General features: G+C 35.3%; 9 protein-coding genes across 12 annotated transcripts in view; 3 read left to right on the plus strand and 6 right to left on the minus strand.

Moving 5' to 3' along the window:
• Window positions 1–2,518: 2,518 nt before the first annotated feature.
• On the minus strand, window positions 2,519–3,742 carry LOC124454166 (melatonin receptor type 1C-like). Its single transcript, XM_047004974.1, has one exon. The coding sequence runs from the start codon at window positions 3,452–3,454 to the stop codon at window positions 2,519–2,521; it is 936 nt and encodes a 311-aa protein (XP_046860930.1). The 5' UTR covers window positions 3,455–3,742.
• A 9,993-nt stretch (window positions 3,743–13,735) lies between these two features.
• LOC124454168 (melatonin receptor type 1C-like) lies at window positions 13,736–15,038 on the minus strand. Its single transcript, XM_047004975.1, has one exon. The coding sequence runs from the start codon at window positions 15,036–15,038 to the stop codon at window positions 13,830–13,832; it is 1,209 nt and encodes a 402-aa protein (XP_046860931.1). The 3' UTR covers window positions 13,736–13,829.
• A 4,560-nt stretch (window positions 15,039–19,598) lies between these two features.
• LOC124454113 (probable inactive 1-aminocyclopropane-1-carboxylate synthase-like protein 2) lies at window positions 19,599–36,362 on the minus strand. 3 transcript variants are annotated; one of them, XM_047004918.1, is made up of 14 exons: window positions 36,153–36,362; window positions 34,451–34,510; window positions 33,311–33,375; window positions 31,533–31,602; window positions 29,037–29,103; window positions 28,805–28,902; window positions 28,115–28,192; window positions 27,114–27,214; window positions 24,897–24,986; window positions 23,897–23,942; window positions 23,068–23,178; window positions 22,755–22,785; window positions 21,616–21,912; window positions 19,599–19,868 (listed from the first exon to the last, which is right to left on the minus strand). In XM_047004918.1, exons 1-14 carry the CDS (start codon window positions 36,288–36,290, stop codon window positions 19,804–19,806), a joined length of 1,317 nt encoding a protein of 438 aa, XP_046860874.1. In that variant the 5' UTR covers window positions 36,291–36,362; the 3' UTR covers window positions 19,599–19,803. The 3 variants fall into 3 exon arrangements, with proteins under 3 accessions (XP_046860874.1, XP_046860875.1, XP_046860877.1); XM_047004919.1 differs by lacking the exon at window positions 36,153–36,362 and adding an exon at window positions 35,129–35,266; XM_047004921.1 differs by lacking the exon at window positions 36,153–36,362 and adding an exon at window positions 34,664–34,682.
• Window positions 36,363–38,733: 2,371 nt separating this feature from the next.
• On the plus strand, window positions 38,734–42,997 carry LOC124454114. Its single transcript, XM_047004922.1, has 4 exons — window positions 38,734–38,880; window positions 40,019–40,251; window positions 40,801–41,053; window positions 42,328–42,997. The coding sequence occupies exons 1-4, from the start codon at window positions 38,775–38,777 to the stop codon at window positions 42,705–42,707; spliced, it is 972 nt and encodes a 323-aa protein (XP_046860878.1). The 5' UTR covers window positions 38,734–38,774; the 3' UTR covers window positions 42,708–42,997.
• A 3,119-nt stretch (window positions 42,998–46,116) lies between these two features.
• Window positions 46,117–52,209, minus strand: LOC124454115 (P2X purinoceptor 7-like). Of its 2 annotated transcripts, XR_006951348.1 has the most exons (6): window positions 52,001–52,209; window positions 51,719–51,934; window positions 51,460–51,625; window positions 51,151–51,366; window positions 50,679–50,841; window positions 49,487–50,597 (listed from the first exon to the last, which is right to left on the minus strand). XR_006951348.1 is itself a non-coding variant. In XM_047004923.1 (5 exons), exons 1-3 carry the CDS (start codon window positions 52,102–52,104, stop codon window positions 51,463–51,465), a joined length of 483 nt encoding a protein of 160 aa, XP_046860879.1. In that variant the 5' UTR covers window positions 52,105–52,209; the 3' UTR covers window positions 46,117–46,230; window positions 51,151–51,369; window positions 51,460–51,462. The 2 variants fall into 2 exon arrangements, 1 of the variants encoding a protein (XP_046860879.1); XM_047004923.1 differs by lacking the exons at window positions 49,487–50,597; window positions 50,679–50,841 and adding an exon at window positions 46,117–46,230 and having other exon boundaries at window positions 51,151–51,369.
• Window positions 52,210–52,644: 435 nt separating this feature from the next.
• LOC124454617 (cytosolic carboxypeptidase 1-like) lies at window positions 52,645–89,067 on the minus strand. Its single transcript, XM_047005397.1, has 28 exons — window positions 88,931–89,067; window positions 88,781–88,855; window positions 88,571–88,698; window positions 87,342–87,409; window positions 84,671–84,734; window positions 84,227–84,370; window positions 83,104–83,235; window positions 82,722–82,815; window positions 81,560–81,597; window positions 81,037–81,183; window positions 79,320–79,394; window positions 77,890–78,075; window positions 77,412–77,593; window positions 74,651–74,802; window positions 73,959–74,162; window positions 72,179–72,325; window positions 71,255–71,342; window positions 70,125–70,202; window positions 67,599–67,677; window positions 67,276–67,508; window positions 66,486–66,615; window positions 64,626–64,697; window positions 62,735–62,843; window positions 61,262–61,391; window positions 58,437–58,595; window positions 55,813–55,989; window positions 54,767–54,921; window positions 52,645–52,799 (listed from the first exon to the last, which is right to left on the minus strand). Exons 1-28 carry the CDS (start codon window positions 88,969–88,971, stop codon window positions 52,718–52,720), a joined length of 3,369 nt encoding a protein of 1,122 aa, XP_046861353.1. The 5' UTR covers window positions 88,972–89,067; the 3' UTR covers window positions 52,645–52,717.
• Window positions 89,068–97,053: 7,986 nt separating this feature from the next.
• LOC124454169 (GON-4-like protein) lies at window positions 97,054–134,552 on the plus strand. The gene is made up of 21 exons (XM_047004976.1): window positions 97,054–97,617; window positions 99,543–99,650; window positions 101,457–101,534; window positions 102,675–102,803; window positions 104,007–104,090; window positions 105,260–105,303; window positions 106,763–106,896; window positions 107,999–108,054; window positions 108,251–108,326; window positions 108,918–109,034; window positions 109,639–109,749; window positions 113,337–113,377; window positions 119,401–119,441; window positions 120,402–120,471; window positions 121,847–122,049; window positions 128,181–128,587; window positions 130,782–131,109; window positions 131,176–131,251; window positions 132,213–132,385; window positions 133,159–133,489; window positions 134,445–134,552. The coding sequence occupies exons 1-21, from the start codon at window positions 97,360–97,362 to the stop codon at window positions 134,550–134,552; spliced, it is 2,973 nt and encodes a 990-aa protein (XP_046860932.1). The 5' UTR covers window positions 97,054–97,359.
• Window positions 134,553–135,313: 761 nt separating this feature from the next.
• LOC124454302 (GATA zinc finger domain-containing protein 14-like) lies at window positions 135,314–142,641 on the plus strand. The gene is made up of 9 exons (XM_047005126.1): window positions 135,314–135,637; window positions 136,035–136,088; window positions 136,237–136,323; window positions 137,658–137,749; window positions 138,355–138,406; window positions 139,245–140,356; window positions 140,463–140,565; window positions 141,384–141,516; window positions 141,596–142,641. The coding sequence occupies exons 2-8, from the start codon at window positions 136,038–136,040 to the stop codon at window positions 141,486–141,488; spliced, it is 1,602 nt and encodes a 533-aa protein (XP_046861082.1). The 5' UTR covers window positions 135,314–135,637; window positions 136,035–136,037; the 3' UTR covers window positions 141,489–141,516; window positions 141,596–142,641.
• A 785-nt stretch (window positions 142,642–143,426) lies between these two features.
• LOC124454352 overlaps window positions 143,427–144,179 on the minus strand; it is a 2,730-nt gene continuing 1,977 nt past the window's right edge. Inside the window, exon 2 of the mRNA XM_047005162.1 lies at window positions 143,427–144,179. This exon is cut by the window's right edge and continues 142 nt beyond it. Coding sequence (XP_046861118.1) covers window positions 143,773–144,179 — 407 coding nt within the window. The 3' untranslated portion in view covers window positions 143,427–143,772.

Genomic DNA, 144,179 nt, shown 5'->3' on the forward strand with positions numbered 1-144,179 from the left:
ACAGGAAAACATAAAAGAAAACAGCACTGTTGCGAAAATAGTATAAGACAGCGCGAACAGGGAAAACATAAAAGAAAACAGCACTGTTACGAAATAGTATAAGACAGCGCGAACAGGGAAACATAAAGAAAACAGCACTGTTACGAAATAGTATAAGATAGCGAACAGGGAAAACATAAAGAAAACAGCACTGTGTATGAAATAGTATAAGATAGCGCAACAGGAAAAAACATAAAAGAAAACAGCACTGTTAAGGAATAGTATAAGACAGGAAACAGGAAAACATGAAAGAAAACAGCACAGCAGGAAATAGTATAAGACAAGCGAATAGGGAAAACATAAAGAAAACAGCACTTAAAGCATGAAATAGTGTAAGACAGCTGAACAGGAAAACATAAAGAAAACAAGACCACATGAAATAGTATAAGATTAGAAGGGAACAGGGAAAACAAAAGAAAACAGTGACCGAAATGAAATATATAAGACAAGCAACAGGGATAAAAAGAAAAACAGCACCAAGAAATAGTATAAGATAGCGCAACAGGAAAAACATAAAGAAAACAGCACCTGTTAGAAATAGTATAAGACAAAGCAATAGGAAAACATAAAGAAAAACAGCACCGAATGGAAATAGTATAAGATAAAGAATGGAAAACATAAAGAAAAATGAACAGCAGGAATAAGACATGAAGGAATAGGAAAACATAAGAAATGACAGAAGGAAATAACATGGAAAATAGTGGAAGAATGAAGAAAGGATAGTGAATGGAAATAGTATAAGATAAAAGGAAAAACATAAAGAAAAACAGCACTGTTAATGAAATAGTATAAGACAGAACAGGGAACATAAAGAAAAACAGCACTGTTACGAAATAGTATAAGACAAAGGAACAGGAAAACATAAATGAAAACAGCACTGTTAATGAAATAGTATAAGATGAAAGGAATAGGAAAACATAAAGAAAAACAGCACTGTTACGAAATAGTATAAGATAGCGAACAGGAAAACATAAAGAAACAGCACTTACAAATAGTATAAGGAATAGGGGAAACATAAAAGAAAAATGCACTGAAAGATGGAATAGAGAAGATAAAGGAATAGGGAAAATAAAAAAAAGAATGAAAGAAGAATAGTAGGAAATATATAAGAAAGAAGGAACAGGGAAAACATGAAAGAAAACAGCATGAAATAGTATAAGACAGCGGAACAGGGAAAACATAAAGAAAACAGCACCGTTACGAAATAGTATAAGATAAAGCATGAACAGGGAAAACATAAAGAAAACAGCACTGTTATGAAATAGTATAAGACAAAGAACAGGGAAAACATAAAGAAAAACAGCACTGTTAATGAAAAGTAAGATAAAGGAATAGGGAAAACATTAAAAGAAAACAGAACTGTTGTGAAATAGTATAAGACAAAGTAAAATGGAAAACATAAAGAAAACAGCACTAAGGAAATAGTATAAGATGAAAGGAACAGGAAAACATAAAAGAAAACAGCACTGTTACGAAATAGTATAAGATAGCGGAATAGGGAAAATATAAAAGAAAAACAGCACAGACATGAAATAGTATAAGACAGCGAACAGGAAACATAAATGAAAACAGACCAGCAGGAAATAGTATAAGACAGGAACAGGGAAAAATAAAGAAAACAGCACTGTTGCGAAATAGATAAGACAGCAATAGGGGAAAACATAAAGAAAACAGCACTGTTACGAAATAGTATAAGATAGCAACAGGGAAAAACATAAAAGAAAACAGCACTGTTACGAAATAGTATAAGATAGCGCAACAGGGAAAACATAAATGAAAACAGCACTGTTGCGAAATAGTATAAGACAGCGCGAACAGGGAAAAACATAAAGAAAACAGCACTGTTACGAAATAGTATAAGACAGCGCGAACAGGGAAAACATAAAAGAAAACAGCACTGTTGCGAAATAGTATAAGACAGCGCAACAGGGAAAACATAAAAGAAAACAGCACTGTTGCGAAATAGTATAAGACAGCGCGAACAGGGAAAACATAAAAGAAAACAGCACTGTTACGAAATAGTATAAGACAGCGCGAACAGGGAAAACATAAAAGAAAACAGCACTGTTGCGAAACAGATAAATTTAAAACAAACTTTAGCTACGTATAGCTACGTTTCCTATATTCCTTCCGTATATTTATTGCTAAACTATCAAATAGCAATACACACAGCATTTTTACTACACACATTATTGTATGGATTGCAGTTGCCTTCCTAATAGCTATTCTCTAGATATAAGGCTGCAAAAGGGAAAATCTTTAACTGTGCAATACTAAATCTGAAATTTTCTGTATTACATGTCTTTCAGCAAAGCGTCTTGTTTGTCGAAATTTCCTGAAACTCCAGTGGGTGTCCTTCGCTAAAACGTCGCTATAGTTAACCACAATTTTTCTCTATGTTTCTTTCTAATCATTTAAAGTATTGACTGAATTTAGGCACAGTTTTACGTCAATATATGCCCTGTGGAAATGCGACCAATTAGTCGAATGTCTTTTCTAAGTTAACTGCTGTAAAAAATTTCAAAAATTGCCTTCGAAGTTTTCTATTTGTTGCGTTATACACAACCACGTTGAAAAAACTGTTTAAGTATCCCAAAACCAGGGATCCAAAATCCACAGCGCGTGGAACATGCGCATTGGAGAATACTTGGATCAACATTATGATCGCAAAAGGGGACCAGCAAATGCCAAAGACGACAATTAACACTATTACTGTTCTTGTCAAACGATTTTTTCTTGATCCCTGTGTTTGGTTAACCATAGCAAAAGATTGTACCGAAAGGCTGTTAGAACGTAGCGAGATTTGGCGGACATCTCTGCCACTATCTTCGTGATAACGAAGTATTCTCACATAACAGTAAGTCATTATAGACAACGGACCACATAGACAAGCTGCAATCATAAAGATCGTGTACGATTTACTTGCTGTCCATTCAGCAAAACAATAACTCTGTCCTGGATCATAGTCGAATTTCGCCCAACCAAAAAACGGAGGTATAGATAATACGATTGTTATAAACCAGGTAATACAAACATAAAAAGCACATTTACGGCGAGTGTACTTGCTCTCATAAGATGTCCAATTAACTATAGCATGGTAGCGATTTATGCTGATCATGGACAAAGCCATACACGATGCTACGAACGTGAGCAATGTTAAAAATCCAGATATTTGACAAAGCGTCTTACCAAGCACCCAATCTTGGGCAATAACAGTGATTATAGTCACAGGGAGATTAATGACGGCGACAAGTAGATCTGCGAGAGCCAGGTTTAAGATAAATACATTTGCTTTTGTTTGAAGGTTTCTAGTCGTACCAACGATGTAGAACAGGCTAAGATTGGCACAAAGTGCTGCTATGAATACAATGACCAAAACAATTGTTTCAAGAATTGTCCCCGTTGTCGCCGCCATTAAAACTTGCGTAGATAATCGGTTGTAGCTGCTTTTGGCCACTTTTAAAATCGACACTGTTCTAGCAATATGAACACGAGAGATATCAAGAACTGTACATTAAATGAAAATTTCAAATTTGTATAATCTCATAACGTTAATCCTCTTTTAATTTGCAGCTTTTTGTCCATCACAACACACGGTGATATTATTAAAGTTACCATGGAATGCTTACACGCACTTGTCAACTATTAATAAATAATAACGAAATTTCAATATAGTACGAGCTTGCTGATTCGTGCAGGATAATTTCAGCAAATACAACTCATCAAATTTAGCAAATACAACTGGTATATTTAAACGGCATTTGTCTTAGGTTGGCATTTTAATAATTCTATATTAGTATTACTCGACTAGAACTGCAATAACCTTTTCCCCTTTTTTCACATAGGTGGTAAATGAGCAGCAGAACGGCTGGGACTTGTATATAGAGCAGGCCTGCTGGGGTATTCAATCCTCTTATGAGATAATGCATATTAGGAAGCCAAGATTTCCTTTTGAGGTAGCTGATCACAACAATGATTCAGATGAAATTGAGGTGCAAGAAACTGAACCAAATGTAGTGGCAGAATATGTTTCCAATAAAATTTGTTTTCAATGAAATTTTTCAAATTGATGTTAATAATTAGATGAATGGTTCTACCTTGTTAATAGATTGTATTGTTGATTTGTAGAGTGTAAATCTACTGGAAGTTTTGATTTTTTCCACCTTTCGCCATTTTCGCATCACATAGCGATTAATCACATATACAGTTTGAGAGCTCTTTGGCTCATGTGGTATACGGTAGCTTCTGAAGATATGTAAAAATAACTACCAGCGTCTTTCTTTTAGGACGAGGAATCTGATTGCGAAAGGTTTGCAAGAAGATTGAAATTGCACTTTGCAAACTTTGTATATACAGATGGAGCATGTTGCGAAGAGTACTCTAAGGAACGTTTTTGAAGCGAGGGATATTACAACGACTAACAGAGGATGTGGCCGCTTCTCGGTGAGATTGTAGAAGGATTAATTCACGTTCATTCACAGGTAGAAACTTTCAATTATTGTATGTGCTAACTGTGTGTTGGTGTTACTAAAGATGAAAAAAATGTGAACAATATTTGTTTAGCTCAATAAATATATATAAAGACTTGTTATTTGCCATTTTTGGATGAATTGAAAAGCTCGTTTTGGACTTCCAAGTTCCTTTTCATTGAATCACATTGTCATAAAGAAATTTATCCTTGTTGGAATATGTATTTGTCAATATAATTATAGCCATGCATGAAAATTTCACTCTAGGCTTCCACTTGAAAAAATGAAGATCATGAAGAAAAACAAGCATTAAATTAAGGAAGAATTTAACGCTACTGTCTTTTAATGTCATATACTTTGTATTGGACATTCTTTTATCTCTCCAAATCGCATGTCACACGTTTTAAGCAAATAACATCACTTCAGATAAGCTTGACGCTGAAAAATATCAAGGGATAAATCAAAATGGCTGTGATGATGGACATGAGTATCCTGATTTGATGCCTCTTCTTTTGGCTACGCTACGAGAAAATGAAGAGTTCGAAATGAAATTGAGGTTTTGCAAATGCTTGAAAGGAGGGCTTTCTTGAGTTGTCAAGGTAACCTTTTATTACATACATCGTTTAAATAGGCGTTAATTTAGTCATGTGAAGGAAATTTTGTACGTGAGTTGGAAATGCTTTATATACGCTTAGGTACGTAATAAATTAGATGGCGGTCTCCATGCGATCAAAAGAATTAATTTGATTGCGAAAGGGTGCTGTTTAATCGCTAAATTACTCGAGAAGAGAAGTTGCTTTTTAGACTGAATCGTGAAAATATTGTAAGGTAAAAAGAAATTTACTATCCAAAATTAATCAAAGTTTTATAACGTAGGAATTAAAAGCGAGGTTTAATTTAGACGATGCAAATTGCTTGGCTTACTAAATAATATCTTTTTAGAAACTATTATGAAAAAGTAAATAATCCCTATTTCCAATGAAGCCCATGGATGCCTTCGCTCATGATGAGAGAGCAGTACTGCTCGGAAGTAACTTTACCGAAAACACGTCCGGAACGCGTTCCGAACTCGTTCCAAAAATGCGTTCCAGTTGCGTTCTAATTGCGTTCGGCTTAAGTGGAACGCGTATCAAAACGCGTTGTCAGCCGCATCCGATCATTTATCGGTAATCATCATTTATACTCGTTATACAAGTGTTCAATTTCGGAAATTTCCATGTTACACCGAGTTTTTTTGAATAATCAAGAGCGCGTTCAAAAATTTTCTTCGAACGCGTTCAGGACGCGTTCCCGCCATAAGGAGGCTCTCGTTCATCGCAAAAGAGTTATGAGAAAGTTACATTTTAAAAGGTAACAAGTAAGAAACGTAGAAACATGCTTAGATTTGGTTTAAGTTATAAGTCAAAAAGGCAGAAATTGTTTGAACATGCAGTATTCTTGGATGTTCTATTTGCTTTTCTGAGAACATCAAAATGTCATTTTTGGTCCATGCCACCCGATACCGCAAGATAGTTGAGCACCAGAGCATCTCATATTAATTAAGGGAACAAGATAATCCTGTCTGTCATGTCGCCTATGGATAAGTTGCTCGTGATACACGAGAAAACTGCAAATGAGAGAGTTATATCAGAAAAAATATAAACCAATAAAAATTGTGTAAAGCAATTAAAGGTCACAGTGTCAGAAGAAGTTAATTAAAACATTGCTTGGTTTATTTTATGAGAAAATATAAACAAAAAGATAAAATTCGAAAGCAAAAAACCCCGTTTTCGGTCCATGCTTTCCGATACCTTCTTAAGCGCAAGGCACTAGAATGCCGCATGTTAACGTTTCGGTAGGAGATTTCGGCCCCTCCACGCTATCCTACTTGGGAGATGCAATAGCAAGCTTCCGCCCATCAGACCCCGAGATCACCTGCGATAGGCCTTGCTCGGGGTACGCCCCTAAGCCACTGCATACTAAATCGCACCCAGCTTTCACTACTAGTTGACATCTACAATACCTAGTATTGGCTTTATATTTATATACCAAAATTCAAAGGCTTACGAAAATTGTGGTATAATCAATGTCACTACTGCGCATGCCCAGTTTATTTCTTTGATAATTTGCAAATAAGTGAGCTAATTGGCACAAATGTAGTGCAAGTACATATAGTTAGTCGTTGCCATGATTATGAACTATTGGTCGAGTAGACTGTGCATGCTCGAGCGCATGCGTAGATGATTTCTCTTTTAAATTGTTACTAAGCATGCTATTTACTTCAAAATCGGTGCTAATTAATTTAGTTGGTCGTTGCCATGATCATGAAACTAAAGCAGCTGGTCAAGTCGACTGCGTATGTTGAAACAGACTGCGCATGCGCAGATGATTTATCTGAAAATTTGTGACTGAGCGAGCAAAGTACTCTATATAATCGGTATATGTTTTTAGCATGCTGCTTGTCTTTTTAGGCTTGACGAATGTATATCAAACTCACCAACACTTTGTTACCCCACTCGTCGTATCCGTGACAAAGTTAGAGATGTTTTCTTTTTCTCCATATCTTTGTATGTGAATATTTTTTGCGTAAACAATGCTCTAATCTTGATGACACATATTATAAAAAAAATCATATGGCATATGACACATGTAGAAAAACACTTGAAAATGAAACTTCCACGAATGTAACGAAATCAAGAGTGACAGAAAAGAAACGACGACGCCAGCTTGAAGATAGCTAGATGAAATGGAACACAGTTCAAGCACCTAACGTGTGATCGAGAGTTTTGGTTGAGGACATATAATAGATACAATTGTATTCTTCGCTCTATGGGAATTGCTCTCTTGGATAGACACCTAGCACAATTGTATCTATATATACCATGTATTTATCAAACACTATTTACTTTTTCTATTACTTTTCAAGATAGTAGGCAAGATTTTCCTCATGCAAGATCATGCAAAATATAAGGCAAAATTTTACTCCAGCAAGATCTTGAAAGATGTAAGGCAAGTTTTTACTCATGCAAGATCTTGCAAAATATTAGGCAAGATTTTACTTATGTTAGATCTTGCAAGATGTTAGGCAAAATTTTACTTATTCAAGATCTTGCAATGTGTTCGGCAAGACTTTACTCATGCAAGATCTTGACGAGATCTAGCGTAATTTTTTTAAATATCTTGCATGAGTACAATCTAGCAAGATCTTGGCATGATCTTCCATACATACGTGGAAGTCACGTGAGATCGTGCAAGTGACAAACATTGCACATGAATCAAGGAATGTATTTAGTATATACATATGTCAAATGGGTTCATAAAAAAACCTAAACAGGTTTTTGAGCTGCTTATAGTTTAAGTTTGTTTTCGAAGGAATGATCAACGAAGGTTAAGGTACAGAAATTTGAGGATTAAACAGGAGGTAGGAAAATTGGTTCATGATTGATGCATAATTGTGTGAAATTATGTGAAATTGCGTGAAAAATAGTCTTTGCCGTAAAAATGCGTATCCTATAGCTACTCTTTTGCGTAAAAATGTGTGGACATACACTTTTGCATGAAATTGCATGAAATTGCATCAATAATTGTCTTGCCCATAAAAATGTTAGCAATATGAAGTATTATTGATGATGTAATGTACACTATAATATTATTGCATGAAGTATATATGTTATCTTAGCACATGTTATGTTATACGGGAAGCCATGACTATTTTTCTTTCTATCAATTATATTTCTATTCTATGTATTCCTGATTTCTGATTGTAATGAATCACTCAAATATCAACAGGTTATGGGCCCAGGACGTAGAAGGTCATTATTTGAGTGAAAAGTCATTGCAATAAAATATATAGTCGAAATTTAAGCATGGCTACGTCGGATATGTCGAATGCGTTAAGGTTCGCGAAACTGAACGGCAGTAATTACCGCTCATGGGTTTTCAACATGAAGCTGTATTTGGAAAGTCTGGATCTTTTCGAGCATGCGGAGGGAACAGCTGAATTTCCAAATGAGGATGCTAGTGCTGAAACGCGAAGAAAGTTTAACTCGGCTGCGAAGAAAGCGTGGACATACATCTGTTTGGCCATCGAGCCCGAGCAACAGATCCACGTGCGAGATACGAAAACTGCCAAGGAGGCATGGGATGCAATTAGAAATCAATTCGCACGAGAATCACTTCTTCAGAAGGTGAGACTACGCCAACAGTATTATTCCTGTAAATACCATATTGGAGATAGTGTGCTTGAACACATCAGCCATCTCAAATCGCTGCATGAGCAACTCAAGGAAATGGGAGTCAGCGTGGATGACAAAGAATTGGCTATGACTCTGTTAGCTAGCTTACCTGAGCAATACAAACCATTAATAACAGCCTTAGATGCCATGGGAGAAACAGAGATCTCTTTGAAAAGTAAAGAACTTAATTCTGAATGATGTGGACCGTACTAATGATTTGAAGAATACTAAGGAAGATGCATATTCTGCTCATAGAGGAAATTTTATTCGTGGTAGGAATCGTGGTGATAAAAATAATAAACAAGGGAAGAACGATGGAAGCAACAGAAAAACTTTTCAAGGAAAATGTCACAATTGTCAAGAAAAAGGACACTATGCTCGAGACTGTCCAAACAAGAAAACTAAGAATGGTGCAAACAGAAACACTCAAGCGCATTGTGCCGAAGGACAAGATGACAAAGTGCATGAGGATGAAGCCTTGATAAGCAATGGATCTGAACTTATTGGAAGATCAGATTGGATCATAGATTCTGGTGCTACCCAGCATATGTCATATGAAAGAGAAGCACTGACGGATTATGTGACATTCAAGCAACCCTCGGTGGTGAATCTAGGTGATAATAGATCAATCTTGGCATATGGAAAAGGTACCTATCATTTGAAAGCAATACTTGATGATCACGTTCAGAACATATCATTACGCAACGTATTGTACTTACCAGAATTGGACAAGAATCTACTATCAGTCTATGCCATGATAAAACTTGGAGCTACTGTTATGTTTGAAGGTAACAAGTGTAAGATATCTCGTAATTCCAAACTTCTAGCTGTTGGGGACATACATGGAAAATTGTACAAATTAAGGATTGGACATGAACATGTGAACATTGCAAAGGACGCATCAAATTCAAGCTTGCATTTATGGCACTGCAGATTTGGGCACTTGGGAATGAACAATGTTCGTAAATTGTTAAATGGAGATTTGGTTAAAGGAATGAGTGATGTAAATGAAAATATCTCATTCTGCGAGGGATGTATGATGGGGAAACAACATCGGTGTTCTTATCCGAAAGATGACCATTACCGTGCCAACCAACCGTTTGAGCTTGTACACAGTGATGTGTGTGGTCCCATGTCTGTAAACTCTTTTGGTGGATCGCGCTACTACATCACATTCATCGACGACTATTCAAGGTATACGTACATCTACTTCATAAAGAAGAAAAGCGAAGTTTTAGAGAAATTCAAGGAATTTCATAGTCATGTTCGCAACATTACTGGCAAACCTATCAAGACCCTACGATCTGATAACGGTGGGGAATATTGCTCACAGCAATTTAAAGATTTCCTGAAGAAAAATGGTATCATCCATCAGTTAAGTGTACCTCATAATCCGGCGCAAAACGGCATTGCAGAAAGAATGAACCGTACCATTGTTGAATCTGCTCGTTCTATGCTGTCTCATTCACATTTGCCAAATGAATTTTGGGCTGAGGCTGTAAATACGTCCGTCTATTTACGTAATCGAAGTCCTACAACATCAGTAAAGGATATGACTCCATACGAATGTCTATATGGAAGAAAACCGGATGTAGCTAATCTACGAGTATTTGGTTGTGTGAGCTATGTACATATTCCAGAGAACCAGCGTAAGAAGTTAGACCCAAAATCCCGGAAATTACTTTTGTGGGATACCCTGACGGAACAAAGGGTACAAGTTTTATGACCCTATTGGATTGAAATTCATCCGTAGCCGTGATGCAATGTTTGTGGAAACACAATTCCATGACTTTGGTGAAGACAAAAGACCATTGACTGCATTTGATCAAAAGAAAGAGCAAAATGTTCCGGTGATTATCGAAGAAACCCCAACGCAAGCAGGTAAAGATTTTGATTTGAATCCAATTATCGAAAACGTCAACATGGATGCAGAAATCAACGATAACGAGCCAGTGGGAGTAACGTACGAGGAGAGATTTATGAATGAAGTACAAAACATTGGTGAAAGGAGACAAAGAAGACTCCCCAAAGGTTTGATGAAGAATGCTACATCGCCAATGATTTAACTGCGGAAATCAACGAACCAGCAAACATCAACGAAGCCTATTCTGGAGAACATGCACATGACTGGAGAAAAGCAACCGACTCCGAATTTCATTCACTTATCGAGAACGATACTTGGGAACTTGTCCCATTACCAGATAATAGGAATATTGTTGGAAGTCGATGGGTTTTCAAGGTGAAGAGAGACGAAAATGGAGAAATACAGAGATATAAAGCTCGCGTAGTTGCACAAGGCTATTCACAAGCTGAAGGTGTCGACTATCATGAAGTATTTTCACCCGTCATACGAAATACAACTGTTCGATCGTTGTTAGCTTTAGCGAATGCAAAAGACTGGGAAGTTCACCAAATGGACGTCAAAACAGCGTTTTTACAAGGAAATTTGGATGAAGAAATTTATATGCAACAACCTGAAGGTTATATTAGTAAGAAGCATCCTGACTATGTCTGCAAATTTAAAAAAGCATCTATGGTTTAAAACAGTCAGCCAGATGTTGGAACAACGCCATCGACTCATACCTGAAATCAAAAGGATACAATCAAATGAGCTGTGATCCATGTCTGTACGTGAAATCTATTAAACAGCAAGATGGAAATGTGAATTTCGTGATACTATCTATTCATGTTGATGATATTCTCCTATTTTCCAATTCTACGAAAATGCTGAAGGTGGAGAAGAAAGCCATTGCATCAAAGTTCAAAGTTGAAGATTTAAATGAAGTCAAACATGTCCTTGGTATGCTGATCAAACGAGACAGAAAAAGGGGAAAATTGACAATTAGTCAATCAAAATATTTGGAAGGAATCTTGAAACGATTCAACATGGAACATTGCAAACCTGTTTCAACACCGTTAGAACCTGGAAAACATTTTCAGAATCTGCCCGAAGAAGAGACCGCAACAAATATTCATGAATATCAAAAACTTATCGGATGTTTGACATACGTGACAACGGCAACTCGACCTGACTTGGCATCTGCTGTAGGTATTCTTTCAAAATTTATGTCAAAGCCAGGAAAGGAGCATTGGCAGGAGCAAAAGAGTGTTGAGATACCTAAAAGGCACAATCAATTATGGTCTTGTTTTTCAAAGCAAAGATTCAACATGCGAAGTGGTTGGATATTCAGATGCTGATTGGGCAAGTGATGTAAATACAAGAAGATCTACATCAGGATACGTGTTCCAGATAAACAAATCAACCGTCAGCTGGAGCAGCAAGCGACAATCTTGTGTTGCAAGATCTTCGACTGAAGCTGAGTATGTTGCATTAAGTTATGCAACACAAGAAATCATATGGTTACGACGTTTACTAGCGGATATTGGAATAAATCAAGATCAACCATCTATACTGAACGAAGATAACCAAGGGGCAATTGAACTTTCGAGGAATCCACGATTTCACAACCGCACTAAACACATTGACGTTGCGTATCATTTTGTTAGAGAAAAGGTCAACGATAATTCCATTATTGTTCAATACTGTAGTACAGATCAGATGTTAGCGGATGTTATGACGAAAAGTTTACCAAAGCAAACATTCCAAAACTTTCGAGACATGTTAGGTGTCAAAGAAATTTTAGTTTAAGAATTCGTAATTCTTAAAGAACATTTATAGTGCACATTAAGTGGGAGTGTTAGCAATATGAAGTATTATTGATGATGTAATGTACACTATAATATTATTGCATGAAGTATATATGTTATCTTAGCACATGTTATGTTATACGGGAAGCCATGACTATTTTTCTTTCTATCAATTATATTTCTATTCTATGTATTCCTGATTTCTGATTGTAATGAATCACTCAAATATCAACAAAAAATGCGTGAACCTTTGCATGAAAGCTTGTGAAGTATAGTCTACCACAAAAAGGCATAAAATATAAACTATAACATATATTTTCACATAAAGTCTATAATTCATGCATTTTCACACTTTTCACATAAAGACTATAACTCATATTTTTTCATTTTTTCATTTTTTTTGTCATAGAGTTTGTTTATATTTAGGTACTGTTACGCATGTGTGCAAGTTTTTGAGCTTGTCAAGTCTGAGTGTAAAGTAGTTTAGAGCATATTGAAGCTAAGGAGTTAAAATAATCCATTGCGCAATGAAAAGGAACCTATTGGGAAGGAAGCTTTAGTATGCGTCAAACTTCGAGTTTTTTATCACTCGCGACGTTCGGCAAATATTGAACATGTTAAATATTTTGAATGAAAATAATAGAGCATGGCTGAAAACAATAGAGCATGTTTGGATAACTAAGTAAAGTGCATGCACGTAAGCAATGAAGAGCAAAAACAAAAGTTTAATGGCAAGTCAAAGTGACTTACGAAGCGATGTAATTATGAAGGACAAGATTCCCGACTTATGGCGGGAATACTCCAGCTAGATTACTGTACCTGCTTGAAGGTTCTTACAAAATTCTTCTCTATTAGTATAAGACAGCGCAAACAGGGAAAACATAAAAGAAAACGGCACTGTTGCGAAACAGATTAATTTAAAACAAACTTTAGCTACGTATAGCTACGTTTCCTATATTCCTTCCGTATATTTATTACTAAACTATGAAATAACAATACACACAATATTTTTACTACACTCATTATTATATGGATTTAAGTTGCCTTCCTAATAGCTATTCTCTAGATTTAAGGCTGCAAATAGGCAAATCTTTAACTGTGCAATACTAAATCTGAAACTTTCTGTATTACATGTCTTTCAGCAAAGCGTCTTGTTTGTCGAATTTCCTGAAACTCCGGTGGGTTTCCTTCGTTAAAGCGTCGCTATAGTTAACCACAATTTTTCTCTATGTTTCTTTCGCTTTCTGATCATTTAAAGCATTGATTTCATTTTGGGCACAGTTTTCCGTCAATATATGCACTGTGAAAATGCGACCAATTAGTCGACTGTCTTTTCTTACTTAACTGCTGAAAAAAATTCAAAAATTCCCGTCGAAGTTTTTTATTTGGTTTACCACAATTTCATTAAAGGTTTCTCTCGTACCTGATGATTTGGCATCAATAAAATATTGACTAAAATTTAAATATAATTCCCCGTCGATGCACTGACACTGTGACAATGCGCGCCTTCAGTGTATTGCGAACGTTTGTCCTTTTTTCGAAAGATAATCACTGAAAAAAAATTCAAAAATTGCCGTCGAAGTTTTTTATTCGTTGCGTTATACACAACCACGTTGAAAAAACTGTTTAAGTATCCCAAAACCAGGGTTCCAAAATCCACAGCGCGTGGAACATGCGCATTGGAGAATACTTGGATCAACATTATGATCGCAAAGGGGGACCAGCAAATGCCAAAGACGACAATTAACACTATTACTGTTCTTGTCAAACGATTTTTTCTTGATCCCTGTGTTTGGTTCACCATAGCAAAAGTTTGTACCGAAAGGCTGTTAGAACGTAGCACCATTTGGCGAACATCTCTGCCAATATCTTCGTGATAACGAAGTATTCTAACATAGCAGTAAGTCATTATAGATAACGGACCACATAAACAAGTTGCAATCATAAAGATCGTGTACGATTTACTTGCTGTCCATTCAGCAAAACAATAACTCTGTCTTGGATCGAAGTCAAATCTCGCCCAACCAAAAAACGGAGGTATAGATAACACGATTGTTATAAGCCATGTTATGCAAACATAAAGAGCACATTTACGATTAGTGTACTTGCTCTTGTAAGATGTCCAATAAACTATAGCATGGTATCGATTTATGCTGATCATGGATAAAGCCATACACGATGCTACGAATGTGAACAATGTTAAAAATCCAGATATTTGACAAAGCGTCTTACCAAGCACCCAATCTTGGGAAATAACAGTGATTATAGTTACAGGGAGATTAATAACCGCGACAAGCGAATCTGCAACAGCCAGGTTTAAGATAAATACATTTGCTTTTGTTTGAAGCGTTCTTGTCGTACCAACGATATAAAACAAGCCAACATTTGCACAAAGTGCTGCTATGAATACAATAACCAAAACTACCGTTTCAAGAATCGTCCACGCTGTCGCCGCCATATAGTTGTTTAGAGCAACTGTAGGAAGGAAACTGTAGGTTTTGTCCACTTTAAGACACAACACTGTTAAAACAATGAAGAAACATTTAATATTGGGAGCTGTATACATAATGAGATATTGGATTGGTATGATTTCCAAACAAATTTTATCCTCCTTTGACTGCATGTCGATCCCAACGAAACGTTCACCATGAAGTGCCTCTATATACATTACACTGGTGAACTGTATTAAAAAAGTTCACCATGAAGTACATATATATACACTATACTGGTGAGCCATATTAAAAAAGTGCACCATGAAGTACCTATATATACACTACACTGGTGAACTGTATTAAAAAAGGTCACCATGAAGTACATATATATACACTATACTGGTGAACTGTATTAAAAAAGTTCACCATGAAGTACATATATATACACTATACTGGTGAACTGTATTAAAAAAGTTCACCATGAAGTACATATATATACACTATACTGGTGAGCCATATTAAAAAAGTGCACCATGAAGTACCTATATATACACTACACTGGTGAACTATATTGAAAAAGTTCACCATGAAGTACCTATATATACATTACACTTGTGAACTATATTAAAAAAGTTCACCATGAAGTACATATATATACACTACACTGGTGAACTATATTAAAAAAGAGCACCATGAAGTACCTATATATACACTGCACTGGGGAACTACGTTAAAAAAGTGCACCACGAAGTACCCATATATACACTACACTGGGGAACTACATTAAAAAAGTACACCATGAAGTACTTATACATACACTATACTGGTGAACTATATTAGTCAACCATATAGCAAAATTTTAATATATCACGATCTTGATAGTCGCGTGTCATTTATACAAGAAAATTTGGCATGATAAATTATGAAATAGACCTTACGTATTTTCATTATTAACGCGGTGCATGTGCAGTAGATTGTGATCTGAGTAATCATGCCACTGTAAACATTAAAACCTCGTCATTTTTTAGATGCAGTAAATAAAATTCCGTAAATTCAAAAACCCAAATTCTTTGCCAAAGTTTTCTTATATACAACTCCTAATGTCACTTATGTCTTAACAGTGTGGTGTCTAAAAGTGGGCAAAAGCAATTACAACCAATTATAAACGCTGGTTTTCATTCCTTAGAGTTGTTCAATGCAACTATGGCGACAGCAGCGTGGACGATTTTTGAAACAATTGTTTTGGTCATTGTATTCAAGGCAGCACTTTGTGCCAATGTAATAGCTTGTTCTATATGGTTGGTAGCTACGATTGGGAACCATGTTCATCTTAAACCCGACTGTTGCAGATTTACTTGTCGTCACGCCACCGTTAATCTCCCTGTGACTATATAGTCACTGTTTTTGCCCAAGATTGCGTGCTTGGTAAGTCAAAAGAGGTAAAATTTGTTTTTAAATTATACGAATGCAATATTCGAAAGGACTTAGTCGAACTTATTATAGCAATGAAATTATCATTAGCCATGAAATAAGCACAAACTCAAAGTAATACAACAATAGAAGCGACATACAAAAACTGGCACCTGCTTAATGACAGAAAAGTCTAAACTCTACTGACCTGTTAACTCGTTTCTTCACTTTGAAAAATCCGTCTGACACAAACAACGTTATCGTTTGACGCAAAAAACTTTAAAATGTTTTATGGAAAAAGTCAAAAGTATTCCCAAGATAGTTAAAGTTGTTAATGTCACAACGCATATTGGCCGGCAATTATAATCGACTAACGCCTCATTCGTGCAGCTGCCGAGCATTTCTTTGACAACACGTGACACAAAAAACTGATTGGTTTCTTGGCATGCATCGCGTGGACTTTTTCTGAAAAGTCCTATATTGCACTCGGCATGAACATAAAACAGTTTTTTTATAATAACTATGCAAAAAGGACATCAAAGTGTAATCATATTCTCTGACAAAATTTATCAGTTCGGACTTTATCATCGCAGCAATCGTTTGTCTGTCAATCAAAATCATATAATCACACTATTATTATCAGGTGTGCGAAAAGTAGACGATAAGGTTATCCCTGTATAAATTATCTCCCAAAAATAAAGTTGATAAAGTTTTCTACCTAAGTTCGTACTTTTCAGTTTATAAAGAGAAATATACAATATTATTTACATGAACAACATTTAAAAGTTTAAAATGAAAAAAAAATTGAGTTTTTCTGTGAATGAAGATGGTTAGGCTTTTAGTTCAGCACAATGTCTAGGAGATCATACCAAAGTTCAAAGGAATCAACATTTTAAATTATATAGCAGCGATTTGCTCTTAGCCTACGTTCACACAATACCGATACTAAACTCTACCGGTAGATTTTCATAATGTTTTGGACTGTTCACACAATGCCGTTAGAGTGTTGCTCCGTTTTGATGTTGTGTTCACACTGCACCGGATCGACGCCGGCTTTCAATTTATTTGAGTTGTATTTATTTGAAGTCTACCTATAATTGCTTACCATATCAACACGTCATTTTTACCAGAGAAAAAACGTTTCGCTGAACTGTAATGAAACTCTTACGGTTAGGTGTTCACACGTAACGGAAACGGCATAGTTTTATATCGTTTTCAACATTCTACGGATAGCCATACCGTTTTCAAACTATTACGGTTAGTTTTAGGGTTTCATACTTTTTCATACTGACGTCGGGTGAACATTACCCCAAACCGTAAGTGTTTTCCATCGTTTTCAAACTATTACGGTTAGTTTTAGGGTTTCATACTTTCTCATACCGACGTCGGGTGAACATTACCCCAAACCGTAAGTGTTTTCCATCGTTTTCTAACTATTACGGTTAGTTTTAAGGTTTCATACTTTTTCATACCGACGTCGGGTGAACATTACCCCAAACCGTAAGTGTTTTCCATCGTTTTCAAACTATTACGGTTAGTTTTAGGGTTTCTTACTTTTTCTTACCGACGTCGGGTGAACATTACCCCAAACCGTAAGTGTTTTCCGTCGTTTTCAAAGTCTACCGGTATCGTCTAAACGGGGTCTTAAAAGCCTAAAATGAGTTGCAAATTTGAAAATGTTGATAGTAATGACTCTAAGCCAATTCTTAAATTGTGCATTGTTTAGTAGCACTCTATTAAAGATAGCACACGTGATAAGTCGTTTTTTCTCCATGCAGTGAGGGCCATTACAGCAAACTTAAACGCCCGTATTTTGTTTAAAGCTCTCACTCGTTCACGCTCATTGAGTACGACAGGTACGATTATTCGAAAACGGTATTCTCACACAACTGTAATAGCTTGATTTGAAGTAGTTCAGTGAAAATTTTGCCATTGATGGTGAAATGACTTTGCCATTGACTAGAGAGGAGCTTTTAGGTCATTTTTAGAATACGTGCGTTAATTTTTCGGCATGTGTAATTCATTGCGTTTTCTTAGGGAATATTTAGAAGCCGTTCTTTGTAGTTTTTCTAATGCAAGAGTACCTTTCTTTAGGCGGGGAGACTAAACTGGAGCAAAATATTCAAAAAGAAAACGACAAAACAGCACCTTCCGGCCATCCTGACACTCGCCCATTTCCAAATGGTTCCCTGGTAACCACAAGCTGTAATCTCTTCGTCAGAAAATGTTTCAGCCAATTGTCATAAGCAAATTGCGTTCAACATTGCAAAAGCTTTAGACGGGTCCATAAATAAAACATCCAACCTTTTCTATTCCAATTCTCTTTTGCCCAACCGTGAAATGCATTGCAATTGAAAAAGGCAAGACCTTTCTTTCATAAATGAAAGTAGAAAAAATAAAGCCTTCATCTAAGCCTTTGTCAAACGCTGTCTCTTGATCTCTTCAGCGAAGAAATAGCACTCGGACCATTCTTCAAAATAATATTATACAGTTATTTCTTTTCGAGTTTGCTTCTTCCGTTGACTATAGAATGACTTCATTTTCCCTACTTTATTCTCAAAACTGAAATGTTTGCTTCTTCCATTGACTATAGAATGACTTCATTTTCCCTACTTTATTCTCAAAATTGAAACGTTTGCTTCTTCCATTGACTATAGATTGACTTAATTCTCCCTACTTTATTCTCAAAACTGAAATGTTTGCTTCTTCCATTGACTATAGATTGACTTAATTTTCCCTACTTTATTCTCAAAACTGAAACGTTTGCTTCTTCCATTGACTATAGAATGACTTCATTTTCCCTACTTTATTCTCAAAACTGAAACGTTTGCTTCATCCATTGACTATAGATTGACTTCATTTTCCCTACTTTATTCTCAAAACTGAAACGTTTGCTTCATCCATTGACTATAGATTGACTTCATTTTCCCTACTTTATTCTCAAAACTGAAACGTTTGCTTCTTCCATTGACTATAGAATGACTTAATTTTCCCTACTTTATTCTCAAAACTGAAATTTTTGCTTCTTCCATTGACTATAGGATGACTTCATTTTCCATACTTTAGTCTCAAAACTGAAATTCAACGTTTATGAGGATATGAATACAATACAATGCAAAACGTATCGTTTGTTCTTCTCAGGGAAGACAAAACAATAAAATGAAGATTTTGAAGTCGTGATGCGAAAGTCACGAACTTTTTAATGTTTGTATCAATTCAATAACACAACATCATTTGTTCTAGAAACTTTGTAGTAAATCATTTGTTCTAGAAACTTTGTAGTAAATCATTTGTTCTATAAACTTTGTAGTAAAAGTTTTTTTTTACCTTTTACAGTATTTATAACCGAGCACGAACTAAACAAAGCTTTTTCGTGTTCTTCCAAATTTTTCTCACAAAAAAGTTTTATTAAAATTCATCTTATGCGACCATCTACAATGTAATATTTCTCATACATTATTATGACAACCACGACATATTTCAGTATTAATGTTAGTGTCGTAATTTTTTATAACATAAAACTGAAACTAAAGCACTAAAACCTCAGGTTCTAGCTACTTTGTTTTGAAACAAATTGAATTATATATCTCCTCACAATTTACAGTTCACATTATCGTTTTGTATTTTCTTTAAAGTTTCCAGAACTCTCCCAATTCCTGTAACAGATTAAACAAAGCTCGTTTTAACGAACGGTCTACATTTAACATTACTTTGACCAAGCAATAAACACACATTTAAATCGTGCATAGGATAAAAACCTCCAAAGCGTTATGCTCTGCGTTTGATATGCACTAGTGCAGTCATCCAGCAGGAAAGTTTTGTTGGGTTTTTGTAAATTTCACATTAGCATGATTTGTATTTCTTTAAAAATCTACTGTTTCTACATTGAGTGTTGAGTAACAACGAAAAATTTTTATAAAATAAAATAAGCAAAACGCGAGCCCTAATTGGTCGGTGAAAATCCAACTAATAGCTATACTGACCGAAAATTTTCACATCTTATATGAAATTCAAAAGAAAATACTTAATGAAGCTGCAGGAAATTTTAACATCTTGAATCAAAAAATATAAAAATTCATTTAAAATCCTATCAAGAATAGCTATCTTAAAATAATAATAATCCCACAATAACGCAAAAGAAAATTCAAGATTTGTAAAAATAAGGCCTTATTGAAAGTGCTCTACATACATACGTATGGTCAGTGTCGTCGCCAGCTCGATAAGCGAAGGCGATTTTATTCATATTTGCATAATTTTCTGCACTACGTAATTTTTATGTCACTTGTTTTTAGAGACTTAAACATGCATATATGAATATTGTCCACCTACATATCAAGCCGGCGACGCCACTGAGTATAGTATCCACTGAGTATAGTATTTTCATGTCACTTGTTTTTTTAGAGACTTAAACATGCATATATGAATATTGTCCACCTACATATCAAGTAGGCGACGCCACTGAGTATAGTATCCTACATGCGAACAACGTATTTCTAATTTAAGATCTTTGCACGCCAAACATAGAAACACTTTTTCATTTCCTTTCTCGAGGTAAATCATGGATACTTAAGTTCAACGTGCGAGTCAAAGTGTTAAACATGTTGCCAGATTGCCACGAGTAAATCATGGATACTTAAGTTCAACGTGCGAGTCAAAGTGTTAAACATGTTGCCAGATTGACACGAGTAAATCATGGATACTTAAGTTCAACGTGCGAGTCAAAGTGTTAAACATGTTGCTAGATTGACACACGTATAATTAAACGTGTGTATTTGAGAGTGAAACATTATGTATGATTTAAAAAAAAACATTTAAATATACTCCACCACTGAAATGAATCGCAAGAGAAGAGATGCATTTAATCTGACCGAGAATGAGTAAAGTGGCGTGTAAGTCTTATTTGCGTTGCTCTTTTGATTATACGCATTATAACACGTACCTTTCCTGATCACGCATTATAACACGTACCCTTCCTGATCACGCATTATAACACGTACCCTTCCTGATCACGCATTATAACACGTACCCTTCCTGATCACGCATTATAACACGGACCTTTCCTGATCACGCATTATAACACGTACCCTTCCTGATCACGCATTATAACACGTACCCTTCCTGATCACGCATTATAACACGCACCTTTCCTGATCACGCATTATAACACGCACCTTTCCTGATCACGCATTATAACACGTACCTTTCCTGATCACGCATTATAACACGTACCCTTCCTGATCACGCATTATAACACGTACCTTTCCTGATCACGCATTATAACACGTACCTTTCCTGATCACGCATTATAACACGTACCTTTCCTGATCACGCATTATAACACGTACCCTTCCTGATCACGCATTATAACACGTACCTTTCCTGATCACGCATTATAACACGTACCTTTCCTGATCATGCCAAGATCACTAGCAAAAACTACCCGAAACCAACCAGGTTCCACACATTTGAACAAACTGCCCGCATTTATGTAAACACCATTCTCCATCATCAATTCGGCAACGTATTTCTCCCTTTCGAAAGTCAATGGTTTTAGATATTCACGTAGATCAATCCATATATAGAGACCAGAGCAGCTAGGCAACATAGGTATATTTAGCGTTTTCAACGCCGTTGTGACGACAGCGTGGCATTGTCGAAGTCGCTTTATATTTGTTGGAATTAAGACATTATCCAGCCAATCTAGTTTACGGTAACAAAAACACATGATAGTGAATTACAGAGTCAATTGAACTTAAGTGAGAATAGGATAGCACGAGCATAGAATTACGTTATTTTAAGTTGTTTGGGGGAACATGAGACAACACAACTTAGAAACGAATTACATGAAATTATGATGACAGGAGCTCAGAATAAGGTGAACTTAGGATTATAGCCGAGCTTAGATGAAATTAGGACAATACATGCTAAGAATAAGGTGAACTTAGGATTATAGAGAGTTAGATGGAATTAGGATAATACATGCTAAGAATAAGGTGAACTTAGGATTATAGAGAGTTAGATGGAATTAGGATAATACATGCTAAGAATAAGGTGAACTTAGGATTATAGAGAGTTAGATGGAATTAGGATAATACATGCTAAGAAAAAGGTGAACTTAGGATTATAGAGAGTTAGGTGGAATTAGGATAATACATGCTAAGAATAAGGTGAACTTAGAATTATAGCCGAGCTTAGATGAAATTAGGATAATACATGCTAAGAATAAGGTGAACTTTGGATTACAAGAGCTTAGAATTTCATAAACTTAGGACAACACGAGCTTAAAATTATGCGAACTTAGAATTGCACGAGCTCAGAATTAGGTGCACTTAGGATTACACCAGCTTAACATTATGTGAATCTAAGTATACGATTTCACGAGCTTAGAATCGAGCTCAAGATTTAAAGCAGCTTAGGATTAAAGAAGCTTAGAGTTAGGTGAACTTAGAGACTGCAAAACCGTCAAGGACAGTTATTTTGAAGAAAGTACGTAGCTACGTATGTGCAAATGAAGGTGCAAGAAGAACTAAACAGTTACTCACCATAATCTGATATCATATGATTGAGCATTTCCTATCGGAAAAGAATGGGAATAACACGTGAGATCCTTATTAAAATGAAGGATCGTTATTACTACATGGTATCCTAACCTAACACCGATTACCACGTAAAAAACCTGTTCTCAATCATTTTGTATTGGACAATGTGGGTGATTTGTTGACTAATTTTCAAAGTGACAAATATTTTTTTAGTTTGTTGTCAAGAGTACCACGTTAAGAAGAGGTACGCAATGCGTACGTGTGGGTGTACATTTTCAAAAAGTGCAACGGTACAAAACATAAGTACTGTACGTACCTGAATGTAAAGGGGAGTAGAATAAAATATTGCGATATTTGTTAATGATGCCAAAATGTCTTTATTCCGAGAATACATGACAGCAACTCGGATTCCCGAGAGACCAAAGTCCTGAAAACAGAAATACACTCAACATGTTCATATTCAAAAAGTTCATTTGCCTTTCCAGGCTGCATAGCGGACGTACAAAAAAAACTTAACAGTTAGGAAAACGTTGCTAAATTCATCAGCGCGCAAGAATTGAAAAATGTTTCGTGGGAAAAGGTAAAACGACTTCTAGCGGTCCAGTTTGAGCTTAAATTTATAGCTTAAATTAATGCAAAAATGATTGATTTACGTATAAAAGTTTTAAAGAGTGACATTTAAAAGAAAAAGAAAAAATAATCTGAAATTTGGATGCCAAGCATTCTGCCTTTTCGACTTACGCAATATTCGAGTTAAGCTAACACATGTTTACAGGGGGGACAGAAGGAGCATAAAAGTGGGGAGGGAGCATATTTTAAAAATTATGAGTACCAATCCACAACATGTTCCTAAGTAAACGCCATTTTGAATTTAGCAACGCCCGTCGCCCAATCGTAAATGTAATCAACTAATGAAATGGAAGAATTACAAAAGGTTCCTGCGTGATTCCGTAGAAGTCCGCTCTGCTACATTGTAGAGACATACGTTTTATAGTCAAAACAGAATATCAGCAAACATTCTCTTTCTTTAACATTCTCATTCCCTTTAAAATATTTCTATTTTAGTGCAAAGTGGGTGCACCACCCCCTTCTAAGAAATGTGTGGGCTTAGCCCATTCCCCCGCTTCCAATACAAAACGTTGTACCTTACTAAATCCCCAAATGATATGCAAACGATGAGGATCAAGAGATCTATAACAAAAATAGCAATAGCAGTTTTATATCAAATAGCACAGTTTTAGAAAAAAATTGAAACTTGTTTTACCGCATAGACGAAATGCAAGTCGAATCGCACCTTAAATACGAGAGAATTTAAGAAAAAAAGGCAATTCGTACTTCGCCGAATACCATAAAAAAGTCTTCCCTCACAAATGCAAAAAATATCGGTCACGTACGTATGAATATTACATAAAAGCCCGTGATAGCGTTTACAGTAGTTGCTTGTAGTATGATGAACAATGAAAAGACGGTCACGTACGTATGAATATTACATAAAAGCCCGTGATAGCGTTTACAGTAGTTGCTTGTAGTATGATGAACAATGAAAAGACGGTCACGTACGTATGAATATTATATAAAAGCCCGTGATAGCGTTTACAGTAGTTGCTTGTAGTATGATGAACAATGAAAAGACGGTCACGTACGTATGAATATTACATAAAAGCCGGGATAGCGTTTACAGTAGTTGCTTGTAGTATGATGAACAATGAAAAGACGGTCACGTACGTATGAATATTACATAAAAGCCCGGGATAGCGTTTACAGTAGTTGCTTGTAGTATGATGAACAATGAAAAGACGGTCACGTACGTATGAATATTATATAAAAGCCCGTGATAGCGTTTACAGTAGTTGCTTGTAGTATGATGAACAATGAAAAGACGGTCACGTACGTATGAATATTACATAAAAGCCCGGGATAGCGTTTACAGTAGTTGCTTGTAGTATGATGAACAATGAAAAAATATTTTAATTGTGAGTTATTTAGCTCTTCAAGTATTTAGACAGCATGAGTGTTGGTAACCAATATTTTCAGTGTGAGGCATAACATAATACCGAGGTTGTAAATCGTAACTCAATAAATCTTGATAAAAATCAGCTCAAGCATCGAAAAAGTTGATAATTCACAAGGCAATGAATGGCCTACCCTTTTACAGAAACTGCAGACGTCATATTAACACCTTCTTCGAAAATCGACAAACAGTAAAGTTCATCCGAAATAAGATGCAAGGAGTGACTACATAACAAATACAAAATGGTGTTAACATACGTACAGTAAACGAATCACGAAATGGATTGATTCTAAGTTACACAAGACCAAGTACGTACCACATACATTACATTAGGGAGTTTTAGCAGAGCCTACGAGTACGACTACGAGTACGATTTACGTCATTTTGGCGCGAAAACATTGTTGCGACAACAAAGACACGTAGCCGTCATCAATCTGAGTACGATGTTTTGTAAAAAATTCGTAGTCGCGACTACGATGTCTTTTTAAGCAAAGAAAGTAGGTATATTTCTTCATTCTGTAAGAAATTATTTTACAGTACTATTTTCGAGCATCCAGGCTTTAATTTAGAACCCTTTTTGAGCGCAGATGTACATTAAAAAGGAAAATATGACCTGCAAAACTTTCATGTATTTCGTACGCAAAGTGAAAGGTAAACAAACAATAAAATAGTACAAATATATCGTACATAAAACTTAAAATAGTGAAGATTTTTCAGTCTAAAGAGTCCTATATTCTTGCAACACCAGTATTATCGATTCTTTGATATCATTGGTGACAAATAGAGCCGTAGCTGCTTCGCAAACGTCGGTGTTTTACACAATAAAAAGGCTCGTTCTGTTTTTTACAACTAAAGCAAAATTTTGACGAAGCGACAACGACAACAAACTTGCTCGTGCCATTCCCTTACACGGTCAAATTTCGTACTCGTTCTCGTAGTCGTACTCTTGCTAAAACTCCCTAGTATCACATCGCAGAAACTAAATGCAAGTTACTTAAAAGAACATAGCACTGGGACCGAGTCCATTTAAAACAAGACCACATACATTACAATATCACATCGCAGAAACTAAATGCAAGTTACTTAAAAGAACATAGCACTGGGACCGAGTCCATTTAAAACAAGACCACATACATTACATAATCACATCGCAGAAACTAAATGTAAATTACTTAAAAGAACATAGCACTGGGACCGAGTCCATTTAAAACAAGACCACATACATTACATAATCACATCGCAGAAACTAAATGTAAATTACTTAAAAGAACATAGCACTGGGACTGAGTCCATTTAAAACAAGACCACATACATTACATTATCACATCGCAGAAACTAAATGCAAATTACTTAAAAGAACATAGCACTGGGACCGAGTCCATTTAAAACAGACCATATACATTACAATATCACATCGCAGAAACTAAATGCAAATTACTTAAAAGAACATAGCACTGGGACCGAGTCCATTTAAAACAAGACCACATACATTACATTATCACATCGCAGAAACTAAATGTAAATTACTTAAAAGAACATAGCACTGGGACAGAGTCCATTTAAAATACGACGACATAAGTATCACAGACAATAAGACCACAGAATAATGATTATACAGAAGGGTCACTCAGGTGTACAACGTGTCCTCATATCGGCCATTATTCCAGCCGGATGATTAGGATTTCTCACTTGTTTCCAACCATTAAAATTACATGACGTCAATATTTAATAATGAATTCTAGTATTTTTTGACTTAAGAAATGACTTCGGATCATTTTAAAGGTTTGGAAAAAGTCAAAAACCCTAGTCATCTGGCTGGAATAATGGTGGCCACCGTGCGCGGGCACGACATACGCGAGGATAAAAACATCAAAGGTTCCGACACGAGTGACCCTTCTGTATGTTCTTATTCTGTGCTAAGACATGCAAAACTAGAAAATACATCATAAGGACTTAGTCCACGCAAAACAAGAAAAAAATCAATACAAAAGGAGAAAACAATACAACGTATAAAATAACGATACAATACAACTACAGAACAATACAAAAAACAATACATGAATAACAATACAACAATAATACAAGAAAAACAATAACAATACGACAATAAAACAATAACAATACAACAATACACAACAACAATACAAATAACAATTCAAAAACACGAAATGAGAAAACATATTACAGTGACTGGGTCCATACAAAACAAGAAAACATATCTTAAAGCTAAGGGAGACGAATGTTTTCGTAGAGTGCCGTTTGTTTTACATTGGGTTGCACGATAGGCTTGAGTTACTCAATACACTACTAATTTCTGTGCACCATTGAAAATCAATAAGAATTTTCTTTACCGCTGTGTAAATTCGAGACAAGCTAGAACTTGTTTTTCTGTGTACACAGTACCCAAAGGATTGTTGGGATTGCAAATGAGAAGTCCACGAACGGTGAGACCCTAAAATCAAAGCAAACGTTTGGTGATCGGTGAAATAATTGTCCCCAAACAATATCTTTGTCATGATAAATTGACAATAGCATTAACTTTTCAAAAGTAATATGTAGTTTTTAAGTTACTCGTAGTATAAGACTAACTTTTAAAAAGTAATATGTAGTTTTTAAGTTACTCGTAGTATAAGACTAACTTTTCAAAAGTAAAATTTAGTTTTTAAGTTACTCGTAGTATAAGACTAACTTTTCAAAAGCAATATGTAGTTTTTAAGTTACTCGTAGTATAAGACTAACTTTTCAAAAGTAATATGTAGTTTTTAAGTTACTCGTCGTATAAGACTAACTTTTCAAAAGTAATATGTAGTTTTTAAGTTACTCGTAGTATAAGACTAACTTTTCAAAAGTAAAATTTAGTTTTTAAGTTACTCGTAGTATAAGACTAACTTTTCAAAAGTAATATGTAGTTTTTAAGTTACTCGTCGTATAAGACTAACTTTTCAAAAGTAATATGTAGTTTTTAAGTTACTCGTAGTATAAGACTAACTTTTCAAAAGTAAAATTTAGTTTTTAAGTTACTCGTAGTATAAGACTAACTTTTCAAAAGTAATATGTAGTTTTTAAGTTACTCGTCGTATAAGACTAACTTTTCAAAAGTAATATGTAGTTTTTAAGTTACTCGTAGTATAAGACTAACTTTTCAAAAGTAAAATTTAGTTTTTAAGTTACTCGTAGTATAAGACTAACTTTTCAAAAGTAAAATTTAGTTTTTAAGTTACTCGTAGTATAAGACTAATTTTTCAAAAGTAATATGTAGTTTTTAAGTTACTCGTAGTATAAGACCAGACCTCTTTACCATATGCACGGCATAGGATGGCAAATCCTTTTATTACGTAAGTTGAACAATTACCTGCTTCTTTGCCTTAGCAAGAGCATTTTCCAAGTCATCCATTGTAAGTTCAAATGGCATTTTAGTCTCGGGATCAGGCTACAGAAGATAATTGCAAAGATGATTCAAAAAATTTACGTCATAATCATTTCCCCAATATTTGAAGGGCCATGTACATACGAAGTACATTTCTAAAAGATCTTTGGGGCACATTGATTACTTTCAAATTCTACAAACTTGAACTGCTACCTTCAATATACGTAGATGTTCTTACCAAGAATCTTCATGAAAATTTAATGGAGTGCAATAACATGGGATTAAGGGCCAACATTTTTTTAAGGAGGCGGTTCATACATTTTGAATCTTAAACGACCTAATTTACACAACTTTTCTGCAAATAATGCCTGACTGCCTTTGTCTGCGTAAGATTTTGAGGGTGCTGTGACCACCCGCCCCACTCCGCCTCCCCCCTAATACGCCTATGTCCAATAAGTAGGAAGGTTATGGGGTGTTTAGTGACATTTTCAACAAAAAGAGATGAAATAAAATTGAAACAGAAATTGAAATGCAGAAAAACGAATATGTATTTGACTTAAATATGTGAGTGAACAAGAAATTCCTGTATTTGACCTCAGTTTTGTCGTTAGGAAACAATAGGCAGTTACATAAGAAGACTTAACAAGGGGTTTATTATACGTATAAATTTGTTACCTCACTTGACAAATAAACAGGAAATAGTACAATTTCATTTTCAAGGCAAACATCTTCATCAAATCCTCCATAGTAAGGCGTAGGAATAAGAATCGCCTCTAAAATGAACAATTATAATACTTTACGTCTAACACTGTAATAACTGAAATTCTGTTAGTCACAAACAATACACACTGACAGACTTTATATGACAAATATAAGCAAACTAAAGTATTTGCTACGTAATGCCAACCTTTTCGATCGCAAATGGAAGCACAAACAGTTTTAACCAAAGAAGCAGCACCGTTAAAAACAGTTATCTACATAAAGAATACGAAAAATGAATTTCCACAACTCTGTACTTTGCACAGTATGTTAAATGACTGTTTCTTAAAATGGAAGCACAAACAGTTTTAACCAAAGAAGCAGCACCGTTAAAAACTGTTATCTACATAAAGAATACGAAAAATGAATTTCCACAACTCTGTCCTTTGCACAATATGTTAAATGACTGTTTTTTAAAATGGAAGCACAAACAGTTTTAACCAAAGAAGCAGCACCGTTAAAAACAGTTATCTACATAAAGAATACGAAAAATGAATTTCCACAACTCTGTACTTTGCACAGTATGTTAAATGACTGTTTCTTAAAATGGAAGCACAAACAGTTTTAACCAAAGAAGCAGCACCGTTAAAACTGTTATCTACATAAAGAATACGAAAATGAATTTCCACAACTCTGTACTTTGCACAGTATGTTAAATGACTATTTCTTAAAATGGAAGCACAAACAGTTTTAACCAAAGAAGCAGCACCGTTAAAAACTGTTATCTACATAAAGAATACGAAAAATGAATTTCCACAACTCTGTCCTTTGCACAATATGTTAAATGACTGTTTTTAAAATGGAAGCACAGACAGTTTTAACCAAAGAAGCACTAGAAGCACAAGAAGCACTTGCTTTTAAAGGACTAGAATCAGTCCAAGACATGAAAAATCAAAGATATTCATCAACAAAACAATAACAGTTATTAGTAATATGCCTACAGGAATTACAGTATAAATTAGCGGGGATACTTTATTAAATGCTAGTTGCAAACCCATAAAACAAATAGCTCAAATTCATAAATTACATGTTTCCCTATGCTTGTATAGACGTCAGAAAGCTTGAGGTAACTTTTTAAACATTAAACATTACTGCATATATATAAGCATGACTGCATAAGTGTATGTCCAAACAGAGGAGACAAGCCTCGAAAAAACTGAACAGCTCTACATTAAGAGACCGACTTTCGTCGTGTCTCTATTTCACAAAGAAGCCTAAAATTTTAACACGACAGACTTTCTTCGTGCCCCATCAATTCATTTATGGATCATATTTTGTACATGATTCACAAAAGCTGAGGGTGTCAATAACTCCCATCATGTGCTCCTTGTGCAACCGACCTAAATAGCTATACAGTCATAGCTACAGACATAAGTTTTATTGAACAAAAGTATGGAAAGAGTAGGAACACTTTGCAAAAATGCATGTGCATGAAGTCATTCCTGCACGAAAACGGTCATGCAAGCTTTGAGTTAAAATAGAAAATAACCCAAGTTTACGCATCCAAGAGGCGGACTTACTCTAAAATCAAATTTTATAAAATTTTTATATTTTGTAAACCAAGACCCAAAAGTTCATCCCATCAAAACAAACATGGAAAGTTTGGTAGCTTCAATTTCTCAACTGTGGCAACTTTAAAAAGTCTGCATGCATTCGCTATACATACATGATTAGGATCAATTTCTCAACTGTGGCAATTTTAAAAATTCTGCATGCATTCGCTATACATACATAATTAGGATCAATTTCTCAACTGTGGCAATTTTAAAAATTCTGCATGCATTCGCTATACATACATAATTAGGATCAATTTCTCAACTGTGGCAACTTTAAAAAGTCTGCATGCACTCGCTATACATACATGATTAGGATCAATTTCTCAACTGTGGCAACTTTAAAAAGTCTGCATGCACTCGCTATACATACATGATTAGGATCAATTTCTCAACTGTGGCAACTTTAAAAAGTCTGCAGGTACTCGCTATACATACATTGATTAGGATCAATTTCTCAACTGTGGCAACTTTAAAAAGTCTGTATGCACTCGCTATACATACATGATTAGGATCAATTTCTCAACTGTGGCAACTTTAAAAAGTCTGCATGCACTCGCTATACATACATGATTAGGATCAATTTCTCAACTGTGGCAACTTTAAAAAGTCTGCAGGTACTCGCTATACATACATTGATTAGGATCAATTTCTCAACTGTGGCAACTTTAAAAAGTCTGCATGCACTCGCTATACATACATGATTAGGATCAATTTCTCAACTGTGGCAACTTTAAAAAGTCTGCATGCATTCGCTATACATACATGATTAGGATCAATTTCTCAACTGTGGCAATTTTAAAAAGTCTGCATGCATTCGCTATACATCCATGATTAGGATCAATTTCTCAACTGTGGCAAAATTTTAAAAGTCTGCATGCATTCGCTATACATACATGATTAGGATCAATTTCTCAACTGTGGCAACTTTATAAGGTCTGCATGCATTCGCTATACATACATGATTAGGATCAATTTCTCAACTGTGGCAACTTTAAAAGGTCTGCATGCACTCGCTATACATACATGATTAGGATCAATTTCTCAACTGTGGCAACTTTAAAAAGTCTGCATGCACTCGCTATACATACATGATTAGGATCAATTCGTTCCAATGGTTTCATGTAGCGCTCGAAAAATGCCGCCAAACTTGTGCGAAATCTAAAAAAAACATAATTATAATTCTCATAAATTCAAAATTACTTTTACAACAGCATGTCATTGTTATTGCGGCAAATGTTCATGCTTTTGGGTCAACAGGTTTATCTCATTAAATTTAATTTTACTATAATTATGAGCGTGCTGACTAACATTTTTAGGGAGGCAATCTGTGAATTTCCAATCTTAAGTGTGATCTAGCAATAAGTTATTGTACTCAGCAAATAATGCCTGATTAACCTTAGCTGCCGAGCAGTATGGGTGGGGTGTTGGCTGTCACACCCCTTGCATACTATGGCGATGATTATAATCAAACATGTACGTATGCCAATGAACATATTTTCAATCAAAAGGCCATTAAACAAAGACATTAAGTTCTTAAGGAGTTCATCAAAAGGAGTTACAACACTTTGCCACACTTTTATATTAACATGAAAGCAAGCCAAACTTGATGGTAGAAAAAGTTTTATGCTTACTGCAGGTTATAAAACAAAGATTAAAATATCTATAGAATAAGTACATCCTGATGTATTAGGAATCACATTGTCTGACAACTTCCAACCAAATATTAAATAAAGGCAAATACGCGAAGCTCTGCTGAAATCTTCATCATCATTTTAAATGTTTATTCAAGTGCAAACCTTGTGGTGAGAATTTAAATGTACATTCAAGTGCAAACTTTATGTGAGAATTTCAATGTTTATTAAAGTGCAAACCTTGTGGTGAGAATTTAAATGTTTATTCAAATGCAAAACTTGTGGTGAGAATTTAAATGTTTATTCAAGTGCAAAACTTGTGGTGAGAATTTAAATGTACATTCAAGTGCAAACCTTGTGGTGAGAATTTCAATGTTTATTCAAGTGCAAACCTTGTGGTGAGAATTTAAATGTTTATTCAAGTGCAAAACTTGTGGTGAGAATTTAAATGTTTATTCAAGTGCAAACCTTGTGGTGAGAATTTAAATGTTTATTCAAGTGCAAACCTTGTGGTGAGAATTTAAATGTTGATTCAAGTGCAAAACTTGTGGTGAGAATTTAAATGTTGATTCAAGTGCAAAACTTGTGGTGAGAATTTAAATGTTTATTCAAGTGCAAACCTTGTGGTGAGAATTTAAATGTTGATTCAAGTGCAAAACTTGTGGTGAGAATTTAAATGTTTATTCAAGTGCAAACCTTGTGGTGAGAATTTAAATGTTGATTCAAGTGCAAAACTTGTGGTGAGAATTTAAATGTTGATTCAAGTGCAAAACTTGTGGTGAGAATTTAAATGTTTATTCAAGTGCAAACCTTGTGGTGAGAATTTAAATGTTGATTCAAGTGCAAAACTTGTGGTGAGAATTTAAATGTTTATTCAAGTGCAAACCTTGTGGTGAGAATTTAAATGTTGATTCAAGTGCAAAACTTGTGGTGAGAATTTAAATGTTGATTCAAGTGCAAAACTTGTGGTGAGAATTTAAATGTTTATTCAAGTGCAAACCTTGTGGTGAGAATTTAAATGTTGATTCAAGTGCAAAACTTGTGGTGAGAATTTAAATGTTTATTCAAGTGCAAAACTTGTGGTGAGTATTTAAATGTTGATTCAAGTGCAAAACTTGTGGTGAGAAAAGCAATTCAATTTTCTATATAATATGTGAAATTTGATTTAGGATAGAATAGGCCATAAATATACATTCTCTCACTAACTACGCATAAAATTTCCTATCCAAAGTCACCTTTTCATCCCCTTAAAATCACCATAATGTGAATGTTCTTCTTTAAATGTGTTACATTCATTAAGCTAAATTATAAAATAAACACAATTAAATGCATGCACTGATTGGTCAAGAGCTGTGTTTGCAATAGCCTGTGCAAAAGGATCTGAGCTCAACCAATCAAATCAATCAATCAAAGAGAATTTGCATATTAATCATGAATACATTTTAGAAGAATATTAAAACATTTTGTTTGTTTTGCATTATTGATATTTTATAAAAGAAATAAAAGATGTTTTTTGTGTTTGCACTGGCTCATGCAAACCTTGGAGACGTTTGTGAGAACTCTCAAGCTGGTGTAACCCTCAACCTTCGGTCTCGGGCTTGCACTGATCTGCTCTCGAGTTCTTCCAAAGGTCTCCTCGGTTTGCATAAGCCTGTGCAAACACAGTGAACATCTTTTATTTCTAAATAAAGAGAGATATAATTTTATAATTGCATTCAAACAAAAAGAAAAATTAAGATGACATTTTGCTAATTGGCTGTTAGTGCAATGTTTTATTGTAAACAATTTTTAAAGAATTTTATCAAGCAATTCCAAAGCCATCAGCAAACAATCGGAATTCATATTCATGAAGCAATCGCTTTAACTTTCTGAAACATCTTCCTTTCTCATTAAAACATCCCATTAAAACTAATACATTTTATGTAAGGAATTTGAAATCCAAAATCAAATATAAAAGAACATAATCTAAATTTCACTCTCTATTAGGGCAATGTATGACATGGCTTATACACTTCTGTCAAGGGAAGCCAAACCTGTAGCTCTTAGAACTGCATATAGTGTCTCGTGGAAATCAAAATGATTTAAGAATATGGTTGCTTTTGTGCATATAGATGTAAAACAACCATTATTGTAGAAATGTGGCACACAAGCTTACTATGTACATATGAGATAGCAAGATATAAAATTAAATGAAGATATGATTAATGGACAATTTAAGCAATTGTCTCATGAATTGACTCAACAGGAAGTCACCTGAATTTTTCAGGTTCATGAGACAATTGCTTCAATTGTCCATTAAAGTGTAAGATCACCACTGCATATAACAATCTTTCATAAGATATAAAAATGTTGATAAATGATCCGATCATGAATACCTTTGCAGATACCAAGTCAGCTATTATCTTGTTTTCACTTGTACCCATGTTGATAATGCCCTGAAATAAATATCATACTTTATTAAAACAAGCACTAGGGAACTTGAACACTTTGAGCAATCTTAAAATAAAAACCATTTTACTAATCTAAGTTTTGTGATTTCCACCTTCTATAGTCTGAAAAATTCATATCATACGTACTTCATAACGTACATTGTTCAAATTTGTTCACATACACAGCGTTCAAGCATGGGTTTCATGGAAATCAGCTTTGATTGATAAGGTGTGTACATTTCAAAATAAAAGTAACTTATGTATTCAAAATACACCTCTTGAGAGATGGGTTTTTTCATGTTCTACAACTATAGCAACATAGCATTGTCTTGACCAATGACTGTGCTATGCGGTTATAGGTTTGCAAGCCACGTGCAGTTAAGACCAACTTATACAGCTGGCTTTTTCTTGAAAATGCACTTTTAACTGAGTCAAGCATTTACATTTAGCCATTTCATTTGATTGAAATACCACGAATTGCATTGGTTTCAATCAGACAGAACCATTTTACGTAGATGCAAAATTTGTGTCAAATCACCAACAGAGTACAATGTCGATCAATTAAAATAGTAATTGGTCAATTGAATACAACTGCATTTTATCTAACAATAACAATAACTTTACTTGAGGATTGTCTTTTTCATCATATTTGTTTCTTATATATCGAATCATGTAATGGAGCAGAAGAAAGTCAACATTTTTGTACGTTAAACATCTTTCAGAGACGTCACATGAAGTGCTCTTACCATCCGCCATTTTGTGAAAGAGCGTTTGCTTGTGGCCTTGGTTTGGCACGTGGCCTTGACGGTTTGGCACGTGCCTTAATTTTCTCTCCCTCCCCCGTGGAGACTGCAGGCAGGCAGCCGTGGTACCGTGGTACTGGCTTGCACTTGTTGGTAAAATAAAATAGTGACAAATAGATCAAATATAAGAGTGCTTTTATGCCCTGGTTTTATTGAGTAACGACACAAATTTTTTTACGAGGTAAAACGATAAAGGCCGAAAAAATCGACCAAATCAGCCTTGAAAAAGCCAACCTAAAAACAGCAACCTTGGTACTGCGGCCAATATATTACATATGACTCCGCCCGGCGTGCATCTTTTTAAAGCATTAAAAGTAGTTAATTAACCCCCCTATAACAATTTGTATAATTATATTTCGTGGACCGTTCAATGATTATGTCTTGGGAAGCGCCAAAAAGAAAATGGGTAATTGGGGCTTTTCACCCGCTTCAAAAGATAGGTAAAGGAAGAATTGGAGTTGCTCTGAAAGGGAGGTAAAAATATAGTAAAGCGTCTTTTACGTTGCTACTAGCTGTTGCATCAAATAAATACGGTTGTCTGAAGCTATATCAAATATATATAGGGCATAGCTAGTCGGCAAGTTTGTTCATGCTATACAACTATTTTGGTATGTAAAAACTGACTGAAAAAAAAACAATAAATAGTACTAATGTTAAAAATTTTACTTAGCCTCGCCGAACTTGCCTGCAGGCTCCGCCAAAATACGAGTATCCAAAAACAAAAAAGGTAGCCACAAAATTTCTGTATGATTTCACAGAAAACTTTAAAAATGTATCATCTGTTTTTATGTGATCGTGAATCAACTCAGTTAATGTTTATGATTAAGTCTCTTAAAATATCCTACCTTCTCGTTGTTATTTCGAGAATACGAATTACTGGAGTATTTCATAAAGAGTTCAACCAAAGCTGAGCCATGATATTTAAATCGCCAACCTCTTTCTGAAAGTGCAGCCAATTTTATTTTTTTGCTTTTAGAGGTCATCGTGAGATAGTTTATGAAAGGTAACTATAGCACTACTTATGGCAAACGATATATGTAAAAGAAGGCTATCTACGTTTATTCATTGTGATATAAAAACGTGTGTGTATAGGAACACAAAGAAGGATTAAAATGCAATTTAAACAGCTGTATCTAATCATGTGGAGACATCGCCAAAAATATGTATTTTTTCTAATTTTTGTTTAATTATACGAGAAGCCTGACTTCATTTCTAAGCTCAAATAGAAAGTAAGAGCTTCTTTACAAAAAGCAAAGATAATGGAAGCGTTATGAAAAGTGTTAAAACCAGCTGCTTGGCCTGTACGGTTTTCTGTACAATCTTATCAAAGATTCGATCAAATCTTGTGGAAATCTATGTAATAAAACAGCATTGAACAGCTATAATAAATGGAAGCCTACCTGTAATAGAAAAGCCTGAAAATTTTTTAAAGCCAAATTTGACGGAAATGAAAATTTAAGATACGCTGATATTTATAATGACAAGAAAGATGACGCTCAAAACAGGAATGATAATCATTTAACAGACGTTTACACCTGAGGAGTAGTTTGCCGAAATGCGTCGTTTCTTCTAGCAGTAAAACAGTTCTTTTAGCATTGTTGCATTAATGTTCTTGTTATAAACAGTTCTTTTAAGAACTATTAAGAGATTATTTTTGTCCTTCATTTGCGATTTTCAAAACAGTTTTTGGAAACATGTGGCTCAATCAAATTTTTGTTTTGTGATTTAATTATCCATCTAGCTCCATAAAGTAATATTTCTGTCGACTAGATGAGTTTCAATTCGTCAATAACACAAAAGCAAGTATTATAATCTGCACGAGGTTTGTAGCTAATATCCTCAATGATATGTTCATCCACGTGTGTACTAAGCCCTTATTAATCGAGCGCGAGGTCTTTACGGAGAAATATCGGACCGAGGTCTTTTTGCACAGACCGAGCCCGTAGGGCGAGATTACACAAAAAAACTTCGGTCCGATATTTCTCCGTAAATGCCGAGAAAGCGAAGTTCTTAAAAGGTTTATTATATGGCATTATTAGACCTGAAACGAAGCTTGATTACTTTCTCGTCTTTGCTGTTTTGCTGTTTTTTACCGGTTGACTTTCACTTTACTAATTTTCGTCCATAAAAAATAAATCGTTTCAAATTGTATCGTCTGGATAGTTAAACTGTTTTCCAAGAGTTTTTCCTTCGAATCACCTTCGTTTCGTAAATGGTTTTTTGTTACGTTTATTTTGCGTTTTGCTGTTTTGCATTACGAAGTTTGTTTACATTTGATCACAGTATAGTGAATATACAGTAGGGCCACTCCATTGAATTTTTTTGTGCCACGCATATCTTATTACCCATGTGATTACCATAGTGGCAGCCAGTCAATTACTTTTTTTGACGAATAGGAATGATGAAATGGCTAACGGCAGCCAGTAATCTAATTAAATATACAGCAGCAAATTGCACACGAAGTGGACCTACTGTATATTCCCTATACAGTGATTTGACTGTGAAATTACGCATTTTGGACCGTGGTCGATTACTGGAAATAATGGAAAAAATGTTTCTAAGCCAATAAAAGCGCGTCATTTACCCGGAAGTGACGCTTGCCTTATAATAAAACATCATATTATTAAAGCTTGCTCCATAAAGGAAGGGTGCTCACGAAAGGGTGCTTTTTGTAAAATACACAAATTTTCATTTTTGAAAGAATACATACAAACAATCCCCCTGCTGTAAAACATGAATTTGTCGAACTTTGCCGCCTGCCTGAAAAATTTTCATTACAATATAGCAAGTTGATCGAAAACCAAACAAGTAGATTTTTGCTTGGCAACGGAAATGTCGTCTGTCAACACGGAAAAAGAAAGTGTCGATGAAAGTGTTGTTGTTTTTATTGAAAAATCAAAAGCTGCAGAGATTCAGAAAAAGAAAAAAGTCAAGAGTATTTTCTGAAAAAGAAATAGGGCAAATTTACCTCGATTTTCACTCAACCCACACCGATCTTTATTTTATTTTCTTCTTTATTTTTTGAGGCAATAATGCATTATTTACACACAGCAATTTGTCTTACACGACAAATTTTCCAATTATAGTAAGAATCACGTAGCTAGCTACGTAGCGTAGCAACGACAACGTTCCTCACGTGTCTTATAATTTCAAGGATAGTAACTAACGAGAAAGTTTCAAGTTCAAAGAAACCTCTAGTTTTAAACAGATATGAAAAAATTTTCAAGCATTGTTTTAACAAGCAACATTTGCTAAGAGTTTACATAGGTTAAAAATTGAACCAAATCAACTTTATTAAATCGCCATGAGTAATGTATATTCAAACGTGCGTTGTTCATTTTATATTGAATACATTTATATCAAAATAAACACAGCTGTAGCTACAAGTATAATATATTCTAAGATGCAGTAGCTATATTACTGTAGTATTGCAGAATTTCCCAAAGTGCTGTTGTTCTTCATGAAAGATGGTCGTGCACCTTTTTGCTTTTTTTCTTACAATTGCTGCTTCCAATGCAACGTATGAGGAGAGCAAACGTTCTCAACGTGTTTTCAGGAAAATAAGAGATAACGGTATGAACGCTGTTCAAAAAGAAAAATGATCTTCACGTTCAATGTTGCTACTAAAACCATTTGTGCTTAAATTAGTGTCTACAAATATTATACTATACATTTGAATGTTTACACGAAAAATGCTTTTCCAAATTGTTTCAAAGCTAGGCTTTAGAGTATCAATTTTTTGTTTTCATACTTGAGAATGTTTATTGTTATTCTGTAATTATACTTTCAAGGTTGTTTTTGATAGGTTACATTTAATTGTCTTTCCTACTGTTAATAATGCCAGTACTTGGTATTTTTACTGGTTATTTAAATTTCAAAATACCTCTCTACTGACAAAAAAGTTTCCAGCCCATTTAACCGAAGTGGTCAGAGTCTGAGCTTACGTTTATTATTCATTAGCGAGAGCAAATTAAAATTACAAGAAGATGAAAGAGATGTTGTCGAGAAACTAATTGCAATTTATCTGAGTTGAATCACTTATACTGATGATATTTGCGCAGTTGTTTTCTTAACAGTTTGCTTGGAATTTCAATTTAAGTATAGTGTGATCAAAGCAATCAAACTAGACAAGTTTACAAATCCAAGATCATATATATGAAAAGGCTAGTCTCTCTCCAGTCTCCATATGTTTTTGTTGAAGCCGGTAAAGGCTGCAGTGTACTCATGCCTGAATAATAATATTTGATGGGTTTCGATCGTTTCGATGGGTTTTATTACTTTTAAAATCAAAGTGTACTTGCTTGCAAATGCAGTTACAAAATAGACTTATTTTCAATCCTTGTGCATCGCATTTTGTCTTAAACACCATGATTTCAATGGCTCATTGAGATGTGTTTTTCAGTGATGTATTTCTCTATGTAGCTATATGTACTAGCAAAAGGAGCAAACTCGCAGTAAACTGTTAGCTATTATGCAAAGAATTAATCATGTAACAAGGGCTATTGGAAAAGGAAGTTTTATTATGGTTACATCCCCAAAATACCGTGGTCGACAAATGGAAACTGACAATCAAAAGCACGACGACATCAACAAAGGCATTAAAGCTGCATTATTTACATATAGATCAATTTAAAAATGAAATAAATTGTAAACCACAGTTATAAAGCCAATTATATTAAAGATACATACATCTCTATTATTTATTGTAAAGGGGATGTTCTAACACCAAAAGATATGCTTTCAAGTCATGTCGTTCACAGTCGCATCGAGTGCTCATTAAAATGTGTTCAACAAAAGCCATGTGTTGGGTTTAACTATCTTGATGTTGCCAATGAAAATGAGATAAATTGCCAAACTAGTAACACCACATACACCAAAAAAAGTAACACAATGAACACCAAAGGAAAATGGGCATTGTATCACGGTCTTCATCCTCCTAAGACGGTAAGAACTTAGCAATTTTGACAATGTTTTTTGATTGCATGCAACTTTCAAAATGCATTTCCACGCTTACTTGCTCGAGACAAGAGTTAAAGAAGAATGAAATCAGCAAAGAAGATGATTGGAAATTTGATATTTTTCCAAGAACTGCAAAATCTTTACAGTCAAATCTTTATTCTATGCAATTCATTCAACTGAGAGGTACCTTTAATAACTGATGAGGTTTTTCTGCTGTTTCTGCCCAATAGATTAAGGAAATCTTGTCTTTAAGGTAGTTTTGTTGTAAACAGATACTTTAATAGTTTAAGTTATAGTTATGATTAATAAGAATTGGACAGGTGACAGGAACTATATTTACGGATGAGAACAAGTGAGATATACGTAAAAAAACGATAGCATGTAAGGAGGTTACTATTGATATTTAGGAGCGAAATTAAAAAGATATGACAGTTTTGCGTGCATTTTTGTTCTGGAACTAAAATTTTCTCTCAAATTTAAAATGAACATTTCAAAAGTTTCTTTGTTTAAAGAGCATAAAACAATGTTCTTTAGGTAGAAAAATTATCGAAAAGTTGGACTCTCGTCGCCCGTTTTTCAAACAACGATTCCAAAAACTGGATGATGAGCAACGGATGGTTTTGGTATGATAAAATGACACCTCAGGGGAAAGTGAACGATCCATCTGACAATTACGATATGATATCTGAAGCATTTTGGAATTTGAAAGGAAACGAATTTAAGATAACAAGAAGCGATGATATTAACAACGTTGCATTACTGCAGACAACATCAAACTGCCTTCAAGGTATCTCAATGTCCATTTACAATATACCACTTTTGTTTCTGTAAGGCAAAAATTGGCAATAAAATGTATTGAATTTTTTGTGAGAAATATCAGCAGCGAATTTTCTTTAAGAATAGATTTCAACAAACAGTAAAGTAAGAGCTAGTCAATTAATTAAAACTAGATCCATTATAATTTAAAATTTTGAATAGTTGGTAAAGTTATTATCGTAAGCGAAGTTCTGCCCCTCTTGCCAGCAAGAAATTGCTACTTGCTAAAATTACTACTGTGTATTACATGCACATTGGTTTTTTTTACTGGTGTAACTGAAATAATAAGGAATGGAGAAAAACAAAACACAGCGTTTTTTTATGTCATCTGTTCACTAACACAAGATAAAGGCAATTTTATACTCAGTCATCTCAACGTATGAAACATCAGAAGCTCATCTATGATTTTTTATATCTGGTTAGACATTGAGTAATGTCAAAAATTCCTCCTAATACCATGTCCTTCTTTCCATCGTTTGTGTATGTAATCCACAGTAAATTGGTCAGGCTTTGAATACTCATACTAAAATGTAATGAAAACTAATTAGATTATTTTGCAATCAACACCAGCTTTCTTTGTTGGATCTTTTTACTTTGTGATTTTACAGACAACTTCAATAAAGAATGAATTGTCAACAGGCAATTGTTTTTAAAAAATTTGAATGCCATTTATTGTTGATAGCTCTTAATTATCAGTCCTTTTCACACCATTTTCAATTAGACACAATGACTTGTTATGTGTTGTTGAATCATTACAAAAAATGGAGAACGTCATGGGCAAGTTTTTACGTTTGCAGTTAAAAACATTATTATACGCTCTGCTCACACGTAGGAAAGTCTTTCTTGCTGTTTTTCAACAATTATGACAATTCATGGATACGTTGATTGCAAAAATACAACTCTTAAACATTTTTTGAAATTTATCTGTTTTACATGTTGTTTTTTTTTTTATGAGATAAATACTTTTTGTTGTTTGTCTATGGAGACGTTTTTGAGACTCTTGAGCATGTGAAACCCTCAACTTTCGCTATCGGGCATACACTGATCTGCTCTTGAATTCTCTCGAAGGTTTCCTCGGTTTGCACATGCCTGTACAAACACAGCAACATATTATATTTCTTTGTATGCTAATAAGAACGTTTCTACAAGCAATAATTTGCCACGTATTATTCTTATGAAAAATCACCACTAGTTGCTTTTGAATTGGTTACCGCTGCATATAAATTTACATTTAATTCCATTCAGGTCAATCTTTTCGATCTAAAATTACAAGTTACGGTAATTGGAGAAATGGAAACGTTTGGAACAATGATGATTGTCGTGGAAGTTGTCCGGTTGTTTATGGAGGTCAGTACAAAACCACAGCAGGATTTGAACAGAGCAGTTGCAGCAGCAACATTCAAAATAGCAGTTATGTTGGATTTTGGTGTAATTGGAGTTCAGGTGATGGTGCTGTCTTGATGATTGGTGGTGGAGGTTCAAGCTGTAGCAGAGCTGATCATGGAATTGGGATCACTGAGGAGAATTCAGCAAGATTTGGCGGAACATTACCCTATTATGATTTTGGAAAAGATGCAAATTACATTCCTCCTTCAGATTATTCCCTTAATTTATGGGTTCGCTAGTGAATACAGCCCGACTTTATCAATTCAGCATTAATTCAACATCGTATCAATCTTTAGTTGACATTTTCCAAAACTTTGTTGAACTAAGAAAATAGTGGGAAATAATTACTTAATTAACAAGGTTTGTATTTGCCAAAAAATGCATACCTAAAATTTAGATATACAATAATATAAAGCATGATAAATTATAAAATAAAAACAATAATGTGTAATTCGACGTGTGCTCAAACAAATTAAGTAAATTAAATAGAATCTGCAAAGCAATCATTAAAACATTCTATTTAAATTTATCTGTTTTGCATTATTGTTATTTCATGAAAGGAATAAAAGATGTTTTTCGTTTTTGCACTGGCTTGCTGACTTAAGCAGGTGCTAACGCTAAACATTTGGTCTCGTCTCGCGCATGCACTAACTGATATTCTTTCGTGTTCCTTAAAAGATGTCATCGGTTTGCATGTAGGCATGAGCATAACGTTTCTACCTTTTTGTGGATTCAGTGAAAAATGTAGCTTTTGTATTACTTTTCAAACAAAATTTAATATATAGTCGAAGAAGAGCGTGAAATAGGAAGGTCTAATTTATAGATCTCCTATAATCTTAAAAAGTGGATTGGATCATTGATTATTTCATTCAATCTTTTTGCGAATAAGAGGTTTTTCCAAGTTTCGGATCTTCGTCTTCATGATTCCTTGGAAGGAACTATCTCAGTGGTGGTGGTCGTGGTCTTTGTTCGTGGATGGTTTCTTCAAGCATTAGGTTGTTTTTTTAATCTTGTATCATTTTCTGTTTTAATTTGTCGTTTCATCTTTCTTATTCTTTCTACGCGATTAAGGTTTCCAAATTTTCTTTCTTTTCTCAGTTACCCAGGTTGTAGCTGTGTTAAACGTCTTGACGCAAATGATTGAAATTTAAAGTTTGAAATAAGTACTGAGTGTATACACAATTTTGCGCAAATATGACCTCTTGATCTCGAAGACGTTCTGTTTCTATTTTGGTTGTGATCCCGTATTCTGAAATCTAAATTTTACATGATAATATTTATAGTAGCATGTATTATAAACATCAAAGTTGTGAAATACTGAAAATAATATTTTTTAATTAAAAAAGTAACTGAAAGTTCAAAATGATGTTATGGTTTCAATGGTAATATCTGGAATTAATCTCAATTAGTACCAGCTTGTACCAGACACAAACATGCAAGGGAACAAATCAGGAGATAGATAGATATACGTAAATGAAATATAGATTTTAATGATAATTACAAGTAAAATGTTAAGAAAACATTCAAAATATTGTTATTAATACACATATACCTAATCAAATGAAAAATGTAAGTCGCAATGGATTATTATTATCATAGTTTATTATGACATCTGCATCTAATCCAAATTAGGAGCAGATTGTACCCAGCACAAATGCTCAACCACAACAAACATAGAAGTCGAAATTCTAAAGCCACTTATGAGTTATCGTTGTTCATTTCATTGTAAATTTATAGTTTTCATGAAGTAAACGTTGCGGAGTTTCAACTTGGTATTCAACATTATCTAGCCTACCTAAATTTTCAATGTAATTTTCGTTGTTGAAATTCAATCATTCTCCAGAGATTTCGTTGCCATTCCAATTTGGATTTGTACTTTGTAGTGGGTGATCAATTCTGTTTTTTCTTTGACTTTTTTAAATGCGTCGTATCTTTTCTGTTTCTAAAATCTTTTAAATGTAATAAAAAATAATAATAATCCATTGTTGACTCAACGATCACTGTTTTTTATGGTTTGGAAAATTCATTACATGTTGTCAACAATATTGTAATTTTTTCCATTTATTTCCATTTATGGTTGTTTATTGTCTATGCTTGATACAACCAGAGACTTTGAGCAAAAAAAACGTTCATTTTTTTGACAAAAAAATTCATTTTTTAACAAAAATTTATTTTTTTTGACAAAAAGTCATTTTTTTTCAAATGTGACCGTGAACGTTCATATCAACATCTTGTTTGACGTCATTGAAAATTTGTAATTTCCATTTATGGTAGTATATCGCAGCGAGCAGTGAGCAAGGACGACAAAGAACGATGAAAATCATTTGCAGTCCATCCATTACCTATGTACGTAATTTCTTCATGGATTTTTATTTTACTAAAATAAAGAAATTGCTTTTAACAGAAACTTCTTGCGCAAGTCATTTGATAATAACTTTTTTCCTCGGAAATTTCGACATTCCACAAATTTTTCAGAGATTTGTGTAAGCAAGCTGCTTGAAACATCTGCTAGACCGGAATGGACTTTATGGTTGGCATAAGTAAGATTGATTTTTTTTATTTCAGAGTTGTTGTGGCAAGTCTTTTTCAGTAAGTGATCTGTTTACATTTGATAAAGTTTATTTAAAAAGTTTAACGTCTTTCGTTTGCTTTTGAAATCTATACTGGCATAATGGCATTAGAGAGCTTTAGCAAAGACTACGAGTACGACTACGATTTACGTCATTTTGGCGCGGAAACATTGTTGCGACAACAAAACGCGTAGCCGTCATCAATCTGTGGAGCTGTCCGTAACTTTGACAAAAATAAGGATGGAAGTTATTTTTATTATAATTTGGCTTAGCATATATGAATACATAGTATAGCATAGCTGTGCACTTCTAATTTCATTGCCAATGTATTTTGTACGGGTGTTGTCATCAAGCTAGGCTTTTATCTTGCGTTTGGGTTGCAATCCTAGTTTTGTTGTAAGCAAACTATAAATTTTAAGCTTAATTGAAGCATATCTTTATTCAATGAATTATATACTCTATTTTACATTGTTTTGACGGCTAACTTAATCTTGCGCTTGGAATAATTTCCTGGCGCATTGTCTCACAAAGTGGCAATGTGCGCAATTTTTAAAACTGACGTTTTAATTGCGCATTGTGAACCATTTTACTTGGCCAAACGCGCATTAGTATTTAACTTTAATTGCGCATTGTGAGCCATTTTACTTGGCCAAAAGCGCATTAGTATTTAACTTTAATTGCGCATTGTGAGCCATTTTACTTGGCCAAAAGCGCATTAGTATTTAACTTTAAATTGCGCATTGTGAGCCATTTTACTTGGCCAAAAGCGCATTAGTATTTAACTTTAATTGCGCATTGTGAGCCATTTTACTTGGCCAAACGCGCATTAGTATTTAACTTTAATTGCGCATTGTGAGCCATTTTACTTGGCCAAAAGCGCATTAGTATTTAACTTTAAATTGCGCATTGTGAGCCATTTTACTTGGCCAAAAGCGCATTAGTATTTAATAATCTTGATGAAATAGATGAAGCATGGCTTTGGTATATAAGTGCGCATATTTTTGAGTTAGAACAATATTCCGTGAGCTGCTTGTAAAGTTACCTGTCTCTGTATTGAGAAATGAGAATTCACCATTTGTTTTCATTGTTGTAACGTGTTGTAATTGTATTTAATCACTTGCCTAGATTACACACTATCTATCCACTTCTATAATATGCCTCGTTCTTTAAACTTCGATCTTTATATTGACCACTAAATGAATGATACAAAATAAATAATGATTGAGAACTAAATGATACTTTAGTTTAACTTTTCTATTATGTTTTACTATGAATGCGGTATCCTCGAATTTGTCAGGGTGCCTTTGAAAATAGACGGGTATTCTATAATCGTTCATTATTTATATGCGTTCAAAAGATTTTCATATTAAAGCTCAACCAAGTGTGTTTTCCTTAAACCTTCCAACTAGAGCGATCAAAATTATAAGATATTTTTGTAGGTTACCTGGAGTATTATTGTATCTGGCATCTATTCCCATTCGCTATTCACGTCAAACTATTATAGAAGCCGAATATTTTTCGCTAATTTTACTCTAATGGCTCCTTCACCAGGAGCTTCAGAGAGTCAACGTGAATTAATCACGCTGTTGAAAAATAAAACAGTATCAACATGCCACAAAACTTGATTCTCCTTTAACAATGCTTTATCCAATGCACAAAATTCTCTTTCAAACGAATTTCTTCGGACAACTTAATACTTTAATATTTAAAAATTCGATAAATCTTCCTTTGGAGTTGATCACGCTGTTATCTTTTCTATCGAGCAATGCAGCTACTTTATTCCTCTCCAACGAAGTTTATCAGTTGAATATATTCTCGTAGTAGAGGCATGACATAGGTAGGTTCGATGTATAAGAACTCAAACAATCTTAATGAGTGGTTTTGACTATTGATTATTCTACCCAATCTTTTTGCGAGGAAGAGGTTTTCACCATTTGGTGGCATTGTAATTAATGTTGGCCTTTCTTCGTTGATGGATTCTTCAACTTTCAATTATTGGCTGTTTTTTTTTAATCTTTTAATGATTACTGTTCATATTTGTTCGTTTCTTTGTTTGTTATTCTTTCTACTCGATTTTCTATTCAAAATTTTCTTTCTTTTGACAATTAACCGTGTTGTAGTTGTACCTAGCTTACATAATTTTTTTTCAAATTGAAATAAGTACTGTAGCTATTTTCAAACACAATGTTGCGCAAATATGACCTCTTAACCTTAAAGACGTTCTGTTTTTATTTTGGTAGTGATCCCATGGCTTTAAACTTAAATTTCGCACAATAATATTAATCGCAAATAATGTTATGTTCATGGAAGATTTTTTAAATAATATTTTTTAATTGAAAAATTAACTGAAAGTTAAAAATGGTTTCTGGATGTTGTCTATTATATCTAATCGCAACATCTGGAATCAATCCAAATTAATACCATAGCTTGTATCAGACACAAACATTCAAGGGAATTAATCAAGAGATAGACATAAACGAAATATAGATTTCGATGAGATAGTAGAGAAGAAGTACTATTTCTAAGAAAATAAAAGGTAAATAAAATGGATGGTAAAATGTCGAATGGAATGGAATGGAATGGAAAAAATGGAATGGAAATGGAATGGTAAAATGTCGCATGTCGTGGGTAAATGGATGGAAATGTCGGGAATGGTAAAATGGCATGTCGTGGGTAGAATGTCGCGTGTCGTGGGTAAAATGTCGCATGTCGTGGGTAAAATGTCGCATGTCGTGGGTAGAATGCGTGTCGTGGGTAAAATGTCGCATGTCGTCGGTGTCGTGGGGTAAAACGTGTCGTGGGTAAAATGTCGCATGTCGTGGGTAGAATGTCGCATGTCGTGGGTAAAACGTCGAGGGTAAAGTTGCGGCCTTCAAAACTAATCTTAACTCCTCTTATTAACAACGCATCGTTTTGTCTATTTGGATAGTTATAACCAACACAAATTTTAAATATCCAAAGCACCAGTGACATATATAAATGTTGACAGCAGAGAACGTTGATTCATAGAGCACATTCAAGTGGGCATACATAGAAATAAGGAATTCCTGAGAATTTAAGATCGACTTCTTTCAAACCTTCCATGCATAAAAAGTGTTTTTTATACCCGCGACTTTTTACCCGCGACCCGCGATAGTTAGATAGTCTCCCCAGAAATCTGATCAAATAAAAAATGGGTTGCTAAGGATTATTATTATCATAGTTTACTATAACATCTGGATTTAATTCAAATTAGGAGCAGATTGTACCCAGCACAAATGCTCGACTGTAATAAACATTAAAGTTGAAATTCTAATGGACTACAGTTATTCATTTCGTTGTAAATTGATAGTTTTTTTCGGGGGTTTGAAGTTGACGTCCAACATTTTTCATTGTATAGTTTGATAAGTTCAACATAATCTGCTATCTTTATTTTTAACATAAGTTTCGTTGTTGAAATTTGATTATTCTCCCGAGATTCCATTATTTCAAATTGTAGTGCTAGTGGTCGATAATTCTGCTTCTTTCTTAATATTTTTTTGAATGCATCATGTCTTTTTCTGTTTCTAAATCTTTTGATAATAATAATAATAATAATAATAATGATCCATCACTGAATCCATTTTTTGATAAGAAATTTTTAAAGATCACTGTTTGTATGGTTTGTAAAATTTAATGCATTTTGTTAACCACTTAGTAATTTTTCATTTATTTTCATCTATGGTTCTTGAATGTCTGTTGAGGCAAGCTGGCATTAATTTGAGTTAAATTTAGATAATGTGACCTTGAACGCTCATTTCTACATCTTGTTTGACGTCAATGAACATTTGTTATTTCCATTTACGGTAAATATTTACGACTTAAGAATGTTGTGCTTGGTACGATCTGATACTAACTTAAAATATGACAGCTTTCAATTTGGAATACATTCAGATGCAGTATGACCTTGAACGACCATAAAATGCAAAAACAAATAAATTCAGTATTTTTGGTGAAAAATCATCAATTGATGGAGTATAAAAGAGAGTTTGTGTTTATCGTATGCATTAGTTGGTATAAGAATAGAATCCAACAGATCAAATTCTGAAACTTAAAATTTAAGCAATACAATAATTGAATAAATCAATAAAAATGGAAGAATCGACCTGCAGTAAGAGCTGTGAATTATTGACACCAAGAAGACTGAAAGAACTAGAGATAGGACATAGAAATTTGCAAGAAGAAAATCAAAATTTAACCAACAAGATGAAAGAATTAGAAGGAAAAACTAATAAACTGATAAAACTATATTTTCGCATGCATAAAGCTTTACAAGACGAGTACACGTCTGAAGAAAGAAAATGTGCTGGCATCGGCGACAAGTAGAACTGAAAATAAGAAATGAAATGACTAAATTGAAAAACATTCATTTAAATGGTTTATCGACATAGATTGACATTGTTAACATATCTATTCAACTCATCAGAATGTAATAGAAAACAACAGACAAGTACAGGGGTTTATTTCTTTAAATAGAATACAAATGCATTCCGCTTCTGACTTTTATATTATACATGTAGACACAGTAGAAAGGTTTATTTCTTCAAGACAGCATCGAAGCGGTCGGTGTCATTAGTGCCGTAGTCAACTTTCAGATTTGCCCCTGAATTTGATTGTAAACAATCCACATATTTCGTATATTATGAAATTCGAGCATGATCCATTTATAAATGTAGTATTTTGCAAGTCTGTTGCAAGCACTGATCTCATAATAGACCTATCTGATAATAGACTGAACTGATGATAGGTCTATTATCAGATCAGTGGTTGCAAGCCGCTCGACAAGAAGGCCAACGAGAAATCACTCCTGTGGTTTCAGATGATTGCAGATCCTATGTCCTAAATTATTAGAGCTATCAACGGTAATGATGTTTAGCTTCGAAAGAGCTCGACGAGAACTTTAAGATGATCTAAGAATTTTAAAGCTTTCGTCGAGCTCTTTCGAAGCTAAAGATCATTACCGCAGATAGCCCTAATAATTCAAGAAATAGGATCTGCGCATGCACTGTATTTTTTGCGCATTCGCAGATCCTATCTTCTAAAGTATTGGAGCAAACTCATTAATCTTTCGCTCATCTTAAAGCTCTCGTCGAGCTCTTTCGAAGCTAAACATCATTACCGCAGATAGCCCTAATAATTCAAGAAATAGGATCTGCGCATGCACTGTATTTTTTGCGCATTCGCAGATCCTATCTTCTAAAGTATTGCAGCAAAATCATTAATCTTTAGCTCATTAAAGCTCTCGTCGAGCTCTTTCTAATGACCTAAAGTTCGTTGCCGTAAATTACAACACATTTCATCAATAATCAAAATTCAACAGGAATCAAAAAGAAAATTTTGGCAGCATCAAAAAAAGTGGTTGCAAATTATTGTCAGATTGGGCCCAATCAATTTCCAACCATGTATACTAGTGTGCTGCTTCCAGCAATGGTGATGAAGAACTTGTCAAGGCAAAGTGGTTGTCAGTTCTCAATCATATATGTGACATCCATGAGGGACATAACGATGTATTCCCAAAATGTGAACATGATATGTTAGAGCCTAGAATGTGGATAAAAAAAGGTATTGTACGCGAATAAATTTCAAAGTAACATCAACATTCTTTTTTTTTTGTTAACTAACTTCTGATCTTGGGTTCAAAAGCTTATGTTGAGCTGTCTTCGATTGTTGAGTCCAAGTATCTCATAAAAGATATTGGAAAACTCAGTTATCAGAAGCAGACTTCATGCATCGAAGGTTTCCACCGAGTGGTATTTCTCTTTGCACCAAAACATACTCATTTTTTCTACAGATCAATGAAAGCATGGTAATATAATTATGACTTGTGTACGATTACATAAAAAAGTCATCATTGCAATAGCAATAAGTTGCAATAGTTGTAAACATAAACTAAACGTTCATTTGTAGATTGTTTATTGCCGCTTTTCATTTCAATGAGATTGGAAATAAAACTCGGAAAACGAAGAATGGTGGGCAAACAGAAGAGGCATTGGTAGGCAACAGAGTGGCTTATTCAAAGTCAAAAGAAGGACAAGGGGTTACCAAACCAGTGAAAGTTGACAGCACTTATGGTTAGCACAGAAAAAAAACTTACCTTTTCTCAAAGTGCAATGCAAAGCGAACATAAAGAATGATTTGCTTTTCAGGATATGTTTAAAGACTTGATGATAGAATTTTTGTACTGCAGACGCATTAATCCAACACTGTCCAAAGCTCTTGATGTCGCTGGAGTGAAAGAAATACCTGTCCCATTGACTTGCCACAAATCAAAAATCAGCAAAGCTGAAGCCATTAAGCAACATAAATGTCGCTTTTATAAATAAAAAGAAAATAGAAATAACGTTCCACATGAAATAAACATAATTACAAATGAACAGACTTTGTCATACGCCATAAGCCCTACCATTCAGTAGTGTTGAGCATATTCAAATCCTTTGTATTCTCCAGAAGGCGAAGGAAATGCTTTCCGGATTTTGTCCACAGCACAAGAAGGTATGGGTAGTCGGTACTTTTCCCCAACCTGCCATGCACCTAAGCCGTCCACTGTCGGTACGCCGTGTTGCGTAATGCTATTTGAAAGATACAAAATTTTGTCTAAGATACTTATCGGCATTATACACTTGTCGACATACACGTAATTATACTTCTAAGGTAATATTTACTCGTTTTCTTCCTTCTCAGGCATAGGTTCAATGTCATGTGTGTACACGACCATAGCTGTTTTTACGACAGCTTCGTTTGTACACACTGTGGCAAACTCTTCCTCTTGTGTGATGCAAATATGATCGCCATGTATCAGAGGATCAGTATTGTTTACCTCTTGGCAACATATACTTTCCCGTCCTTTACTCATGACCACACAAAAGCCACACTCGCACCTAAAAAATAAAAACAACCCTTTTACTTTGTGAAAAACAATGAAGCACCAATAAAATGCAACTAACCATTCAACATTTCCAATTCTGTGAATGTATTCATCTTCGCTTTCCGATGACGAAGAATTGTCTTCATTTTGACCACCTTGCGCGTTGGCCAAAAGCTCAAACATGTAAGGTTGTACCTCATTGTTATTGATGACAATATCATAATCGGCTTCTTCAGAAGAAGAACCATTAATTTTTGTTAAAGAACAGTAATAGCAAACTACCGAAAGCAGTGCTAGTCGTAGAGCGATATAAGAACAATGCTTGTTTATGTCAACTAATACGTCACTCTTTCCCAGTTCCCAGACTTAAAAAATCTCACGGCGTTTTAGCAATGGTCATCGAATATCGTGTTTTTACCGATTATAACCCCAAATATCTTTTGAAATATTTTGCGGACGACTTGAAACTTGGTACGTCTTATTTTCACGCTATAGGCATTACAATAAAATAAAGTTGTCTTGTAGTTTGCATGTGTCCTTCAAGGAGATAGAATCTGCGCATGCGCTGTGCGCTGATCCTTTCTCCTTAAGTATTTACCCTACTATCCACAATGGATACTTATTTACCACACTATCCACGTTCGTTGCAACGCATTTTTATCGCAAGTCCATAATTTGAATCTCTGCATGAATTATTTTTATTAAAAATAACAAAAAACAACATTTATAGAAAAGAATGCCATAGTATTAAAAACATTTAATAATATACAATGCTGTATGTATAAGCGCTATTTCTTTAAACAAGCAACTGAGTGGCATAATCTTGACCTTCGTAAGGATAAGTTGCAACTGGAGCAAAAACTTCACCTCTTGGTAGTCTAAAGAAACAAATATGATCATTACTAAGGATTTTATATTAGTAGCTAGAAGTAGATTTTTCTTTGCAATATTGTCAACAACAATCTCTGTTGCGCGAGGAGTTTATAAATTTGTCAATTTTGTCAACATTCTCAACTATGAAACCATAACATTATAAGGTTACTGCGTGAAGGGTTTATAATTTTCCTAATTTTTTCTAGACAACTGTATAATATTGCAAAGTTACTTTGTGAAGGCTGTGCAACTTGCTCATTTGTTCAAACTATACAACTGTACAATACTACACCAAATGCACTTGTTTTGTGAAGGATGTACAATACTGCACACTTGCTTTGTGAAGGCTGTACAATACTGCACATTTACTTTGTGAAGGCTGTACAATACTGCACACTTGTTGCGTGAAGGTTGTACAATACTGCACACTTGTTTTGTGAAGGTTGTACAATACTGCACACGTGTTTTGAGAAGGCTGTACAATACTGCACACTTGTTTTGTGAAGGCTGTACAATACTGCACACGTGTTTTGAGAAGGCTGTACAACTTGCCAAGTTTCTCTAAACGATACAACTGTACAATATTACAACACATGCACTTGTTTTGTGAAGGCTGTACAACTTGTCAATTTTGTATAAACCATACAACTGTAACACTGCAAGGCTGCTTTGTGAAGACTTAACAAACTAGCTCAATTTTGTCTTAATTACACAACTGTAACACTGCAAGCTTATTCTGTGAAGAGAAAACAACTTGCACAATTTATCTGTAGCTTTTATGCAAATGCAATGTGGCAAACAAACCAATTAAACACAACTTGAAACGATTACTTCGATTTCATGTTTCTCATTAAAAACCACTTTCAATGGTCGTATTTTTAACTGTAGCACACAGTTTAATTATTGTAAAATGCTATAATTATTTTACAACAACATACATGACCTTTGCAACAAATTCGTTGCAAGAACAGCGAAAGAATTTCACGGTTGGTGGGAATATTTATGGACACTAAAGTACGAAAATATATTTTTACAATTCAATTCACCAAAAATCGTTTTTTGTTAGCGTTAGATTGGATAGCTAGCAGTAAAATGAGTACAATAAGTAGACCTGTGAGTAGTAGTGTCTCATCATATCTAGCTTACAAATCACTAAGTTTGTTTGCCACAGATGGAACTAATAGTTAACAAAAAACTTTTTGATAGGCAACTCTTTTACATTTGTGATCATACTTGTCATTATCGCCTGCCCCAGAGAAAAGTCTCTCGGACGAAACAGACGATATTTTATATCTTTGGGAACTCTTGCTATAGTGTGGGATATGCAACAGAATTAGTATAACGAACATTATACAGATATGAACATTAGTATAATATCGAAAACATAGTTCCAAGTACCAATAAATGCGGCGTTGTCGAATGCAGGCGCCTTCGAGTTGACCGATTTTAATGGTTTAATTGCCATGTATAATGTGCTAAAGTAAATGGTTTGAACCCGGGAGTATCGTTACATGTTTGTAAATGTAGATCGTCCAGGTTGGTATAGTCCTGAGAAGGCCTGTTTTTGTTGTTGTTGACTGACGTTTCGACAACCTTAGCGGTAGTCATCTTCAGAATGAAATGTATAATGTGCATTGACAAAAGCTTACATGAAGACTTTAACCTGTATAACCACAAAGTCACCATGGTGGGTAAATAAATAAAGTGCATAGGTTCTAAATAAAAGTTGTTTACAAAGGGTGTTTTGAAGGTTAAAATGTTCTAATCATGGGTGTAGGAAGATCGATAATTGATTGGGGAGGCTCATATTCATATATTCTCATGATATAACTTAACTCCAAGAGTTAAGTTAGAGTTAAGTTCTTTTGAAATCCATTGTTTTCAAAGGATCATGACATGAATATATAAATATGAGCCCCCTCCCCCGCCAATTATCAATTTTCCTACGTCCTTGGTTGTGATTAAAACCTACACAAGATCATTTTCGTCCGAGTCGAGCTCGTCCAAAGTAACATTCGAGGAAACGTCCAGTAATGCAGTGATACTTGCACTGTTTCCTAGTTTTACTAATCCAGCACAGAAACATCGACCCATTTCCTCAAGTTCTTTCGTTCCAAGATGCATACCCTACCAAAAATATACACAAGTGTTAAAGTAATCTGATGAAATGAGAGTAATTTTTAGGAGAAAAAGAATCTTTGAGATCGTAATAGGAAAAGTAAATAACGTTCTCAAGAAATTTCACTTTCACCAGTAACACAAAAGCAATTTTATAGAAATAGTTGTTTTCAGAGAACAAATATTTCATCATTTGCAAGTTTTTCGTGAAAATCGGTGCCGAAACGTCTGTAGTCTTAAACAACGAATTCTCTGAAACTGAAATCGACTTTATTATGAGCGTTTGCATGTTTGCTTTTTGCTTACTTCTTGTGGTGGTCTGTCGCTCATTTACATGTGTTAAAACCATGTTATAAATTTGCTTGTGCTTCAACTTAAATTTTTAATTATATTTTGAAATATAGCAAGTAAGTTGAACATTTTCAAGAATCAATACAAGCAAAGAACACGATTATTAGGAAAGTACAGACCATTAATTCTTCAATTTACATAGAAGCTATAGGTTCTGTAACTCCAGAAATAAATTTACATAGAAGCTATAGGTTCTGTAACTCCAGAAATAAATTTACATAGGAGCTATAGGTTCTGTAACTCCAGAAATAAATTTACATAGAAGCTATAGGTTCCGTAACTCCAGAAATAAATTTACATAGAAGCTATAGGTTCTGTAATTTACATAGAAGCTATAGGTTCTGTAACTCCAGACATAAATTTACATAGAAGCTATAGGTTCTGTAACTCCAGAAATAAATTTACATAGAAGCTATAGGTTCTGTAACTCCAGAAATAATACGACGAAAATATATTTAATTACAGTGTTAGATTTTTTTAATGAAAAAATTTACACTTTTTCAAGGCACTTTAAGAGCTAAACATCTGAGAAACGGAAGGCAGCCATACCTTGTATGGTCCTTGATCAGCTCCACAGTAAGTGCTTTCCATAGTGTAACTTCTAGAAATATCAAACTCACGCCACACGACAACTCTGGCCGTAGTCTCTTTTGAAGTCGCAACATCAAAATTGCAATTTTGATAAGTGAATGACGGTGCAATGGAGTGAAGAATTCTCGGTAACGTCTGAACGCAGAACAAACGTTGATCAACACAGTCAAGCAAATTGTTTTGTTATGCAGACCAACGAAATAAACACACAGTCAAACAAATTATTTTGTCATGCAGATCAACGAAATAAACACACAGTCAAACAAATTGTTTTGTTATGTATATCAACGAAATAAACACACAGTCAAACAAATTATTTTGTCATGCATATCAATGAAATAAACACACAGTCAAACAAATTGTTTTGTTATGTATATCAACGAAATAAACACACAGTCAAACAAATTGTTTTGTCATGCAGATCAACGAAATAAACACACAGTCAAACAAATTGTTTTGTTATGCATATCAACGAAATAAACACACAGTCAAACAAATTGTTTTGTTATGCATATCAACGAAATAAACACACAGTCAAACAAATTGTTTTGTCATGCAGATCAACGAAATAAACACACAGTCAAACAAATTGTTTTGTCATGCAGATCAACGAAATAAACACACAGTCAAACAAATTGTTTTGTCATGCAGATCAACGAAATAAACACACAGTCAAACAAATTGTTTTGTTATGCATATCAACGAAATAAACACACAGTCGAACAAATTGTTTTGTCATGCAGATCAACGAAATAAACACACACTCAAACAAATTATTTTGTCATGCAGATCAACGAAATAAACACACAGTCAAACAAATTATTTTGTTATGCATATCAACGAAATAAACACACAGTCAAACAAATTATTTTGTCATGCAGATCAACGTTATAATATGTTTGTCAATACACTTGTTGCATTTCCATTTTCACGAGAGAAATAAAAAAGTTTTGGAGTAATTGATAATATTGTTGCTCATAAATAACTACAAATATCTATCACACATGCGCAGTAAGGCTAATGATGACTCTTCACCAATTGCCCTGCCTTTTGTTGGAGTGAAATTTCTATTATTTCATTACCAAAAGTAGAAATGATGATGGATGACTTTGACGTAAATGGTAAAAAATAGGTTTGAGCGCTCGAAAACTGTTGTAATAATTGCTTTTTGTGTCATATTATAGGTATCTCTATGTATGCATGCATCAATCGAGTACCTCTCTATCACTCTTAACATCTTATATATGATCACTATATTTAAGTATGTATTCATCGACCTAAAGGAATTGCCTAGCTTGACTTGACAATTTGAGGGTTATTCATATATGCATGTTATAATCCGCAGGAAACATTTGATTTCAAAACAACTTCACGAATATTCTCCCCGACTTATAATTTTAAACAACCGTAAAATATTTCATAAATTGATTAAAAATCTGCATTAACTGTCATCGCTTTTGATTGATGCATCACGAGGTGAACATGCATCGACTTCACGGCAGATAAAAACAGTTTCAATAAAACTTATCACAAGCTATAATCAGTATAACCCAGGGGTCTCCAAATTACGGCCCGCGGGCCAGATGCGGCCCGTTGGGCCTCTCAATCCGGCCCGCAAAGGCACTTAAGAAAAATAATATTATTATTAAACAAAATAAACTTTGTGCAGAAAGTTCAAGTTATGTCGCAAGCCAACTAGCAAGAGTGGCTTACGTCAATGTTTCTCCCAACTTCCTACTTCCGTTTCAAGCACATTGCGAAATTTAAAAGCTGAAGGATAACGTGGAAATTTTTTATATTCTTCGGCCCTCAACATGCTGGATGAAAGTTCATGTGGCCCTCTGGCTGTAAAGTTTGGAGACCCTTGGTATAACCAGTTGTTGTCTTGTTATCTTCGGTTTATGTGTAAGCTATTTTCTTTTTGTCCAGGATGTAATGCCTGCAGTTGAGCTATTGCTTCTTTGCTTTTATGCATGATGGATCACGCCTGGCAGAAAACGGTCATTGAGGTAAAGAGTTTGAAAATGTATTTCGTGTTTGTTGAAACAAGCTGAAGACGGACAACATGCCAATAGTATAAGACTGAACTGATGCGCAGTCCACTCGACCAACTAATGGAATGCATACCCATCAACAGGATATGCCTGCACTGCATTGAGAGAACTAATTCGCTCGATCACAACTTATTAGAAAAATCATCTAAGCATGCGCAGTCCACTCGATCAACTAATAGATACGTACCCATCAACAGGATATGCCTGCATTGCATTGAGAGAACTAATTCGCTCGATCACAACTTATTAGAAAAATCATCTAAGCATGCGCAGTCCACTCGACCAACTAATGGATGCATACCCATCAACTGGATATGCATGCATTGCATTGAGAGAACTAATTCGCTCGATCACAACTTATTAGAAAATCATCTAAGCATGCGCAGTCCTCTTAACCAAATGTTACAGTTCATAGTTGTGGCAGCAACCAACTGGATCTACTTGTACCAATTTTGGACTTAGTAGCTGGGTCAGAAATAATTAGAGAAATCGTCTAAGCTCATTTGCTATAATAGATAAAATACTTACCCTGAAACTTGCTTCTTGTGTTTTTGCTTCTTCGACATTAGATGAATCGGATTCTGAGCCCGAAGTAACTATAGTAACCGGCAGGTCAGCGGTTGCATTACGACAACCGTACATGAAAATGTTCTTTTTTCGGGAGTGACCATGGAAATCACAAAACACCTAAAAGTGTGAGCGCAAAAAAACATGAATTTCTCACATTTGAAAAACTGACTGGAAGAGCATATTTAATAAACAAAAAATAATTCGATGTACCTTTCCGACGGTAAATACACGTGTCAAAAATACGATATCAAATTACAAAATTCGGACAGTACATAGTGTTGTTTATATAGAATAGTGACAATAAAGTATAAAGAAGATGCTCTTGGGGCATCGGACAGTACATAGTGTTGTTTATGTAGAATAGTGACAATAAAGTAGAAAGAAGATGCTCTTGGGGCATTTGTATATCTTCTTTTAGAAATACAGAACGATTTATAAAGGCAAAAGGTGCAAGAGAGAATAAAAACCATTTCCCGTCAAATCAAAGGAGAGCTTGAATATGACATGCAATATGCAGATACGAGAAAGTTATAGAGAAACATAAGAAACATCTCTAACGTTGTCACGGATTTTACGAGTGCCGTAACAAAGTATTGGTGAGTTTCTCAAAACTAGCTTAAGAAGACAAAGAGCATGCCAAAAATATATAATTGAAAACTTGCTCAGCGCATCTACAAGCACCAATTTCAGAGCTCGCTCTGTCACAAATGAATTGAGAATGAACATGAGCATGCTGGTCAACTTTGTTGTATGATCTGCGCATGCGCGTGAGCATGCGCAATCCACTCGACTAATTGTTCATAGTTATGGCAACGACTAACTATATGTACTTGCTCTACATTTGTGGCAATTAGCTCACTTAGTCGCAAGTTATCAAAGAAATAAACTGGGCATGCGCAGTAGTGACATTAATTATACCACAATTTTCGTAAGCCTTTGAATTTTTGTATATAAATATAAAGCCAATACTAGGTATAGTAGATGTCAACTAGCAGTGGAAGCTGGGTGCGATATAGTATGCAGTGGCTTAGGGGCCCTCACTTCGGTGGCGACCGCACTCTCCCTGCGTACCCCGAGCAAAGCCTATCGCAGGTGATCTCGGGGTCTGATGGGCGGAAGCTTGCTATTGCATCTCACAAGTAGGATAGCGTGGAGGGGCCTACCGAAACGTTAACATGCGGCGTTCTAGTGCCTTACGCTTAAGAAGGTATCGGGAAGCATGGACCGAAAACGGGGCTTTTTGCTTTCGAATTTTATCTTTTCGTTCTTCTCATAAAGAGTTCTTGTCATAAAAGATACCAGACTGCAAAGATTTAAACAACTTATGCCTTTATGACTTAAAATGTAAACCAACTCTAAACATGTTTACACGTTTTTTACTTGTTACCTTTTTACAATGTAACTTTTTTATAACTCTTTCGTGATGAACGAGAGCCTCCTTATACAATATCACCCTCTCATCATGAACGAAATCATCCATGGGCTTTATGGAAAAAGGTATTATCTACTTTTTTATAATAGTTTTTACAAAGATAACATTTAATAAGCGAAGCCATTTGTATCGTCTAAATTGAACCCTAATGTCATAAAAATTTTAATTCATTTTGGATGATAAATTTCTTTGTATCTTACATTACTTTCATGATTAAATCTAAAAAGTAACTTCACTTTTCGAGCAATTTTGCGATTAAACAGTACACTTTTCGGATTCAAAGGACTTCTTTTGATCACATAAAGAAAGCCGTCCAACTTATTACGTAAAGACATGTAGCATGTATTTTGTTGGCAGAAACTCCCCCTATCAAAGAATATCCAGACCCGATTTTACCTCGAAGCCAAGCTCGTACAAACGAGCCAACCACGAAGAAATCTTTTTATCATGCAAGTTTGAAATTTATAGATTATGGTGAAATTTTTCCGAAGATATAGAAGAATTTCAAACGCTTCAAGACAATCATTTAACTTGCATAAAAATTTCTTACGAAGGAACTAGGTTCGTTGTTTACGTTTTTTTTTCTTTCGGAAGGAATTGTAATAAACTTGCTTGGATATTTATTAAGTCGCTTGACGGGAATATTGCCCATGCTTCGAAAGTCATGTTTCGACGATGAACAGAAAATCACCGAAGAAATCCATTGTCCTGCTGTTTGTATCATTTTCCTTACATTTATATTGAATTCGCTTAAGGATAGTGTCTAGGCAAATTGCAAAGCCATTGATAAATGAAATCAAAAAAAGATTGTTTTTGTTTTCTTTAATTTTCATACTGTTCACAGTTCGTGATAAAACTTGATATGCATTTTGTCACTAGTGAAAAAAAATGATATATCCAATCAGAATGCAGATACGACGTTTTTCACTAGTGAAGAAAATGACATATCCAATCAGGTGCTCGGAAATTTTAGACATATGATTTTTATTTCACCGTTTGGTTGCGCATAAATTTCAATACTTGTAGGATAATAAGATTGTATCACAGCCATTGATCACAACTAACGCAATAAATAAATAAATAATAGTTAATTAATCCAACAAATCAACTAGAATCCAATAACCGAAAAGGTGCCGTACCATCCAAAATCATACAACTCGCAAATGGACGGAAGTTTTGCTTCTACGTCACAAGTGATTTGAGGTCAATGCTGTCACCCATTATAAATTCAGGTAAAACAGAATTTGTCCATCATAAAATAGTGAATTTTAAGGGTAACGATAATGCTTTGTTAATGTCACACATGCTTCAGGGAAAATCATACAATTATCAATGTGTTGCATAAACATACCAAAGGTTTCCGGTGCATGGTCTGTAAATACAACAATAATCCTTTAGCATGATAGATAGTAGGGTACAAAGTAGGATCAGGGTCCATCCACTGTCTGTTGAGATCAGATCCAGAGAGAGAGCAACGATGGCTACGGAAAAGCGTGATAAACAACACATACAAGCATGACATTCATTATTAAGTTACCTATTTATGAGCGACTAGATTAAAGTAAATGGTTTGAACCCGGGAGTATCGTTACATGTTTGTAGATGTAGATCGTCCAGGTTGGTATAGTCCTGAGAAGGACTGTTTTTGTTCATTTTGACACTGAAGATGACTACCGCTAAGGTTGTCGAAATGTCTGTCAACAACAACAAAAACAGTTCTCCTCAGGACTATACCAACCTGGACGATCTACATCTACAAACATGTAGTGACTAGATTGTTCGATCAATTTTTTAGAGAAATTATCTTAGCATTTGCAGTGGAAGCTTGATGCCTATTCGATCGTCACAGCGACTTAGGAGTCCGTAACTCTAGGCGTACCACCTCAGTGATCTGATGGGTTGAATTTTGTAAGGTGAACATACCCACGCGGATAGTATCTCCCACCAAAACGTAACATGCGACGCTGTAGTGCTCAAATCTCAAATATTTGGAAGCATGGTTCAATTCTCATATCCTCGCAAAAATAAAATACGAATAGTGCACGATTTCAACCAATTTCTGCATTTTTGACTTATAATTTAAGTCAACCATGTTTACAAATATTCCGCGAACTGAAAAAATTTTTTACAGTTTAACTTTCTCGTTTACTGTTTCGTGTATCACGAGAAGGGCCGCCACAGGCTTTATGGCATGATTTATCTGCATGCTTTCCATGTTTCATTTCATGTTGAAAGGATTGAGTCCAATGGACTTTAAAGTTTTCGCGATGATAACATTTAATAGGCCAAGAAATTGGTAAAATGATTGAGTCAAATAGACTTTAAAGTTTTCACAATGATAACATTTAATAAGCCAAGAAATTGGTAAAATGATTGAGTCCAATAGACTTTAAAGTTTTCACAATGATTACATTTAATAGGCCAAGATATTGGTAAAATGATTGAGTCCAATGGACTTTAAAGTTTTCACAATGATAACATTTAATAAGCCAAGAAATTGGTAAAATGATTGAGTCCAATGGACTTTAAAGTTTTCACAATTATAATATTTAATAGGCCAAGAAATTGGTAAAATGATTGAGTCCAATAGACTTTAAAGTTTTCACAATGATTACATTTAATAGGCCAAGATATTGGTAAAAGGATTGAGTCCAATGGACTTTAAAGTTTTCACAATGATAACATTTAATAAGCCAAGAAATTGGTAAAATGATTGAGTCCAATAGACTTAAAAGTTTTCACAATGATTACATTTAATAGGCTAAGAAATTGATAAATATTATGTTAAGTTTTCAAAGGTTCATATAACTAAACGATCACTCACCAGCCATTGATTACACCATCCGGGTTAAGCATCGGAATGATTTTAAAAATGTACATTTCCCTGAGCATTTTTGCCGTTATTTTGTTACTCAGCAGAAAATCAAACACGCCTACATAACAAGATGCATAAGGGTTTGAAAGAATTATTTAGATCCATTCAGATGAGGTTAAAGTTTCAAAGACCTAAGAGCACGTTGGATTCTTTGTATGATCTTTTAATTCCAGATGGAAAATAAAATGAACTCGCAACGTTTTTTTATTAGACTCATAGACTCTAGAACATATAATTCATGTGCGCATGCGCAGTCTGCTTGAGCATGAGCAGACGAATTGACCAGCTGCCCAAATTCATGGCAACGACCATTGAGCTCTATTAAATTACCTGAAGGGGAAAAGGGGTCTGGACACGGGTGTCAAAAACATGGATGCCACAAGGAAATTTTGGGTGAAAAACTTCCACTTAAAAAATTATTTTTATCATTCACTCCCCCCTGTGGCTGAACTTAAATTGAGTACTAGACAACTGACTAAGTATTGTATGTAAACTGTAAGACAATTTTTTTTGGGTTTGGTGATCAAGTTCTTTTTATTTCGAAACGCGGCTGTGAAGTACTTGTTATGTTTATCGAATCTGTGCAAAATTGCGGAGTTGAAGGACGCGTATTCATACGACGAAAAATGTAATGACCTTTTTGAGTTTTGATGATTTTTGACTTGGTTTGCCGAATCCGGATTGCTCATTATATGAAAGTCGTGTTGTCTACTTTCTTGTTCAGCCATCTAGATTCTATGGTCAACTTTCTTTATTTTTGCTGAGAATTGTTGCACCGAAATAATAACTAGCAGGATATTTTCCCATTATATTATTATGCAGTTTTTTACTATACCTGGAGTAAAAGTAGTGGCGATATGTTTATAAGTCTTGTGTTATATAAATTGTCGACAAACCATAAAAATTGAAAATAAAGGATTTATTACACGATTCATTGAGTTTTCGCTTTGTATTCTTTCTTTGATACAGGACTACACATTTTACTAATTTAATCAACCTCAACACAAATTGTGTTGTTTTGATCGTCATGTTAATTTTTTATCAAACAAAATGAGCTTCTGCTACATTTTAGCCTGCCAAAGAAAGTTTTGAAATAAAGAAGAGTGGATGTGAAAATCATTGACAAAACACCAAGTACAAACCATCGAATATAAGCATCAACTGTAATGATAAAAGATAAATTGAAATCAGAAAAATATTAAAGAAATGAAGCGAAAAAAGCGATTGCAAAAAAGCGAAAAAGCAACTGTAAAAAAAGCGACGGCACTGAATTGTAAAAGCAATACGCACATTCGTAAAAATTATATTCTTTCTTTCCTACAGGTGCATTGAAAACTTTTAATTTGCTGTACTAATTTGGCACGCAGGTACCGCACAATATTTTGGCATTTTAGAAAGAAAGTTTTGAAATATAAGACTTGCTGTTACGACGGCGCAGTAAAAATATGAAATTTGAATATATTCCGGGGGAGTGCAAAACTTTTCATTGAAAGAGGCCACGTCATTTCCCCCCAAAATTTGCCATATTTGGTATGACGGCATCCATGTTTTTGATACCCGGCCGCGCTTTAATAAAATATAGTAATTTGGGTGTGGATTTCCCGTCCAGGTAATTAGTATACAGGTCAGTGGCAACGACTATCTTCATCTACTAGAATCAATTTGAAGTCAATAGCATACTAAGTAGCATGATCTGCGCATGTGCTAGACCGTGTGCAATCCATTCGACTAATGCTTCATAGTCATGGCAACGACTAATTATATAATGATTAATAGATTCTGATGGTGTTGACCATACACTCATTGAAGCAGCAATCACGCACTGACTTTTTCAACCAACCTTTCATTACCCAGCTTGCATTGCTTTCCCCAGGATGGACTCGCGAGGTGAGGAAAATGTATGAACGAGTGTCTGGAAAGTGAAGTAATAAAAGAATTCAATACAAAACACCAAAAGACGAGATTTTCGTAGCGTAGAGTTCAACTCGAACATCGGTAAGACAAAGAGTTAGATAAATTTCACGCCTGTAGGGAACTGGGACAATTTGAATTACGTAATCATATAGTTAATGAATGTTTTTATGCAGTGCGGTAATTGAAATTAAATGAAGATCATATCTTCATATAGTTAATCACGTGTAGATTTGAATTACGTAATCATATAGTTAATCATTCGTAGTGTACAATCACGTGAGTAAGGGGTATTTAGAGACTATATTCGAGAGGGATGGGTAGTAATTTCGAGAGTTTAGTCGAGTACACATATCTGTAGGTAAAAAGGTGATTAATAAAATATATCAAACTTGTGAGTGTGTTGGCCATCAACTTAGCTTCTATAGCGTTCCCAACAACGCCATTAATAACAAAATTTCACATTTGTATTCAAATGAAACAGTTGTAGTGTATACGTATCTTTAGAAGATGGCAAAAAACATAGGTTGTTTATCATAAAATGAGCAGCAGAAACACGTCACATGTGACAGAAACACGTCACATGTCACAGAAACACGTCACATGTGATATTTAACAATTTGTTTGATTTCTCAATACGTAAAACAAGTCGATTGATTAATAAATGTTTTATCATAAAAAAATCGGAAATTGCTTTTACGCGAATACTAAATTCCGTTTACCTTCCTTTAAGGTTGGAGAAGTAATCGTCAATACGTAACGTTTACCTTCCTTTAAGGTTGGAGAAGTAATCGTCACCACGTAACGTTTACCTTCCTTTAAGGTTGGAGAAGTAATCGTCACTACGTAACGTTTACCTTCCTTTAAGGTTGGAGAAGTAATTGTCACTACGTAACGTTTACCTTCCTTTAAGGTTGAGAAGTAATTGTCACTACGTAACGTTTACCTTCCTTTAAGGTTGAGAAGTAATTGTCACTACGTAACGTTTACCTTCCTTTAAGGTTGGAGAAGTAATTGTCACTACGTAACGTTTACCTTCCTTTAAGGTTGGAGAAGTAATTGCCACTACGTAACGTTTACCTTCCTTTGGAGAAGTAATTGTCACTACGTAACGTTTACCTTCGTTTAAGGTTGAGAAGTAATTGTCACTACGTAACGTTTACCTTCCTTTAAGGTTGGAGAAGTAATTGTCACTACGTAACGTTTACCTTCCTTTAAGGTTGAGAAGTAATTGTCACTACGTAACGTTTACCTTCCTTTAAGGTTGAGAAGTAATTGTCACTACGTAACGTTTACCTTCCTTTAAGGTTGGAGAAGTAATTGCCACTACGTAACGTTTACCTTCCTTTAAGGTTGAGAAGTAATCGTCACTACGTAACGTTTACCTTCCTTTAAGGTTGGAGAAGTAATCGTCACTACGTAACGTTTACCTTCCTTTAAGGTTGAGAAGTAATCGTCACTACGTAACGTTTACCTTCCTTTAAGGTTGGAGAAGTAATTGTCACTACGTAACGTTTACCTTCCTTTAAGGTTGGAGAAGTAATCGTCACTACGTAACGTTTACCTTCCTTTAAGGTTGGAGAAGTAATCGTCACTACGTAATGTTTACCTTCCTTTAAGGTTGGAGAAGTAATTGTCACTACGTAACGTTTACCTTCCTTTAAGGTTGGAGAAGTAATTGTCACTACGTAACGTTTACCTTCCTTTAAGGTTGGAGAAGTAATCGTCACTACGTAACGTTTACCTTCCTCTAAGGTTGGAGAAGTAATTGCCACTACGTAACGTTTACCTTCCTTTAAGGTTGGAGAAGTAATTGTCACTACGTAACACGGATTTCCGGAAAGCGAATCACATAAAACTTGCCGCTCATAGAAAATTTTTCTGGAATCCAGTCGATTTTCGTGTCTTTCCAAGTGGTTCTGAACAAAAAAATTATGTGGTCATCTTCAATCTTTTCACCATTCAATCAACTTAAAGAGAGGGCAGTACTAAACAAAGATCAAACTTTTAACCCTTGTCGAATGAAATTTAAAATAAAGACATTTCAGCCTTCCAAGTGCAGCAAACCATTTAAAAACGAATTTAGATAATTTCATGATACAGCACTGAATAATAAATTTTCCCTGCGCAAATTGTACATAATTTACAACAAAGAAGCGACAGCAAGGGGGGCCTAAGGGGGGTGGGGTGGGTGGGTGATTGATCGGCGCCACTGATCATACACGTGGTCATAAGAAGATTAATTGTCCAAAAAAGTATAAGTTGCTGTTGTAATCAATATATATCCTGAAAATCACCAAGACCAACAGGCGCGTAAACAAATAACTACCAATGAAAAATTAACTTTGAATAGACAATAAGTTTGGCGAGAACGGAGAAACGTGAAAAACGTCCAATTTACACACGATGCGCGTTTAACTTAATATTTATCAAATTTCCTAAAATTTTAGTACAAGCCACAACAGAGTTCAAACTTTCATCTAATTGAATTAAATTAAAATTTAAACGTTTCATTTTCTTGGCGAAAGCGGTTAAAATCGACACTAGCTAATTTGACACCAAGCGGTCTTATTTCTTACCTGGAGAAGTGAAAAGGAGTAAGGATAATGGTAAGCAAGGTAACAACTGTCATCAGCATGCGTGAAATTTATAGTAAACGTTAATGTATAATAGTATCCTTCTTTTTCGGTATTACGACCTGGGCAAGATCGTTTGTAACGATTCTTATAGTAGCAAATATCTGTTCCAGTTCGTATCCATCCTGGATCACCATCTTCTGCATCTTTACATGAATACAGGACAGGTTGCATACCTTAAGATGGTAAAACATGAAATGGTATTATATAATAAAAATAATAAAGGCCGTGTTCGCATTAGCCAGTGCCACGATTCATAAACTCACCAAAGTTGAATTGGCTATTTACTTTTTCACAGTTGATAATGTTGAACTTGTAAGGTACATCTTTCTCCATATTTCTCACCTAGAATAATAATTCGTAATCGACTGAAGGTAAGTTCATTGAAATATAAACACAGTCAACTTTCGTTTAAGCAGGCCGTAATGTAGTGTTCGTAATAGCAGGGGATTCCATATAATATCCCAGGTTAGGTTGTAGCTATATTGTTTTAACACTTTGAATCGCACTTCTAAAATATTTAGTTTATTTTAAGTTTATAAGTCACATTTACTGTAAAATTATGTTTCTTTCCATTAACTTCACCATTCTTTGACTATAATATAGTGCTCATTGAAAAATACATCCTGCATGGATGGGTGTCCGTTGTAAAAGAAGAAGAGCAATGAAGTTGTTTGTTCTGTTTTAAAGAAGAGCAATGACGATGTTTGTTGTGTTTTAAAGAAGAGCAATGACGATGTTTGTTGTGTTTTAAAGAAGAGCAATGACGATGTTTTTTGTGTTTTAAAGAAGAGCAATGACGATGTTTGTTGTGTTTTAAAGAAGAGCAATGAAGATCTTTGTTATGTTTTAAAGAAGAGCAATGACGATGTTTGTTGTGTTTTAAAGAAGAGCAATGACGATGTTTGTTGTGTTTTAAAGAAGAGCAATGAAGATGTTAGTTGTGTTTTAAAGAAGAGCAATGAAGATGTTTGTTGTATTTTAAAGAAGAGCAATGAAGATGTTATTTCTGTTTTAAAGAAGAGCAATGAAAATGTTTGTTGTATTTTAAAGAAGAGCAATGAAGATGTTTGTTGTGTTTTAAAGAAGAGCAATGAAGATGTTTGTTGTGTTTTAAAGAAGAGCAATGAAGATGTTATTTGTGTTTTAAAGAAGAGCAATGAAGATGTTTGTTGTATTTTAAAGAAGAGCAATGAAGATGTTTGTTGTGTTTTAAAGAAGAGCAATGAAGATGTTTGTTGTGTTTTAAAGAAGAGCAATGACGATGTTTGTTGTGTTTTAAAGAAGAGCAATGACGATGTTTTTTGTGTTTTAAAGAAGAGCAATGACGATGTTTGTTGTGTTTTAAAGAAGAGCAATAAAGATCTTTGTTATGTTTTAAAGAAGAGCAATGACGATGTTTGTTGTGTTTTAAAGAAGAGCAATGACGATGTTTGTTGTGTTTTAAAGAAGAGCAATGAAGATGTTTGTTGTGTTTTAAAGAAGAGCAATGAAGATGTTTGTTGTGTTTTAAAGAAGAGCAATGAAGATGTTTGTTGTGTTTTAAAGAAGAGCAATGAAGATGTTTGTTGTGTTTTAAAGAAGAGCAATGAAGATGTTTGTTGTGTTTTAAAGAAGAGCAATGAAGATGTTTGTTGTGTTTTAAAGAAGAGCAATGAAGATGTTTGTTGTGTTTTAAAGAAGAGCAATGAAGATGTTTGTTGTGTTTTAAAGAAGAGCAATAACGAAGTTTGTTGTGTTTTAAAGAAGAGCAATGAAGATCTTTGTTGTGTTTTAAAGAAGAGCAATGACGATGTTTGTTGTGTTTTAAAGAAGAGCAATGAAGATCTTTGTTATGTTTTAAAGAAGAGCAATGACGATGTTTGTTGTGTTTTAAAGAAGAGCAATGAAGATGTTAGTTGTGTTTTAAAGAAGAGCAATGAAGATGTTATTTGTGTTTTAAAGAAGAGCAATGAAGATGTTATTTGTGTTTTAAAGAAGAGCAATGAAGATGTTTGTTGTGTTTTAAAGAAGAGCAATGAAGATGTTTGTTGTGTTTTAAAGAAGAGCAATGAAGATGTTTGTTGTGTTTTAAAGAAGAGCAATGAAGATGTTTGTTGTGTTTTAAAGAAGAGCAATAACGAAGTTTGTTGTGTTTTAAAGAAGAGCAATGACGATGTTAGTTGTGTTTTAAAGAAGAGCAATGACGATGTTTGTTGTGTTTTAAAGAAGAGCAATGAAGATGTTTGTTGTGTTTTAGAGAAGAGCAATGAAGATGTTATTTGTGTTTTAAAGAAGAGCAATGACGATGTTTGTTGTGTTTTAAAGAAGAGCAATGAAGATGTTTGTTGTGTTTTAAAGAAGAGCAATGAAGATGTTTGTTGTGTTTTAAAGAAGAGCAATGAAGATGTTTGTTGTGTTTTAAAGAAGAGCAATGAAGATGTTTGTTGTATTTTAAAGAAGAGCAATGAAGATGTTTGTTGTATTTTAAAGAAGAGCAATGAAGATGTATTTTAAAGAAGAGCAATGAAGATGTTATTTGTGTTTTAAAGAAGAGCAATGACGATGTTTGTTGTGTTTTAAAGAAGAGCAATGAAGATGTTTGTTGTGTTTTAAAGAAGAGCAATGAAGATGTTTGTTGTGTTTTAAAGAAGAGCAATGAAGATGTTTGTTGTGTTTTAAAGAAGAGCAATGAAAATGTTTGTTGTATTTTAAAGAAGAGCAATGAAGATGTTTGTTGTATTTTAAAGAAGAGCAATGAAGATGTTTGTTGTGTTTTATTTTAGTTAGATGTTAGCTAATCACATTCTTACCTCAAAGTAGAACCATTGATGATGAATTTTGCAGTTGATATCTGAATTCAAAATGAGATCGTATTCTCGTTCATTTATCTAAACAAAATATAACCACGCACTCACAGTGATCGATATGTACATAGCATTTACATATAAAGTTATATGGATATTATGATCTAATATGATGATCAGTTCCTTCTATTTAATAATTATCAATGACCTAGAACCCAGTCTACTAGATATATGACTCCGTCAAAATTCTTTGATTGCAAGTGAGGCAAGCCGCCATATTGAAAGGTGGCAAAACTGACGGTATTTACGACAAAATCTGCTTTTCCAGAGTTGATGTACTGCTGCAAAGTGGGTAGATAGTCTGGGTTCAATTTCTAAAATGTTTGATAGGATTGGTTTTTAACCTTTCTTTTGACTTATTTTTTATTTCGAGTTTTGCTTTTCGTCGCCTGAAGACATTTACGACAAAATCTGCTTTTCCTGTGTTGATGTACTGTGGCAAAGTGGGTAGATAGTCTGGGTTCGATTTTTAAAAAGTTTGGTAGGATTGGTTTTTAAACTTTCTTTTGACTTATTTTTTATTTTGAGTTTTGCTTTTCGCCGCCTCTTAAGATGGCATTTTTGCCTCATCTTCACACGGTACATATAGACGTGGGTTCAAAATCATTGGTTATTACTGTACACTAGCACACAGTTTTTATAACTTACAACTCATTATAGTTTGATTATAGATTATAAAATAAACACAATGAAACGCGTGCGCTGATTGGTCTAGAGCTGTGTTTGCATTAACCTGTGCAAAACACATCTGAGCTCACCCAATCAAATCAATCAAAACAATCAATCAGTCAAAGAGAATTTACAAATCGATCATGAATACATTTAAGAAGAAAAATTAAAATGTTTGTCTTTTTTCGAATTATTGTGAACCTCGGAGACGTTTGTGAGAACTCTCGAGCATGTGCAACACTTGACCCTCGGTCTCGGGCTTGCACTGATCTGCTCACGAGTTCTCCCAAAGGTCTCCTCGGTTTGCATAAGCCTGTGCAAACACAGCAAACATCTTTTATTTCTTAATTGAAAGTTACCCGCACGCGAGAAAATATGAAATATCACCGACATAATGAATATATTACCTGAATGGCCTTGCGCAGATTTCCACATTCAAACCTGGATTCAAAAGATAACACTGGACTTTTATTTTGACATGCTTTTGACAAGCATCTACACAAAGACAAAATGCAACGGGAAGAGATCTGTTTAATTTAGACATTTTGACATACTTTTGACAAGCATCTACACACAAAGACAAAAATGCAACGGGAAGAGATCTGTTTAATTTAGACATTTTGACATGCTTTTGACAAGCATCTACACAAAGACAAAAATGCAACGGGAAGAGATCTGTTTAATTTAGTACAACTTTATTTTTTTATCAAGTATTTCTGTAAAAATAATCTCGTTCCAATTCCGATGGCTATATTGTCTAAATTCCCAATTCTGTCTCACAAAAATTTTAGGTAACTGTGATAAAAATAATGAAATTACGATAGAAACGCGAGATAACCTTATTTTCTAAAGGAAATACATACAGAGCGTAAAAGTTCAAATCAAGTTTCTCAAAACAAAACAAGAAAGAAAGTAAACAATACATAGAACAAACAATGAACTGCTAAGGTCAAGAGCATACTTTGGTATATCTGAGGACTGGCACGAGACATTGAACGATGATACAGACATAAACTGCTAAGGTCAAGAGCATACTTTGGTATATCTGAGGACTGGCACGAGACATTGAACGATGATACAGACATAAACTGCTAAGGTCAAGAGCATACTTTGGTATATCTGAGGACTGGCACGAGACATTGAACGATGATACAGACATAAACTGCTAAGGTCAAGAGCATACTTTGGTATATCTGAGGACTGGCACGAGACATTGAACGATGATACAGACATAAGCCGCTAGGGTCAAGAGCATACCTTGGTATATCTGAGAACTGGCACGAGACACTGAACGATGATACAGACATAAGCTGCTGGGGTCAAGAGCATACCTTGGTATATCTGAGGACTGGCACGAGACATCGAACGATGATGCAGACGCACCAGTACAATTCCTCAAACTATCCAAGTCATAAACAACTCTATCTGAAAACGTCGAACGATTAAGCACCCGTTCAAAGTCCTTCAGTAACATCGACCTAGGTGGAAAAGAAAATCACAAATAACTCATATCCGAGGCTGCCTATGATATAGCGGACAGCATAACTGAGGCTATCATATGTACCGGTCAATAGGTTCCAGAAAATTTTTCTTGTCGGCAAGAAAAAAATTCAGTTGCAAAAAGTTAGAATCACTCAAAGAAAAAAACTGGATTGACATAGAAAGGAAAAATAGAAAGAAAGAAGTTATTTTACACAGAAAATACAAAAAGGGCTTTCCATTCAGTGTAAACCTTCGCGCGATCGACCTTTTGCGATCACTCTATTTTGAACTGTGTGCTGCAGTCTGGAATTGTTTCGCTCAAGAACTTAGAATTGAAAAGAAAATAATCTCCAAGGGAGTTTTTACATGATCCCTATAAACCAGTATTCAGCAAGACGAGAAATGATTTCGAGTCATTGGAAGGAGTCAAAACTTCAAGCGTAAACTTACAGCCTTTTCTCAAGCGTCGTATGTCTTTTTTGTGTAACTTTCAAATCAGGCTAAATTATTTGTATTCATTTTAAAGATTGTACAAAGTCAGAGCATTGTGAAATTGCTCGAAAACGTTTTTCGGTTATGAAGGATTCAATCTTTTCGATAGGCCAAAACCATTAAAGCTTCGCTGAATCCCGGCTGCCGGGGCTCAAGCAATCACTGAATAGAAATCAGCGATAACAGTTTTAGGAGAACGTTCACTAAAGACAAGAAAAAATTTATTGTCCTAGGGGCTGTTCACATGAGCCACGTAACCGGGATTCAGCGAGGCGTGAAAAGATTTTGAGTGATTGAAAGGAGTCAAAACTTCAAGCGTATAACTCGCAACAGCGTCATAAGTCTTTTTGTGTAATTTTCTAATGAAGCTAAATTATTCGTTCTCATTTTAAAGATTTTGCAACTGTACAAAGCCGGAGCATTGCGAAATTACTCAAAAAATTTTTTTTCGTTCTGAAGGATTCAATCTTTTCCATTTGCCAAAACTATTTAACGCTTCGCTGAATCCAGGCAAACGGGGCTCATGCAATCATCCCCAAAAGTCGATCGCTCGACAATGTGCACTGAATAGAAATCGGCCATAACAGTTCTGGGAGAAAGTTCACTAAAGAGAAGAAAAAATTTCTTGTCCTAGACAGAGGCGTAACTAGAACGTTAATTGGGGGATGTATATTCATATATTCAGTTGTGCCCTACTGATTTCTTTTGAAATTCAATTTACTTTCATAGAGACTTGAATAAAAACAATTCATAGGGCAATCATAGACCAACATAATACTGTCACAGAATAAAAATCATACAGAAGGGCCACTCAAGAGTGCACCGCGTCCTCACGTCTGCCATCATTCCAACAAGATACTTAAGGTTTTTCACATGTTTCCATCTACGGCAATTACATGACGTCATTTCTTCACAATGAAATAGAAAATATTTCACTATAAGAAATGACGTCGTCTCATTTCAGTGGTTGGGAACAAGTGAAAATCCCTAAATATCTTGCTTGTATAATGGCTGCCGAAATGCGCGACACAACATGCGCGAGGACTAAACCATCAAAAGCTCCGACAAGAGTGACCCTTCTCTATATTCCATCTTCTGTGATACTATTAACAGAAGTCGCTTTAAGTAAGATGATACCTTGATATTCCAGGTTTTTTGGAGTATAAAGGCTCAGGATTTAGTGGGGGCATATGCCCATAGATGTCTGGAAACGCTTTCTGGACGAAGTCAGCTAAACTTCTACCCTTCCAACGGTCAAAATTTTCAGTAACGGTGTCCTCGGCAAGAGTTCTCGACGTTTCAAGTAGCAGAGACGTTGATGAAGAAATTTCTCTTCGTTCGCTAAAAAATAATACAGTAAGTGTACTTACAGCTGTTAAACGAAGCCCGAAACAAAAAACATATTCATGTTTAAAAGTTTAAAGTTTTCGGCAAAACATCCAGTATCAGAGATGTTCAATAAAGAGTGCGGTGATCATGAAGCAATCCAGTGTACGCAAAGTTTTTGAGATCATCTGAATCATTGACCACGTGATTAAAAGTAAAAATACACTTACTGGGAGCTCAGGGAACCTGAATTATAATTTACAAACAATAAAATTTTCAGCGAATTTGACGTCGAAAGGAATGATTTTTACTTCAGTTATGGTAAGAAACTGTTCAAGAGAAATTCTGTTTATAAAATTGTGTTTTCTAAAAAGTTTTATGTCTTATGTCAAAATGATAATCATTGTAGTGTACCATAGATAGGTTTGAAGTTTCCACCTTGCAAGGACGTCATGTAAGTATGGAGTAAAACTTTAGTAACTAAAAACATTCAACGTGCTCACCTTAAATAGCCGGCCGAAATTTCGTCGGAGGTATCACTACATTTATTGTTACAGTATAACTGTGAGAGATCAGTGCTAGCCGTAGGAATGACTATTGAAGGATAGAGCGAAGTGGAAGCATTATCTTCACTTCCATTTTCAGTCGATTTTTCCTGTGAAAATATACGAATTTAGCCTCTTATTGGTAACAATACGAGATAGCGAATCAATAGAAAATCATAAAGATATTACGTAAAAAATAGTTTATATGTACACCTGACTTCAATTACATCACAACCATAAATTCGGTCTACACAAAACACAACAATCATCCAACATCGTCATGTGACGGTAATCACGCGGTTACAATGCATGAACATACGGTAATCACGCGGTTACAATGCATGAACATACGGTAATCACGCGGTTACAATGCATGAACATACGGTAATCACGCGGTTACAATGCATGAACATACGGTAATCACGCGGTTACAATGCATGAACATACGTTAATCACACGGTTACAATGCATGAACATACGGTAATCACGCGGTTACAATGCATGAACATACGGTAATCACGCGGTTACAATGCATGAACATACGGTAATCACGCGGTTACAATGCATGAACATACGGTAATCACGCGGTTACAATGCATGAACATACGGTAATCACGCGGTTACAATGCATGAACATACGGTAATCACGCGGTTACAATGCATGAACATACGGTAATCACGCGGTTACAATGCATGAACATACAGTAATCACACGGTTACAATGCATGAACATACGGTAATCACACGGTTACAATGCATGAACATACGGTAGTCACACGGTTACAATGCATGAACATACGGTAATCACACGGTTACAATGCATGAACATACGGTAATCACACGGTTACAATGCATGAACATACGTTAATCACACGGTTACAATGCATGAACATACGGCAATCACGCAGTTACAATGCATGAACATACGGTAATCACACGGTTACAATGCATGAACATACGTTAATCACACGGTTACAATGCATGAACATACGGTAATCACACGGTTACAATGCATGAACATACGGTAATCACCCGGTTACAATGCATGAACATACGGTAATCACGCGGTTACAATGCATGAACATACGGTAATCACACGGTTACAATGCATGAACATACGGTAATCACACGGTTACAATGCATGAACATACGGTAATCACACGGTTACAATGCATGAACATACGGTAATCACGCGGTTACAATGCATGAACATACGGTAATCACGCGGTTACAATGCATGAACATACGTTAATCACACGGTTACAATGCATGAACATACGGTAATCACGCGGTTACAATGCATGAACATACGGTAATCACGCGGTTACAATGCATGAACATACGGTAATCACGCGGTTACAATGCATGAACATACGGTAATCACGCGGTTACAATGCATGAACATACGGTAATCACGCGGTTACAATGCATGAACATACGGTAATCACGCGGTTACAATGCATGAACATACGGTAATCACGCGGTTACAATGCATGAACATACGGTAATCACGCGGTTACAATGCATGAACATACGGTAATCACGCGGTTACAATGCATGAACATACGGTAATCACGCGGTTACAATGCATGAACATACAGTAATCACACGGTTACAATGCATGAACATACGGTAATCACACGGTTACAATGCATGAACATACGGTAATCACACGGTTACAATGCATGAACATACGGTAATCACACGGTTACAATGCATGAACATACGGTAATCACACGGTTACAATGCATGAACATACGTTAATCACACGGTTACAATGCATGAACATACGGCAATCACGCAGTTACAATGCATGAACATACGGTAATCACACGGTTACAATGCATGAACATACGTTAATCACACGGTTACAATGCATGAACATACGGTAATCACACGGTTACAATGCATGAACATACGGTAATCACCGGTTACAATGCATGAACATACGGTAATCACGCGGTTACAATGCATGAACATACGGTAATCACACGGTTACAATGCATGAACATACGGTAATCACACGGTTACAATGCATGAACATACGGTAATCACACGGTTACAATGCATGAACATACGGTAATCACACGGTTACAATGCATGAACATACGGTAATCACACGGTTACAATGCATGAACATACGGTAATCACACGGTTACAATGCATGAACATACGGTAATCACACGGTTACAATGCATGAACATACGGTAATCACACGGTTACAATGCATCAATATGATATCGCATTTTGCGAGATTGATGGTGTAAAAGTGGCGATGACTGTATTTCAATAACCGTTAGTTTTATGGTCACGACATCAAATATCTAAGATAATTTGAAACGCGTTCATCAACTAATTTATTTTTTAGCGAAGCAACAGTTTTTGCTTTCCAAATTAAAATTTCACAATGCAAACAATCAAAAAATAAAATTCGCAACAAAAAACGTTCATCCTGAACTGGAAATTGAAGAATTATTCTGTCATAGTTGCTAAGTTTGTGCAAAAACCGACGTATGAAGATGTCATTATTTTTAAAACCGCAAATCTTAATGGAATTTGAAGTGACTACAACTGCTGATAATTTAGTAAGGCGCAATAACGTCGAACCAAGTTCGACTATTTTAGATGAGCACCCGGGTTTACAAACTAGTTGAGAACAGCTGTTAAAGACATATTTAAAAAACAATTACAAACATCCTGCACTGCTCGAACAGCTTACCTTTAAAAGACCCATTTCTGGAAAGAAATGTTCATACATGGTGATAAGATCGGATCTTGTTCTCTTTGTTGGCGACTCCTTATTAAAAGAAATTTCTTCTTGTTTCACGAGCCCCTCTGAATCGTCTTGACTTTCAGCAAGAGAAAAGTTATCTTCCTCAGAAAACAATGGCGACGAGTCTTCTGTACGAACGAAATCGATATATGAGCAAAAATAAAATAAACACACGTCACATAAATCCATGGTAACAAATATTTTTTCCTGTACTACATCTAAATGACAACATCATGTTTTTAGTAATGAAACACACAAATTATGTTTTTCTTTTCTCAACATAATAAGCATATCATATAAATCAATATCTGTAAACCTTCCACTCACTGTCCTAATGCAATTTTGTAAACATTTTTTATTTGATACTATATGCACGTGTGTAACTTTGTGAAAACTTTTCACTTGGTACAGACAAATGATTTACCTTCATCACTACCATTATCAGTCGAGTCTGATCCTGGATCCTGGTCGTCGGCAGAAATGGGACGATCGTCTTTTGTAGGAAGATCAAATCTCACCACTAAATTTTTATTCGTCAATGGAAGATTATTGTCCGGCATGCATAGTCGCAGAATCTGGACAATGACACTGTTTAGACTGAATTCTTTTTCTAATAAAATCAAAACGAAATATTAGCGAGAGAGTCTAAATTCTATGACATGCAAATTTCAAATGATATAAAGAATAATAATTCCAAAAAATGAAGATTTTTTTTAAAGCAAACATGTTTCGACATTAAACGAGCTGATGAGACGAGTGATCATATTATTTTTTGATAAAGCCATCTAAACACTTGAAAAGTACTAAATAATTGTTTTATAAAATTACAACAGGATGGTAGTGTTGTAAGCTTTAATTACATAAACAAGAACACGACAAACAAATTCTTCCAAATCGCAATGCTAAATTCTCTCAGGCGAACGAAGCGATGAAATGTACATTAAACAAAGAAGTCAAAAACACTACAACCAATTATTTAGTAGAATTTGAACGAGGTTGGTTGTAGATATGTTATTTTACAATATACAATTGAGAATTGCGTCGCGGCAGGAAGTACACTGAGTACAAGCTTCTTTTATCCGCCTAAGCGAGTGACACGCGGCAGGAAGTACACTGAGTACAAGCTTCTTTTATCCGCCTAAGTGAGTGACACGCGGCAGGAAGTACACTGAGTACAAGCTTCTTTTATCCGCCTGAGCGAGTGACACGCGGCAGGAAGTACACTGAGCACAAGCTTCTTTTATCCGCCTGAGCGAGTGACACGCGACAGGAAGTACACTGAGTACAAGCTTCTTTTATCCGCATGAGCGGGTGACACGCGGCAGGAAGTACACTGAGCACAAGCTTCTTTTATCCGCCTGAGCGAGTGACACGCGACAGGAAGTACACTGAGTACAAGCTTCTTTTATCCGCATGAGCGGGTGACACGCGGCAGGAAGTACACTGAGTACAAGCTTCTTTTATCCGCCTGAGCGAGTGACACGCGGCAGGAAGTACACTGAGCACAAGCTTCTTTATCCGCCTGAGCGAGTGACACGCGACAGGAAGTACACTGAGCACAAGCTTCTTTTATCCGCCTGAGCGAGTGACTCGCGGCAGGAAGTACACTGAGTACAAGCTTCTTTTATCCGCATGAGCGAGTGACTCGCGGCAGGAAGTACACTGAGTACAAGCTTCTTTTATCCGCATGAGCGGGTGACACGCGGCAGGAAGTACACTGAGTACAAGCTTCTTTTATCCGCATGAGCGGGTGACACGCGGCAGGAAGTACACTGAGTACAAGCTTCTTTTATCCGCATGAGCGGGTGACTCGCGGCAGGAAGTACACTGAGTACAATAAGAATTGTAACTTACTTTCATTGGTATCAATTGCCGACACATAAAGCGTTTTCATGCCGTCCAATTTTAAAAATGATGATTTTCCGGCCTCTGATAAGAAAATAACAAATTCAACATTATTATTAGCAAATAACACAAAGAAAATTCAAGATTAAAGATTGTAAGCCATTTACTTGAACCAATCTGGTTGAAACATAACGTCATCGAAATTGCTTTAATGTACAAAATAATAGTGAGACATTTGCCGGGCGGGAAACAGACTCGTATTAGAAAGAAAATATGCCCAACATAAAATTCTACAAAATGATCCTCGAATCTTTATTCCCAAAGTAGAACGAAGCAAAACTTTCAGCAAAACTTTCTATTTGCAATATTAAATCTAGATGTGATTTCTGGCACATCAGTGAAAAAAAATTAATTTGGACTAATCGTTGCAATCTTACAGTGGTTTATGGTTGCCTTTGAATGGACCTTGTCCGTCGTCGCAGGAAGTCTGGGTCTAGCCAAATTCTGACGTCATCCAAGGTAGTTGGTATGTATATTTTATATTGACGTGTCTCTTGCATGATGTCACAAATAAATCGGTCCAGACTTTTTTGACAAAAGACAAGGTCCGTCAAAAAGTCATTTTTGGCAGCTTTAAAACCACGATAAAAATGGGATGGTTGGACTAAATTAATGACTTTTTTCACCGATGTTTTCAACATCACACCAGGACTTAATATCGCATATAAAATCTTTTGCTAACAGGGGCACTTGAACCAGATTCGACCAAAAGAATTATGTATCAAACAGCTCCACGCAATTGATAACATATTTTAAATTCACCATAATTGGATTTTCACTGTAAAACTTTCCTTAGCGACGAGAAGCATCATGTTATGTTTTTAACATCATTAGAGAGTTTTAGCAAAGACTACGAGTACGATTTACGTCATTTTGGCGCGAAAACATTGTTGCGACAACAAAAACACGTAGCCGCCATCAATCTGAGTACGATGTTTTGTAAAAAATTCGTAGTCGCGACTACGATGTCCTTTTAAGCAAAGAAAGTAGATATATTTCTTCATTCTGTAAGAAATTAGTTTACAGCACTATTTTCGAGCATCAAGGCTTTAATTTAGAACCTTTTTTGAGCGCAGATGTGCATTAAAAAGGAAAATATGACCTGCAAAACTTTCATGTATTTCGTACGCAAAGTGAAAGGTAAACAAACAATAAAGTAGTACAAATGTACCGTACATAAAACTTAAAATAGTGAAGATTGTTCAGTCTATAGAGTCCTATATTCTTGCAAAGTCAGTATTACCGATTTGTTGATATCATTATTGACAAATAGAGCCGTATCTGCTTTGCAAACTTCTGTGTTTTACACAATAAAAAGACTCGTTCTGTTTCTATAGCTAAAACTAAATTTTGACGAAGCGACAACGACAACAAACTTGCTCGTGCCATTCCCTTACAAGGTCAAATTTCGTACTCGTTGTCGTAGTCGTACTCTAGCTAAAGCTCCCTATTCTATGACCGACTACAGTACACAACACACGGATAATCAAACATTCATCTGATTCGTCGATCATTCGTTACAATCACACGTCGAACAATTCAATTATAAAATGTGTGCGCTGATCGCTTTCCAAGCTCACTGAAAAGGGAATTTCGATTTTATGTCACGTGATTATAAACAGCCAATAAAGGATGAGCATATAACAACGTGTTACATAATACTTACTCGTAGATACCAATGCTTTGAGAGAGTTAAGAAGTGCTTTTCGAATAGCAGCTTGTCTATTATGATGATCGGTTCTATGCCAATCAACGAACATTTTGAGAAGAATTTCCACTCCATTTATATTCACAGCTTTTACAGCAGCGCCTTCTAAAAATTATGAAATTCATCAAAATTTAATCTTGACTTTTCAGGTTCAGTATCGTGTTCAACCTTCAATCATGCTGGGTTTTATAGTAAGGAATTTTATGCGGGGTGGGTTGGGGTGGTGAGGGAGGCAAAGAGTTTTTTGTAGAGACATTATTTTATAATGCAGAATTGCACACCAAGCACTTAGTGAAAGAAACATAATTCAAATCATAAAATCACAGTTAATAAAGCAGTTGTTGAAAGTTCAGCCTTTGGAAAATCCATTCTTATTTCAAAGCAAGGTAAAACATCTTTAAGAAACTCAGCATTTAAATTTCTACAGTGTAATATAAGTACGTACGTAAACTAGGTAAAGTTCGTGGAACACACAACTTACTTGATTTCACAGAAACGGCAATGAGATCGAGTACAAGCCTAAATGTTCAGAAAATGAAACAAGAAAAAACTAGTAAAGAATTTAAAAATAAATTGTCGGGTAAAGGGATGATTGAAATATGGGAAAGTAACGAAGAGATGTAGAATACGTAGCAACACCCACATACAACATTAGTGGCAAATACTAAACAGGGGGGTGGGGAAGATTTAAACCCTAGTGCCAAATCCCTAAAATCACACCTACATAACATAACTGCGATGTTAAATAATAACTATTAGATAGACTTCTGTACTGTTAAAGTACCAGTAGACGCATTAGAGCTTGTGTGCGTAGGATTATGTGTAAGTAAAACTTAAATTTCCTGAGATCAAAATTTGAAAGTATACCAATAGGCATGCCCTGGAATCTCCCTAGAAATCTCATGCATTGATGACGAGCCCCTCTCCCTCCACACACACATCAAAATTTGAAAGTATACCAATAGGCATGCCCTGGAATCTCCCTAGAAATTTCATGCATTGAGGACGAGCCCCCCCCTCTCCCCTCCACACAAAAAATAATTTCGAAAGTTTCCGCCACTGCACAATGATTTATATTTTAAAAAATAATTTTAGAGTTAAAAAAAGTATAGTATCAATAAGATGCAATTTTTACGTGCTTCTCTGACCCTGATAAAGATACTTTAAAAAATAATTTTAGAGTTAAAAAAAAGTATAGTATTAATAAGATGCAGTTCTTACATGTTTGTAGATGTAGATCGTCCAGGTTGGTATAGTCCTGAGAAGAACTGTTTTTGTTGTTGTTGACTGACGTATCGACAACCTAAGCGGTAGTCATCTTCAGTGTCAAAATGGAGATGACTACCGCTTTTGACTCTGAAGATAACTACCGCTTTTGACTCTGAAGATGACTACCGCTTTTGACTCTGAAGATGACTACCGCTTTTGACTCCTAAGATGACTACCGCTTTTGACTCCTAAGATGACTACCGCTTTTGACTCTGAAGATGACTACCGCTAAGGTTGTCGAAACGTCAGTAAACATCAACAACAACAGTCCTTCTCAGGACTATACAAACCTGGACGATCTACATCTACAAACATGTAACGATACTCCCGGATTCAAATCATTCACTTTATGCAGTTCTTACGTAGATACTTACTTCAACGTTGTAATTTTTCTATGTCCACAATTCGACAAAATACGAAACAATATGTTAATGAATCCTGCTTTGTTGAGAACACTGCAATTCACACCTTTAAAAATACAACACACTTAGTAAGATTAGAAACAAACCAAGTTTTTAAAACCACGTAATTGAAAATACGAAGCCTTACTTACACTATGTAAAAATTGCAATCATTTACCATCTTTGATTATGTATATATGTAGATACTTACTACTTCCACATGCATGGTATATATGTAGATACTTACTACTTCCACATGCATGGTATATATGTAGATACTTACTACTTCCACATGCATGGTATATATGTAGATACTTACTACTTCCACATGCATGGTATATATGTAGATACTTACTACTTCCACATGCATGCTTCATAACCAAGAGAGACGGATGTAAAACTTTAAAGTTGTTCACATTTTGCTTGATCATTTCAATGGTGATTTGAAGACAGCCGGTCAAACGAAATTTCACAGGAAACTTGCGATCTACACAATCATATAACATACATAATGAAGCATTATACAACATAATGCAGTAACCAAAACTTTTAACCAGAAATAAATTCGGAGTACACATGTGCATCTAAGATAAAGTTTATCCCATGCACGCAACTATTTGAAGATACGTAGCTTCATACAATTTACATACAACGTAAAAACACTTTACATACAACGTACAAACACTTTACATACAACGTACAAACACTTTACATACAACGTAAAAGCAATTTACATACAACGTACAAACACTTTACATACAACGTACAAACACTTTACATACAACGTACAAACACTTTACATACAACGTAAAAACACTTTACATACAACGTACAAACACTTTACATACAACGTACAAACACTTTACATACAACGTAAAAGCACTTTACATACAACGTACAAACACTTTACATACAACGTACAAACACTTTACATACAACGTACAAACACATTACATACAACGTACAAACACTTTACATACAACGTACAAACACTTTACATACAACGTACAAACACTTTACATACAACGTACAAACACTTTACATACAACGTACAAACACTTTACATACAACGTACAAACACTTTACATACAACGTACAAACACTTTACATACAACGTACAAACACTTTACATACAACGTACAAACACTTTACATACAACGTACAAACACTTTACATACAACGTACAAACACTTTACATACAACGTACAAACACTTTACATACAATGTAAAAACACTTTACATTCAACGTATGAACAATATACAAATCATGTACCTAGCAAACAAGGGAGGGCTTAAACTAAATAAGTATAAAAAATTTTTACATTTTGTTCTTTAGACTTGGAAAACCATTTGTAATGTGATTATGAACTTCCAAAAAACAAGCCTCATTAATAAGAATTGTGTAACACAAAAATGAAAAGGCTTATGCAACTTGCTCTTAGCTGTTTTGTAAAAGAAAGCAATGATCACAAAATCACCTTTGACTGCAATTTTTGCGAGTATTGAATGAATCAATGCAAACATTTCTTCCATATTAGGTGAATCTGATATTTCCAATTTCAACATCTTTAGCAAAACATCCACACAACCATTATTCCCAAGTACTGTGAAACTCTTTTTTCCTGAAATTAAACAATGAACAAATTCCCATGAAAATGATGTACATAAGTCGAACCTTTCCCAGGCTTTTTATATCGTGAAACGACATATTTAAGCCCATTTAAACAAATGCAATTAATTTCAGTTTAGCTTTTTTGCCCATTGAATTTGACAATTGCGTCCTTTCAAACAGCCCAAAAGGCATTGCATTTCCTTACTAAATATACGTATAACAAACATCTTATCAAATTATATATTATACAATTCCAATAGACAATCCAAATGAATTTACGTAGTCTCTTACTCAATAAAATATATCTCACCAGAATTCAACAATTCCAATAGACAACCCAAGACATTCTGCAGTACTTGAAAATCACTGCAATTCTAGGTAAAACGAAACTTCTTTTTGAATGAAAAAACACACGTGCATGTAATTGACACAACCGAACTGAGTATATGTCGGATTTAGCATTTTTTTTGAGCGCAAACATGCTTTGACATTATCAGAATGCCATCTTCAGTGCAGAATGATTAGTGTTGAGTGATAAGATACATTATATAAGAAGCTGCAATATAAATAAAGTATTTACTATGAATGGTATTGTGATTTAATTTCAATTAGGATTATTGAACTATTCACATAAAAAGTCATATTGTAAAGTACACATAGTGTTATAGTGATGAATTTGATCATTTAAATCAAGATTAGTTTTGTTAATGTGAAGAGCTTCTTTGGTTTTGAGAGAGAAAGTTGATTGACCTGTGTCGATGATTTTAAAACAGGAAGATGAAAATTTAGCTTTACATGAAGGAGAGGCATTAACATGTTTCTAGATAGTGGAGTTTTTGTCTGTTTGAGCGAGTTCCTTTATCCTGGTGGATAGTTTGGCGAGAAGTTTCACCAATATAGCGAGAATAGCATCGCGCACGGAAAAATTGACAAACTACTACAGATTTAGAAAGTTCTGAAAGTGAATCTTTTATGTGAACAGAGATTTTATCTGGAGAGATGTAAAAATAAGTTTGCCCTCAATGTCAGAAGAGTAGCGTTTAATGATCTGTGTGAGTTTGTGTTGAGTGTGTCTTGAGTAATCATCTATATACGGTGGGCGAGTTTGTGTTGAGTGTGTCTTGAGTAATCATCTATATACGGTGGGCGAGTTTGTGTTGAGTGTATCTTGAGTAATCACCTATATACGGTAGTTTGAAATAACGTTTATTATCAAGCTCTTGTTCAAAAAGTGTTGTATTTTTGAACAACAACAGAATCACTGACTCGTCCAACTCCACAACTAACACAAACGATCGCCGAAATTTAGAGTAAAAAGTCTTTACTTTTGTCGCAGTGACACTTGTTCTGTGTTTTATTAAAGTATTTCTGGCATGGCTTAGACTTGCCGCATTATAAAGAATTCGGCGTGGCAAATGCTTCGACCAGTGTAAAGGTTTGTGCTGCATTTCCTGGTGATCATAAGCCCACTTTGTACATAATATAAATCCTAATACAGTTTATTTTACATGCACATGAAAAACATGTGACTTAGACGAGATTTGAGCTCGCACCTTCGGGTACTAGTCCGCCGCTCTACCTGTTGAGCTACTAAGCCAATCTACCAGTAGCTCTACCTGTAGCTACCTGTAGCTCAACAGGGAGAGCGGGGGACTAGTACCCGAAGGTACGAGTTCAAATCTCGTCCAAGTCACATGTTTTTCATGTGCATGTAAAAACCGTGTTAAGATTTATACTACGTATAATCTCTCTGATGATGGCTTTGGAATAAAGTATAAGCCCACTTATTTAGCAAAAATTTCAAGAACACTTAATGGACAGTCAAGATTGGTCATCCACGAACAAACAATGTAAATTATAGTTTTAGAGGCACGTACAAACCAAACTACGAAAATACATAAAAAAAACTCATCGCCTCAATTAGCATACACAAGTAAACTGCTTTTTTAATAGCTTATAAACGTAAAGACTAAAGCAATACATAGCCAACATAAGCATTAACTTATGGCAACAAAGTAAATGGTTTGAACAAGGGAGTATCGTTACATGTTTGTAAATGTAGATCGGTATAGTCCTGAGAAGGACTGTTTTTGTTGTTGTTGACTGACGTTTCGACAATCTTAGCTGTAGTCATCTTCAGAGTCAAATGAGGAGTAAACGTCAGGTTAGGCGTATTTGTTATCTGGTTCTTACGTCATTGTATTGTGTGTACAGGAAATGTGTATTGTCATTGTGAATTAGTGTGAAGTAAAATATTTTTATTTTTAGTTGTGATGTGTGATTTAGGTGCAATGTTTTTAGTTGTAATGTGTGGGTGTCAATTGTGTATTGTCATTGTGAATTAGTGTGAAGTGAAATGTTTTTAGTTGTGATGTGTGATTTAGGTGTGATGTTTTTAGTTGTAATGGGTGGGTGTCAATTGGGTATTGTCATTGTGAATTAGTGTGAAGTGAAATGTTTTTAGTTGTGATGTGTGATTTAGGTGTGATGTTTTTAGTTGTAATGTGTGGGTGTCAATTGTGTATTGTCATTGTGAATTAGTGTGAAGTGTAATGTTTTTAGTTGATCGTTTGTTCGTATTGTGAATAAGTCGTTTGTAAGGTGCCGGTAATTGCTGTGATCTGTTCAGGGGGGTTTGTTCCAAGTTGGTATACCAACTTTCTAATGTAAGCCGTTGTCTATGGTCAGTGCAGTAAGTAATGCCCTTTAATGCAACTCGGATTAAAGTCACTACATGAGTAAGTTGAAATTGTATCATTCACAAACATCCTTACCTCCATACAACTTGGATAAAAGTCACTACATGAGTAAGTTGAAATTGTATCATTCACAAACATCCTTACCTCCATGCAACTTGGATAAAAGTCACTACATAAGTAAGCTGAAATTGTATCATTCACAAACATCCTTACCTTCATGCAACTTGGATAAAAGTCACTACATGAGTAAGCTGAAATTGTATCATTCACAAACATCCTTACCTCCAGAAGATTTAATAATGCTCCAATTTTCTCACATATCTTGATGACACTTTCTTTCTTGCCCTTGTCTAAAAAGACAAAATTCTTAATTTAAATAATTACAAGCTTGCGTACAAAACACGGTCTTGAAATTAACCAGCTAACATAAAAAACACAAATAGCAAAAAAATCCACTAATCTTGAACTCTTCATCAATTGATGTTTTCAAAGCAAAATCCCAGCTCGCTTTCCCAAAGTAGGTAATTTTGTGATTGTAAATGCAAATATTTGACCAACTTTCTTTTTATTTAATAGAATTTAGTGTCCACAGTACAGTCATGTAAACTTGCTATTCTTGTAAAATTTTTATTTGTTAATTAGTACATGCCCTGATGAAGAAAGCAACTCGTGTAGACAATGATTGGTGTGCGGAAATAAATTATTCATTCACTCAGTTGCAGACACTTTCTGAAATACTGGGGGCCCCCTCACCCACCCACCCCCTCCCCCCAAGTATCCACCACTCTATTCACTCTTACTCTGCTAGCTTACTCATCAAGCAAGCAACACAACAAGTACACATGCCAGGGCCGTTGCTAGAATGTTACTCGGGGAGGGGTGTTTATATATTGTGCTCTCTAGAAATAAGTCTGGTACAAGTGAGTATATGAACAAACATTCCCAACAAACATTCTAGCATCATTCCTACAGCAAACCAATCATCTTCTTAACATAAAAATGACAACAATATCTCCATGCCAGGTGAACAATCTTGCTCTTTTATACATATAACGTGTATATGTTTGTATCATTAGAAATGCTCGTGCTTCTTTTCAGAAACTAATCTAAATACGTAGAAGCTATTTATTCAAGCATGCACTAACTCAATTTTTAAAGGAAAACAGGGAAGTTGATGGTGATTTGATCATGACTGAAGGCATTATGTCATGTTACTATAAAAGATAGCATCACAGTACTTAAGTCGTTTGTTTAATCATGGGTAAACTCTATTCAAGGTTTAAGGTGTGTAAACTTTTGATGGTGATTTAAACTTAACAAAAACTATACTTCAAACAGTTTCTTCTTTATATGGCGAAAAACTTCATGCAAGAAACAGAAGTATGAAATAAAAACAACCTCTATTGATTCAAATCAATATTTATTAATAAATCATGAAGATAAAACTAACACGGAGTTAAGTTAACAGTGATTGAATCTCCTTCGTACTTATTTATAGTAAGTCCAATTACCTGTTGTCTGGAGTAAATGATGCATTTTAAGAGTAACATAACGAAGTTGCTCTAAGTCCAGCAAACGCTTGTCAACAGCAGCAAGCCTTTCCAGTTGGTCTGATAGCTGGGAAAGTCTGGATACATTGCTAAAGTAAAGAAACTTGAGGTTAGAGAAAGAGAAGAACTTACTTGGGTTTACCCATAACATATTGTTGAGTTCTTACCCACCTTTTACAGGCAAGTTTATTCATTCCGTCCGCGCATTCATTCCACCACAAGAAATAATCTTCGCCAAATGCCTTGCTGCAACAACTTCACAACATTATTTTTTACGTACCGGCCAAAAACGAATTCATCATGGTAACATTGCAGGCAAACTTTAAATAGTATCCCCCTCCATTAACGATGAGATTTAGCATTGAATTTTCATGCAAAAGCTGCCAAATATGTTAGGACATCAATAATAGACATTCAAATGGTAAGCAAAGCAATAACGTTTCATATTTCAAATTTTCTGCCATATTTGATTTGATGTTTATTCGTCACTTAGTTTCTAAAAACAGATGCGCTAGGCGTACATACGGAGGATCGTTTACTTCGTTATTTTCATTTCGACGTGTTTTACAGAAAATGAACATGGTCAAAATATTCAATGAAAGTGGTCAAAATATTCAATGAAAGTGGTCAAAATATTCAATGAAAGTGGTCAAAATATTCATTTGCCTTATCAAACATTTTTTTGTAACAAGAAGATACTGAAAACCACTGAAATCATTTCTCGTAAAAGATAACTCGAACGAAAACGTTTGCATGAAGTCCTCTTTGAGAGAAACTAGATCTTCAACCACGGTAAATGGGTTTTGTTGGCCGTGTCCAAAAGCGAACTGCATTTTAAATTTAAAAAGAGCTTCTATGTCAGCCACAAAAGTTTAGGACACTCTTCTGTGCTCTTTGAGAGACTTTCTACGTTCTAAGTACTTTGCGGTATTTAAAATACTTTTATTTCAGTTTTGTGTTCATAAACATCTTACAGAAAAATTTTTTAGTCCAGATGACCCGAGAATCTGATCTCAGATTTGTATGCGTGAAATGTAACAAAACTTGATCACTGATGTTAAGAATTTACAGTGGCGGATTATTAAATACGGGGCCTGTATGCTAAGACGAAGTAGTGGGCCTTTAAGCGATGACTTATCCTCTTCCCACTAAGTTCAGTTTTTCTTTACTTTTGCATTCCGTGTTTGAACCCCATAGTGTAAAAATTAGGGAAAAGTTCAGTTTATAGTTCAAACGAAATTTCGAAAATCATTGACATGGTCAGGGAAATAGTAAAAGTTAATACTTCATGAGTTCTGAGCATTGCGCATTTGAAAAGTTTAAAAGTAGATAATACGAAAGCCATTTTTCTCTGCATTCAATTGCTCGTCAGGTTTTCAACAGCATACATGATCTAACCTAAGCACATTTAGCTAGACCATATTAGTAAAATCTTCCAAGTCCTAATTATGTCTAGATACAACGGACCTCTCGAAAGCCTGGGCCTGTCGTCTTAAGCCTACTTAGCCTATTGGATAATCCGCCTTTGTTAAGAAGGCCATTGTGGTATCTTTTTGACTCGTCACTTTTAAAGTGTTTCATCCAGTCTGTAGATACGACCTTTAATTAACTATGTTGTACATTTTTAACGAAGTAACACAGCATAAATTTTCTACAGAACACAAAATTAAGCAAGAAAGGCCACTAAGCGCCGCAAGTAATGCCTGTTGTAATTTTGAGTGATTGAAAGGGGGCAAAACTTCAAGCGAAAAGATTACTACTGTTGTTAAGCGCCACAAGTAATTTCTGTTGTAATTCTCAAATAAGGCCAAATTTGTTGTTCGATTTCGAATCTTGTACGTATAGTTGTTAAATCAGAATACTGTGAAAGTGCTGAAGAACCTTCATCTGATGATAAGTATTAAATCTTTTCCATTGGCCAAAATAATTTTACGCTTGGCTGAATCACGGCTACCCGGGATGATGTAAACAGCCCTCAATGGTTTTCCTACATGACGTACCATGACGTCAAGACCGTGAGATGCAAAGCCATACGTTCCCATGCGGTACAAATAGGGTACTGGAGTGGCTAAAATAAGTACGAACCATAGCGCCAAGTACGTTCGGTTTTCATAGCCGTACAGCAAGAGCGTAACTTTAGATTGCTTTTTTCACAAGAGAAAAACAAGACCATGCAAGAATGCTACATAATAACAATGTGAGTCACATTTTATAGTTTGATTTGAAAGAATCAAACTTTTCTTGATGTTCATTGGTTCTTAATCATCATCAACTCATTTTCTTGTGCAATAAATTCCCGCAATTTAAAGTTATAACATTATTATGTTGTATGATTTTAACAACGCAAGGGATTTAATTGTGATTTTATTGAGCTTCTTTTCAGCTATGGTAGAGGTCTTCTTATACAAAAGAATATTTTTTTATCAATGCTTCAGCTGGCGTGGGCAAACAGTATTGTTTTCTAAAACTTAGGAGGTTGATGGTAAGCAAAGAATTTCTCTGAGAAATGCATTAAAAGAAAGAATGATAATGACTTTAAGTCTACAGAACTAACTTCATTAACGACACTCGTAATCGTATGTATTATCAGTGACGTAGCAAACTTGATAACTGTGGGACGGGACGCATATTACTATATGCATGTTCTGCAGTGTATTAAGCTCCTTTGAAATCAATTGTTTTCTACGGATTAAGACTTGGGAAAATGAATTTATGCCTCTCCCATCCCTCATTAAACTACAGTAATCCTAAAGTTGGCAAAAGTAAACAGCCTTCGGACGTCATTTAGGTTACCAGACTTTGAAAGTTAATTTGATTTATGAAAGTACAGTACAGTATGACAGTTAAACTTTAAGCTTAATTGAAAATAAATGTAGTAAATGTGATCTGTAAGGCATAGTATTCCTGGTTTCAAATCTACATCATAGCCGCCATGTTGGATGGTTTAACAATGGTTTTCATTATTTACAATCCAATATTCATCCAACATGGCCAGCATTCCATTTTTCTTTTACTCCCAGGTAAATATTTACACACCACCAATAGAACAAAAAGTAAGCCACCTTTTGTGTAACGCATATTTATTAAGCATGTGATTAATACATTGTGCTCCAAAAAACGGAACCCGCCCAAACAATAATGTTTGCATTAAAATGAAATCTGCATAAGATAATTTAGGCAGGTTCAAACGTCGCATTTTACATGCGCCGAATGCATTTAAAACAAATGAAAATGAGATAAAATTCCTCATTTTCTTTTGTTTCAAATGCATTCGGCTCATGTAAAATGCGACGTTTGAAACAGGCCTTAGTCTGCAAAAGCTGTTTGTTCTGCCTGGCTAATTTAGCCACACGTTTGTCTCTGTGTTTGTTGCAACTTATGGAAAATATGATTAAGTTTTTGTGGCCTTTAGAACGCGGTCAATGTCGCTTTGATTTACAAAGCTTTTGCGTAGTAAATTTGATTGAAAAATCAGTGTATGACAGTGCTTTAACTTGTCATTTTACTATTACTGTACAAACCTCATGAAATCCCAGATTCAATGAACTTTCAAGTTCATTAAACTGTTGTGAATGGTAGTTATTGTATGTAATAATTTCTACGAATACATAATTAATGTTACGTGAGTTCCGGTTTTTCGGCACCCCCAAATCACTGCCCGTATAATGAGCCATAAAATGCGTTTTCTGACACATAAAAGGACAGATCTAGCAAAGACCGTGATTTCGTTAAATAGCTGTATAAGACACCGAACAGTAAAGCAAAGTGGTGCTGAACTGCGAGCCTTAATTAATCCATTCTTCATTGCCTTGATCTAAGAAAATGTGGTTGTTCGTTATTCAAATATGTGTTACTTTCAATCTCGTGATTATGACGCTAGTTTGGATAATGGATTGGTGTATGATCTCGTCGACCGAAACGGCGTTGTTAAAAGACTCAAACGCAAGAAGACGTTTGGGAAAATTTGAGGAAGAGTGTGAGATCATGAGCAGCGAACGTGACGGCGCAACTAATTGTTGCTACGTGATACGTCTGCGCTCAACACACGGTCTTGTCGAATCGAAAGTTCGCCAGAGTTTGCTGCGACTTGCTTTACGGCAACCTATGCTTCGAGCCGTCCTCACAAGTCTATCATCGCCATATTTGTTAAGAGAAGAAAAAGCCAACTTCTTTGACATAACGGAGCCCGATAAGGTGAAGGACATGATCAGATTGATCAAAGTTGATGTCAGTGCTTCGAGATGGTCGAAATTGTGGCACGCGATTGCTGTTCAGGATTTTAGGACGGAATTGCTGTGGCAAGCAGTTTTATTCCGTGAAGAATATCTTGTGGAGGAAAATATCTATGAAAACACTATTGTTTTCCAAGTAAAACACTGTATCATGGACGGTGTATCGGGCATTAAAATGTGTAAACAGTTTCTCAGTGAATTAAATTCCTATGACGTATGGAAGAAATCTCCTCGCACACTGACGTCATCACCTCTGGAAGTTGTCCCTAGTTTTTATCATTTACTTAAAGATCAGTATGAATCTCCATCTTTGTGGAGATATATGAAATCTTCTCTTCCACCATTACAGGATCTCATCAAGTTTATAGTAAGGTTAAGATTTCGATGTTTGCTTATCGCAAATCCAGAAAAGCCTTATGACTTTATTGAAACACAACCATCTCTTAAAACTCGCGATCTTGTGTTCAAAGTTTTTTCACGGAAGCAAACTAATGCCCTACGTAAAGCTTGTAAATCGAAAGGCGTCACGGTTACCGCTGCCCTCATGACAGCAGCTCACATGGCATTTTGCAAACTTGTTGAAAATCAAGGATCAAATTTACCAACTGGAAAACGTTTGTCGCAAGTTCTTGCTATCGACGGCAGAAGAACATGTCGACCTACACCACCAGAAGACTACCTTAGTACCATGGTGTTGCTTAGTCTGTTTTACACACCTTGTGATAATGAAGACTTTTGGTTGATAGCTGTGAAAATAAAAGAGCGTATAGATGATGTACTCAGCAAAGACGAGTCTGTTCATGTTGAATTGGAACAGCACGATATTTGGCAACCCGAAGAAAGAGTTAAAGAGTTTTTGTCTCCACTGTGCCTGGAGACTAGAATGATACTTTTCACAGAAAATTTCATGTCGAGTGCTGGAACATTTGACTTCGAGGACGATGAGATGACGTCTTACAGCTTACACGAATCGCTGTTTTACTCCATACCGTATGGATGTTTGACGTTTGCCAATCACTTCAACTCAACAATCAATGGCAAAATGTCCTGGGTCATCATATGTAACAATATCGCGCCTCCTGCCATCGAAAAAGAATTCACAGAACTGTGTTTTGCGATTCTCACGAAGGAAACTATTTCAATTTAAATCATTCAAATTTCGAAAAATATTGCCATGTGCGTATTTCGCATAACATTTGCTACCTGAATAGTCTCAATTAATGAATGGTATTTATATCTATATATAACTATAACTCGATTGCCTCTTGTATAAGAGTTATTTTGAGTGCAATTCTATAGCTATAATCTATTGCATTTTCTACTAATTAAGCCACGAGAATATAAACATCTATAAAAAGTCTGTGAAATTAAAATAACAATAAATAATATCTTCGTCATTTTAATGCTCGTTTTTCTTCATGATCTTCATCTTTTCAAGTGGAAGCTTTGAGTTGAAGTCGAAGATTTCAAGCATGGCTATCATTATATCGACAAATACGTATTTCAAGAAGGACGACTTTTTTACGAAACTGAGATTCGATGAAAAGGCACTTATAAGTCCAAAACGAGCTTTTCTATCCATCCAAAGACCAAACTCTTTTACCTTGACATAAGTTGTTTTTTTTAAAGAAAACACGTAAAAATGTAACAATAGAAAACCAAAAACGTCGATACGCGTTTACTTGAATCATACCCTATTGGTAAAAATTAGAGAGAAAAATAGCAAATAATAAGTCTTTATATATATATTTATTGTGCTAAACGAAAATTGCTCAAATGTTTTTCTACCTGTGAATGAACGCGTTAACTAATCCTTCTACAATCTCACGGAGAGGTCGCCACATTCTCTGTTAATTCATGTACTATCCCTCATTATTAATATTCCTTAGAATACCCTTCTCACAATACTCTATCGGTATATACCAAAGGTTTGCAAAGTACACTTTGAGTCTTCTTGCAAATCTCTTGTGGTGATTGCTTCCTCTTCACTTTCCAAATCGGATTCCTCGTCCTAAAGGAAAGACGCTGGTAGTATTTTTACATATCTTCAGAAACATCATGAACAGTTCCCACTACTATATACCACGTGAGCCAACGCGATTCCAAATTGTATAAGCGATTCATCGATATTTCTTTTAAACACATATCTTCAATAGACTCAGTGTTATTAATCGATTGCTTTAGTATTGGAGCCGCGTCCTCGCTAGAGCTTTTATCATTGTCAACATGCTTGGAATCATTCGTGTTTGCATTTGTCAACACCCATTCAAAACTCACGAGTGTGTACTAGGTTCTTGAACTACATTTCACTGTTGGAAGTTTCATTTTCAAGTATTTCTTCTACCTCAATCAACGAATTATAATATCCGTCATAAATAATAAGTAATTGTTTATGCACAAAATATGCAGATACAAAGTTATGAAAGAAAAACATCTCTAAAATTGTCACAGATATTACGAATGGCGTAAAAAAGTGTTCATGAATTTGACATGCTTTGTCAAAACAACTTAAGAAGACAAAGAGCATGCCAAAAATACATTATTGAAAATTTGCCAAGCGCATATACAAGCACCAATTTCAGAGCTCGTTCGGTCACAAATTAATTGAGAACGACCACCTGTACGTACTAGTATCGATTGTGAAATAAGTAGCTCGTTCAGTCATATATTTTCAGATAAAGTATCCGCGCATGCGCAGTCTGCTTGAGCATGCGCACTACAATTGATTAGCTGTCCAAGTTTATGGTCATGGCAACGACCAATTGCATCTATTAGAATTGATTTTGAAGTAAATAGCATGCTTATTAAAAATTTAATAGAGAAATCATCTGCGCATGCGCTCGAGCATGCGCAGTCCACTCGACTAATTGTTCATAGTCATGGCAATGACTAATTATATGTACTTGCACTACATTTATAGCAATTAGCTCACTTATTTGCAACTTATCAAAGAAATCAACTGGGCATGCGCAGAGTGACTTTAGTAACACCACAACTTTCGTAAGCCTTCGACTTTATGTATATAAATATAAATCTAAAACTTCATTTAGTAGATGTCAACTAGCAGTGGAAGCTGGGTGCGATATAATATGCAGTGGCTTAGGGGCGCACACTCTCCCTGCGTACCCCGAGCAAAGCCTATCGCAGGTGATCTCGGGGTCTGATGGGCGGAAGCTTGCTATTGCATCTCCCAAGTAGGATAGCGTGGAGGGGCCGAAATCTCCAACCGAAACGTTAACATGCGGCGTTCTAGTGCCTTGCGCTTAAGAAGGTATCGGGAAGCATGGACCGAAAACGGGGTTTTTTGCTTTTGATTTTTATTTTTTGAAAATTAAAATAAACCATGCAATGCTTCGATTAGATTCTTCTTAAACTTTCCTTTTTGTGACACTTATAATTAAAGACAGCTTCAATTTTGTTTTTATTCATTAATATCTTTCTGATTTAATTCTTTCATTTAATGTTTCTCATGCATCACGAGCAATCCATCCATCGGCTTCATGGCAAACAAGGATTATCTGGTCCCTTAATTAACATGCGACGCTCTAGTGCTCAACTATTTCGGGGTATCGGGAGACAGGGACCCAAAACGGTATTTTTTGTTTTCAAAATTTGTTCTTTTTCTTTACACGAAGAATTCTTTTTATAAAAGAAACTAGAACATTTAAGGATACTGCAAAAGTTCAAACAACTTCTGCCTTTTTGACTTATAATTCAAAGCAACGCTAAGAATTTCTACCTAATGCGCAGATATAAAGAATTTCTAAGTCATGTACCAAATTTCCTTCACAAATCAAAATTACCGTCTATTTAAACGATTTATAAAGTAAAAAGTTACCTTTACAACCGAACCAAACCCTGCTTTTCCAAGCATTTGCATCACCACTAATTCATTCCAAACTCTTGAATTACTCGTAACCGGAAGAGAAAAGTATCAAACAAGAAGGTTCATCTCCATCATAACAGCCATTTTGATTTCTCCCTTGATCTTTTTTAGCGTCCAGGAGACAAGAAGTAAATGTTAATAGTACATCGTTTTGTAACATAAATTCAAATTAACCAATCGCCTACTGGCTTCAACTGTGCGAGAGGAGTTTTCTAAAACTCCTCGGTTGAAGCTGAGAAAACAATATTCACATACGGCAGTAGATGTTTATAACTGATTTCATTTTTCTGTTATCAATTGTCAACAAAAGCCTAAACACAAGAATAGTAAGTTGCACGGTTCGGTATTTAGTCCTTTCTGCAATTTTGCATTACTTCGTGTAAGAGTCGATATTTTGTCAAAAGAGTTAATTGTACAAAATGGACGCCACCAAGCCGACAGAATAAATATTTATAATTTTGGAGCTCCTTCTCAAATCGCTGGAAGAAAATTTTTGGTGCTATCAAATGTCTTGAATCAAAGCAACTAGGCTTTTCAATGATCAAAAGAAAACATGCGTTGATTCATTATTAGTTGAATGTTTTTACTACGATACTGGTATCCTTTAATCCAACATTGAAGTATGCCTCATAATGGAAAAAAAACGAAAAAGATGCCATAAAATTGTTGATTTGAAAAGAAAAGAAACTAAAAGAAAACGTGATGAAATAAATCAGGAGACTGACAACTCGGAAAATATTCAAGAAGAAAATGCATCACCTTCAAAGACCGATGATTTGTGCAAACAACAGTTAAACTCTGCGATTAATGCCTTGGATGTTGAGCAAGAACTAGAAAAAAGTGCTTGCAAAAGCAATCTAAGTGTGTTTAATGTGAAAAGCATCATTCATGTAAGTAAAAGCTTCCGCTTCCACACAGAAAATTACCAAATCATACGTACATACTGTACATTACATCAAAAATTCTCAATGATCACATCTGATGTTAAAAGGCCCTTGTTTCTATGCCTCGAATGAAAAAATTTTTGTGTGTATGTGCAATTAACTTTCTATAGAAAGATTTCATGTGGCCAATTTTCCTTACCTGTCTAAAGCCTCAGTCACACTGTTCAAAGATAACAATAAATGATAACGATAAACTATAAGGAAATTCAATGGTCACATGCTAATGATAAATTATTTTTGTTATCGCAGCAATGTGACCGCACACAAGAGTTTGAATAACGAGCATTTTTTTGCATCATTATTGGATAGTTATCAGATCGTTATCGGGTGCAATGTGACCAAGGCTTAACTGATGAAATACTTGTAGTCATTGCATGAAATTTGTTAGTATATAAGGGCCTTAAAATTTTGAGTGTTGGGTGCTCTTGTTTTATAAACATATTTATTATTATGCATAAGCAATGAAAATTAATTTTAATAATTGGCATAGTTCTCTCTGTAGAAAATCATGAGTTTTGATTTCTGTTAACATTAATCATGCAAGAACATGGCATGTTTAAGTTACATCAAATTTTTAGATGGCATAGTAAGTGTAAACCTCTTGCAGTTATTGAAAACCTCAAAAACTTAAAATTTTATGCCAATTATGGATCCAACAAGGATTTTTTAGGAGTGTGCTTGGCTTAGTGATCAGTTAAAGTTCAGCAATTAGACTCCAATTACATATTTATTATCCTACTCATTGTTAGTTTCTGTTTTGGTCAACAAATTAAATATCATCAACAGTCAATGCACTTCAATGATATTGTGAGTAAAGCTTTTTCCATGAAAAGTACGATAGATGTTAATTTTTTTTTGTAATTTACACCTCTCAATGCACCACTGTCGACCATTTGCTAAAGGGATGAGAAACCCTGTGAACCCCCACAATAGTTCAACACCATTGTGCAAAGCAACAAAAATGGCTTGCATTTCTTTTGCATATATTCAAAAGATGAAATGCACCTTGATATGCAATAACATGTATGTATGTATAAAATATGTAACAACAACACAATTTGGTCCGTAGTTGAGGCTGCAAACAGATATGAGCTCAATCAATGAAATTAGTTGAAGAAAATTTTCAAATCAATCATCAATACCCAAGAGGAAAAATTAAAGCATTTGTTTTAAATTTATCTTTTCACATGTTATTTTATGAAAGAAAGAAAAGATGTTTTGTGTTTGCACAGGCTTATGCAAATATCACAGACTTTGGTGAAAACACTTGAGCAGGTGCAAACCTTTGCATTGAACTGCTCTTGTGTTGTACGAATATCTCCTCAGTTTACATAAACCTGTACAAACACAGTAAAATCCTCTATTTTTAGTTCCTCCATATGCATCTTATATAGTAATATAAATACTATTTACAATCAACAACAACAACAACAACAACAACAACAACAACAACAAACAACAACAACAAACAGAAACAACAACAAAAACTGCGAACAACAACAACAACAATAACAAGAACAACAACGAAACAACAACAACAAAACAACAACAACAAACAACAACAACAACAACAAAAAACAATAAAACTACAACGACAACAACACAACAAGAACAACTACAACAACAACAACAACAATAACAACAACAACAACAACAACAAACAACAGAACAAACAAAAAAAACTACAACAACAACAACAAAACAACAATAATGAACAACACAACAACAATGACAACAACTAGAGCGACAACAACAACAACTATAAGAGAAAGAACAAGAAGAAAATTTCCAGATTTATTTGAATATGTTGTCATAGTTCATAGTTGCAAGGTAGTCTAGTTATTCTAAAAGACATCATTGTTAATTTTCAGCATGTATTATCTGATGATCGTGTCGTTGCAATGGCCTGCAGTGCTGCTAATAAACAGCAAAATAAGGAAAAGGACAGCGCATCCAAAGATTGTTTATTTAATGTTATTGTGAGTATAGTTATCTTCTGCGTAATGATTCTAGTTTTGGCATTCAGAAAGAGAATGTCATTTATTGAATTTCTTTGTGTTGTAATGTTCTTTCTATGGTATTATAATTTCTTCAGTTGATCCTATGTCTAGGTATCTCACTTCTTGCATTATTTAAAAAAATAAAAGATGTTTACTGTGTTTGCACTCGCTTGTAGATCAGTGCAAGCCTGAGACCAAAGGTCGAGTTCTCACTAAGTTTCCAAAGTTTCCATGTATAAGCCATTGCAAACACAAAAAACGTCTTTTATTTTTTTGTGAGATAAGCAGTGTGCGAATTAACGGTGTGCAATGTGCAATTTGCACATCGTTTTAGCTAGAATGAAAACAATTGCACATCACTTTTTCAAACGATGTGCAAAAATCAGCAGTTTTAACAAAAAACACTGTCGTAAATCATATGAATTTGTTCAAGTTTAAAAATATTAATTTAGCAATTAGCGCTGTATAATAATTAACGTAATATCGATTTGATTATGCCTCTAAAGAAACACTTTTGTCAAAAAAATTGCACATCGTTTTTTCTGAACTAATTCGCATACTGGAGATAAGAGTAATGCAGAACAGGTAAATTTAAAACAAACGTTTTAATTTTTTATCGAATTAAACTCAGATCGGTTTGCACAGGCTAATGCAAACTCAGCTGTAGACCAATCAGTGCACACACTGTGTTGTGTTTATTTTTTTCTGATTGGTCTACAGCTGAGTCTTCACAGGCTAATGCAAACTCAGCTGTAGACCAATCAGCGGACGCACTGTGTTGTGTTTATTTTTTTCTGATTGGTCTACAGCTGAGTCTGCACAGGCTAATGCAAACTCAGCTATAGACCAATCAGCGCACGCACTGTGTTGTGTTTTTTTTTCTGATTAGTCTACAGCTGAGTCTGCACAGGCTAATGCAAACTCAGCTATAGACCAATTAGCTCGCTGTGTTGTTTTTTTTTTCCTGATTAGTCTACAGCTGAGTCTGCACAGGCTAATGCAAACTCAGCTATAGACCAATTAGCTCGCACTGTGTTGTGTTTTTTTTTCTGATTAGTCTACAGCTGAGTCTGCATAGGCTAATGCAAACTCAGCTATAGACCAATTAGCTCGCACTGTGTTGTGTTTTTCTGATTAGTCTACAGCTGAGTCTGCACAGGCTAATGCAAACTCAGCTATAGACCAATCAGCGCACGCACTGTGTTGTGTTTTTATTTTCTGATTAGTCTACAGCTGAGTCTGCACAGGCTAATGCAAACTCAGCTGTAGACCAATCAGTGCACACGTTTTATCGTTTTTATTATATATAATTTACCTAGTGTTCAGAAAAATCAAATCTATATAGATTGTACCTACCATATTCCTTAATCTATAAACTTGTGTTTAAGTTGTTATTCATCCAATCAAGGGCACGGATAGTAAATTAATTAGTGCATAAATTAATTACTGCATAAATTAATTACTGAATAAATTAATTACTGAATAAATTAATTACTGAAAAATTAATTACTGATTAAATTAATTACTGAATAAATTAATTACTGAATAGCTATGGTACCATGTTTTCAGCAATGTTCACTTGTTTACTCAAGACCGTTGTTGTGTCATCAAATACCATGTGTGACATTGCTAAATTTAGAAAATCATCAAGAATCTTTGATCTAGAAATCTAGTTTATCTTTTTATATTTTACGCAGCTACTTACTATAATATTATGTGTTCAGTTTATTGTAACTAGAACTTTCTATTTTGATCTCTAATTAATGATTTTGAACTCACGTAAAGGAGCCAAAGCTGACAAGATCAAAAGTTCGTGAGGTTGCGGAGACAACTGGAACATCTCTGGATCCTTTGCTTGTTGTGGTACGTACCTATATACATATGTAGGTGTTTACGTACATCACAAGTATTTCACATGTCACATGATATCACCATATAGGGAATATACAGTAGGGCCACTCTCAGTGCAATGTGCTGCTGTATATTTAATTGGATTACTGGCTGCCGTTTGCCAGCACAGCGCACCAATTCTCAGAAAAAGCAATTTAGTGGTTGCCACTATGGTAATCACATGCGTAATAAGATATATATTAATCCTAAGATATATATTAATAAGATAATTGAAATAAAATAAACCACGAATTACTTCATCGAAATTTATTCCCTACAGAACTGTTTCGTATGGCAGTTGTTTAACTTGCCACACTCCTCAGGAGAATACACTTCTCCTGACGAGTGTAACAGGTTTAACTACGAAACAGTACTGTAGGAATAAATTCGATGAAGTAATCGTGGTTTATTTTATTTTCAATTATACCGCTCTGCCGTGGCATTGAGCACTCTATCCGTGCGATTTTGTTTGCGATAGTTTCTATCACAAAATCCCATTATATTAATAAGATATATATTAATAAGATATATATTAGGTATAATATATTATATATATTCTCTGATGATGGCTTTGGAATAAAGTCGAAACACGGTGCCATCCAGTAAACTGCTATAGTGGCGAGAATCTCTCGTCCATACGCAGTTTAAAAGAGATTTGCTCGTCTCCAATCCCTGTGGGCTTGGTAGCTCAACAGGTAGAGCGGCGGACTAGTATCCCGAAGGTGCGAGCTCAAATCTCCTCCAAGTCACATGTTTCTCACGTGCATATTAAACCGTGTTAGGATTAATATATAATAAGATATACGTGGCGCAAAAAAATTAAATGTAGTGGCTCTACTGTATGTTCTCTATTCTGTGATAACATGAAATAAAAGATGTTTACTGTGTTTGCGCAGGCTTATGCAAACCGAGGAGACCTTTGGGAGAACTCGAGAGCAGATCAGTGCAATCCTGTTGCACCTGCTCTCGAGTTCTCCAAGCGTCTCCAGGCTTGCAAATACGAAAAATATCTTTTACATGTTATTTTCATAAAATAGCATTAATGCAAAACAGTTACGTGCGTACTTTCCAAATTTCTCTCCGTGTAATTCGATAATATTATTTTGACTTCAGAAAGAAAAAATCATCCAATCTCCTGTTAAGAACATCCTCTCACCTAGTAAGAAGAGAAGATTCACACCAGTTAAAGTTAACACTCCAGTTAAACTTGAAGACAAAGGTCCATTCAATGACGAAGTTACAGTACGTAAGAAATAACTAGTGTTGTGCTAAAATTGAAACACACTTTAGTTACGTAGTAGTTGCTGAGAAAAGCTTCATTGTTAATTATACAGGTGTTTACTGTCACTTGATTCATTGAAAGCTCAACAGCCTATTCCATCAAAGGTTTTTATAGATCTTGCGCGCTCATAACTTTAGCGACGTTTTGCTATCTCTTCAGTTTTTTCATACACCCTGTATAAATGGGGTTTTTTTTTGCATTCATTGTTTGTTGAGTGCGCCAAATTCCTTCAACACCTTCAGTTTTTTCATACACCCTGTATAAATGGGTTTTGTTTTGCATTCATTGTTTGTTGAGTGCGCCAACCTCCTTCAACACCTTCAGTTTTTCATACACCCTGTATAAATGGGTTTTGTTTTGCATTCATTGTTTGTTGAGTGCGCCAACCTCCTTCAACACCTTCAGTTTTTCATACACCCTGTATAAATGGGTTTTGTTTTGCATTCATTGTTTGTTGAGTGCGCCAACCTCCTTCAACACCTTCAGTTTTTTCATACACCCTGTATAAATGGGTTTTGTTTTGCATTCATTGTTTGTTGAGTGCGCCAACCTCCTTCAACACCTTCAGTTTTCATACACCCTGTATAAATGGGTTTTGTTTTGCATTCATTGTTTCTTGAGTGCGGCAACCTCCTTCAACACCTTCAGTTTTTTCATACACCCTGTATAAATGGGTTTTGTTTTGCATTCATTGTTTGTTGAGTGCGCCAACCTCCTTCAACACCTTCAGTTTTTCATACACCCTGTATAAATGGGTTTTGTTTTGCATTCATTGTTTGTTGAGTGCGCCAACCTCCTTCAACACCTTCAGTTTTTTCATACACCCTGTATAAATGGGTTTTGTTTTGCATTCATTGTTTGCTGAGTGCGCCAACCCCCTTCAACACACAAAAAAATCATGAATACTGTACATTGCTGTTAACTTTTATATTGTTTGCATGAATACAAAGATCTCTGCTTACGTACATAAGACAACCTACAAGAGCCAAAATCGAAAAGTCAAACTTTAGCTATCGTTACTCGGAGGTTCAAGTGCAAAGCGAAATATCTACATACGTAGTTCCCATTGTGTACTATTTTCATTTAAAGAAATTTATTGTTAAACGTATTTCTCACTGTGTATTATTTTTTCTGATGTTCAAAATATGTTGTTTTTTTTTCAGAGTGTTAAGTTGCCTTTGGCATTTCTTCATTTTCCTGAATGTGAATTGTCCGATGAAGAATATGATCCTCTAAAAGAGAACAATGTGAGTAAATTTTCGTCTTGTTCTTTTTTTTGTAGTTGTTGTTGTTGTTGCAGTTTTTGTCGTTGTTGTTGTTGTTGTAGTTTTTGTCGTTGTTGCTATTGTTGTCGTTGTAGTTGTTGTTGTAGTTGTTCTTGTTGTTGTAGTTGTTGTCGTTGTTGTTGTTGTTTTTGTAGTTGTTGTTCTTGTTGTTGTAGTTTTCGTCGTTGTTGTTTTTGTTGTTGTAGTTTTTGTCGTTGTTGTTTTTGTTGTCGTTGTAGTTTTTGTCGTTATTGTTGTTGTTGTCGTTGTAGTTTTTGTCGTTATTGTTGTTGTTGTCGTTGTAGTTTTTGTCGTTATTGTCGTTGTTGTTGTTGTAGTTTTCGTCGTTGTTGTTCTTGTTGTTGTAGTTTTCGTCGTTGTTGTTGTTGGTGTCGTTGTAGTTTTTGTCGTTGTTGTTGTTGTCGTTGTAGTTTTTGTCGTTATTGTTGTTGTTGTCGTTGTAGTTTTTGTCGTTGTCGTTGTTGTTGTTGTTGTAGTTTTTGTCGTTGTTGTTGTTATTGTTGTTGTAGTTTTTGTCGTTGTTGTTGTTGTTGTTGTAGTTTTTGTCGTTGTCGCTGTTGTTGTTGTAGTTTTGTCGTTGTTGTTGTTATTGTTGTTGTAGTTTTTGTCGTTGTTGTTGTTGTTGATGTTGTCGTTGTTGTTGTAGTTGTTGCTGTTGTTGTAGTTGTTGTTGTTTAAATCATCATTTAATTTTCGCCAGACTTGGAAACACGCACAAAAATGAAAAAGAAATTCCGATTTTCAGTGACAAACTTTTGGGTTAAAGTTATTTAAATCACTTTACACGTCATCTTCAACTGTTTCTATTCGGATATACATGTTCAACATTTTATCTGAAAATGTTTATGTTGTATAATGCGAACCTACGCATGTGGAAAATTTTCATTGATTTTTTTTATATGTGACAAGTAAACCAAACGACAATTTTAGCAACACATACTGTGCATTTTTCATTGTCATTTACACATACGTACGTCTAGTCCAACTTTTCATGTACGTAGCTAATGTAAATGATCACAGTATGATTTCGGTTTTGTAATTATAACTACTGAAATCAGTCTGCGTATCTAGTCTTATGTCTTTGAATGCTATGAACGTACAATTTTTTTGATCTAAATTTCCTATTTTAGGTGCAAAGTGACGATGATTCAGAAGGTGGACTATCCAGTGCGAGGTATGTAATGATCCCATACTTATTATGTTCCTGATTTTCATTCGTTTCTATTCAAGAAGTCTGTAAGCTCCAAAGTTTTCTAGTGAAATTTTCTTTGGTAATGTTTATATACTGTTGCCTCGTTGTTTTTGTTCATGATTAGGTTGTTTGGTAATGTTTATATACTGTTGCCTCGGTGTTTTTGTTCATGTTTAGGTTGTTTGGTAATGTTTATATACTGTTGCCTCGTTGTTTTTGTTCATGTTTAGGTTGTTTGTAATGTTTATATACTGTTGCCTCGTTGTTTTGTTCATGTTTAGGTTGTTTGGTATTCCATTTATTCCTTTTGTTTTTGTTCATGTTTAGGTTGTTTGTAATGTTTATATACTTTTGCCTCGTTGTTTTTTCATGTTTAGGTTGTTTGGTAATGTTTATATACTTTTGCCTCGTTGTTTTGTTCATGTTTCCATTTTTATGTTTATATACTTTTGCCTCGTTGTTTTGTCCATTCCATATTCCATTCCATTTGTTATGTTATTTTATTCATGTTTAGGTTGTTTTATTATATTTGTTGCCACTTTATTTCATTCCTCTTTCTGTTTAGTAATGTTTATATACTGTTGCCTCGTTTTTGTTCATGTTTAGCTTGTTTGGTAATGTTTATATACTGTTGCCTCGTTGTTTTTGTCCATGTTTACCTTGTTTGGTAATGTTTATATACTGTTGCCTCGGTGTTTTTGTTCATGTTTAGCTTGTTTGGTAATGTTTATATACTTTTGCCTCGTTGTTTTTGTTCATGTTTGGCTTGTTTGGTAATGTTTATATACTTTTGCCTCGTTGTTTTTGTTCATGATTAGGTTGTTTGGTAATGTTTATATACTGTTGCCTCGTTGTTTTTGTCCATGTTTACCTTGTTTGGTAATGTTTATATACTGTTGCCTCGTTGTTTTTGTCCATGTTTAGCTTGTCGGTAAACAATAGTGGGGCTAAGCACCGTCCTTCTTATATAACTCACAGGAAATTTTTCCTCAAGTCCGTTATTGTGTTCTATAAAATCCATGATTGGTTTTTGAATATCCGCAGTGGGTTTTCATAAATGAACATTCTCTATTCACGAACTGATATATTTCCACTTTTCCATTATTTGTTATTCAACATGGGAATGACGTAAACTCCGCGATAAATTAATTGTTGGATTTTTTAAAAATTTTCCCGTGACTGCAATAATTCACATCCATATTAATTTCTCAAATTTCATTTGTATGCAGTTTTCCCGAAAATATCTCACTTCCCCTTGTCATTGTTTCATATACGAATAAAAATTATTTAAATGGTTTTGAACTGGAGCCTGTCTTTTAATAATTATGATAAATTACACTGTTGTCTATCTTTTGAAAAGTATTAATAAAAATTAGTTATGAAGATTATGTGCATATTCCAGTTAAATTATGCCATTATTGTATAATTTGAACCATTTCAGCAACCTTGCCTCTCCTGCACTTCATCGTTTTACTTCAAGGGGCAAAAGACGCTTGGTCAATGATGACGTAACTCCTAGCCTGTGTCAAGTTGACCAATCTGTTGATGACGAACGGGATGATAAAGTGGAGATTGGTACGTATGTAAGCTTTTAAGCCTGTTTTCCACTAGCCACGTATCGTAACGTATCGTAGCAAAACGTAACATGGCGCATGCGTGCTTGTGTCTATTGATCATCAAACTCATAAGCACGCATGCGCCATGTTACGTTTTGCTACGATACGTTACGATACGTGGCTAGTGGAAAACAGGCTTTACGTCATTCACAAATGTCATTAATGGTTCACTTCAGTGTATACTACGTTCATTTGAGAAGATCGTGAATTGTTATAGATAGTTTTGAATTGATTTTTTAACAAATATGGTACGTATTGTCAACAACGTCGTTTATGTTGTGTGTTGGTCAGTGGCTTGACTGCCATGAGTTCTGAATGGATAGAGCCACGTGACTGCCATGAACTCTGAATGGGCAGAGCCACGTGCAGCCAAGCAATCAGCTTAAAACTGGGCACCCTCAACGGTGTTATTTATGAAAATAAAGATAAAAATAAAGATAAAAAAGTAGGTTTATATTTGGGCAATTTGAAGCAGAGGATATTTCTCATTGAAAGTCATTTGTGGATTCGTGTTCCTTGTAGTAGAAAACTCTATTTGGTATTTCTCTGTTTATGAATTGAAAACCTGTTAATGTTGTGTTCTATTAACAATTATTAACAAAATGTGTATGTTCTCTGATTTTGGTGAGTGTGTATTTGTGGGGGAAGGGGGCACCCCATTCTTGAAAGATGGTGTTGGCACGTATATCCTGTATCTTTTGGTTATTTTAAATTATCTTCTTCGTGAAGACCATATTGAGCGCTCTCAAATGCAACTAGGATTCTTGAAAATAAGTAAAGTTGCTCTGTACTTGACAGACTTTGGATGCGTGCTTAATTTATCCTTAGTGTCGTATGTATACACTATTCAAGATCAACAACTAACGTTTATTTAAACGTAACATAAAAGCGTAATACACATATTCAATCAATCTATAGCATATGTCCCATTCCCCAATAGTTCCAGTCCTTTTTTCTCAATCACTTGAGCCTACAATGTTCCGCTATTTACATGAGATAAGTACGTTATATTATCTGGATATTGTTCATGCACTTATCATTTTCTTTGATTTGTGTTTCAGTTCACGAGGAAAAATCTTTGTCGCCATTATCGGCTTTGCCACAAACCCCTGAGAAGGTAAACTTTTTACGTTCTTTGAACATCTGAATTTATCTGTCAAGTTTTGTGTATGTTATGTGGTTGTTAGGCCGACATTTTTTTGTCAAATTTAACGAGTACGTACGTATGACAAGAACAAGTATATCTCTCAATGAGTATGTGCGTGTCAGTGCCATCTAATCGTTGATTTATTCAAGGTTAATTTTTTTCATAGATCAATGATGATTTGATTGCAACCCGAACGAGATCGAGGTTGCCCCTAACGGAGACCAGTATTGAAAGTATTGAAGGTACAGCAATTACGTACGTACTAACTCATAATTTGTGGTTTGGATGCATTTTGAACTCATTCGCGTATGATGCTTTTCACCCTAAAAAAAACATTAGATGAATTCATTTATTTTGACAGACGTTAGATTTCCAACACTTCTATATAATTTGCTTGTTACAGTATAAAGCAAATTCCGAAGAAGCAAGACATCTTGAGATTGCAAAATATGCATCAAAACGATTGCATCAGAATGATTGATAGAATGATATTCTATCTGAGGATGACTTTGAAATAGAGTCGAAAATTTACTGTTCACTTCTCGTCCTGTTTTGATGCATATTTTACAATCTCAAGATGTCTTGCTTCTTCGGAATTTGCTTTATACTATATTTCTTTAAATTGTCGGTTTGTCATGGCTTTTGCTTGTTACATATCATGTAAATAATGTGTTAAAGTCGACAGCAAGTTTCCTTGTTGTTTTGTTTCTGTGCTAATCAATTGATCAGGTTTTCATTCACTATGAATACTGTTGTCCTGCTGGTCACGCAATTGTGTCATTCGAATTAAAGGTATGCAAAAATGTTTCTTTCTGCATTAAATTCTACTTTAGCGCAATTTGTTCCTCCTGATCTGCCATCGGATCTTTACGATGTTATTACGTTGGAGGATCTCGAAGAAGATGAAATTGATTGGCATAAATGGTTGTATGGTATAAATGCGGAAAAAGGTACGGCATCTCATGTTTCGGTAGGTTTGAAAAGAACTGTTGAAAATCATTTTGTCTCTATTTCATTTACCGTTGTAAATGTTTTCTTCAAGTTTGTATTTAGAATGTTTGTGCAGTGAAATTTTCATACACTTTTTTATGGACCTAATGAAGTATTCAGATGTTTGCAAGCAATAAATATATTTATGTCCATTTTACGTTGACTAATTTCAACTCAAAAAGTTGTCCTCTTGTGCGAATTTTGCTGACCGCCATGTTTGCTCATTTGACGTCATAACTTGTGCGGAAGTCGCCAAACTAATTATAATTTCTATTGCCATGCTGAAAATGTGTACTACTTATGACGTCAATTTAGCAAACATGGCAGCCAAAAAAGTTTGCACGAAAAGAAGCAAAAACCGCCACTTTTAACGTCCATAAAATCAATCTGAAAAGACAAAACTTAACTCTGTTTCCATGAAAGTGTTGCTGAGAGCAAGTACTTTCGAATAAGCAAATAAAGCAATGTGGGAAAATTTCACTGCATAAGCACTTTAAGTCCGTTACCAGTACCAGGCCTCTGTTACGTTACGCAAATACAGCGAACTACGTAATTTTTCGTCAGAAGCGGTAATAGAAACGGATGATCCCGAAGACTCCGAGTATAACTTCATGGCCGAGGAACAGAAAGAAGAGAAGGAAGAATACCGTACGGATCGAGCTGTAAAGATATCACGTAAGACTGTCAAAACATAAGAAATATGCCTCGAATTTTCATTAAAAAATTTATACGTAAATAGAGGAATGAGGTTCGTTTTCGTACGTTCATCTTGAAGGCCATATTGTTATACTGTCGTATTATTCTATGGCTGAAATCAAATTATCAAAAATATATAGCTGTGTCTTGTGAAGTTAGTACAATTCAACCACAGTATAGTGAATATACAGTAGAGCCACTCCATTAAATTTTTTCGTGCCACGCATATCTTATTACGCATGTAATTACCATAGTGGTAGCCAGTAAAATGCTTTTTTTGACCAATAGGAATGATAGAATTGCTAACGGCAGCCAGTAATGAAATATACAGCAGCCAGTTGTACACGAAGGGGACCTACAGTATATTCCCTATACTGTGATTTGACTCAGCTTTCGATCATTTTTATGTCGTGAAAAAACTTGGGATGTTCCGGACACCGGCATCCAATACCCGGTAATATGTGCCTATCCGGCAATATCCGATATCCGGTAAACTTCTGCAAGTTATGTACCGGATGTTGGGGAAACTTTTTTTACCATTTAAAAAATAGAATGCAGAATATTTTTTGTTTTAATATTACTCATTCTCAGCCGTGGGTTGCTAGCAAAGGGATAGAACTGTAAATGTTTGCTAGCTGGCAAAGTTATTTATAAATTTAGTTAGAAATATTTTTTATTTTGAGACGATGTTAACCCGTTGTAATATTAACATTTTATATGACACTGGTAAAACTTTGAACGTAAATTCTATACGGCGTATGTTCAGAGCTTTAGCAGCCAATGGGCATAATATCCGGTATCCGGTAGACTGCCACCCGGTACTATCCGGTATAACGGACAAAGTGGTATCCGGCACATTCCTATCAAAAACAAACAGATATCATTACTTAAAAATAAGATCTTGCTTGATATAAGAAAAAGATGGTATTATGGCTCGTGTTTCATGTTTGTAAATGTAGATCGTCCAGGTTGGTGTAGTCCTGAGAAGGACTGTCTTTGTTGTTGTTGACTGACGTTTCGACAACCTTAGCGGTAGTCATCTTCAGAGTCAAATGAGGAGTAAACGTCAGGTTAGCCGTATTTGTTATCTGGTTCTTACGTCATTGTATTGTGTGTACAGGAAATGTGTGGGTGTCAATTGTACATTTACAAACATGTAACGAGACTCCCGTGCTCAAACCATTTACTTTATGGCTCGTGTTTGTAGTCCAAGAGATTGATCAAGAAATAATCGCGTTGTTTTTATCTGCCAATATTGTTTGTACTCATAAATAACTACAAGACATGATTTATTGCCACGTTGTTTTTATCTGCCAATATTGTTTGTACTCATAAATAACTGCAAGACATGATTTATTGCCACGTTGTTTTTATCTGCCAATATTGTTTGTACTCATAAATAACTTCAAGACATGATTTATTGCCACGTTGTTTTTATCTGCCAATATTGTTTGTACTCATAAATAACTAGAAGACATGATTTATTGCCACGTTGTTTTTATCTGCCAACATTGTTTCTACTCATAAATAACTTCAAGACATGATTTATTGCCACGTTGTTTTTATCTGCCAATATTGTTTGTACTCATAAATAACTAGAAGACATGATTTATTGCCACGTTGTTTTTATCTGCCAATATTGTTTGTACTCATAAATAACTACAAGACTTGATTTATTGCCACGTTGTTTTTATCTGCCAATATTGTTTGTACTCATAAATAACTACAAGACTTGATGTATTGCCAAGTTGTTTTTATCTGCCAACATTGTTTGTACTCATAAATAACTACAAGACATGATTTATTGCCACGTTGTTTTTATCTGCCAACATTGTTTGTACTCATAAATAACTACAAGACATGATTTATTGCCACGTTGTTTTTATCTGCCAATATTGTTTGTACTTATAAATAACTAGAAGACATGATTTATTGCCACGTTGTTTTTATCTGCCAATATTGTTTGTACTCATAAATAACTTCAAGACATGATTTATTGCCACGTTGTTTTTATCTGCCAAAATTGTTTGTACTCATAAATAACTTCAAGACATGATTTATTGCCACGTTGTTTTATCTGCCAAAATTGTTTGTACTCATAAATAACTACAAGACATGATGTATTGCCACGTTGTTTTTATCTGCCAAAATTGTTTGTACTCATAAATAACTTCAAGACATGATTTATTGCCACGTTGTTTTTATCTGCCAACATTGTTTGTACTCATAAATAACTACAAGACATGATGTATTGCCACGTTGTTTTTATCTGCCAAAATTGTTTGTACTCATAAATAACTTATAGACATGATTTATTGCCACGTTGTTTTTATCTGCCAATATTGTTTGTACTTATAAATAACTAGAAGACATGATTTATTGCCACGTTGTTTTTATCTGCCAACATTGTTTGTACTCATAAATAACTACAAGACATGATGTATTGCCACGTTGTTTTTATCTGCCAATATTGTTTGTACTCATAAATAACTACAAGACATGATTTATTGCCACGTTGTTTTATCTGCCAACATTGTTTGTACTCATAAATAACTACAAGACATGATTTATTGCCACGTTGTTTTTATCTTCCAATATTGTTTGTACTCATAAATAACTACAAGACATGATTTATTGCCACGTTGTTTTTATCTTCCAATATTGTTTGTACTCATAAATAACTGCAAGACATGATTTATTGCCACGTTGTTTTTATCTGCCAATATTGTTTGTACTTATAAATAACTACAAGACTTGATTTATTGCCACGTTGTTTTTATCTGCCAAAATTGTTTGTACTCATAAATAACTACAAGACATGATTTATTGTCACGTTGTTTTTATCTGCCAATGTTGTTTGTACTCATAAATAACTTCAAGACATGATTTATTGCGACGTTGTTTTTATCTGCCAATATTGTTTGTACTCATAAATAACTACAAGACATGATTTATTGCCTCGTTGTTTTTATCTGCCAATATTGTTTGTACTCATAAATAACTACAAGACATGATTTATTGCCACGTTGTTTTATCTGCCAATATTGTTTGTACTCATAAATAACTACAAGACATGATTTATTGCCACGTTGTTTTTATCTACCAATATTGTTTGTACTCATAAATAACTTATAGACATGATTTATTGCCACGTTGTTTTTATCTGCCAATGTCGTTTGTACTCATAAATAACTTCAAGACATGATTCATTGCCACGTTGTTTTTATCTGCCAATATTGTTTGTACTCATAAATAACTTCAAGACATGATTTATTGCCACGTTGTTTTTATCTACCAATATTGTTTGTACTCATAAATAACTTCAAGACATGATTTATTGCCACCAGATATTGAATGCGTTTGCTTTGCAATCGGGAATCAACGTAGCAAACCGTTCATGTCTTATTACTAGATTACATAGAGCATTTATGCATGCAGCACGTTTGTGAAAGAGACTTTTTGGATGCATGAATGATACATCATCAAGATTTTTCCAGCTTTAGTTTTGTTCATTGTTGGTGGATTTCATGAGAAATAATTGTTACTTTTTTGTTTTCAAATATTAGAGAAAGAACTTACAGATCTTTTGGAGCAATTTTTGAATGAGGTACGTTAACGTAAATATATATATTATGCGTTTTACGTATGTAAAATGTTTGTGAGTAAAATGCGCACGAAACTTTGAAATTGCCTGGTTGTCGACTTAACGATAAAGAGTTGAGGAACTTCTTTCCCACATAATTCGAAGACTAGAATACAAATTTCCAAAGAAAATTTCATGTCGAGTGCTGGAACATTTTACTTCGAGGACGATAAGATGACGTCTTACAGATTACAGCCCTGGAACATTTGACTTCGAGGACGATGAGATGACGTCTTACAGATTACAGTGCTGGAACATTTGACTTCGAGGACGATAAGATGACGTCTTACAGATTACAGCGCTGGAACATTTGACTTCGAGGACGATGAGATGACGTCTTACAGATTACAGTGCTGGAACATTTGACTTCGAGGACGATAAGATGACGTCTTACAGATTACAGCGCTGGAACATTTGACTTCGAGGACGATAAGATGACGTCTTACAGATTACAGCCCTGGAACATTTGACTTCGAGGACGATGAGATGACGTCTTACAGATTACAGTGCTGGAACATTTGACTTCGAGGACGATAAGATGACGTCTTACAGATTACAGCGCTGGAACATTTGACTTCGAGGACGATGAGATGACGTCTTACAGATTACAGTGCTGGAACATTTGACTTCGAGGACGATAAGATGACGTCTTACAGATTACAGCGCTGGAACATTTGACTTCGAGGACGATAAGATGACGTCTTACAGATTACAGCGCTGGAACATTTGACTTCGAGGACGATAAGATGACGTCTTACAGATTACAGCGCTGGAACATTTGACTTCGAGGACGATAAGATGACGTCTTACAGATTACAGCGCTGGAACATTTGACTTCGAGGACGATAAGATGACGTCTTACAAATTACAGCGCTGGAACATTTGACTTCGAGGACGATGAGATGACGTCTTACAGATTACAGTGCTGGAACATTTGACTTCGAGGACGATAAGATGACGTCTTACAGATTACAGCGCTGGAACATTTGACTTCGAGGACGATAAGATGACGTCTTACAGATTTCAGCGCTGGAACATTTGACTTCGAGGACGATGAGATGACGTCTTACAGATTACAGAGCTGGAACATTTGACTTCGAGGACGATAAGATGACGTCTTACAGATTACAGCGCTGGAACATTTGACTTCGAGGACGATAAGATGACGTCTTACAGATTACAGCGCTGGAACATTTGACTTCGAGGACGATGAGATGACGTCTTACAGATTACAGTGCTGGAACATTTGACTTCGATGACGATAAGATGACGTCTTACAGATTACAGCGCTGGAACATTTGACTTCGAGGACGATAAGATGACGTCTTACAGATTTCAGCGCTGGAACATTTGACTTCGAGGACGATGAGATGACGTCTTACAGATTACAGTGCTGGAACATTTGACTTCGAGGACGATAAGATGACGTCTTACAGATTACAGCGCTGGAACATTTGACTTCGAGGACGATGAGATGACGTCTTACAGATTACAGTGCTGGAACATTTGACTTCGAGGACGATAAGATGACGTCTTACAGATTACAGCGCTGGAACATTTGACTTCGAGGACGATAAGATGACGTCTTACAGATTACAGCGCTGGAACATTTGACTTCGAGGACGATGAGATGACGTCTTACAGATTACAGCGCTGGAACATTTGACTTCGAGGACGATGAGATGACGTCTTACAGATTACAGTGCTGGAACATTTGACTTCGAGGACGATAAGATGACGTCTTACAGATTACAGCGCTGGAACATTTGACTTCGAGGACGATAAGATGACGTCTTACAGATTTCAGCGCTGGAACATTTGACTTCGAGGACGATGAGATGACGTCTTACAGATTACAGAGCTGGAACATTTGACTTCGAGGACGATCAGATGACGTCTTACAGATTACAGCGCTGGAACATTTGACTTCGAGGACGATAAGATGACGTCTTACAGATTACAGCGCTGGAACATTTGACTTCGAGGACGATGAGATGACGTCTTACAGATTACAGTGCTGGAACATTTGACTTCGATGACGATAAGATGACGTCTTACAGATTACAGCGCTGGAACATTTGACTTCGAGGACGATAAGATGACGTCTTACAGATTTCAGCGCTGGAACATTTGACTTCGAGGACGATGAGATGACGTCTTACAGATTACAGTGCTGGAACATTTGACTTCGAGGACGATAAGATGACGTCTTACAGATTACAGCGCTGGAACATTTGACTTCGAGGACGATGAGATGACGTCTTACAGATTACAGTGCTGGAACATTTGACTTCGAGGACGATAAGATGACGTCTTACAGATTACAGCGCTGGAACATTTGACTTCGAGGACGATAAGATGACGTCTTACAGATTACAGCGCTGGAACATTTGACTTCAAGGACGATGAGATGACGTCTTACAGATTACAGCGCTGGAACATTTGACTTCGAGGACGATGAGATGACGTCTTACAGATTACAGTGCTGGAACATTTGACTTCGAGGACGATAAGATGACGTCTTACAAATTACAGCGCTGAAACATTTGACTTCGAGGACGATAAGATGACGTCTTACAGATTACACGAATCACTGTTTTATTTCATACCGTATGGATATTCGACATTCTCTTGTCACTTTAACTCAACAATCAATGGCAAAATGTCTTGGGTCATCATATGTAACAATTTCGTGCCACCTGCGATTGAGAAAGAATTCACAGAACTATGTTTTGCGATTCTCATGAAGGAAACTATTTTTTAGCTTCAGTAATATGCATTAAAAAATCTTAATTCCGATTGGTTTAGAGCATTACAGTTATATAGTAAATTGTGTTGTGCAGTGGACTTGTTTAATCTCTTGTTCTCTTTCTACTTCCTCGCCATTTTTCTCAAACTGCATTCAATTTATAATTGCGTCTGATTTGATATTAGCACTTTCGTCGTAGAAAAATTTTGCTCATGTCAAGTGGTTTCAAAGAATTTATCGATCGTATATGATATATTCAGAGAAAAGAAATCTAATGCATGCAGTTATTTAAGTTATGAATACGTAATACTTCATGTATACCTCTCATATGAAGCGGTTTCAAAGAATTTATCGATAGATTCCGAGAAGGTCATCAAGGGCACATCGAGCTTTGCAAACCGTTGAAATATATTTGCTCATTGTTATGACATGAAGTTTTTTTGCGTGGAATTTATGATGTTTGCATTTAATATCAGACGTTCTTCTTGACCGTATCATTTCATTAGGAGAATCATGCTTTTTTTGTTTTATAGTAGAAATAAACACATTTGCAATATGTTCTGTAATCTACGTAGAATCATTATTCTAATTATCTTCAGTGTCTGTCGCTACTGTCTGTTCTCGTGCATTCATTAGTATCATATTATTCATATTTATATACCGCACTTATATTCTGTAGTCTACGTAGAATCATTATTCTAATTATCTTCAGTTTCTGTCGCTACTGTCTGTTCTCGTGCATTCATTAGTATCATATTATTCATATTTATATACCGCACTTATATTCTGTAGTCTACGTAGAATCATTATTCTAATTATCTTCAGTTTCTGTCGCTACTGTCTGTTCTCGTGCATTCATCAGTATCATATTATTCATATTTATATACCGCACTGTTGCAATTACAAAATACAAAACAAAATTCGATCGGTTCCGTGATAACGTATTGTTCAATTCCTGTGCCAACTTCGCAGTGGTTTTTTTAAACCGTTGATTATCGTCTGGCGGTCTTTATCTTTGGTGAAAATGTGGCTTGTTGCTGAAACTGAAATATTTATTGCTTTCATGGCTGTATTGCTGGCTTGGGCACTCATACGTTATATGATTTCATCGACTAAAGGTATGCGTTTAAAAAACGTATGCTCAAGGAGACGTTTGGGCAAATTTGAGGAGGAGTTTCTTTTAATGAGTGACGAACGTAAAGGTACGAGTAACTCTTGTTTTGTGTTAGTCCTTCGTTCGACGCAAAGTTTAGTGGAATCAAACGTTCGCCACAGTTTGTTGCGAGTGGCTATGAGTCAACCCATGCTTCGAGCTGTTTTTAGAAAGGTATCAAAGTCATTCTTTTTTGGCGAAGAATCCTTTTTTGACATAATTCAGCCTGATAAGGTCGAAGACATGATTCAACTAATAAAATTTGATGTTTGTGCTTATAAATGGTCGAAATCGTGGCATGTTCTTGCTGTTCAGGAATTTAAGACGGAATTGCTGTGGCAAGCAGTTTTATTCCGTGAAGAATATCTTGTGGAGGAAAATATCTATGAAAACACTATTGTGTTCCAAGTAAAACACTGTATCATGGACGGTGTATCGGGCATTAAAATGTGTAAGCAGTTTCTCAGTGAATTAAATTCCTATAGCGCATGGAAGAAATCTCCTCGCACACTGACGTCATCACCTCCGGAAGTTCTGCCTAGTTATTATCATTTACTAAAAGATCAGTATGAATCTCCATCCTTGTGGAGATATATGAAATCTTCTTTTCCACCATTACGGTATTTCGTCAAGTTTACAGAAAGGTTAAAATTACGAATTGTGTTGTCGCAGCTCCCAAAGAAACCTTATGACTTTATTGAAACACACATCTTTTGAAACTCGCGAACTTGTGTTTAAAGTATTTTCACCGGAGCAAACTAATGCCCTACGTAAAGCTTGTAAATCGAAAGGTGTCACTGTTACCGCTGCCCTTATGACAGCAGTTCACATGGCATTTTGCAAACTTATTGAAAATCAAAGTTCGAATTTTCCTGCTGAAAAATTTGTCGCAATTACTTGCTATCAACGGTAGAAGAGCATGTCACCTTAGACCACCAGAAGACTATCTTAGTAACATGGTGTTGGTTCGTTTGTTTTGCATTCCTTGTGATAATGAAGACTTTTGGTCAAAAACCGTGAAAATGAAAAAGCGTATGGATGATGTACTCAGCAAAGACGAGTATGTTCATGATGAATTGGAACAGCACGATATTTGGCATCCTAGGGAAAGAGTTGAAGAACTTCTTTCCCCCCTTAATTCGAAGACTAGAATACAAATTTCCAAAGAAAATTTCATGTCGAGTGCTGGAGCATTTGACTTCGAGGACGATGAAAAATCGTCTTACAGATTACACGAATCGCTTTTTTATTCCATAGCGTATGGATATTCGATATTCGCTTCTCACTATAACTCAACAATCAATGGCAAAATGTCCTGGGTCATCATATGTAACAATTTCGTGCCACCTGCGATTGAGAAAGAATTCACAGAACTATGTTTTGCGATTCTTATGAATGAAACTATTTTTTAGCTTCAGTAATATGCATTAAAAAATCTTAATTCCGATTGGTTTAGAGCATTACAGTTATATAGTAAATTGTGTTGTGCAGTGGACTTGTTTCATCTCTTGTTCTCTATCTACTTCCTCGCCATTTTTCTCAAACTGCATTTCAATTTATAACTGCGTCTGATTTTATGTTAGCAATCAAAAAACTTTTGTCATCGAAACAATTTGCTCGTGTCAAGTGGTTTCAAAGAATTTATCGATCGTATATGATCTATTCAGAGAAAAGAAATCTAATGCATGCAATTATTTCAGTTATGAATACGTAATACTTCATGTATACACCTCTCATTTTCTTCATCTGTGCTATCTTACGCATGCATGTGCAAACTTTATTTTGTGTACTTCTGGGGTTATTACGTTAGTAACTCTTTATAGTCCGATCACAGCATAGTGAATATACAGTAGAGCCACTCCAATGAATGTTTCGTGCCACGCATATCTTATTACGCCCGCGATTACCATAGTGATAGCCAGTCATTGTTGTTTTTTCGACCAATAGGAATGATGAAATGGCTAACTGCATCCAGTTATCCAATTAAATATACAGCAGCCAGTTGCACACGAAGTGGACCTACTGTATATTCCCTATACTTAAGTTCTGATGTAAATAAACATATCCTTCAAATTATTTCTTTAGTTTAGTGACGAGACTCCAGTACCTCAATTTAATCCATCCAGGTACGTGTTGATTCATCAAATGAAAATTCGTTGCCTGTACACGTTTCATGGTTTATTGTTGACTGACGTTTCGACAACCTTAGCGGTAGTCATTTTCAGAGTCAAATGAGGAGTAAACTGAAGAGTCAAATGAGGAGTTTTATGGTTTATCTTAAAAACAGTTATAAAAATGCGTATGGCTTGTACTTTAATATTTTCATATTAAACTTCTTCGAAGAAAACTTGTTGGCAATAGTATAAACGCAAGTAAGGAATAGTATAAACGGAAAAAGCCATGCAGATTAAATTTGACTGAGGACTCTCTTTCAAACCAGCACTTTAGTGAAGTGTAGAAAAAAGCAAACTTCTGGTAACGTTATCTTTCAAACTCGCAATTTTATTTATTAAAATAACCGGATATAAAATTCTGGAAACGTGAAATTAATGAAACGAAAATGTTTGTGATGGCTTAGTGGTACTTTGAAGTTTTCAAATAAAACTTTCTGACACACGCATTATTTAATATCACAATGCATACTTGTCATTTGGATTATCTGGAACAATTTGTTTTTGAGCAAAGTGTTCACAAATTTAGTCACATGATTTAACGTCCAAGCCTATTCACATTGGCTCCTTTCCAACTTTTTTGCGACCAGGCCCATTTTAGGGGCCGATTACATGGAGCAATTTTAGCCCGGGCTGAGTTTCAGTAGAACACTGCCTTGAGTAGAATATGTAAATGTGCAATAAAATACCGTTCTGACTTCGCCACTTGTAACAACAAACTTAAATTAATTGTTTTAAATTATTATTTAAATATTGAACTATTGCTATGCTCAATGACGTGTGTTTTTTTAACTGTTAACGGTTTATCTTGCCTTCCATAAACTGCCATGTCTTTCTTTATATCATGGACCTTTTATTTACTTCAAGCTAATACGACCACAGACAGTCATTGTCTTTTAACGTATTTTGTTGTAGGTCAACAAATGACGACGATTGCACAATTTTTTTACGACATCGGCAGTGTTTGGTGGAACAGCTTCAAAAGGTAATTGCGTGATTATCGCAAATCGCTCTTTATGATCACCCCCTTATCGAGCTTCTGCAATATCTGAACAACTGTTCGTGCAGTTTGGTTCGTGGCTATGATTTATGATGTTAGCTAAGCAGCATGTTGCTTAGCAGGTTTTTGCTTGACGACGGAGGTTGTTAGGTAACATGTAGTTCTTTACAAACTACCAAGTACCATTGTAAAAGTATATGTTCTTCAAAAAAGTATTTTTATTTTTTATCCTCCGAGTTCGTTATTACATGCAAGCGTGTTATCCGAGACAGGTATTTATATACAAATAAATTGTTTGTCAACAACAATATTCAACGATATGAACAGATCCATCATACCAGAACAAGTTATCATGTTGATTTACAGACAAGCTATCGTGTTATTTTCATGGCCTTTTGTTGCTCATGTTTTTTGTTTGTCAACAACAATATTCAACGATATGAACAGATCCATCATACCAGAACAAGTTATCATGTTGATTTACAGACAAGCTATCGTGTTATTTTCATCGCCTTTTGTTGCTCATGTTTTTTTTGTTTGCGCAACATTTTTGTGCTCATGTTTGCGCAACATTTTGTGCTCATGTTTGCGCAACAACTATGGAAAATTTCTTACATTTATGTTGTACTTAATCTATTCCGCTTAAAACTGTTATTTTTCTGCGTTAGAACTCAAATAAATGCCTCTTCCCTCTCAAGAAATGAACAAAATAATCAACTGAAATCTCTGAGTAATTTTGTTAAACTTGTTGAGTTTCGATTTTGTTAGGGTTATAACTCCTTAATCAACTTTAAGTAATTATTCATAACTATTCGATACTTCCGCTTTATCACCATAACATATTATGATGTAAACTTCCTATATTGATTCACTTCGCACTGAAGATGGCATAAAGTATGCCGAAACATGTTTTGCTTAAAAGAAATTTGTCGTTTATGTTAAATGTGTTACATGAAGGTTGATTACATGTTAACTGTGTTTGCACGGGCTTATGCAAACCGAGGAGACCTTCGGGAGAACTCGAGAGCAGATCAGTGCAAGCCAGAGACCGAAGGTCGAGGGTTGCACATGCTCGAGAGTTCTCACAAACGTCTCCGAGGTTTGCATAAGTCAGTGCAAACACGAAAAACATGTTTTATTTCTTTTATAAAATAACAATAATGCGAAAAAAGACAAACATTTTAATTTTTCCTCTAAAATGTATTCATGATCGATTTGCAAATTCTCTTTGACTGATTGATTGTTTAGATTGATTTGATTGGTTGCGCTCAGATGTGTTTTGCACTAACTAATGCAAACTCAGCTCTAGACCAATCAGCGCACGCGTTTCATTGTGTTTATATTATAATCTCTTGTTTAGCACACGCAGCTGTTGGTGCAGACATCTCTACTTTCTAAAGAACATCCAGACCTCAGTTATGTGACGTCATCTTGTGAGGAGTTATTTCAAGACATGATTCGAATGAATGATATGGCCAGTTCTGTATACGTATCTCGTCTTGCTTACAATAAGTATGCCTTACCTCCTGTCTTCTCGTCTGTTCAACTTGATGAGGCTCAAAGGTACGCTATATTGTCTGTATTTGTGTTTCACACAGTTAAAATCTATCTATTAATGAACACTTAATGTATGCTCCCGAGGGAAATGGTGAGTTTTATTTTCCAAGCGTCTCAATGTTTCGAAGTCGAGGAAACATTGAGACTCGAGGATCAACGTCTTTTGGCAAGAATTCGTGGAAGATGCTAAATAGCATACCAAAAGGCAACAGTTTGATATTGTGGATGTATTACTTCACTTTTGACACCAATGTTAGTGGAAGATGCTAAATAGCATACCAAAAGGCAACAGTTTGATATTGTGGATGTATTACTTCACTTTTGACACTAATGTTAGTGGAAGGTGCTAAATAGCATACCAAAAGGCAACAGTTTGATATTGTGGATGTATGACTTCACTTTTGACACTAATGTTAGTGGAAGATGCTAAATAGCATACCAAAAGGCAACAGTTTGATATTGTGGATGTATTACTTCACTTTTGACACTAATGTTAGTGGAAGATGCTAAATAGCATACCAAAAGGCAGCAGTTTGACATCGTGGATGAATGACTTTACTTTTGACACTAATGTTAGTGGAAGATGCTAAATAGCATACCAAAAGGCAGCAGTTTGACATCGTGGATGAATGACTTTACTTTTGACACTAATGTTAGTGGAAGATGCTAAATAGCATACCAAAAGGCAACAGTTTGACATCGTGGATGTATGACTTTACTTTTGACACTAATGTTAGTGGAAGATGATAAATAGCATATCTCAAGACAAAACAGTTTGATATTATGGATGTTGAATAGATATATGTTTTTTACCGTTTACGTCAGTCCATATAGGAAAATATCTTCCCGAGGACGCATATCGAGGATGATTTTAAGAAGGAGGATGTTTTTAAGATCGAGGATGTTTTTAAGATCCAGGATGTTTTTAAGATCGAGGATGATTTTAAGAAGGAGGATGTTTTTAAGATCGAGGATGTTTTTAAGATCGAGGATGTTTTTAAGATTGAGGATGTTTTTAAGATCGAGGATGTTTTTAAGATCGAGGATATTTTTAAGATCGAGGATGTTTTTAAGATCGAGAATGTTTTTAAGATCGAGGATGTTTTAAGATCGAGGATGTTTTTAAGATTGAGGATGTTTTAAGATCGAGGATGTATTTAAGATCGAGGATGTTTTTAAGATCGAGGATGTTTTTAAGATCGAGGATGTTTTTAAGATCGAGGATGTTTTTAAGATCGAGGATGTTTTAAGATCGAGGATGTTTTAAGATCGAGGATGTTTTTAAGATCGAGGATGTTTTAAGATTGAGAATGTTTTAAGATCGAGGATGTTTTAAGATCGAGGATGTTTTAAGATCGAGGATGTTTTAAGATCGAGGATGTTTTAAGATCGAGGATATTTTTAAGATCGAGGATGTTTTTAAGATCGAGGATGTTTTAAGATCGAGGATGTTTTTAAGATCGAGGATGTTTTTAAGATCGAGGATGTTTTAAGATCGAGGATGTTTTAAGATCGAGGATGTTTTAAGATCCAGGATGTTTTAAGATCGAGGATGTTTTTAGATCGAGGATGTTTTAAGATCGAGGATGTATTTAAGATCGAGGATGTTTTAAGATCGAGGATGTTTTAAGATCGAGGATATTTTTAAGATCGAGGATGTTTTAAGATCCAGGATGTTTTAAGATCGAGGATGTTTTAAGATTGAGAATGTTTTAAGATCGAGGATGTTTTAAGATCGAGGATGTTTTAAGATCGAGGATGTTTTAAGATCGAGGATGTTTTTAAGATCAAGGATGTTTTAAGATCAAGGATGTTTTAAGATCGAGGATGTTTTAAGATCAAGGATGTTTTAAGATCAAGGATGTTTTAAGATCGAGGATGTTTTAAGATCGAGGATGTATTTAAGATCGAGGATGTTTTAAAGATCGAGGATGTTTTTAGATCGAGGATGTTTTTAAGATCGAGGATGTATTTAAGATCGAGGATGTTTTAAGATCGAGGATGTTTTAAGATCGAGGATGTTTTAAGATCGAGAATGTTTTTAAAATCGAGGATGTTTTTAAGATCGAGGATGTTTTTAAGATCAAGGATGTTTTTAAGATCCAGGATGTTTTTAAGATCGAGGATGTTTTTAAGATCGAGGATGTTTTTAAGATCGAGGATGTTTTAAGATCGAGGATGTTTTAAGATCGAGGATGTTTTTAAGATCGAGGATATTTTTAAGATCGAGGATGTTTTAAGATCGAGGATGTTTTAAGATCGAGGATGTTTTAAGATCGAGGATGTTTTAAGATCGAGGATGTTTTAAGATCGAGGATGTTTTAAGATCGAGGATGTTTTAAGATCCAGGATGTTTTAAGATCGAGGATGTTTTTAGATCGAGGATGTTTTAAGATCGAGGATGTATTTAAGATCGAGGATGTTTTAAGATCGAGGATGTTTTAAGATCGAGGATATTTTAAGATCGAGGATGTTTTAAGATCCAGGATGTTTTAAGATCGAGGATGTTTTAAGATTGAGAATGTTTTAAGATCGAGGATGTATTTAAGATCGAGGATGTTTTAAGATCGAGGATGTTTTAAGATTGAGGATGTTTTAAGATCGAGGATGTTTTAAGATCGAGGATGTTTTAAGATCGAGGATGTTTTTAAGATCGAGGATGTTTTAAGATCAAGGATGTTTTAAGATCAAGGATGTTTTTAAGATCGAGGATGTTTTTAAGATCGAGGATGTATTTAAGATCGAGGATGTTTTAAAGATCGAGGATGTTTTTAGATCGAGGATGTTTTTAAGATCGAGGATGTATTTAAGATCGAGGATGTTTTTAAGATCGAGGATGTTTTAAGATCGAGGATGTTTTTAAGATCGAGAATGTTTTTAAAATCGAGGATGTTTTTAAGATCGAGGATGTTTTTAAGATCAAGGATGTTTTTAAGATCCAGGATGTTTTAAGATCGAGGATGTTTTAAGATCGAGGATGTTTTAAGATCGAGGATGTTTTAAGATCGAGGATGTTTTAAGATCGAGGATGTTTTTAAGATCGAGGATATTTTAAGATCGAGGATGTTTTTAAGATCGAGGATGTTTTAAGATCGAGGATGTTTTAAGATCGAGGATGTTTTAAGATCGAGGATGTTTTAAGATCGAGGATGTTTTAAGATCGAGGATGTTTTAAGATCAGGATGTTTTAAGATCGAGGATGTTTTAAGATCGAGGATGTTTTAAGATCGAGGATGTTTTAAGATCGAGGATGTTTTAAGATCGAGGATGTTTTAAAGATCGAGGATGTTTTTAGATCGAGGATGTTTTAAGATCGAGGATATTTTTAAGATCGAGGATATTTTTAAGATCGAGGATATTTTTAAGATCGAGGATGTTTTTAAGATCGAGGATGTTTTAAGATCGAGGATGTTTTAAGATCCAGGATGTTTTAAGATCGAGGATGTTTTAAGATCGAGGATGTTTTAAGATCGAGGATGTTTTAAGATCGAGGATGTTTTAAGATCGAGGATGTTTTAAAGATCGAGGATGTTTTTAGATCGAGGATGTTTTAAGATCGAGGATATTTTTAAGATCGAGGATATTTTAAGATCGAGGATATTTTAAGATCGAGGATGTTTTTAAGATCGAGGATGTTTTAAGATCGAGGATGTTTTAAGATCGAGGATGTTTTAAGATCGAGGATGTTTTAAGATCGAGGATGTTTTTAAGATCGAGGATGTTTTAAGATCGAGGATATTTTAAGATCCAGGATGTTTTAAGATCGAGGATGTTTTTAAGATCGAGGATATTTTTAAGATCGAGGATGTTTTAAGATCGAGAATGTTTTAAGATCGAGGATGTTTTAAGATCGAGGATGTTTTAAGATTGAGGATGTTTTAAGATCGAGGATGTATTTAAGATCGAGGATGTTTTTAAGATCGAGGATGTTTTTAAGATCGAGGATGTTTTTAAGATCGAGGATGTTTTAAGATCGAGGATGTTTTAAGATCGAGGATGTTTTAAGATTGAGGATGTATTTAAGATCGAGGATGTTTTAAGATCGAGGATGTTTTTAGATCGAGGATGTTTTTAAGATCGAGGATGTATTTAAGATCGAGGATGTTTTTAAGATCGAGGATGTTTTTAAGATCGAGGATATTTTTAAGATCGAGGATGTTTTTAAGATCCAGGATGTTTTTAAGATCGAGGATGTTTTTAAGATTGAGAATGTTTTTAAGATCGAGGATGTATTTAAGATCGAGGATGTTTTAAGATCGAGGATGTTTTAAGATTGAGGATGTTTTAAGATCGAGGATGTTTTAAGATCGAGGATGTTTTTAAGATCGAGGATGTTTTTAAGATCGAGGATGTTTTTAAGATCGAGGATATTTTTAAGATCGAGGATGTTTTAAGATCGAGGATGTTTTAAGATCGAGGATGTTTTAAGATCGAGGATGTTTTTAAGATCGAGGATGTTTTAAGATCGAGGATGTTTTAAGATCGAGGATGTTTTAAGATCGAGGATGTTTTAAGATCGAGGATGTTTTAAGATCGAGGATGTTTTAAGATCGAGGATGTTTTAAGATCGAGGATGTTTTAAGATCGAGGATGTTTTAAGATCGAGGATGTTTTAAGATCGAGGATGTTTTAAGATCCAGGATGTTTTAAGATCGAGGATGTTTTTAAGATCCAGGATGTTTTTAAGATCGAGGATGTTTTTAAGATCGAGGATGTTTTTAAGATCCAGGATGTTTTTAAGATCGAGGATGTTTTTAAGGTCGAAGATGTTTTTAAGATCGAGGGGAAATATTTTTCTATCCTGACTGACCTGAACGGTAAATAACGTATTTATTTTTTCTGAAGGCGACAGTGCTTCTAGATTGTGCTGTTTGATTCAACAATGGCGGCAATGTAAAGAATCGAAACTTTTCTGTTCATTTCAGCTACTTTGGGGAATTCAAAATTCACTTAAAACGGATTAGAACGGCGGACTAGTATCCCAAAGGTGCGAGTTCAAATCTCGTCCAAGTCACATGTTTTCCATGTGCATATTAACCGTGTTAGGATTAATATATTATATATTTTCTCTGATGATGGCTTCGGATTACTACCATCCAAGGTTTTTATAACAAAACAAAACAGAACAAGAACAAGTCTTCACTCAAGTATTTGGCTATAGGATTCTGGACCGCAAACTTCCGCCCTCTACTGCAGCCAATCAGATTGCATGAAAGGCCGAGTTTCCGCGCGCACTTCTCAGTTTTGAAAAAATACAACGTTTCTTGACAATAAAGTTAGCGAAAGATGTTAAATAGCACAAAAGTTAGATATCGTAAAAAACAACATGTCTCTGAAAACGTCGTCTAGTTCAAAAAAAAGTTGGATATCGTAAAAAACAACATGTCTCTGAAAACGTCGTCTAGTTCAAAAAAAAAGTTAGATATCGTAAAAAACAACATGTCTCTGAAAACGTCGTCTAGTTCAAAAGTTGGATATCGTAAAAAACAACATGTCTCTGAAAACGTCGTCTAGTTCAAAAAAAAAGTTAGATATCGTAAAAAACAACATGTCTCTGAAAACGTCGTCTAGTTCTTAAATTCAACTCTTGAACCGCAAGTGTGCATGCATTGAAAATAGAAATGAACTAGGAAGATATTGAAATGAAATTTTCCATTCAGAAACATAGTAGGTATTTCTATGGACGGGGCGGGTGGCTGAATGGTTAATTGCGTGAGCTGTAAGCCAGACGGCGCGGGTTCAATCCCGGCTCGTGGCACATTTGGCAATGTGTCAGTAAACCTAGCCCGAGTTGACCAAAGCCATGTGAGGGAAATTTGGTAGAGGAAACTATGTCCTCGGATGGACTGTATCGGCATCTGCAATGTTGCAGCCATGTCACACTGTGTCACGCTGATATCAGCGTTGTGGTTGCGTGAAGGGTACGAGTGATTGTAGTCTGGCCTTCACTATAAGTGACCTTCACTATAAGTGTTCCACTTTGTGGAACCCTCATACGTCGAAATCGACGGAGTCCATTATATATAGGTATTTCTATGTTTCCATGTAGCTGCTTCTATTTTATATGATTTAGGAAATAGTGATTCGTTCAGGTGAAAAGAGAAAATAGTATATATCGTGTTCTTAAACGTTTTTAGATTGATGAACATCCCTTGGCCATCACCTGTTTCGACGAAGACAACAAAATCAATTAAAAGCACGTCACCTCTTGTTATCCCGGATGAACTTAAAACTATAATGACGTCATCACCTTTCTTTGCATACCCGGATATATTACCACACGTGACTTTTAACGTGAAAAAATCGATACCAAGTCGGGGCGAGAAGTTTCTACAAAGCGAGGATAATCTTCTTGTCTTGGGTCTTGAGAAATGCGGTCGTTCCTGGAGTGACATCAAGAAATGTTTTCTTCCCGTGAAGACGTTGAATCAAATCAAAATAAGGCGGAAGAACATGTGCTCGAAGCGAGCTTACGATAATGTCGTCAAGGAATTTGAAAACACGGGCATTGTTCCTTTACTACCTCGCATTCCTGCCATGCCAGGTAAAGCCACGTGCAAACGCGCTCAACATGTTGACTCAACATTGTCCTGCACTTGTTGTGTGATGTTTAGCGATGTGTGCAAACGCCTTCAACATGTTGACTCAACATTTATTCAACATTGTCCTGCTCTTGTTGTGTGATGTTTAGCGATGTGTGCAAACGCCTTCAACGTGTTGACTCAACATTTACTCAACATTGTCCTGCTCTTGTTGTGTGATGTTTAGCGATGTGCAAACGCCTTCAACGTGTTGACTCAACATTTACTCAACATTGTCCTGCTCTTGTTGTGTGATGTTTAGCGATGTGTGCAAACGCCTTCAACATGTTGACTCAACATTTATTCAACATTGTCTTGCTCTTGTTGTGTGATGTTTAGCGATGTGTGCAAACGCTCTCAACGTGTTGAACCTATGAGATAAAATATTCCACGATGCCTAGCAACGGCAGGAACACACATATTCAGTGACGCCATTTTTACAATAATATACGCCGCACAGCGCGCATGCGTAAGCTCAACATTGTTAATTGAGCTGTTCAAACGCACTAAACAATGTTTAGACACGCATCAATGAGCGTGGAACAAAGAAAATGTTTAGCGTCGTTGAGTGAAAGTTTGAAGAAGTCCAAACTTCTTTCAACAACGCTCAACACATCTCAACACCACTCAACACCACTCAACACAACTCAACACAACTCAACAGGGTATGCAAATGTGCTCAACATGTTGAGTCAACACAACCCAACACGGTGTGCAAATGTGCACAACATGTTGAGTCAACACAACTCAACACCACTCAACAGGCTGTGCAAATGTGCTCAACATGTTGAGTCTACAATGTTGAGTGAACATGTTTGAACGCGTTTGCACGTAGCTTAAGGCAAGGAAATCGGTTACATCAGTCGATTTCAATGCTTTTATATAACATCTGTTGTGATCTTTTTATTTTACGTTGCTATTACTTGTTAGTAGAATCATACTAGTATTCTATTTGAAATGCTTCGATTTGATTGGCTACTCTACCGGCATTCCAATTTTCAAAACATTGCGAGTAACAAGAGTCGTTTGCTTTTTGGTGTAAACGATGTCAACTACAACAAATGGATAAAACAACGAAATAAGAAAAACTTTAGCAACCCTTTTCTTTATGAATACTAATATGATTCTACTAAAACAATTAGATTTCTCCCTCTCGATTTCCGTGATGCGTGTAGTTGCTTCCAATGATTTAGAACCCAATCCTCTAGACGTCTAACTACCGTGTCAAGGTGAGGCAAGGACGCCATCTTGAAAGGTGGCAAAAAACAAAGCTCAAAATGAAAAATAAGTTAAAACAAAGTTTAAAAAACCCATCCTATCAAACACTTTAAGAATCAAACCTAGACTATTAACTTCGCGACCCTATATCAACTCAGAAAAAGCAGATATTAGTCGTAAATATCGTCAGGTTTGCCACCTTTCAAGATGGCGGCTTGCCTCACTCATTACTATACAATTTCGGCGGAGTCAGTTATTTAGTGAATTGGGTTCTAAATCATTGGAAGCAACTACATTTGTTGATTCGGTCTCGTAATCTAATTGTTAATTCGAAAGCACTTTTTTTCAGCAACGGAAAACCTGTCGAAAAGTTAATTTAGACAATTTGTTTTACATCAAAAATCGAAACACTAATCATTTTGCTAACTCCAGGGAGATCTACTCGACATTTAAGACGAAATTCAAAATATCATCCACCAACATGCAGAAATAAAACAAGCAGCAATAAACAAACAGAAAGCACTCAACTACGCCAACAAAGACGACAGGAGAATTAAAAGAACGACCAGCAAAAACGGACAACGTAACATCCATCTGATTCAATCTACTATTATAATGCGTATGATATACAAATATGAAACAGAAAGCACTCAACTTCGCCAACAAACACGACATAAGAATTAAAAGAACGACCAGCAAAAACGGACAACGTAACATCCATCTGATTCAATCTACTATTATAATGCTTATGATATACAAATATGAAACAGAGAGCACTCAACTACGCCAACAAACATGACATAAGAATTAATAAAACGACCAGCAAAGAAGGATAACATAACATCCATCTGATTCAATCTACTATTATAATGCGTCTGATATGCAAATATGAAGTTGATTTTAAAGTTTTATGTTTGTTCTATGAACGCCATTATTTAGCGAATGCAGAGGAAAAAACGAAGAATTCTACACACTATGCTGTGCGCAACAAAGATACCACTCCATCATGGTACAAGAAACTCAACCCAGTTAAAGTACCCACCAAGTCAAAGAAACCATCTCCTATTTCGTGTAAGAAGAAAGACAATAGAAAGAAAAAGACTATAAAACCATCTGAGGGTGATGTAAACAAAATAGACCTTAATTCCGGAAACTCTTCTTCTGTTACCCCTCCTTCAGTTATTCTATCTTCATGCCCATCTACTACGTCTCCGTCAATTACCTCTTCTATCACCCCTCCCTCAGTTGCACTAACTTCACTCCCATCAACTACCTCTCAGTCAATTACTTCTTCTATCACCCCTCCCTCAGTTGCACTAACTTCACTCCCATATAATGCTTCTCAGTCACCCAATACTACTATGCCTGCTGTTGCTACACCTTCAAGAACGACGCATGAAATTTCAGAGGTATGTTTCCCCAATTTCGCCTGATTTTTGTGGAGTAGTCCTATATTCGATGAAGCATTTCTGTGATAGATGAGGCTTGGTAAGATTGAGGGGAAGTGTGGCATATCCCCAGCAAAACAAATGGAAAAAACTTCTATGCCGGATGTTCAAACAAGCACATCTGGGGAAGCTCCTCAAGGCCTGGATTGCGTTATCCATTGGACAGTAAAATTTTCAAACTTGTAAAAAAGTGCATATATTTTCGTTAGGACAAAGAAATGTAGTAATTTTACAAGCATTATTTAATTTCAGCGATTGCTCCGTTAAAATCTTATATTTTTCCCTTTTCAAGAGGTTTTTAAACGTTTAAAAAATGGCTATCCAATGGACAACGCTATCCAGTAAATTTTGTAGCCTTTCAACCAATGAAAAGTGTTGCGAATTTAAAATCCCAAATATTTTAACGATTGTTTACTTCCTATGAAGAATGTTTTTATGCAGTGCGGTGTTTGAAATTAAATGTAGATATGATCTTCGCACTTTGTTGGAAAATTTAAGCAATTGTCTCATAAAATTGTCACCTGAATTTTTCAGGTTCATGAGACAATTGCTTAAATTGCCCAGCAAAGTGCGAAGATCATATCTTCATTTAATTTCAAACACCGCACTGCATAAAAACATTCATCTTATGACATTCCTTTCACGAGAAAACATGAGCCCAACAAAATTGACCTGCTCACCACTGTGTGACTTCATAGCTCAGTTGGTCAGAGCACTGCACCGGCACCGCAGAGGTCATGGATCCTGTTTACTTCCTGATAACACACTAATTGTACATTGGTTGGAAGTCAATTGGTTAATTGTGTTTGACGTTTTGGAGAATTGTTTTGATACGACCACTGAATCATCATCTTGAATCTGAATCTGTTGTCTTCTCTTCCTTCACGAAAACAGCTGTGCTAGATTAATTGTGCCTTTACAGATAACTGCATTCGAGCTGAAAGATGTCTCTCAAAGGACAAAAAAAGACTCAGCATTGATGGAATCAACATGCTCTCCGGCTAAAAATACAGATAACTTGAAGGAAACTCTTCTATCCAAAGTTAATGATTCTACAGCTTCTATGATTAGCAAAGACAAAAACGTGTCAACAAGGTATGGAACAATTTTACCTGATTTTTTCTTGTTTATTTATGACGTTTTCCTTGTTTGTGTAATGCATTAGTGTTTGTTTTTGACATTAATAAGCCCTTAATAATCGAGCGCGAGGTCTTTACGGAGAAATATCGGACCGAAGTTTTTTTGTACAGACCGAGCCCGTAAGGTGAGGTTTGTACAAAATAATAGAGGTCCGGTATTTCTCAGTAAAGACCGAGAAAGCGAGATAATAAAAAGGTTTATTATATGGCATTATTTGACCTGAAACGAAACTTGCTTTCTTTCTCGTCCTTGCTGTTTTTTACCGGTTGGCTTTCCCTTTACTAGTTTTTGTCCATAAAAAATAAATCGTTTCAAATTGTATCGTCTAGATAGTTAAACTGTTTTCCAAGTTTTTTTCCTTCGAATGACCTTCGTAAATGGTTTTTCGTTTCGTTTATTTTGCGTTTTGCTGTTAACATTACGAAGTTTGTTTATATTTGACTGTAAAATTGCGCGTTTTGGATCGTGGTCGATTACGGGAAAATAATGGACCGGCAAAAATGTTTCTTGCGTGGGAAGCAAAAATTGCAAGGGTTTTTTTAATAAAAATTGTTATATTTTCGCCATTAAAATTTCACGCACAAACCACGCAACCTGCGAGATTTTTGTGAGACTGAAATCTCGTGCATTATTGAGTTGCACGAACAAAGTTTTTTCGAGTATTCGACCAATCAGTGCCCGTGTTTTTTTAATATTATTTTATAATATACATTGCATTTTTGAGATAGACAGCCTGTTTCAGCACAAAGTAAGATGGAAAGTAAGATGAGACCAATATTACCGAATCCGATAAGTTTGCTAAACGAAAAAGAAAAACTTCCGACTTCTACCGCTCAATCCAAGAGCAACGATAGCATTGATCCTGGGAGATGTCGGTCAAATAGCTCCACAACTGAAGCTGGTAATGTTGACACAATGCAGACATCGAATGCCAAGTCAGTGATCTTAAAAAGTTCTGAGAAAGAAAATATACAACCACAATTGGATGAAAAATCTGTTGAAAATAGCAGAGATTGTAATGTTTCCGACTCGGCATCATCTGTGGTGGACGATAGCGAGGTAACTGTTTGTCTTTGTAAATCTATTGTACTTAAATATCTTCTTGTGTTCTCTTATCGTTTGTTTCATTATTGTTCCACTCCATATTGTATCGTCTGGATAGTTTAACTGTTTTCCGAGTGTTTTTCCTTCGACTCACATTCGTACATAAATATCCTCTTGTGTTCTCTTATCGTTTGTTTCATTATTGTTCCACTCCATATTGTATCGTCTGGATAGTTTAACTGTTTTCCGAGTGTTTTTCCTTCGACTCACATTCGAAAAAGCGTCACTTCCGGCAAAAATGTTTAAGATCCAATCTAAGCGCGCCATTTTGCCGGAAGTGACGCTCGCCATGTAATAAAAGCAAACAAAATATGAAAGTTTTATTGTTTTTATGTTGATTCTTCGTCAATACGTGCTATGATATCTTGACTGTTTTACACAAGTGAAGCCCAACGATAGAATCATAGTGACAATGCAATTGGGAAAGCAAATGGAAGTAAATGTTTCACATGTCCTTAATGTGTCTCAAGCCTCTTTGTAATGAAGATATTCGACTTGTATGCAGCTGTGTTATACTTCATGTAATGTTAGTTTAACCGTTTACCAAGAAGACGAAACAATCTCCCGCCTGAATTGATGCACGTTTTTTATAAAATGAGGGAAGGAACTTATCTGTTTTAGCTAACCTGTATGTATCTCCTTGAAGGCATTTTCATTCATATAGTGATGCCCCGTACAACGTACATTGTCAAGTGTTATTGTACAACGTATAATTCAATGTGTTTTTTAATGATTTCATTCATATAGTTATGCCTGTACAACGTATATTGTCAAATGTTTTTGTACAACGTATAATTCAATGTGTTTTTTAATGATTTCATTCACATAGAGATGCCCCGTACAACGTATATTGTCAAGTATTATTGTACAATTTATAATTCAATGTGTTTTTTAATTATTGAATCTTTAGGCTCGTGCAATCTCATTTGCTCAGACCTATTTAAATAATGTCAAGGTAGGCCCTTTTATTGGAACCGTTTCATCGCATATTGAAATGAGACAGCCTGATGCAATATGATTTTTTTCAATCAGACTGATAGGCATTCGTAAAAATTTTGACTCTTTACTTAACACTATTCACATTCTTTATATTCTTTGATAATTTATAAATTTTAGAATGTTAAGGAACATAGTCCATTGTAAGGAATTACTTAATATTCTCACTGAGTCAAAATCAAACCGTGTGAAACCAACGTGGTAAGTGTGTTAACCATTAAAGTAGTTGTCATTTGGAATGTGTTTTCATTGTTTTACATTGTGATCCAGTGTGTGATCCATATTCATTCATTCATACATCAGTGTGTTACTGCAGTGTGTTACTCCAGTGTTTTACTCCAATGTGTTACTCCACTGTGTTACTTATGTGTGTTACTCCAGTGTGTTACTCCAGTATGTTACTTCAGTGTGTTACTCAGTGTGTTACTCAGTGTGTTACTCCAGTGTGTTACTCCAGTGTGTTACTCCAGTGTGTTACTCCAGTGTATTACTCCAGTGTGTTACTCCAGTGTGTTGTCCTGTGTGTTACATTAGTGTTACTCCAGTTTGTTACTCCAATGTTTTACATTAGTGTGTTACTCCAGTGTGTTTCTCCATTGTGTTATCCAGTGTGTTACTCTAATATATTATTTCAGTGTGTTACATGAGTGTGTTACTCCAGTGTGTTACTCCAATGTTTTACATTAGTGTATTACTACAGTGTGTTACTCCAATGTGTTACTGCAGTTATTCTAGATGATCCTTCTTGTTGTTGTTTGACGATAATTTTGTTTATATCGCTTCTTCAAAGAGTGATGAAGCTATGTTTACATTATAGTTCCTTACATCAATACTTGCAGGTTTCATTTTAGCATTAGCCAATGCATTTAACACAATGTTTTTAAGCTAATACATTAAATTCAATGTTATTTAAATGAATAAGCAGTTTTAAACTTATGGTTTACCTTAATGCACCACCAGAATGCAATTATCCTAACTCATAAAGCGCTGTTGTGTTTTTGAATTTAGTTGTACAAAAAAATAGCTGATATTTTCAGTGAATTTCCTGAATTGGTTCGCGACTTTGTTGGATTTCTTGAACCACATGAAGCTTTGGAGGCCAATGTTGTAAGAAATATTATTGTTGAAAGTGATTCTAAGTAATGAAGTATTTTCTTGCAATTTTCTTTATTCAGTACAACGCAGTGATAACTTGGTTTCATTTCCCTGCTGCTTGTCATCTTACTTTAACAGTATGGTGCAGTAGATAACATAAGCCATTTCATCATTCTTAACTATGTCTACTCCCACACAACAATCACATGCGTTGATTGGGCTAATTTGCTATATGATAATTCATGCGTAGTAAGATATGGGTGGCACAAGGTGGTTGCTTTCAATATATATTCACTATACTGTGCTTTAACACTACATTCTAAGTTGCAAGAAATTATTTCATGGTGTATGTTACGGCTGTTTATTCATGTCCTTCATCATCACCCAACGTTCTTTTGTATTTTTGCAGTTCATGCAACACAAAGATGTCGTAAAAGCGAGAAACTTTTTTGAATGCTTGCAGGTGTGTGAACGCTAATTCTATAAAATGGCAAAATGGCAAATACAATTTTTTGTTGAGCCTAAAATAATTTTGCACCAAGATTTTTAACGCTTAACTTGTGTTTAGAGAGCTAGTTGATGTATATGAATGAAACCTTTGTTACTTTTAGAACCATTTTGCCAAAAGCCCATCTCATTTGCAAAAAATACTAAAATGTTTGGCTTCGTTTGATTTCAACAGGTCGAGCGTTAATCAAGTAAGTTATTCTTTCTAACCACATTAGTATTTTCATTAGATCATGGAAATATATATATATGTTATTTACCGACTGTGAGGCCTGGATAGAAAAATATTTTTCTATAAAAGCAAATAGCCAACAGCGATATAATATTGCGCAGTTAGATTCAACTATGGCGGTAAACTAAACAGTGAAAACTTCAGCTACTATACATTTTACCTTAGAAAACTCAAAATTCACATAAATTACATTATTACAATCAAGAATTGACTGATAATTTCCTTTTTAAAACGAAAAAAAAAACAAAACAAACAAAAAAGAACAAGTCTTTGCTCAAGGAGCTATTTAGCTGTCGGATTCTGGACCGCGGTCAGTCATCGTTAAATTCCACCCGCTGCTACAGCCAATGAGATTGCACGAAAGGCTTGGACTCCACCCGCTGCTACAGCCAATGAGATTACACGAAAGGGTTGGATTCCACCCGCTGCTAAATTTTTAAAAAACAAAAGGACGTTGTGTTTTTTAAGCAGTTTTCTTTTTTTGTGCTAGTGCTAGTTTCAAATAGTAAACCAGGTCCCAGCTTTTGTGTGAAAGTTTCACCCGAAGAAGGTTAATCAGTTTGAGAATTATTATCGCAGCTATTTTCACCTCAAATGACATGAAAAACGGAAAACTTATTTGAACATCTTGATTTTAAAAAATACGGCTAACCTGACGTTTACTCCTCATTTGAATCTGAAGATGACTACCGCTAAGGTTGTCGAAACGTCAGTCAACAACAACAAAAACAGTCCTTCTCAGGACTATACTAACCGATGACGATCTACATGTCACGATAACGATGTCACGATTCCAGGATTCACAAATTATTCATATGTGTATGATGTTGCCTTGTAATGGATGTCTCGACTGCCTTGTAATGGCAAATGTCACGACTGCCTTGTAATGGTAGATGTCACGACTGCCTTGTAATGGCAGATGTCACGACTGCCTTGTAATGGCCGATGTCTCGACTGCCTTGTAATGGCAGATGTCACGACTGCCTTGTAATGGCCGATGTCACGACTGCCTTGTAATGGCCGATGTCACGACTGCCTTGTAATGGCCAATGTCACGACTGCCTTGTAATGGCCAATATCACGAGTGGCTTGTAATGGCCGATGGCACGACTGCCTTCCATAGTTAACAAAAGAATTATAAGATTTTAACAACACATAAGATTGCAATCTGCAATTATAATCTACAGTCAATAAATATAATCCCACCGGTCTTGTATTTGCACTATACAATGCAATGTGCAAATCGGGGTTTTCGCATTAAACAGCCAAAAAATGTTTTGCTTTTTATTTTAGTTTTACGACGCAATCCTACCGCTGTTGAAAGGTCAACAGTTCCTAATCGAACAATTCAACTCCTTTTTTGACCATTTAAAGCCGAAACAAAGGTGTGACGTTTGTTTTAATTAAGATTTAACAAAAACAAACTCTCTGTAATCTTTTTTTATTGGTGGGTTGCAACCATCCCCCTGGGAGTAAGAGAACAATAGAATGCTCGCCATGTTAGATGAAATTTGCATTGTAAGGAAAATCCTTTGTTAAAATAATCCAACATGGCGACTATGACGTAACTTGCAACCCATGAATTGACTAAGGGGCTGTTCACATAAGCCCAGCTAAGCGGGATTCAGCGAGGCGTGAAATGATTTTGAGTCATTGAAAGGAGTAAAAATTTTAAACGCAAACTTTACAATCTTTCTCAGAAGTCATGAGTCATTTTAGTTGTAATTTTCAAATCTGGCCTAATTATTTGCTTTCATTTTAAAGGTTTTGTGAATTTGCAAGTTCAGAACATAGGGAAATTGCTTAAATAACTTTTTTGTTGTGAAGGAATTAATCTTTTCCATTTGCTAAAATGATTAAACGCTTCGCTGAATCCCGGCTACACGGGCTCATATGAACAGGCCCTAAGTCCTTCGTTGATGTTTGAACTGTTTTATTTCTAATTATGATCGTATCAACGTATCTCATGCGATCTAACTTTTGTCTTTAGTAACGTTGACGACTTCGAAGAAGTTGAATTAGGTAGTGGAAGTGAGATTGAGGTATTTCTTTATAAACAGCCATGCGGCTGCATTGTGTTTGAAATTGTATATGTAATGTATAGCGTTAACAAGCAATCTCATAAAATAAATACAATAAAATATGAGCGCTGATTGGTCTATTGCTGCGTTTACATTAGCTTGTGCAAACTGATCTGAGCTTAACCAAACAAATCAACCACTCAATCAATGAGAATTTGCAAATCAATCATGAATACAATTTAAAAGAAAAATTAAAACGTTTGTTTTAAATTTGTCCGTTTTGCGTTGATTTTTTTTAAAAGAAGTGAAAGATGTTTTTCGTGTTTGCACTAGCTTGTGCAAACCACGAGATGACGTTCATGAGAACTCTCGAGCATGCGCAACTGCTGCAACCCTCGACCTTCAAACCACGATGACGTTCGTGAGAACTGTCGAGCATGCGCAACTGCTGCAACCCTCGACCTTCTGTCTCGGGCTTGCAGCTCACGAGTTCTTCCAAAGGTATCCTTGTTTTTTATAACCTTGAGAAAACGTATGCAGTAAGCATCTTTTATTTCTTAAATAATTATGAAAATAATTATGGTTCAGATTTTCACGTTTTTGATAGATATATTTGTTTAGCTTGATTGAAAAACGGCTTATATTAATTTCTTTGTGTATTGCATGCATATGCTATTTTCAGCCCGATAACTTCCTCATTTGAAATAATAGACCATTTTAGGGTAAAATGAAACAATTTTAACACACCAGAGACACGTGCACGCCTCTCAGTAACTTCAAATTATTCCATAGAGTCGTAATGTATGGTGTGTTTATGATGTAAACCTTTATTTCAATGTATGTCTGTTCGATCCTTTAGGCAGATGACTTTGAAGACGTTATCATTCCTGATATAAAGAGAAGCTTGGCTAAGGTTTCTCAGGCTTGCAAACCAGTAGCCAAAGGGACAGGTGGACCGTTGTCAAGGCGATTCTCTAAACTCAGAAAAGATGAAACCGGCGAGAGAAAGGATGGGAACCGTGATAGAAAAGAAGGGGATGATGTGAGAATTGATGGGTATGATGAGAGAAATGATGGATACGATGAGAGAAATGATGGATACGATGAGAGAAATGATGGGTACGATGAGAGAAATGATGGGTACGATGAGAGAAATGATGGATACGATGAGAGAAATGATGGGTACGATGAGAGGAATGATGGATACGATGAGAGAAATGATGGATACGATGAGAGGAATGATGGGTACAATGAGAGGAATGATGGAGAAGATGAGACAAAAGATGGCGACGTTGAGAGAAGCAATGGATACGATGAGAGAAATGATGAAAATGTCGATGTTTCAGAGAAGTACGTTGATGTCACGGAAGAATCGAATGAACTTTCTTTGAATAACAATGATGAAATTCCCGACCGTATGATCGATTCTGATGATGACGTAGAACTTGATGACGACATGCTAGACCAGGAAAACAACGAGAACGAAGGCGTTTATAATCAAAGTAATCATAGCAGTCCAAGTAGTGAATGCCGGTCAGTGTACGAAGCTTTTGAGGATTACATGCAGTCACATGAAACCATTCACAAAAATCCGTTGACTTCAAAATCAGAAGTCGTCAATGTCGGTGAGTCATTGGACATAAAAAATGATGCTGTTGAAACGCCGTCCCTGATTGGTGCTTCACATGTTGATATCGATCATTGTGGGAACGGTGTTTCTTCGAGTTTTGAAAACTGGAATGTTTGTAAAGATGAGCGTTCTTGCTCGAATCAAGTTGACGACGAAATGTCGAATTCGTATGAAAAGAAAACTCGAGATATTTTAGATATTGCCGAAAATAGTCACACGAAAGTAGAAAAAGTAGCAAACAAAGTGCAAATCGACACTAACGCATCGACAAATATCCAGAGAAAAATATCTGCGCAAAATCTTCAAGTTGATGAAGATGGAAAGTCGATCATTTGGACGAGGTAGAACAATTGCTGCATGAAAGTACTGGAAGTAACAATAATTTAAAACACCGAACAGTAGACTCTCGCCTTCTTGATAATTCATATTTTTTGTCTTTCCAAATAGAGAGGAGGACAAAATAATATTACAGTTTTGTCAGATGCGTGGCGTGCATGAAAATACATTCGAAGATATCGCGAGAGAACTCGGCGAAAAGACTGCTAAGGAGGTTATCATTTTTGCTAGTTTATCGTGTTTGATTAAGGCCACAACACACACGTCGAAAATACACAATATTTGATTGGTCTATTTTGTTTATGTGTCCATTCTCTTGATTTCTTGTATTTTCCGTTTCACGTTACGATATGGTCTATTTTGTTTATGTTTCCCCACCCTCTTATTTCTTGACTTCTCTCCGTATTTTCCGTTTCACGAGGGATATGGTCTATTTTGTTTATGTGTCTTTCCCCGCCCCTTCTCGATTTCTCTCTTTCCGGTACGTTTACGTTGGGTATGGTCTATATGTGTTTCTCTCCCCTCGACTTCTCTCCGTATTTTCCGTTTCACGTTGAGAGGTTTAGTGCAGTATGGATTGTAGCCCTAGGATGTACTGTATACGCTTTAGTTTGCTATTTCAAACCGAATCACGATGTAGTCGCATTTTTCAAAACGAACAAAGTTATTCCTGACATAATGAACTCTCAGTTTTACTTTAAAGCAGTGATGTAGCCATCCTTTTTTTGGAACATGTACTCTGTTCTCTCACTCCGAAATCTATAAATTATGGTAATGTTCTGAAAGTTAAATTGCTCTATTAAAACTTGTAGATTAGCAAAACCACTGCTTTAGAGTAAACCTTTTGGAAGTCAGGTTTCGATTTCTGTTGTTCGGGCAATTTTGCGCAAGTATACCTTTCATTTAATGAAAACTTTTATCTCCAATGTTTGTTTACCTTGTTTTTTTGTATCGTTTCTTTCTTGTTGTTGCCCATAACAGAATCAGTTCGTAGGAAGGAATTTTTTAAAAAGTTTGTTTCGTTTATGATAGGTCAAAAGCCGGTTTCGTATTTTGATGAGCTTATTGTCACGTGATGAAAACGATAGCCAATCGGAGAGTGAAGATGACAGTTGTCATGACGACGAAGAAATGTAAATTTAAAGCAAGATATTTGACCAATAAGGTGAACAATGACTGAATTATTCAATTATTTATACAGATATAATCTTCGATGATTTACTTTCCTGTGTAATTTTATATAGTCCGACATTCTTTTGTGATCTTATATCAACTCTGATCTCCTGGATGTTTAACATAACTTACGTATCGTGATGATTTTAATGAAGAAAATGGGTGCATCAACTCTTATCTCCTGGATGTTTAACATAACTTACGTATCGTGATGATTTCAATGAAGAAAACGGGTGCATCAACTCTGATTTCCTGGATGTTTAACATAACTTACGTATCGTGATGATTTCAATGAAGAAAACGGGTGCATCAACTCTGATTTCCTGGATGTTTAACATAACTTACGTATCGTGATGATTTCAATGAAGAAAACGGGTGCATCAACTCTGATTTCCTGGATGTTTAACATAACTTACGTGTCGTGATGATTTCAATGAAGAAAACGGGTGCATCAACTCTGATCTCCTGTATGTTTAACATAACTTACGTATCGTGATGATTTCAATGAAGAAAACGGGTGTTTCAAACCTCAAAAATAGTTCAAAATGCTTTACTTTTTGTGGGTCGCCACGCGCGCATGCGTGGCTAACCACTATTGTAAGGCTTATTTCCATTCAGTACAAATTGTCGTGCGATCGACTTTTTCCGATGACTTTCTTTTGAATTGTATGCAGCCGTGTGAAACTGCTCCGGTCGAGAGCTTACAATTGAAAAGAAAGTGATCTCAAAAAGTCGCTCGCGCGACAATTTGCACTGAATGGAAATCAGCCTTTATTCTGCAAAAAGTAGAACGGCCGACCGATTTCCAAATCATTGACCTGTATGACTGAACTGGATGTAGCATAAACAATATAATTTTATGAATTCGTTTCGTTTGCGCTATAATGGTGTAGTCCTGGCCCTTGTTCTCACTTGTGATTATGTCGCTAGTGAAAACTATTCTTAATGGGCTGGCATAGTGTCTTGCATTGAAATTTCACAATAGGCTAATGATTTGGTATCTCCAGGACTCTTTGAATACACCCTGCACATATTTTGCTACGCGTTATTCAGCTAGTCTGAATTTCACTCATTTATGTACATACAGTAGTTATAAAATGCTCATCTTTGAAATTCACCGACTTGTAGAATTTGAATGATTCGGGATAAATTAATCCCCAAGGAGCCGCAAACGCGACTGAAATGAATTTCGTGCTCGAAATTTGCAATGTACAGTAGCTGCAATACGTAATTATTCTGGTTTTCAGTTGTGTCTGTACAGGTCTTCGATTACTGCTGAGTTACTGCATTCGGTATTCATAAAAAGGAAACCTCTTACAATCAGACAAATTACGTCAAGTTACAGGTTGATGTTTTTATCAGGGTGAACGAGTTTGTTGTGGAAAGTACAGACACAGAATAAGAATTCTTGACTTCCAACCGTTCTCTTGAGATTTACCAAACAATGTTGCTCGACCACGTCGACTGGTGCCAGCAATAGCACTGATAAAATATTCTTTTGTATCATACCACCAACATGGCTGAATTGCAAGTCAAGAATGTACAGAAGAGTCACTCGTGTCGGAATCTTTGATGTTTTTGTCCTCGCGCATGTCGTGGCGCGCATGGTGGCCGCCATTATTCCAGCCAGATGATTAAGCTTTTTGACTTTTTCCAAACCTTTAAATTGATCCGAAGTCATCTCTTGTGTCAAAATATACTTGAATTCATTATTAATTATTGACTTCATGTATTTTTAATGGTTGGAAACAAGTGAGAAATCGTAATCATCTGGCTGGAATAATGGCCGCCATGAGGACGCGTTGTACACCTGAGTGACTCTTCTGTATAATCATTATTCTATGGTGCAAAGTAAATATAAAAATTAGTACGATTTAATTATATACGTCCATACGTCACATGTATGTTGTGAGATTTTATTTGCACAATAATTCTTAGCCAGTAGGAGCACAGAAACATAATTTCATTTTTTATGTTACAAAATTTGCTTTCTATGACCACCAAAAATATATTCACGATAAAGTTCGAAAAACTACTTATTTAAATTATAGAATAATGTTCTAAACGAAGTTGGAATTTGTAAACTTATGTATCTTGCGAACTATCCGTCAATAATTTTCAATGAGCAGCATTTTCTACCCTAATGAATCCCAAAAATTTCACTTGAAGAGCATTGAACAATATAAGGAAGTTTTTACTGCAATAACAGTCCTTTAGGTAGCTACAATTTGCGAGCAAATGACGGAAGTCAAAGTGAAGAATCCTCGTGGATCAGAGCAAATTTCTTATAAATCTCGTCGGCAAAATGTTGGCAATTGTAAGTACGCCACGTGTAAGGTTTAAGTAACTCCGTATCATTACATAGATAGCTAACTAACTCGAACATAGTCCCTCGACCATTAGCAGAGCGCAATTCTGTAATATCACCTGGACGTTTATTTTTCTTAAAGCTATCTTTCACAAATTCGCGATTGCTGCTGTTTTGAATTGTTATTCCCTCGTTATTCTTTTCGATCGACCACCAGCGTTGGGTTGTTTTGATTACAACGAATTGATGATTGATTATGGATTCGGTCAGCTGTGGCTGCCAGTACTTTAGCGGATGCTTATAGATGACGATGTTTTCAATCGTTTCCTTCTCATCGATGATACTTT

Source organism: Xenia sp. Carnegie-2017, unplaced genomic scaffold, assembly GCF_021976095.1.
Source record: "Xenia sp. Carnegie-2017 unplaced genomic scaffold, XeniaSp_v1 HiC_scaffold_3, whole genome shotgun sequence".
NCBI lineage: Eukaryota > Metazoa > Cnidaria > Anthozoa > Malacalcyonacea > Xeniidae > Xenia > Xenia sp. Carnegie-2017.

Bases quoted from the DNA above. Each gene is read 5' to 3' on its own strand.
- LOC124454166 (XM_047004974.1), bottom strand. From the start codon at position 3,454: ATGGCGGCGACAACGGGGACAATTCTTGAAACAATTGTTTTGGTCATT.
- LOC124454168 (XM_047004975.1), bottom strand. From the start codon at position 15,038: ATGTATATAGAGGCACTTCATGGTGAACGTTTCGTTGGGATCGACATG.
- LOC124454113 (XM_047004918.1), bottom strand. From the start codon at position 36,290: ATGACCTCTAAAAGCAAAAAAATAAAATTGGCTGCACTTTCAGAAAGA. The intron at 28,193-28,804 runs GTAACAAATTTA...TATCTTCTGTAG, and splicing joins CTGTTTATTTGTCAAGTGAG to CCTGATCCCGAGACTAAAAT. The intron at 19,869-21,615 runs GTACGTGTTATA...AATCTGTTACAG, and splicing joins TCTTGGCATGATCAGGAAAG to GAATTGGGAGAGTTCTGGAA.
- LOC124454114 (XM_047004922.1), top strand. From the start codon at position 38,775: ATGGTCGTGCACCTTTTTGCTTTTTTTCTTACAATTGCTGCTTCCAAT. The intron at 38,881-40,018 runs GTATGAACGCTG...TTTATTGTAAAG, and splicing joins CAGGAAAATAAGAGATAACG to GGGATGTTCTAACACCAAAA. The intron at 40,252-40,800 runs GTAAGAACTTAG...AATGTTCTTTAG, and splicing joins GTCTTCATCCTCCTAAGACG to GTAGAAAAATTATCGAAAAG.
- LOC124454115 (XM_047004923.1), bottom strand. From the start codon at position 52,104: ATGTTTGAGCTTTTGGCCAACGCGCAAGGTGGTCAAAATGAAGACAAT. The intron at 51,935-52,000 runs GTTAGTTGCATT...TTTATTTTTTAG, and splicing joins AGAATTGGAAATGTTGAATG to GTGCGAGTGTGGCTTTTGTG. The intron at 51,626-51,718 runs GTAAATATTACC...TCTTTCAAATAG, and splicing joins CCTGAGAAGGAAGAAAACGA to CATTACGCAACACGGCGTAC.
- LOC124454617 (XM_047005397.1), bottom strand. From the start codon at position 88,971: ATGCTAAATCTCATCGTTAATGGAGGGGGATACTATTTAAA. The intron at 78,076-79,319 runs GTAAGTTACAAT...TGATTTTATTAG, and splicing joins GGCAATTGATACCAATGAAA to AAAAAGAATTCAGTCTAAAC. The intron at 52,800-54,766 runs GTAGGTTTTAAT...TTGTTTCTTTAG, and splicing joins TCGGACGAAAATGATCTTGT to ACTACCAAGAGGTGAAGTTT.
- LOC124454169 (XM_047004976.1), top strand. From the start codon at position 97,360: ATGGAAAAAAAACGAAAAAGATGCCATAAAATTGTTGATTTGAAAAGA. The intron at 108,055-108,250 runs GTAAACTTTTTA...TTTTTTTCATAG, and splicing joins TGCCACAAACCCCTGAGAAG to ATCAATGATGATTTGATTGC. The intron at 128,588-130,781 runs GTAAAGCCACGT...GCCATTATTTAG, and splicing joins TCGCATTCCTGCCATGCCAG to CGAATGCAGAGGAAAAAACG.
- LOC124454302 (XM_047005126.1), top strand. From the start codon at position 136,038: ATGCAACACAAAGATGTCGTAAAAGCGAGAAACTTTTTTGAATGCTTG. The intron at 136,324-137,657 runs GTAAGTTATTCT...TTTTTATTTTAG, and splicing joins ACAGGTCGAGCGTTAATCAA to TTTTACGACGCAATCCTACC. The intron at 137,750-138,354 runs GTGTGACGTTTG...TTTTGTCTTTAG, and splicing joins CATTTAAAGCCGAAACAAAG to TAACGTTGACGACTTCGAAG.